This window comes from Macaca thibetana, chromosome 11 (genome assembly GCF_024542745.1).
Source record: "Macaca thibetana thibetana isolate TM-01 chromosome 11, ASM2454274v1, whole genome shotgun sequence".
Lineage (NCBI taxonomy): Eukaryota > Metazoa > Chordata > Mammalia > Primates > Cercopithecidae > Macaca > Macaca thibetana.
The window spans coordinates 9,925,497-10,041,425 of record NC_065588.1 but is presented as its reverse complement, the minus strand read 5'-3'; the positions used below and the strand labels follow the sequence as shown (position 1 = coordinate 10,041,425).

The 115,929-nt window shown below is 36.6% G+C and overlaps 3 protein-coding genes across 5 annotated transcripts; 1 reads left to right on the top strand and 2 right to left on the bottom strand.

Moving 5' to 3' along the window:
* Positions 1-2,002: 2,002 nt before the first annotated feature.
* KLRF2 (killer cell lectin like receptor F2) lies at positions 2,003-14,746 on the bottom strand. Its single transcript, XM_050746604.1, has 6 exons — positions 14,529-14,746; positions 10,952-11,050; positions 6,957-7,004; positions 5,315-5,463; positions 4,944-5,056; positions 2,003-2,780 (listed from the first exon to the last, which is right to left on the bottom strand). Exons 1-6 carry the CDS (start codon positions 14,593-14,595, stop codon positions 2,636-2,638), a joined length of 621 nt encoding a protein of 206 aa, XP_050602561.1. The 5' UTR covers positions 14,596-14,746; the 3' UTR covers positions 2,003-2,635.
* Positions 14,747-24,671: 9,925 nt separating this feature from the next.
* Positions 24,672-42,161, top strand: CLEC2B (C-type lectin domain family 2 member B). Of its 2 annotated transcripts, XM_050746606.1 has the most exons (6): positions 24,672-26,089; positions 31,464-31,549; positions 31,753-31,833; positions 36,678-36,841; positions 39,852-39,955; positions 40,927-42,161. In XM_050746606.1, the coding sequence occupies exons 2-6, from the start codon at positions 31,471-31,473 to the stop codon at positions 41,033-41,035; spliced, it is 537 nt and encodes a 178-aa protein (XP_050602563.1). In that variant the 5' UTR covers positions 24,672-26,089; positions 31,464-31,470; the 3' UTR covers positions 41,036-42,161. The 2 variants fall into 2 exon arrangements, with proteins under 2 accessions (XP_050602563.1, XP_050602564.1); XM_050746607.1 differs by lacking the exon at positions 31,464-31,549.
* Positions 42,162-50,003: 7,842 nt separating this feature from the next.
* KLRF1 (killer cell lectin like receptor F1) lies at positions 50,004-65,182 on the bottom strand. 2 transcript variants are annotated; one of them, XM_050746603.1, is made up of 6 exons: positions 65,001-65,182; positions 59,918-60,016; positions 58,916-59,065; positions 53,020-53,159; positions 52,540-52,652; positions 50,004-50,582 (listed from the first exon to the last, which is right to left on the bottom strand). In XM_050746603.1, exons 1-6 carry the CDS (start codon positions 65,083-65,085, stop codon positions 50,474-50,476), a joined length of 696 nt encoding a protein of 231 aa, XP_050602560.1. In that variant the 5' UTR covers positions 65,086-65,182; the 3' UTR covers positions 50,004-50,473. The 2 variants fall into 2 exon arrangements, with proteins under 2 accessions (XP_050602560.1, XP_050602559.1); XM_050746602.1 differs by lacking the exon at positions 65,001-65,182 and having other exon boundaries at positions 59,918-60,112.
* Between the last annotated feature and the right edge of the window lie 50,747 nt (positions 65,183-115,929).

Below are 115,929 nucleotides of genomic sequence, written 5' to 3'. Positions count from 1 at the left end.
CTGTCTCCTTAACAAACTAAAATTGGGGTTTACATACCAGGGAAGGCAGGAAAAAATAGTAGGAAGAAGTAAGAAACCAATGGATGAGGGGTCTGGCATATGATTGGATGTGGTGATCTGATGATTTTCTGTTCCTCACTTGAGGGTCAGTTTCCCGAGGAAGGATCTCAGGTAAGACAAGTGTGAGTTTCACTTTTGAGGACCAGGAAGGTCAATTTCTATGTTTATTCCAAAAAGTCATCAATATCAATTCTATGAGGAAATTGAGCGGGTTTCAAAATGAGGGGAAAAGTAAACTTTATATAGAATTTCATTTAGAAAACTAAAGTAGTTAGATTAAATATGTTTGATAAAAGGGGAATAAACTATGGCATCACACTAAAAACAAGCCACATGGCATATTCCTTCAAATAGTCATTTTATGCTTACAGCATTTTAGTACTTTATTGCCAGCTGTAAGTTTGATTCCTTTTTAATGAAAATTGAGAACACTTAACTTGGAGGAAATGCCAGTGAAAGAAATGGCATAACTATAGTCATGTGCCTGATCTATTTTCCCCCAAATGCTTAGAAGGAGTTAAAATCCAAGGAATAGAAAACACATATGATAGATGCAGTAGGCAGATAAGGGCGGATCCCCAGAGAATCTCTGATCCACCCCAAAAGTGTTTACATCAGATGCTTTTGTGCAGATGAGGGAACCTACCCAAGGCCTTGTCTGGTCATGCCCACAATGGACTGGGGACCTGCTTGCACACTGGGAGAATGTGGTAGAGCCCCTGAGAATTCAAAGCTTATGCAGGCAAGAGGAGCCTGGCCTCTTCAGCTTGTGTGTGTGATCACGTGGTATTCAATCTGTGAGGTGGCACTGTTGGCAGGATGCCTCCCCCTGCTTTTATTATTATTATTTTTCTAACACTGAGTGCTTTCTTTTGATAAATTCTGCTCTCCTCGCTTTTCAACGTGTCCACGTGCCTAATTTTTCCTGGTCGTGTGACAAGAACTTGGATTTTAACTGAACTAAGGAGCAAAAGATCCTGCATCACATACACAGAAAAAGAGGCAGAATTAGATTAAATTTAATTTTTTAATATACTGAAAAAATAAGGTTTTGTGTTTTTCTGTTAAAAATAAAACCCAAAGAAACAGAGAATAGCATGCTAGTTTCCAGGGGATAGATGGAAAGGGAAATGGGAAATTGCTGCTCGAAGCACAGAAAGTTTCATTTATGCAAGATGAATAAGTTCTAGAGATTTCCTCTACAACATAGTACCTACTATTAACAATTTAGTAATGTGCACTTTAAAATAATTGAGAGGCTGGACATGGTGGCTCATGCCTATAATCCCAGCACTTTGGGAAGCTGAGGCGGGCGGATCACTTGAGGTCAGGAGTTGGAGACCAGCCTGGCCAACATGGTGAAATACAGTCTTTACTAAAAATACAAAATTTAGCTGGGCATGGTGGTGCATGCCTGTAATCCCAGCTACTCAGGAGGCTGAGGCACAAGTATCACTTAAACCTGGGACACGGAGGTTGCAGTGAGCCAAGATTGCGCCACTGCACTCCAGCCTGGGCAACAGAGCGAGACTCCATCTCGGGGAAAAAAAAAATTAAGAGACTATATCTCGTGTTGTGTTCTTATAAAAATAAAAGCAGATAGACAGAAAAGAACATAAGGACATATTTGGAGGTGATGGATACGTTTAGTACCTTAGCTGTGGTGATGGCATCTCAGGTATATACAAACTCACCAGAAAGTATACATTAAGTATGCGCAGTATTTTGTGTATCAATTTGACCTCAATAAAACTTTAAAGAATAAAGACGTGTATTAAAAATAAAAACAAGTTATTGTAGTTTTTTCATTTAGAAGTATTACATTAAAATTTTATATTTGGATAGAAAAAGAAATAAATTTGTATTTCACTAAAGAAAAAGAATAGGCACTGTTAACATCCATACACATTTCTTTCAATTCTTAATTTACATGCACGGATTTGCTTTTATTCTTTTTGTTTTGAATATTTGGCCACATGACTTTAATTTTTTTTATTTGTATACATTTAAACGGTACAAGTATAATTTTGTTACATGAATCAGAGTGGAGAAGTCTGAACTTTTAGTTTATCCATCACCTAAATATTGTACATTATACCCATTAGGTAATTTCTCATTACCCACTCCCCACCAAACACTTCAGGCTATGATACACAAATGAAAAATTCAAAATTCCATGCTTCAAATATTATATTTGTACATATACTGCTTCTTTCCTTCCAATCTACCACATAGTACATATAGCTAAATAACATTCCTTTAAAGTTGTTTTATTCTATGCTATTTTAATTGCAAAAAATATCAAACTATTAAATAACTATTAAAAGAATTACTAACTTTTTATTTAGCTTTTATTGTCAATGCCATGGAAAAGACAAACCGGAAATCCAAGTATGGAGTAAAAGTTCTGTTCAGAAGTTGTCTTTGTGATCAATTTAGGATAAAATACTTTTCTCCTATTTAGATGATGTCTGTTAGCAGAAACTTGCTGTTAGAAACTTTACCTAAAGAACCCAAGTCTTTAAAATCTGGCTCTGCTTTAACGTGCAAAGTATTTCTACATTTTGTTGTACATTTACACAACACTGGTTCTATTGCGCGTCAAGATCGCATCTCTCTGGCAAATTCCCTTAAATGTGGAACTACAGTCTTCAGAATACACCCACTTCCCTGTGATAACGGCACAGCTCCTGTCATCAGTTGGTCCAATCACTGAAAACCTAAGAGATAAAGGACAGATTTTTGAGCATCTATCTTAAAAAGATGGTAGTATCTCTTAAAATTTTAGCCAGCCAAACTTTTATAGGTAAGTCTTCAGCAGCCAAAGTTTTGCAGAGGTTCTAGAATGGAATTTTCATTGCTAATGCAGCCTCTTCTCCTCTTTCCTATCTTAATAACAACACCATGGAAGCTCAAGCTAGACTAGAAGACATCGCAGCTTCTTCCGTACCTCTCAAACCTCTCATTATATATACCTGCAAGACCTGAGTATTCTATTTCCAGATTATCTCTTCTATCCATTCACTTGTCCCAGCTTCTCAATTTAGACTCAAGCTACCATTATCTCTCCCTTATCTCTAGCCATAGCCTTTAAACTGACCTCCATAATTTCAATTTTGTTTCCCATCTATTAATTTTCCACATAGCAGCATAAATAATTTTTTATAAGGTAAGTAGATGCCAAAATGAAAGTTTTTAATAGAAATTACACAGTGATAGATATGCTATAACAATGTGAGTTGGGAGGCAGTTGCCCAGGATTTTATTTAAGTCAAAGTAAAAACTATTAAATGACTCTTAAATTCCTCATATAACTTCCACAGTATAAGGTTAGGACAACGCACAATGTCTAAATGGAATGCCTTTGAAGAGAGCTATTTCATAAACTATTCTTTCTAGTTACTAATGATTATTTCAGAAAATACAGACTGAACACTATTACAACCACTTGCATGTGTGTCATTTTCCTTAAATGATAACATAAAAGCTCTTAAAAGGGATATTTTACCTTTATAGTAATGCTGGTTTCCAAAAAAGTAAAAAATAATTATAATAAAAATTAGTAAGAAATCTTACTTTTTTTTTTTTCAAAGATTGCATTAAAAGCAGGTCCAGGAAATGGACACTACTTCATCTTTTAGTTTTATGTTCATGAAGGATGATAATAAATGTAGAATAGATGTATCCAGGTGTAGATAAATATCTAAACTGAAATGAACTATCACTCCATGGTCTTTGCTCCAAACTTAACCACATCTCAAGTGTTTTGGTAGTATGACTAGTAACTGAAAGCACAGAAGAAAATATCAAATGTGAACTTCAGAATTTTAAAGCACTCATACATGCAATACCTCATGTTGTTCACATAAGAACAATGTGAAGAAAGTATCATGAATCTTTTTATACAGATAAAGAAGCAGGTATCAGGCTGGGAGTGGTGGCTCACACCTGTAATCTCAGCACTTTGGGAAGCTGAGGTGGGTGATAGTTTGAGCTCAGGAGTCGGAGACAAGCCTGGGCAACATGACAAAACTCTGTCTCTATAAAGCATACAAAAAATCAGCCAGGTGTGACGGCACCACACCTGTAGTCCTAGCTAGTCTGAGGCTGAAGTGGGAGACTTGCTTGAGCCTGGAAGGTCAAATCTGCAGTGAGACATGATCATGCCACTGCACTCCAGCCTGAGCCACAGAGCAAGGCTCTGCTGAAGAAAAGAAAAGAAAGAGAGAAAGAGAGAAAGAGAGAAAGGGAGAAAGGGAGAAAGGGAGAGAGAGAGAAAGAGAGAAAGGAAGGAAGGAAGGAAGGAAGGAAGGAAGGAAGGAAGGAAGGAAGGAAGGAAGGAAGGAAGGAAGGAAAGAAGGGAGAGAGAAAGAGAGAGAGAGAGGGAGGGAGGGAAGGAAACAGATATCAACAAGTTTAGTTGAATTTCTGAAGGGCAAAATTTTTAAAATCATGTTTTCTGATTTCAACTCCAGATCTTTCTACATATTCCAGCTTTTATTTATAGGTGAATTTTGTCTTGCTTTTACCACATGAAAAGTATTTGCATAAAATTATTTTCAAATGAGATTTAAATCAGATTAGAAATTTAAAAATTATTATGAATTTTGGACAATTAAAATGCCAGGTGACAAAATGAATACTTTCCATCCTATTTTTCAAAATTAGTGAATGTTAAAGAAGAGAGGAAGCAAAGAAAAAAAAGGGAGGGGGAGAAAGGAAAGAAAGAAAAGAGAGAGCTAGAAAGGAAAAAGGAGAAAAAAAATTAAAGATAAGGGAAAACAGAGAAAGAAGGAAAAAAAGAATAGAAAGTGAGGAAGCTTAATATAAAAATAATTCTATAAATAAACATTATCACCCCTCTCTTACAAATAACTACTCACAATTCTGGAACTAAAAAGTGTTCATCTATCCACATCCATAGGTTTCCTCGGAATGTAACATATAGTCCAATCCAACCAAAATGTCCAGGTTTTAAACTGTTCTGTATGAACTCCTGCAGAGGAAATAGTGTATTTATTCATTCATTTGTTTAAACAAATTTTGATGCCTTCTATAGTGTGAGTCTCTGTGCCGGCATTAATAAAATATATTTTTTCATATATATTAGCATGTTTTCATGAACAATAGTAACTGCATTATGGCTAACACATGTTCAAAAGCAAGGACAATAAACCTCCCATGCTTCTTAGGCAGTGAACTTGCACCTAGCCGTTTTTCCTTGTGCGGTTAGATCCTGTTTTTGATTTCTCACCAGCTCATCCACATTTTGAATCACCAGTAAATGTGCCTGTAGCTCTGTACAATCACGTTGACTCTCTTTCCACGTTTTAAAAGAAGTTGAAAACCAGTAACATTTCCCTTGGTTCAACAACCAGTCATTTGGGCACAAATAATTGTGTCCTAAAGGAAAATATAGGGGAAAGTTAATTAAACTTTACAGCCAACAGGGAAGATATAAATATTATCAAATGTAAGTCTTTTTTTGTCATTAAAAAGCGGTTATATAAAATGAGAATAATTTGCTAACCTGTATATTTCCAGGAGTCAGGCAGGGTTTTGGATGATGGAGTAGGGGAGAACAAAGCTTGTGAATTCCAATCCCCATAATCAAAGGAAGCAAATTATAACATTTTTGACAGTTAATTATAAACTGAAAAAGTAAAAGCTTATTATTTAATTTCCTCCACTATCTGGTTCTAATTCCTTTGACATTTCAATATTGTCTTTACATCCTGCACTTCATGTCTGTGAGATTACTTACTGTTACTGATGCATTGGGTACTTATTCTCCTGTGCTTTTCGTTCATACTGTTACCTTAGTCTTGAATAGCCTCCTCTTCCTTCTTTACCCGCTTTTTCTTTAATGTACAATTGTATGTCCACCTCAGAAAGGAAGCCTTGAACCAGTCAATTTCTGCTATCTATAAGACTCAACACATAGGTATCATAGTTGATACCTTTGCTAAAGCAAAGGACAAATCGTTTATGTCCTGGTCATTTGTAAACATCTCTGTATCTTCCACCTGATTGGAAGGTTTGTGAGGTGGGAAGGTCATATTCATCTTTGACTATCTTATCATTTAGTACTTTGTATGTAATAAATGCTTATTGTTGAATGTTGACTGGTTGGATTAAATATTTCTAAGTTAAAGCATGTCATATTTTCACTGTTAATATATTAGTCTGTCAACTATGACCCTAAAATTTTATTAAAAAATTATCTTTAGAAATTAAACTATATGTCCAGCTAAGATTAAAAAAATAACCTGAGCAAGTATAACTTGAAAAAGGTTATTAGGACCTAAATTTAGATTTATGAAACATCATCTATATTTTTAACTCATTAATACATGCTGTCATCTTGCTATCTAATATAATCCTAGTGTGGGCTTGGGATAGACCTATGTTTGATTAATCTACATGAAATATTCTATGATATAGTTATTATAATATCCTCATTTGAAAGTTAAAAAAATTATGTTTAATTTGCCTAAATTCATGTGAAAAGTTGGCTGAAATCTCTTGATTCAAACACAGGTCTATACCAAACCCACACTCTTCCCACTACAGCCTACAGCCATTACATGTTACACCTATCAGTGGACGGTCAATAAATACTTGGCAAGTTAGGTATGGCAGGAAATCCACTATCATCCTGTTGTTGACTCACTAAAACCCTATTTTTTTCCTCCTAGAAATCACTACAACTGTCCTTCCTTTCAACCATTTGATATGCAGCAGTGGCACTGAGGAAGAGGATGTCATTTTCAATCTCATACCTTTCTCCACCAGCGCTGTTGGCTTACTGTGTAACATGGGTGAATGCAGGAAGAGAGAAGTCAAAACTAAATTTACCCCTAAGAGTAGCACACAACAAACAAAAAGAGTATTACCTGATAGACTGCTGATATTTACATTCTGGGAGAAATCCATTTTTTTATCTGTACTCAGTGCAAAGAAAAGATATGAGAAACATTTAAAAATTAAGAGCAATCTGGGTACATGAGAAAAAGTACCAGCAGTAAATGAAGGCATACTAATAAAAATTGTGAGTTTCTCTTCTCCTATGCATCCACTCCTCTTCTTCCCCAGATTTAACTACGTTTCACCATATCTGCTTTTACTCGTTTAAGTGCAAATCACAACTCTATTTTTTTATTTTTATTATTTTTTATTATTATTTATTTATTTATTTATTTTGAGACAGTGTCTCGTGCAGTCTCGACTCACTGCAAGCTCTGCCTTCAGGTTCACGCCATTCTCCTGCCTCAGCCTCCTGAGTAGCTGGGACTACAGGCCACCACGTCCAGCTAATTTTTTGTATTTTTAGTAGAGACAGGGTTTCACCATATTAGCCAGGATGGTCTCAATCTCCTGACCTCGTGATCCGCCCGCCTTGGCCTCCCAAAGTGCTGGGATTACAGGCTTGAGCCACTGCGTTTGGCCTACAATTCTAAATATTATGTACAATCTTAGACTTCATATATGATGTTACATTTTTGTATATTATTTTATTTTTTTCACTGGACTTTTTAATTGATGTTCTTTTTTCTTTTTTTTATTTTTATTACTTTTCTTAACTTTTATTTTATTTTATATATATACAGAATCTGGCTTTGTCACCTGAGTTGAAGTGCAGTGGGCCATCACGGCTCACTGCAACATCTGGCTCCTGAGCTCAAGCCACCCTCTTGCCTCAGTTTCCCAAGAAACTGAGAGTACAGGCGCCCACCTCCACACCCAGCTAATTTTTGTACATTTTTTTATTAGCGACGGGGTTTTGCTATGTTGCCCAAACTGGTCTGTGGAACTCCTGGGCTCAAGCGCTCCGCCTGCCTCGCCTCCGAAAGTGCTGGGATTACAGGCATGAGCTCCAACACCTAGTCTTGATCTTACTTTCCTTTGTTGCAGACCAAAAAAAAAAAATCTTTTGACCATATCATCAAGTTCCTTCAGCTTCCTAGTTGCATCGTTTAGAGTGTGTTTTCATGTAGACAGAATTAATTGCTAGCTAGGAAAACAGAACAGTTGTTAATTTGAAAAGTCTTTTATTATATTCTGGGGCTAGCTTGATTCTATCTTAAGATAGCCACCCACCTCCCACATTCTTTTTTGCTGTTGTTATTCCAAAAGAATGAATGGAAAAAATATTTACTTGATTACTCTTGTTTTAAATTTAAGTTAAAATCAGGATTGCTTGTACCTTTGAAGGCATTGCTCCAGTAAAGTCTTTTTAGGTGCATTTAAAAATCTGATGCTAATTTGCTTTGGGGGGAAAACTATTTATATAAACCCTTTAGGATTATATTTTTACTCATGGTGTTCTGAAATTATCTATCTATCTAATCTATCATCTCTTTCTATGTATTATCTATTTTTGTATTCTGTTCTGAACTTAGTGGGTTCTTGTAAGCTGAAAACTCATACTTTTTGGTTTTGCTTTTACTCTTGAAAAATGGTTTATATTACTTTTTTCATCATTTTATATGTACTTTTTTTCACCTATCTTCTTCTTCTGGAAGCTTGTTAAAAGAGCTATTGACCTTCCTGGATAAACAGGTATTTTTTGATTTTTTTTTTTTTTTTGTCTCAGATATCCTCTTATATTTATTTATTTTTTTCTGACATTTTTCTTTATGCTCTGGGATATTTGGTTAGCTATCATGACTTTTCAGAAGACAGGGCACAAGAAACAGCAAGCTATGTGGTAGACCTATACATTACTCCCCTCTCTCACTCCAAAACCAAAACAAGGGGGTATACACCTTATTGCACAGACCACCAGTCCATAAATCAGGAACGCTACCTAGCTCTATCTATATATCTCACTGTTTTAGAGAGTTCTTTTTTTTTTGCATGCTATAGGGGCAAAATCCACTGTGTAAATAGACCGACAGATTGACAAGACACCAATCGAAAAGAGCCTGGCTTAGAAAGTCTTCCACTTAGTTACTTTGCTTCATTTTTTTGGCTTTCAAAAGTTATTTTATTTTTAATTTAATGGGTAATAAGCATTGTATGTACTAAAGAATTACCTTGTTTTAGACCTCCATTTACCCTCTGACTCTCCTCTCTGAAGTGGAGCCCTGCCTTAGCTTAGCCGTGGTGAACAGCTTTCATCTACATAGAAGCTGTCTTTTACACTTTCTTTGAACTAAGTTTCTCCTTAATGATTTATCCAATAGCATTATACTATCCACTTTTCTTTCTTTTTTTTTTTTTTTGAGACGGAGTCTCGCTGTGTCGCCCAGGCTGGGGTGCAGTGGCACGATCTCGGCTCACTGCAAGCTCTGCCTCCTGGGTTCACGCCATTCTCCTGCCTCAGCCTCCGAGTAGCTGGGACTACAGGTGCCCGCCACCACGCCCGGCTAGTTTTTTGTATTTTTAGTAGAGACGGGGTTTCACCATGTTAGCCAGGGATGGTCTCGATCTCCTGACCTCGTGATCCACCAGCCTCAGCCTCCCAAAGTGCTGGGATTACAGGCTTGAGCCACCGCGCCCGGCCTTCCACTTTTCATTTGTTTTTAAATTTTCTCCCCTTTCCATTCTATGTGCTTTGATTAATTTACTCTATTTTGTTATCTTTTCTTGTTCTACGGATAGATTCTTGGAAGAGAGGAGATATAAATATTTATGGTCAATACTCCATTTTGACTGGAAGCCATGAAGAATATTTTAAACTGGTCAAAATCCAAGGACAAATTTTATAGAAACACACATATTGTAATTGTTATTAATTTATTAGAATAAAAATATGGCTAGAAAAAAATATTTTTCCTACTAGTAATTCATCAACATATCAAATTTTATTGATTTCTTCTCAATAGCATTTTTCTTTAAAAGAATAATTATTGCATCATTTATGTCATTTTACCATTTATATTTTATTGAAGAGAAAACTGATTTACAAGAGAGCAGACTGGCCTGTAAAAATCATACTCAGTGTCTAACAAGAAATTATCTACTCCCGAATTTTAGGAACATTTTTAAAGCCGTAGTAATTACTACAGTGGATTCAACTTCTTAGAATTACTGGTTAACAGAAGGCAATACGTACTTAGATAGATTCATAATAACTAAAAATAGTCGTTTAACATTGAATGTTAGATAAGTGGACTTTTTCGGGTGATTAGTAATTGATTTCAGTATAGCACTGAACACATTTGAGGTATATGATTGATATTTAGAGAAAAAAATACATTAAGTAGAATATCTATTTGGTCTGAGAAAAGTCTGACATTTTCCCTTATTGTATTGGGAAAAACACAAAATCGCCCAATTGCCCAATACAAAAATAGATTCTTTATTAAGAAGTGAAGGATCTTCTACGCTACAGAAGTTGCTTTAGGACTCACCTATTTTTAGAATTCTCATCTCAAAAGCCCCCAAAATCTATTTCCTGTCATGTTATATGTAAAACACTACTCATTTTAGCTCACAGCCTTAAAAGCAAGACAGAAAAATCAAAGAAACTATGAATTTCTTTGGTTCAAATAGAGTAGCTACAGTATACACATATACCACTTCAGGAAGAAAAAAGTCTGGAGGTCTAAAATGGTTTTCAGAGGAGTCTTAAAAATATATATATACTTAAATAATGATCTCACAAAGTGATACCAATGAGCACATACTCTTTAGTAAAAATACATTCCTTTTTTATTATAAGATAATAAAGTCAACCTCTATTGGGGGTTCTTTATAAGAAAAGATACAGAATAAACACCAAGTTTGCATTTGAGCATTTAATTTTTTAAATTTAACATAATTTTATAATATGACATATACCAGTTTTGGGCTACAATGTATAGCTTATCTTGGCATTCAGAGGAATGAAGTATCAACATTTATCTTCCGAAAATGTTCAAATAAATAAAAATTTACTACTCACGCCAGAACTTCAGGCCAATCACTGTCATAATGAAAATAAGGATCCCAATGCATCCAAATATGAGCAGAAGACAATAATATTGTGGATATAGGGAGAAATCTGAAATGTTGAATTTTACTTCATGAATTTTAGAATTCTTGTGATTATTCACTTTATAAATATTTTTGTTTCATTTTTATTACAGAGACAATTCATGTTCATTTTAGAGATGTCATTAGAATTTATGATTAAATGAAAATTTAAAATAAAAATTCTATAATCCCAAACCAAGGAGATACTACTATTGTTAAATGTTTTGGATTGTACTGACATGGATTTGCTAATTATTTGGTGGTGTTTTTGAGGACCTAAAAATGATGTCTTAAATTCCATATATATTATACATACAAATAAATATGATATATACTATTTATATAAATTATATATGATATAAATATTTGTTATACATATTATTATATAAAATATAAATATATACAATGTAAACATGTATATTTTTCTATACATGTAAATTATATAGAAAGAATAATATATAAAATGTATATATCTATGTCAGGCACAATTGCGTGTTTTACTCAATTTAGTGAGTCACTGTTAAGAAATAAAAGAGGGAAAGAAATATTTATTAAAATTCTATTATGTACCAGTCACTGTACTGGAAATAGCCACATTTTATTTCGCCTTATACCTGTAATATATTATATTTTTCTGGGTTTGACTCTTTAGACAGGAATCAGTTTCACCCTAGGTAGTATTAGATCTCCAATTCATGATGCTTATATGGCATCTATGCTATAGTATTTCATCACGTTAGAGTTGGCAAGAACAGTTTCCTTACAGAGGAATAAACAAATAATCTCTAGAGAGTTTAAACAGGGACATGTATGTTATAATCCTCTTTCAATTTTATCTACTTTTTCCCACATATTAGCACTTTTGAATAAATTGGATTTATACACTTTTTTCACAAAATTATAACTGGTTCCTTTTACATGCAGACATCATATAATTAATATCTCAATCTAGAATCATTCTAGCCAACTTACCAGGCTAGTGGCCAAAGAGAAAGCAAAGTAATTTGAGATACTCTGATAATTATTCGCTAGTTTTTATTATTTTATCTATAAACAAGCATTTAATTTCATCACCTTGGTCGTACATTTCACAAATAATTTGCCTTCTACGTCATAATAAAAGTGCTGTTTCTCAAATCCAATTTCCGTGTGGATGCCTTACTTCAATAGGTTTTATGGATTTACTGCATCTGATTAGATCTGTAGTATATACTTAGAGAATTTACTATATGTAGCGTACCTTTTGAAATTTACTACTCAATTGTCTGTATTACTGAGTAAGTCCAAAATAATTTTCTTTCTTTTTCTTCCCTGTAGATATTTCTGCTGTTCAAGCAAACATGGAAAGACTTCTATTTAACTGAAAATCGTCAAAATACATTTCTGTAATTTTATGAGAAAATACCAATCACAGGTATATGGATCTGTAGTTAATTGGTAATAAAGAACAAGTGCTCTTTCCATACATGGAAAAAAGTCTCCATGGAGGACAGACTTTAAACTTCTTGCCAAATAAGATTTATAAAAAACCTAACAATAGATCAAAAATTAATATTTTCATGTAAGCCATGATTTACATACTATATCAAGCCAGGTGAACAGAGAGCTGAGTACCTGAAGTGCAGTATGCTGACCTAGCTTAGCAATGCTTGGCTAGATGCCATTGGCTTACATGGGGCTATATGAAGAAATTACCCTGCAAAATCTGCTAGTGCTACTATTGCAAGAACACTAAATGTATTATTTTATGTGCTTCATGAGAACTCAGGAAAATACTTTTTCTGATTTAGGACCAAGATTATTTATATCTATCTTAAGCAATAGGTGTAACTTTATCTTATACACAAGGTGAATTGAATAACTACCCTTAGGTCAATAATAACAAGGAAGCTTGGAAGCAAATGTATGGCAAGCACAAACATGCCTACAGTAATTTTTCTGGCCCAATTTATTTTCCCAGCCCTATCCTTCTTTCTTTCATAATTTAAATGGATATTATCTTATATTTTATGTATCAATACTCAGATTTTAAGTCTCGGTACACATTTGTATATTAAAAAGTAGTTTATAGATTAAAAAGTAGTAAATTTAATTTAACAGTCACGTAAAAGCATCATTAGGTAGATTTTTCTTATTATAAATCAAAGTATTGAGATTTAAGAAGGCTAAAAGCTTCTGCCCAGAGCCATACATTTAGTCTGTGGGCTTTAGGGTCTGATTAACTTTTTTTTTTTTTTTTTTTAATGGAGTCTTGCTCTGTCACTCAGGCTGGAGTGCAGTGGCATGATCTCAGCTGACTGCAACCTCCGCCTCCCGGGTTCGAGTGATTCTCCTGCCTAAGCCTCCCAAGTAGTTGGGATTACAGGCACACGCCGACATACCCAGCTAATTTTTTTTTGTATTTTTAGTAGAGACAGGGTTTCATGGTGTTGGCCAGGCTGGTCTCGAATTCCTGACCTCAGGTGACCTACCCACCTCTGCCTCCCAAAATTCTGGGATTACAGGCTTGAGCCACCATGCCTGGCCTGCCTCAGTCAATTTAACACCAAGGGTACTAGTTTTTGCTGCATGGAAGTAAGTTACTATGGAAAAAGTAAACATTTGCTTCATGATATTGAAACACAAAAAAGATCCTGAGTCTTCAGATAATGAGAAAAGTGTCACTTTTGGGGGGGTGAAGGGAAAGTTTGCATTCGCTAGATATAAAATGAGATAGTACACGAGAACGTTCAATATATATGGCAGAACTGCCACTGTGACTGGTAATTCTCAATTTCTGGCCTATGTCATCTTAACTTAGGTCTTGGCTATTTCAACATGATTCTTTTCAAAATTCCTGAATAAACAAATAAAGCCAACCACAGAGCAGCCCTAAGGAGCAAGGATTCCCGTTTTTTTGTTTTTTCCTCTCTTCTCGCATTCCTGGTGGATTGTTCTACCAATCCTATAGAGATGTTATGAAGATTAAAAATATTATATATGTATAAGCATATAAAAGCATATATATATAAGCTTTTATATATATATATATATATATATATATATACATATGCTTTTTAAGCCATAAAACACTACAGGACCACTAGTACTCCCACAACCACCACTAGATCTTACCTTCCAACTATAATAGGCAACTTCACGAAACATGTTTTCATAGATATCATACCAACATTAGTGTTTCCATAAACTTTAAGTTTTGTAGGAGGAAGTTTCTATAAAAACACGATTTTTCAGCCTTTTCTTCGAAACTTATGTTCTTATGCTAAAACACACAGGATTGCACATCGTCATATTAGCATTTCTCTTACCTCATGACTCTGAAAATGCAGCCTTTTTATTGTTGATGCTTTCATGAATCTAAATAATCTAACAGACAATTTATGACCATTTTTATATTCCTTATTATTATCAATTTTAAGATGTTAAAAATATTCTAAGATAATTCTCTTGCTAGAAGAATAATGAAATTTTAAACTAAATGCGGTGATGGGGAGTAATATTCCTACCTTTAGATTTCTGCTTCGATTTACGATTCTTGAAATTCAACATCATATACCCATCTTCATTCTCCATCTCTTCAAATGTTTAATGTGTTATTATCCAGAAAATAGTACAAAGAAAATGGAAACTAATCTCAACCTTGGATATGTCTCTTAGGCACAAAGTACCAAAAGAAAACTAAAGGGAAGGCCAAAAATAGTCAGAATTTATTCAGACACAGATGTCTAAAACCACACAGGATGTGTTGGTAAATGAAAATGGATATAAGCTTGTTAATATCTGGCTACAATTCTGTGAATTTCAAGGTAAAAGTAGCTCATGTGTTCTACTGTTTTCAACAAATGGACTTTGTTCCTGCCAGTTGTGTACGGTGTATTAGAAACATAATAGAGAACAAGTTAGACCTACTTCTTTTCTTCATGTCTTTTATAATAAAGTAAGAGAAAAAATAAAATAAAACAAAAAATCTCTAAATAAACAAAACAAATGTCTAGGTAACTGAAAATTTAAATTAAAAAAGTTAAAATAGCGATTTTGCTATTTGGGACATAGATTAAAAAGTAGTAAATTTAATTTAACAGTCACGTAAAAGCATCATTAGGTAGATTTTTCTTATTATAAATCAAAGTATTGAGATTTAAGAAGGCTAAAAGCTTCTGCCCAGAGCCATGCATTTAGTCTGTGGGCTTTAGGGTCTGACTAATTTTTGACTAGCAGCGTCCAAATAACAATGGTTAGATGGGACAAAATAGGAAAATAGAAGATCAGCAAGTCTCAAGTCAGTGACAATAGGAATCACTTGGAAAGAATTTAACTTTTTAAACTTTTTTTTTTGTTTGTTTTTCAGAAAATGCCTGACAGATTTTCCTTCAGAAGGTGTGGCTGTTTATTTTCTGTCAACTTGGCTGAGTCACAGAGAGTCCAGATACTTGATCAAACATCACTCTGCTTATTTTTGTGAGGGTGTTTTTGGACGGGATTCATATTTAAATCAGCGACCTTTGAGTAAGACAGATTTGCCTCCTCTGTAATGTGACTGGGCCTTATTGAGTCAGTTGGAGCCTTGAATAGAACAAAAAGACTTATCTTCCCTGAGTGAGAAAGAATTCTCCAGCAATGGACTTCAGACTTTATCTGCGACACTGGCTCCTCCTGATTCTACAGACAGTGGACTTTGCACTTGAATTGAGCCTTCCTAGGTACCCAATCTGTCCATGCCCACTTGCAGAATTTTGACTTACCAGCCTCCATAATCACATTCCTTATTTTATATATATTTTACTTAACACACACACACTCACACACACACACGCTAATGGTTCTGTTTCTGCTACATGGCCACTCAATAGCAATCCATTCATTAAACACCAGAGTATCCGGGGAAAGAGGCTGTTTCCCACGGCACGTGTTGTGTTCACCTGATTATTGAGGCTCCTCCTCAACACTGGACGTCACTTGTGAATATTTACATGGGAATGCATATTTACACACTCCATGTCCATTCTGCATGATTTCTATATGTACCTCTTAGCTTCTCATTAGTTTTTCTATTTTGTTCTTTTTGAGTTTCTGACAAGCCGTCTCACCTATTAGTTTCTGATGAGACAATTTAGATGTATTTCTCTGAGTGCTTATCCCTCCTGTCAGGTGCACAACCAGACATATCGTCCAAAAGTCTGTTCAGTGGGAACACTTACCTTCATTTCTGTCTTTCAGAGTCTTCTCCTGAATGGGACTGTAGTGTGGCATCTATTCCAGCTGCTGTATTTTACGTATCCACTGATAAACCTATTTTTTTCAACTACTTCAGTGTAAGATCGTACAGAACCCTCTTTTCCATCCCCAACCTGGGCCATAGGTGTGGTTGAGGTGGAGATGGCAAAGGAATGCGAACATGTGCCATTGGAGTCTGAGCCATCTGCTCATGCAGTTTACTGTGCTTCTTTGGAATTGTTCAGGCCTTGCCTCCAAAATGCCACAATTATGTTTGTGATAAAATGCTTCTGTGCACTTCTAAATCTAGGGTTCATTGGGTCAAAGTGGTCAAGTTGGATCAAGTTCACGGTGGTGAACATATATCTTATAAAAATATGTAGTATGTTTACTGCTTACTTTTCACCAGGAACAGTTAGCATGATAGCATCAATGTAAATGAATCTATTGTGTGCAACCAGTTCTGAGGTATAACATGTTGGGAGCTTTATCAAGATGATTTAGTTCCCTCTGGGCCATCTTATAACAGAGATCAGGAGAGCTGACACACACCTGGGCAAGGCAACAAAGAAATACTTGTTATTTCTGTTTGTAAATACAAGCCAGAAACCATCACAGGTTCTCAGCTTTTTCCCAGTATATAGTCATTCAAGAAAATGGCTGAAGTTTCCTCCGGTTTAGGTGTTGGGGAATAAATATCATAATTACACCTGTGGCCACGTTACAATGTCCTTCACCAAGAGACCCAGCCTACCTCCTCCCCAGTTGAGTGGTTCCTGGTCTGGGAAGAGCTTTGCCTACTAACTACATTGAAGTCTGGGGATTGGGTGAGACACAATGAATCTCCTCTCGGAAAATATGGGTTAAGTTTCTGGCCAACATACATGGAATTTTCCTTAGCATATCAAGCAGCTCCTTAGTGAAATATCCTTTCTTTTTGCTTTTCTTTTCTTCTCTTTTTTCATTTCCCAAAACTTCAAAACCAGCTAATCATTGTCACAGATTTCTGTGGATGAAAACTCTGATTACTAATCATTCCCTTTGGCTTATTGTGGCAACTGCAACCCCTTGACCTCTAGAAGCAAATTATTGCCATTGATATCAGAAAGCCTGATTCCGCTGTAGCATCTGCCAATACATCTGTAGTCAACAGAGAACAGTTGCCACAGCAGGTTGTCACCAGGTTCCTTCACAAAAGCATTCTCCATCCCCCCATCCTCCCAAAAAATCAGTTCACAAAACTGACCTTGAAGAGAGGAAATCAAAGTCTAGAGGAGGCTGTAGAAAGGAGAGAGAAGGTGGTCAACGACTGCCCAGCCTCCTCACTGTATAAAAGGTGGCAACCTTAAAACTGTTCCCCCACCCCCATCCAGGGCTCCAGACCCCTCAGTTCTACCCAAGAGCCATCAAGTAGCTTCAGAAACTTCTCTTTCCTTTGCCTTCTATGTCTGGGCTAATTCTCTCAGTATGGGTCTAACAGATTTGGTGGGATCGAATGCTGAAATATTTTAGAGTATCAAAACTTGAAGATGTATAAAATTTGTATCTGAATGTTTTTCCCAAACTATAGATTTATTCAGTGTTTTCTATATAATTAGTAATTCAGTTCTGTCAGTTTAACCCTCTGCATATTTCCCTAGTAAATTCATTACTTCCCATTTTAAAGGACATCATCTTGGCTCAACCTCCGTGTAGGCTGATGTTATTCCTTCATGGCATTTAGTCTCCTTTTGCCCTCTCCCCTTGGCCCATGAACAAAAGAAGAGTATCTTTAAGGGTTGAGATACTCAATAAATATGATGCTCCACAAATCCAAAATAGATGTAGAAAGTGTGCATCTTTTACAAAATTCATATCCTCATGTATGAATTAGTGAATAAAAGGAAGTCTTCATTCTCTCCAGAAACGTTACAACTTTACACTTCTGAAATTTAGAATTTCCCACACCCATACCAGATTATCATTTTAATCTTAAGTGGGCATTTCCATTTTTTTTTTTTTTTTTTTTTTTAAGACAGGGTCTGTTCTGTTACCCAGGCCGGATATAGAGGTGTGATCATAACTCACTGTAACCTCAAACTCCTGAGTTCAAGTGATTATAGACACATTGTTAATCTGATAGGCTGTTGCATTGTTTCACTTTAGATTTCTTGGATTTTCATGGTGTTTAGACAACTTTGGATACACTGACTATACATGCCTTGTCATGGGTTCACTATTTGTGCCTTTGTTCATTTTCTGTTACTAACATATTTATGACTATTCCTCCATATATGTTCATTCATGTATTGATTCATTCTATAAGACTGTTTGAATATATGTTATGCTATGGCCACAGTTCTAACCACTGAGAATACATCATCGAGTAAAACAGATAAACAACTCTGAGTTCATGGCTTCATGGAGCTTTCATTGCAGTGGCAGAGACAGAGACACATGTTACCCACTGCCCAGGAATTCGTATATGTTTTAAATGTGGGTTACTTTTATTGTCTTATGAAGCTCACTTAGTGGTGCTGTAGTGTAACCATCGTCCAGTTAAAGCTTGCATCTACATCCAAAACAGACCTTTCTAAGAACCAACTAAACTTTATTCCTCGTTTATCAGCAGGTACTAGGAAATATCTTAAACAGCCATAGACATGAGCCGAGGAGAGGTGCCAGTGAAACAGCTGGATAGTATCATTAGTATCATTTCTGAAGCTCTCTGGTTGGCATAGGGGTCTTCAGCTTGCCTTTTCACGGAGAATCTGCCTGTGCTGATTCTGGATATACCAATCTCATCTTATAATGAATTGCTGCTGGGAGTGCCTGAACTTATATTTGGTGAGTCTTACAGGTTTCTTTTTCTTTTCTTTTTCTTTTTTTTTCCTTGAGATGGAGTCTTGCTCTTTATATTTGGTGAGTCTTGCAGGTTTCTTTTTCTTTTCTTTTTCTTTTTTTCTTTTCTTTCTTTCTTTTTTTTTTTTTTTTTTCTTGAGATGGAGTCTTGCTCTGTCACCCAGGCTGGAGTGCCATGGTGGGATCCTGGCTCACTGCAACCTCTGCCTCCCAGATTCAAGTGATTCTCTGCCTCAGCCTCCTGAGTAGCTGGGACTACATGTACCCGCTACCACGTCCGGCTATTCTTTGTATTTTTAGTAGAGATGGGGTTTCACCATGTTGGCCAGGCTGGCCTTGAATTCCTGACCTCAAGTGATCCGTGCACCTTGGCTTCCCAGAGTGCTGGGATTACAGGCATGAGCCACCACGCCAGGCTGGGTTTCATTTTATTAATGGCAGTTCAGAACATATGGAGGCCTGATGACTCATATCCGAGTAATCTATTTCTGCAAGGTCCAGGAGCATTCCAGGAGCTATTTCACAAAAGCTCTGTAAATGCTTAGCTATAATTGACCTGGTATTGCTCTAGGACTCAAAGGATCAGTAGAAATTATGTTTCACCTGTTAGGACTTGGCCATAAATTCCACACATTTTTTTTCTCACCATTGATACCTTTGGTATTACAGTGTGCCACAGGTTACATGGCTTCAGTGGTAGAGATGCTTCCGCTGCAGCCAGATTTGCTGAGGAGTCCATGTTTTCTCTCTGGGCCATGATGGGAGCCTTGCAGCCTTTTGTGTCCCCTAATATATACGTCAAAACTCTATTTCCAGGTATGAACACTGGCCCTTCAGTATCCAATGAGGCCTACCAGACATTGTGTCCTCTACTTTTTTAAAGAGATGCCCCGGCGTGCACCAAACCCTTGTAAACATAAAAGTTTCACTGATGCACTTTGGGAGGCCGAGGCAGGCGGATCACGAGGGCAGGAGATCCAGACCATCCTGGCTAACACTGTGAAACCCCATTTCTACCAAAAATATAAAAATTTTGACGGGCGCCTGTAATCCCAGCTACTCAGGAGGCTAAGGCAGGAGAATGGCGTGAACCCGGGGGGCGGAGCTTGAAGTGAGCCGAGATCGCGCCACTGCACTCCAGCCTGGGCGACAGAGCGAGACTCCGTCTTAAAAAACAATTTTTTTTTCTCTCTGATGTGATGCAGTGGCCATTCAATCTTTGTTGTATTCACAACTCACTGAAGTGTATGCATCTTACCAGAGTTTCCAATGAGCTTGCTCCTTCTTTCTCATCTAGTTCAATTTGTACAATGTTATTAGCATAGTGAACAAGAGTTAAATTTTGTAGGCTGTCCAAGCAGTCCAGGTCTCTTCGCTATATTATGATAAAGAGTGGGAGAGTTAACAGACCTGGGGTAAGAATGTAAGTGTTTACTCATGTCAGCCCTAAATAAATACCGAACATTTTTGGTACTCATTTGTTAAAAGAGATAAAAAATAATTCTTTTGCCAAATTAGTGGCCATATTTTCTGTACCTGAGGGTGGGGTAATTTGCTTTAACAAGTATACCACATTTAAATCAGCAGCTACACTTGGAATTATTGTTTGGTTGAGCTTGCAATAATCAATTGTCACCATCCAGAATCCATATAGTTTTTGTCAGAGCTGCACTGGTGAATAAAATAGAGATAAATGGATACCAGCATCCTTGCATCTTTGAGGTATTTATGGGTGGCAATAACCTTTGTCATTCACTCTATCATGCAAAATTATTTTGGGTTTACTATCGTGTCCAGTGGAGGGGAGGAGAGCAGTTTCAGGAGCCTTGATCTCACTACAGTACATACCAAGCTGGCCAAGGAATCAGTGTGAACTTCGTACCAATTCTTAAGTATGTAATGTCCAATTATGTATTCAAAGACCAAAGAATGTCTACTGGGTGAGTCCTTGGGCCTGCTGTGAACCAGACATAAACAAGTACTCTATTACTGGGACTCCATAAGCTTCTACTCTGACAGGAGAGTCATGATCCTTTCCTGGGAATCAATGTCAACTTACACCCGCATTCTGCAACCCTAGAAATGTATGTCCTGGATTTTTTCCCAGTTATTCAAATAAAAGGGCATGAATCCTGTTGTGAACTGATTTGTGCTCCCATCCAAACACATATGCTGAAGACCTAACCCCCAGTGGGACTATATTTTAAGAGAGTGTCTTTAGGAGGAACCTAAGGTTAAATAAGTTCATAAGGGTAAGGCCTTAATCTCGTAAGACTGGTATGCATATAAAAAGAGGGAAAGATACCGTCCCTGCACATACACAGAGAAAATGGCATGTGAGGACACAGTGAGAAGGCAGTAGCCAGATCCAGGAAGAGAGACCTTATTGAACATTAAGCTGGCTAGCACCTTGATCTTAGGTTTTGAGCCTCCAGAATGATGAAAAATAAATTTCTGTTGTTTAAGCCACCCAGCCTATGTTACTTCATTATGGCAGCTTGAGAATACTAATATAAGTCGCACTGGGTATGGACTGGAGAAATATTTACCATTTACTCTAGTCTTGGTGTTGAAGAAGGCTTCCTTTTAAGGATGAGTTCTCCCATTAATGGGTCCTCTGTCAGAAAACTGGCTTGGGCCAAACTAGATTGGGGTAATAGTTTATACCTTTTGAGTACATGGTTGCCCTTAGCCTACTAGTAATCCACCCTTGATTTCTTTCCTATTGTACATGTCCAGCAAAGTCAGTGGCATACAACTGACTGTTAAATTTTCAAAGGTTCTCAAACCAATTGTTAAACATAGTTAATTGTAAAAATTGTTATCTAAACTTCAAATTAATAAGATTAAATTAATAAAACAATATTAAAGCAAAGGTATTCGTTGGTGCAAAAAAGTAACTTTTGCACCAACTATAAGGTGCACGAATGTGCTTTGGTCAAGTAGGCTGAGGCAGACATCCAGGCCATAGTGACTTAGCACGTTTGGAGCGCAGGCATATAACTCCACTTGTTATTTATCCTAGTTGTATAAGATCATACTTGGCTCAAATCCACTATTGTTTGGAAAAGGTATAACTGCCCTGCTGATGCTGTACAGGTGCTCTTGGGCTTGCCTTGGCTCAGCATGGCATGGCATGGCTTACACTGGTACCCAGAAAGAGAGTAGCACTACTGACCCTTGTAAGGGAGAGCCAGTCGCCTTGAAGGCAGGCAGAGGGGAACCAGGAACAAGCTTGTGCCCAGAGGGAAAGAGTTAAGCTGCTGATCCTGACAGAGCTGGCCTTGCAGGCCAGGGCATACTGCTGCAAGCGCGGCGGTGGCAGGAGTCACAGAGCCAGAGCAGATCGCAGAGATAAAGGCAGACAGTGTGAGAGCGTCACTGATGGTAAATAAAACTACATTTCACCTGCCTAGGGCCCCCAAGTGTTCTTTCAGCTATCGTCCATCCACCCACTCCCCTCAGACCTCAGCAGGGGCTGGAACCTAACCCGGGTCATGACATTTGGAGTAGTTGTGGCCTTAATGCCAATCTAATAAAATAAATACTTAGAACTCATCAATTCGTGATGGTTTTTACAACATTTTGCTATTATCGATGCATGAAATTATTAACATCTGTTACACCTATATAAGTGAAAATAATATGTAATGCTGTATTACTGCATATTTATTTCCAACTCTGTGTGTTCAGTGATGTCACCTGGGTACCTTGAAATCAGCAATGTTGAGAATAATTACATCACGGAAATCGGCTGGTGTTACAAACCAGAGCTTGTCTTATGTGAGTCTTTCTCTGTTCCACCAGTTGTTAAAGGAAAGCACAGAAGTGGAAGCACCCTTTTTGGCTCCCTGTATTACTTCTGCGAACATTGAGCTCTATCTGACACTGCTATAGCTGTATATGTCAGTAATCCCGGCTGTTATTGCAATCCAACCCTCATTACCATAATTGGCCCCACCTTGTTTCAGAGTGGCGCTCTGACACTTGGCATTTCCTACATTAAACTCTGTGCCAATACTCTCTCTGAATTCAGTCCTGTGGGAACATCTCCTACTGTGATCTTTGGCATGCGGAGAAGAGCTATGCCAAGCTTCTCAGCGATGTTTATGTAGGACTTAAGTTCTTCCACCAGTGCTTTCCTTATTGCTTTGGGAAATAAGGTGCCCATTATACCATCCCATAGAACATAGTCAATTGGTGGATTTCCTGTCCTTATTTCTAGTTTACCCACTATAGCACGCCCACTTCTCTAAGCATTTTTATCTTTTCTTCAGCTACCTGCCATGGAAATTCTGGAATGTTACTCTACTTAGTATGAGCCATTGCTTTCTCCAGTCTTCTGGGAGTTATTTCAGCAGTGTGTCAGTGCTGTTCACAGCATTTTTCCAAGTTATTAAATTCTATGTTGCAACTGAATGCCCCAATGCTGATAAAATCTCCCTTATCCAGTTTTATGTTTCTGTCATGATCTAGCGCCCTCAGAATCCAATCCCACTGTGTACACTCCAAGCTGTTGTTATTATATATTGGTTAAGTCCAAATTCATTCTGAGTATAGCCTTTTCTCTCCCTTATAAGCTTAGCACATAACCTTAGTTATTGGTCTTATGACCAATAACTTCTTAGAAAGGAAAGTAAGGGAGGGTTGTAAGGAGGGTGTTAAGGACTGAATATTTTCTTTAAGTAAGGAAAAAGGTATGACCTCAATAAGGGAGAATATGTAACTTTGTTAGGATTAGAGAGTCCAACATTTAGAAGCTTCTAGATTTTTAAAATTTTTGAGAAAAAAATTGTGAAAAATCACTATATAAAAGATGGAAAGTATTTTTAATACTTAAATACTTTCATAAATGATGAAAGTATTAACATACTTAGAAAATACTTCAAATACTTAAATAATATAGAAAATGGGATTTTTCTATATTATTTTGCAACCCATTTTACTTATTTATATACACATTTTTATGTGTATGTTTCTCTCTCTACACATATATTTACATATATATAATATCTTAAAAGTCATCATAAGGAAACAAATAAATCCATAAAAATGGGAAAAATATTTAAATAGGTCATTGAAAAAAGATATATGAGTTACCAATCCGCACATGAATAAATGCTCAATATATCATCAGAGATGTACAAATTAAAATCACATTTAGATTCTACTACACACCTACTAGAATGGTTAAATTGAAAAACATTGGGCATATCTAATGTGGCTATTGATGTACAGCAAATAGAATCATCCAATAGTAATGTTGGGAATGGCACAACTTTTTGGAAAAATATACATTTATAAAATAAAACATACATTTTCTATCTAACCTAGCAGTTTCACCTCCAGGTATTTCTTCAAAAGATTAAAAAATGTGTCAATAGAAAAACTTTTGCATAAATGTTTATTTTGACCTTACTTATGATATCCAAGAAGTGGAAAAAGCTCAAGGTAGTAATGGATACATTTTATTATAAAATGGATAAAAAATATTTTATGTTGATACAATGAAATAGTACTCAGTAATAAAAAGAAATGAACTGATGATCTATGCAACATGGATAAAACTCAAAAACATGCTCAGTGAAAGACATCAGACTTACAAGAATTACCGACTGTGTCATTCTGTTTACAGGAATTTCTAAAACCAGCAAAGCTCATGTTTATTGATAGTAAGTTGACTGCTGCCTGGTTTCAGGGGTGAGGATGAACCGCAAAGCAATGGCAGGGAACGTTTTGCTGTGTTGAAAATGTTTTCTATCTTAACTGTTATATCTTTACTGTTTTCCTTTTTGGAACAAAACTAAATTTCACTCAACCATAATTGAGTAATCTCTATATTTTTCTAACCATTTCTAATAGTTCTTTGGATACAATCTTTTGTTAACAACAAAGGTGGAATATATTCATTTCCTCATGAATTTTCTGTCTTTTTTTCTGTCCAAAAATGAGAAGAGCAATTTTGTTATCTGTCCTTTCCTTCTGCCCAGAAATGATTAAACCTGTATTTCTTATTCTCTTCATATTTTCTTTCTTTTAATTCCTTTGTACTACGGTTTCTTCTCTATTCTCATTTGCTTTTTCTCTTAAAGTTTCTCTCTCAGAACAAATGCAGTGTTAATCCCGAAGCCACTTGTGGGACACTGGCTTCTTCTCCTCAGTTTCCACCCTAATGTATTTGTTGAGGGGTAATTCAAAATCACTGGGAAACTGATTAGAGCAGATTTGAAAATAAAACTGTGGCTTGGTAACTTAGCAAAAGCATAATGGCAATGGCGTCATCTTATATGCTGATAATAACATTCTGGGCCCTTAGTTACTTTCGTTTTCTGTTTTCCCTCTGTGTGTGTGTGTGTGTGCTCACACCCATAAGTGTGACTGTGCACACATTTGTCTTTGAGAGAGACATAATAGTTTTTGTTTTTCTTTCAGTAGCCAAAGTTTAAACCATTGCTTTTTCTTTGATTCTATCGCTTTTAAGGTGATCTTTCTTAACACAGAATAATAAAGCAGTAATGTCCTAAAGAATGCTGTTTAATTAATTAGTATCAGCCTCTCCTACAGCTCTGGAAGGATACCAGTTCTGTACCACTCCTGGATGAATCAGCCACTTGAGCAATTTTGTGTTCTGTAGTTCAGATGAGAATCCCCGTTGAGAACGTAAGAAAATATGTGTTTATTCTTCAGCTTTAAATTTTTATTTCGCAACTTCCTTCCTCCTTGGCAACCTTTTTTTTTTTTTTTTTTTTTTTTTTTTTCGAGAAGAAAATTGTAATAAAACAACAGTATGACTAATAGATAGTCCCTTGGTCACTTCCAGTTTGCAAAATGCTATTTAGACTTTGAGTTACTCTTCAAAAGTGATATACCTCTAGTTTGGAGCTGTGTTGTAAAGACAAGAGCAACATTTTCATATTAAAGTTAAATAAAGTTATAACTTTGAAGAGAGGTTCCGGAAGACATGACAGAAAGCTGCTAGCAGAAAATCAAAAAACTGATTAAAAGAAGCAAGGTAAGAACATTTCTGTTTGTTTAGATTGACCGTTATTTATTGAAATTGTGATGCATAACGTTAAAGCCTTTGAGAAAAGAAATATATTTTGTGGTTTCTTTTGTGAAGCTAGAAAATTCCTTGTTATAACAACAAGATTGAGATTTGTATGTGACTGTTTTGTCCTAACAAATTCAGACTTACTTCACATTATTTGAATTACCATGGAGAAGGTTTAACCATGACTTAAAACTGCTCAAGATTTAGTTTCACTTTTACTAAGTATTTTATAAAACAAATACTTAAGAAGATGTTAGCTATGATCCAGATACTCATACAGTTCTCAGAATGCATACATAATATGAAAAATTTAGCTAATATTTCTAATATTTTTAAAGATTGCTCTATTGGATGGTGTAAAGATACTCTGGGCTTTAGGAGTACTTAACGGAAAGAATATATCCCTTTCCTACTCTTACTAAGGAATTGCTAGTATTCCGATATCCATGGAGACGTCTTTACCAACCCTAAGAAGGATAAGAGAGAAAATATTCTTAAAAATACACTATGAAACAACGTGGTAGCACTGGATTTATTAAATAGCAAGTTCAGAATATGTAAGATCCAAACTACATCGCTGGGATTTCAACAGGGTTTATTTATGTCAAAATATGTGAAAGAGAAAAGGCTGAAACTAAATGCATTCAATACAACAATCTATGATTCAGGGATTTAGGGACTGTGATGAGCTTTAAGCATTTCTCATTTAACTAAATGTCAACCTACCAGTGCATGCTACCGTCAAAAAAATTATTGCTGTGGTACAATAGAATGCATACTTTATCCTTCTTCCCTTATTTTAACCAGTTTTATAATTCTACCTAAAGTTAGATAAAAGAAGTTTAGGGGGAATTAGATCAATATTTGATGGTAGCATACAATATCATCTTAATCAAAAGTTTTAAGAATGCCTTCCAGCCACTAGTAAAACCAGTGTTATTTTCGGTTGTATAGATTTATACATTTGTATATAAATACATTATATAATACAATAATATATATCATATTACATATGAATATATTTTAAAAGTTACTGAATAATATATTCAGTATAAGATTATATATATTATATATACATATATATCTGAAATTATGAACATCGTTTTAATAGCAGTAATTTAGGGCAGTGTGATATAATTCTGTTAGTTTTTATATACATTTTAATAAATATTTTATTTGCTCCGCTTATCAATATTTTTTGTTTTTTTTCTATAGCTATCAGCTAAGAAAAATAATATTCTGTTTGATTTTAAATGCACTGGTCACTCTGCATCTTTCTTATCTTTCCTTAGAGAGCAGAATCAAACACAAAATGGTTGAGTCAGTGGAACTTTTCTATGGGGAAAACAATCGCAGTCCTTAGCTGTTTAGATTACAAATTTGAATAGATTATAAATTTAGATTATAAATTTGATTATAAATTTTAGTTACACTGTTAATTAAATCCATTGTTCTTGAATCGTCTGGGGAAGTGTTCTTTGATGCATAGCCTCATCAAACGTTAAGAAGGCTCAGCAACTTTGAAATTCAGTTTCAATATCAGCTTCATCGTGGGAGATCACAATTTTTTAATTTTTTGAAAGGCAGCTATGCTAACCACATTCTACCAATGCCACTATTTTTTTTTTTTTTGATAACTCTTGTAAATAATTACAGCCTCCTAAGTAAGTATTGAGAATTCAGTAACAATGAAAAGATTCTGGGAAATAAAAAGTGAAAACAACTTACAGTGAGTGTAAAAAGCTAGATTTCAGGGCTCAGGAAATAGATTAAGTAGAGAATGAACACATAGTAGATTTAAATTTGTACCTACATATTCAGAAGTGCAATAAATGTTGAATTCATTAGTTATTTAAATAAAATTAAATGTTACTTCAAGTCTCTATCCCACTGAATGGACAGGACGGGTTACTTACTTTCTGTCATTTGGTGGTATTGAGAGTGAGAGATTTCTTCCAAGGTTATATGAAGTTTCCCAGGTTTTATAAGACATCGAAGTGTTATAACGGTCTCCATTCATCAGTCTCCACTGATTACGTCTGAGAAGACCACGTTCCAATATAAATTATCTCTTCGTGCCTAGTTCTACTATTTTGTGCTGCACTCATAACAAAAGCCACACTGGTTTGTTTTGTTTTGTTTTGTTTTGTTTTTGCCACATTTAAAGTACAATCATCTTTTTTGAAGCTGGGGTCATCTGTACATAAGATCTACCATCTCTGTATACACCACCAAGTCCTTATACTCTAATACCTTGCCAACTTTGCAATTGAAAGGCCTCCTATTTTCCCCGCATCTGCAAATTGTCATTTCTCATATTGTCAGGATGTGCATTGCCCTTCTACTTACCTGTTAGCTCGGAGTTATTTCCTCTGTTTTAAATCCCTTCGCAATTCTCAGAAACATTACTTCAATAAGCTAGATTTTTTTTAAATTGAAAAGGCCGTTGATTTAAGTAGCTTAGGGTTTTCTTTTCAATAGTCATTATGAAAGAAAGAATATCAAAATGGTCTGACTACCTCCTTCAAATAACGGATATGAAACTGACTCAAAAAATACTTCTACTTGCTGCAAATGTAAATAAACTTTACACTCTTAACACACACAAAATTATTAAAATATTTTAAAATAGTACAACTATAACACAAGAAAAAAATAGCAAAAGTTACCTTTTATTTACTTCCTGTTGTAACTATATTTTCTAAAAACACAACACACATATGCTCTTTAATTAAAAAAAAATAGAAGTGATACTAGTTAATGGATGAAGAGATATAGGATCAAATGGGGTAAGAAAATACAATTACATGGCACAAAAGTTTGATCAAGATTTTGAAATCATGATATCTCTAACTCTATCTTTTTACATTATGCCAATTCACGGGGAGAAAAACGGAATGACATACTGACATATTTACTTGATTCATGGCATGGAAAAGGGAGAAAGAACTTCCTGTCTTTTTGATACCTGAGGTTTAAAGAAAATTAATAAATAATTCCCGATATTAATAAGGTTATATATGAAAGATAAGAAACCTCATCAGAAAGAGCTTGGACTGACGTTCTGAACTGAGGTATGTACAATCCCAAAAAGGATGACCATCAGCCTGACATGACTATACGGTCATATATATATACACACACACATATATACACACATATAAATTATATAAATTTATATGTATATATAATATATACGATCTTATATATATAAATCATATATATACATATATATACACACATCTAAATTACTGCTATTAAAATGATGTTCATAAATTCAGATATATATGTATGTATAATATACATATGCTGTAATCTCAGCACTTTGGGAGGCTGAGGCAGGCGGATCACGAGGGCAGGAGATCGAGACCATCCTGGCTAACACAGTGAAACCCCATCTCTACCAAAAATATAAAAAATTTGGTGGGCGCCTGTAATCCCAGCTACTCGGGAGGCTGAGGCAGGAGAATGACGTGAACCCGCGGGGCGGAGCTTGCAGTGAGCCGAGATCGCGCCCCTGCACTCCAGCCTGGGCGACAGAGCGAGACTCCATCTCAAGGAAAAAAAAAAGAGATAACAACTTACATTACAAGGAAAAGAACAGCAACAAAGGACAAAAACACTTTTACTCCACCCTCACACATTTTTAATTTAGTTGTCCCAATTTACATATTTTTTTGCCTACCTCTTAACTGGTTTCTGTAGCTGTCATTGTTTTTGATAGATTTGTCTTCTGGTCTTCATACTAGAGATGTGAGAAGATTGTGTACCACAATTACAGTATTAGAGTATTCTGGGTTTGTCCATACATTTAATTTTATCAACTGTTTTCTATTCATGTGTTTTTTTACCTTTAGGCTGAAGAACTCCCTTTAACATTTCTTAATAGACATGTCTGGTGGTGGTGAATTGTCTCAGTATTTTGTTTGTCTGGGAAACACTGTCTCTTCTTCATATTTGAAGGTTAGCTTTGCAGGATACAGCATTCTTAGATGGCAGAGGTTTTTGTTTTGTTTTGTTTTCTGTTTGTTTGTTTTTTAGCACTTAAAAAATGTCATCTCTGTTCCTCCTGGCCTGTGTGGTTTCCACTGGGACGTCTATTGTCAGATAAATTGGAGCTCCTTTAAATGTTATTTGCTTGTCTTCTGTTGCTGATTTTAGGATCCTCTCTTTTTCCTTGACCTTTGAGAGTTTGATTATTCTATGCCTAGAGATAGTCTTGTTAGAGTCGGAATCTGTTTAGTGTTCTCTGACCTTTATCTACCTGAATCTTTATCTCTTTCTCAAGCTTTGTAATGCTTTCTGCTATTATTTCTTTGAATAGGCTTTATACCCTTTGCTCTAGCTTAACTCTCTCTTGAACACCAACAATTCTTAGATGTGGTCTTTTGCATAATTTTCTATAACATGTAGGCATTCTTCATTCAGTTTTAATCATTTTTATTCTTTTTTTCTCCTTTCCTTTTGTATTTTCGAAAGCCCATCTTCATGCTCACTGATTATTTCTTCTTCTTGATCCATTCTCTTTTGAGAGCCTCTAGTAAAATTTTCAGTTCAGCAAATGTATGTTTCAGTTTCAATATCACTTTTTGATCTTCAAAAATTATTTCAATCCCTTTGTTAAATTTCTCTGATAAATCTGTGAATTGTTTTTTGTGTTATTTTAGAGACTAGTGAGTTTTCTTAAAATTACTATTTTCAATGCTTGGTACAAGTGCTCTCATATTGCCATTTCATTAAGGTCTGTCTCTGGTTCCAACTTTGTCCATTTGGGGATATCACAGTTCCCTGTTTGCTCTTGCTTCTTATGGATATTCATCTATGTCTTTGTGTTGAATGATTCCATATGGCTTGTTGTGGTTTATATTGAGTATGTTTGCTTAAATATTCTTTGTAATTTGCCTGTTGATTTTTTTGGAGAGGGGCTAGGTTTCTGCCTCCTTGTTAAGACTACATGGTGCCTTAACCCAGGTTTGCCTTGGTTCTAGTAAACAATTAGAGTGCCACCCATACCAAATGGGGGAGCTTCCAAAGGGCATATCCCAGTAGTGTGGGAAAACTGACTAGGAGTTCCAGCCCAAGGGACCTATGCAACGAATCTCCTATAGCATGATGCTGCTTGACGACCACTCTAAGTTGGCATCTCCTTTGGTCAAGTAACAGAGCAGAGTTTCTGGTACTGGGGATGGTAGTCCTGCCTCCCCACTTTGTCTCTGCCTGTCCTCGTTCAGGCAGCCCTGATGCTTCCCAAATGTTAAGGCAGGGGCAAGTTTCCTGCCAGGGAATTCAAGCTGATGGGGAAGCTGGTTATCCATCTTGATCTCACTCTTTCCAGTATAGAAATGATGTTTCCATGCCCTTGGGTACCAGGAAGATTGCCGGGAGAGGCCTCATGGATGTGGAACTCTAATTCTATTATTGGTATGGAGTTTTTTGTTGATTTTTCACTTTTCTGTGGCTGCAGGAATTGTCTCCTCACATTTGAGTTCTGGGGCATTGCTGGTGATAATCACAGCACTAATGTTTTGTTGTTGTTTTCTGTGGGGGACATTAAAGCCAACTTACTTTTATGCCATCATTTTGGAGCCAGAAGTCTCCTAAATGTCTTTATTTTTATTTTTCAGGTATGATGACCAAACATAAAAAGTGTTTTATAGTTGGTGCTGCTTTAATAATAATAACTAATATTATTGCTGTATATGTAGGTAAGTTACATCCTTTATTTTATTTTTCATGACTTTCTATGTATGATCCTATTCTTTTCTGTCTCAGTCATGATCTTTTCTCAGTATCTCATTATCTTCCCATTATACATGATAACATTTATTTGGTACAAATGAATAAATTTTATTAATTACATGACCTATGTAAGGCATCAGAGATACCAAAATTATTGTAGTAAAATTATTCACCCTGATAATCTCACTTCTATTCAACACTTTCTTGCCTATGTTAATCACTATGTTGACTTCTATTGTTATAGGTTAGTTTCGTCTCTTAAAAAATTTTATACAAATACAATCAAATGTAAATACATATAAAATACAATATGCAATTTGCATGTGTCATAAATACAATCATGCAATTTGTATGTATCTTTGTATCTTTTTCCTTTTATTCAACATTATGCTTCTGTGATTTTTCAATGTCATAATAGGTAGCAGAAGTTCATTAACTCACTATTATAGAAAAAAGTTGAATTTTTTTTATGAAAAGACCAAGATAGTAAATATTTTATGCTTTTTTGGCCATACGGTCTCTGCTGCAGCTATTTAATTCTTCATAGAAACACAACCATAGAAAATGCATAGACATTGACCATGACTGTGTGTCAATAAAATTGAACATGGAAATGTAAATATTATAAAATTTTATATGTCACAAAATAGTGTTCCTTTTTAATTATTTTGATTACTTTCTTTCTTTTTAAAATGTAAAAGTTATTTCTACCTGGTGGTTGTACAAAAACAGAAGGCATGCTGAGTTGGTCTCAGGCTGTATGAGCAGATGTTTAGTGTAGTGCATTCACTGCTATGTATCACTTTTGATGAACATTTGGATTGTGTTACATTTTGACTATTGCAAACTGGGTGGTTTTGAACAACTGTATAATTTTATATTTTTTGTCTTTTAATGAATACTGGAAATAACTTGAGATATACTTATAAGAATTATTAAGCACAGAATATGCATAGATTAACTTAAGTATATTTTACCAAAAATAGTAGATAATCTCAGCAGAAGTTGCCAATTGCTCCATGCAATGTCAATGCTTTATTGTTGGTTTTATCAATTTTTGCCATTCCAATGAGTGCATGTTGTTACTCAATTTTGGCTTTGACGTCTTTCTGATGATCAATACTGTTCAGTACCTTCATAACTGCTGTTTATTTAGGTGTAATATTTTGTGACTGGAATGTTTCAATACTTTCCCTATATTGTAGTGAGTTAGCTGTCTTTTTCTTCTTGGTTCATAAGAGTTGTTCAATATTCTAGATGAGACTCTATAGGTGTTGCAAATATCTTCTTTAACTATGAAGCTGAAGTTTACCCGCTGTATCATGTCTTTCAATCAACAGAGCTTCTGAATTTTAAAGTAGTGTAATTATGTTTTTCCCTATTGTCACTACATTTTTCATCCTATGAAATTCACTTTACTTCAAAGACATAAAAATATTTTTGTAGGGTTTCTATTTTCCTTTCACTTTCCAAAACATAATCCTCTTGAAATTTATTTTTATAAATATTAGAAGATAGATATTAGGATGCATTATTTCCCATTTAGTTAAACTTTCAACCTGAAACAGCTTATTAAAAAGACTATACTTTCCCTATTTAACTGCAATTGGTCTTTGTCATCAATCAGCTGTGTAGGTGAAGGTCATTTTTGCTAAAATTTTATTATATTAACTTACTCTATTTTATCTATCTTTGTGTCTGTATCATTCTGTCTTAACACTGTCAGTTTATAATAACTCTTGATGTTTGGTTGTTTAAATGTTTGAAAGTTTTATTTTTATTCTTCAAGTTTACCTGGAGCATTTTAGATCCTTTAAGCTGCCATATAAATTATCTATAATTTTGATTGAGATTGCATTAAACCATAGTCGGTTTTCATGGAGCCATTATCTTAATATTGAGCCATACATTTAAAATATTAATTTGGTGTTCCATAATTTCTGCCAGCAATTTTTATAGCTTTCATAATAGATTCCACACACATCCTTTTAATTTATTTTTTAAAGACTCGATGCTCTATAATGCAATTGTAAGTAACATAGAAGTATTTTCATTAACCTTATTTTCCTATTTAGTCTGTTGCTGGCCTATAAAAATTATTGCTATATATTTAATATATACCTATATAAGCCTCACATAGCAAATTTGCTATAGTTAACTATTCATTTTCATAAATTGTCTTCAGTTTCTTTTGTGGGTTCTATGTAAAAATTTACATTATCTGAAAATAATAATTGTTTTACCTATTCTGTTGGAAACCTTATGCCTTTTTTATTCATTGTATTCTCTTATTTTACTGGTTATAACTTCAAGTACAAGGTTGAGTGTAAGTAGTGACAGCTTACATGTTTGTCTCATTCTTAAATCAATAAAGAGGTTTTTAATATTTCCCAATTAAGTAGTAGCATTTGCAGATATTCTTAATTAGATTAAAGGTGTTGTATTTACTTCCCTTTAATTTAATTTAAAATGTCAAATGCTTTATCTTGATCTATTGAGATACTTTCTTTTCTCTGCTAATATGTAGAACTATACAGATTTTGTAATATTAAGATAATCTTCAATTTCTGTGATAGATTCAACTTGATCATAACCTATTAACCTTTTAACAGTCTTCAATTAAACTGAATAGTATTTTGTTTAAGATGTATGCACATACATCTTATGTCTTCATAAGAGATCGACCTATAATTTCTCTTTCTTTCAATACTATTGTCAGGTATTGATGTGATTGTGATGGCTTCTAAAATTTGATTGGAAAGTATTCCCTCCTATCCTATTTTCTGAAAGAGTGTGTATAACGTTGCTGTTATGCCTTTCCTAAATGATTAGAAGTATTTCTAACTGAAGCCATCTGGACAGGGAGATTTCTTTTTGTGCAATTTTTTAAAATTAAAGATGCAATTTTTAACTAGATATAGTATTATTTAGAAGTACTGCTTTTATCTTGTCAGTTGTGTTAAATTGTGTTCTTCTAGAAATTTCTCTACTTTTTCATTCTTTGTGTTGCTAATTTGTGTTTTTATCTCTCACTTTTACATGTTTTAAAATCAGTTTTCCTAGTGGTCAACCTTGTTTTAGAGTATTCAACAAAAGTCATCTTATGACTTTAAACTTTTCTTCTATTTGGCATTAATTTTTTATTCAATTGATTTCTGTTCTTTTTGTTTTTTAAATTGTGTCTTTCTACTTTGGTTTTAATTTATTAGTATTATTAACTTTGTAAGGTAAGATAATTACCTTTTCAAAAAGTCTTTCATCATTTCTAAAACATAATCTGAAGCCAATGAATTTTCCTGTAAGCTTTAAGGGAGTTGCTGTGTCCCACAAGTTTAGTTGAATCCCAGAAGTTTGGATGCTACTGTGTTTTGAGATCATTGAAGATACACAGGATTTTGATGTAGAAGATTATGGTCACAGCAAAATTTGTATATCTAACATATAACAGGTTGAAAAAATTTCATGTCTTGTCATGTTAGGTCAAATGACAGTAGTTTAGGATTTATTAGGACATTTATATTCCTTTCAACTTCAACTTCAGTGATATATCTTCCTGGAGGCACCAGAATTATTCTACATGTAAAGGTCATCCTTACCATTTCTGGATAAATGAAATATAATGAAATCATAGCATGATCTAAGGGTAACGCAAACACTAATTTATATTAGTATATGAGAGAGATATATACACATATGTGTATATGTATATATATACCCTTATATGTACACATACCTATATACATATATATACACACGGTGTATGTATATAAAATTTTATCTTCTATAGACTCTTGACACCAGATGACTATAGGTGATAATTTAATTATTTTGCCACTGTGCTCCACTGCCATCAGCATTCTATTTATAACTGGTAGTTGGATCGATGCCTTTAAAGTGAATTATGTTTAAAAAGTAACACCATATCTCATCCTCAAGGTTCTGTTTCCTTAGAATTATGTTTGGTACCAAAAACTGATTCAGTCTGGGTGTGTTCCAAAATACAAACACATATTATGAGAAAAAGGCTTTACTATAGAAATTAGGGATAATGTGAATGTGGGAACATCTAGAAGTGATGCATGGCTGAAGGCTGGGGCTGTGCTACAAGCTGGATGAGAAATGGTCACTAAGAATATTGGCATAACACACTAACACATTTGGAGGAACGTCTAAGAAGCTAAGATATCTAGCTGCCAAGACTGCAACAGGGCAACACATGGAAAGACCTGTGAAGTTCCTATGCTCATGGTCTCCAGGAATTATACCTTCTGCTTTACTTTCACCTTCCAAATCCCCTGTGAGTTCCATTCATTGGATAACCCAGAGCTATACAGTGATGGTGATTCTTAGCTGACAACGAGCGGTCCAACTTATTTTGTATTTTGCTTTATTATTTTTGTTGCTTCTTTGTAGATTAAATCATGTATTTAGATTCATTGGTGACTAATACAAATTATTACTTGGATTACTCTTAGTTAATGCTTGGACTTCCTTTTATTTCATTTACCCAGAAATGGTGAGGGTAAGTTACACAAGTAGAATAATTCTGGTGGCTCCTGGAAGACCTGTATATCACTGAAGTTGAAGTTGAAAGAAATATAAATGCCCTGATAAATCTTAAACTACTGTCATTTGACCTGACATGACAAAGATATAAATTTTTTTCCAACCTATCATATAATAGATATACAAATTTCGTAGTGACCATAATCTTTTACATCAAAAACCTGTGTGCAGTGATCTCAAAACATATTTTCAGTAGCTTATTATTCTATATGGCCCGTAAGATATGTATTTGTCTCTTTTCCAGTTAAACTAACTCAAGATTCTCAGAGTTTTTGCCCATATGGTTGGATTGGTTTCCAAAACAAATGCTATTATTTTTCTAAAGAAGAAGGAGACTGGAATTCAAGTAAATACAACTGTTCCACTCAACATGCTGACCTAACTATAATTGACAACACAGAAGAAATGGTAAGTAATTTAATATACATTCTTTGTGAATTTTCTTGAGTCAGAACATTAGAAATATTCAAATACCATCATAGTCTTGAAGTCTTTTCACTCATGCCTATCTATGCAGAATATTGAAGGTGTTCAGAATATGCCATGTGACACAAAGGTGAAATACCTAGTGATGCTTTGTTTGAAGAATGTAAGACTAACATCAAGTAGTAGACTTAATATCTATCTTTATATTTTAAAGAGTGTACACAGAAGAGCTTGATAATGTTTGAAAACGTTTTAAGAGCAGTACTCCCCCAAGAAAGGAGAATTGTCAGAGAAAGGAGGGGATTCTCCATTCTACCTCCTGAGAGAAACTTTCCTCTGACTTCTCCATTTTGTTTTGCTGTCTGTCTCTGAGGTCCCATGGCAGCTCCCATTAGAACACTCTCTACCAGTAATGCAATAGAGAGGAAAATCAAAATTTCTGCCTAGACCAGAGTATAAGTTTTCAGTGAGCAGATACCATGTCTTCTCTGAAATTTTATCCTTAGCATTATTGTGCAAAGCAGGTACAAATGAAAAGTCTAACGGATCCTTGTTGAATAAATTTTGATTTACATGACAAAATCTCTATGAGTAAAGAGGCTCTCCTAGAACTTTAACAAGGGATTGAAAAACTGCACCTCTGCATTCGTGAAATTTGTTCTTTCCCCTAGTCATTTATATTGTAAACATACATGTTTACTTACCTTTGTTTGGTCTCTTTAAGAATGAAAAGAAAATATAAGAGGTAATATGACTTGATTAAAAATATTTTTTGCAAATAATATGCTATTGAGAAGTGTTTCAATGAAAAGCAGAATAGCGCAACAGTCGACATTGTTAAAAGACAATTGTGGTGAACCCTCTGTGGTGAAGAAAGTTTATTTATGCAATCTGCCTGAAGATTGGTTCAAATTTAAATGCATGTGAATCAGGCAGAGCCAATTTATAGGTCAGTGAAAGGAAACAAAACTATTTTGCAAGAAACAAAAGGTAATAAAATGTTGAAAGCTAGATGAATTAGGAGTAGATATTGCAAATCAAGAATTAAGGTGCAAGCTTAACATCATAGGAAGGGCTTCTGTAGTCAATAATGTCACTGCTGAATTTTGCAGGAGTATTGAGAAATACTCTGACTGTTCCTTACAGTTCCTCTTGGTGGAAAGAAAGCTAAACTAGCAGTGAGATGGAAAAATAATGAGTGTTAATAAAATGAAAGATGAAGAAATGTAAAGACAATCAATATTAAAGTAAATATATCCACTGTAGGAATATTGTCTGCAAAGATTGACTAAATAAATAGTGAGGATCATGGAATGTGAAGACAAGAAGTATATAAAAATAATTGGTTTTGAACTTAAGAGAAATCTTCAAATCTATCAAAGAAGAATGCTTGTACTGTCTGGATGAAGAAAAAACACTGATCATAACATATCCTGATATATTTTGAAGATCATGGATGACCATATGTACTACATACACTGGCAAAATTTAAGTGACAAACAGAATGAAGTAAAGCTGTCTGTGGAGTGGAGAAGAAATTTGCATAAGAATTTTAATAGATGATTTAAAATAGTTTAATTTAAATGTGAACTTTAATTACAAAATAATATGAGATAAAGTTTGTCTTACAAAATGTTTTTATATCTATTTCCACCTATTTAGAATTATTGCACTTCTAACAAGGGGCTAAAACGGGGCAAGCTTTTATTGAGCAAATAAATGTTAACATTTTTCATAGAGCAGGACTAGGAAACACATCTCCCAGTTCTCTGTCACCAAGACCAGTCAAGCTCTCGCCTGAAGCCTTTCCTGAAGTTCTTTCCTGAAGTTCTTTCCTGAGTCTAGACTATGAATTACCCTCTTCTCCTTGGCCATCTGCATTTACACGTAATATTCTACTCTTGCCTTAGAGCACATCCTGTGTCAAAGTTTCCCTTAAAAACTCATATGTTTTTTTCTGTAAGTTCCAATTCCACATTGTATTTATCACACTCATAGCTTCTCCGTATCTAGTAGAATATTTTCTAACATTATGTTTACGTTACTTTCCTGTAAATGAAGGCCTTTGAATGTAGGACGGCGTTTTTATTAATCTGTTTATTTGTAAAGCCAAAACTTAGCCCAATTAATTTTTTTTCTAGTTTACACAATGCTGTGAAGATAGTGTATTAAAATGTCAAAAGTTACAGGTGTAACTTTTGTAAAGTTGGGGTAGATAGGATTTGACCATAGCGTTGTGATCTGGCCTAACTCCTTTATATTTATCTTAAATTGAAAAGTAGAGTGATGCAGTGTGAAGCTTATAGTATCCAAGCTGTTTAGTAGCAGAGTAGCCTCCAGGACTTTAATATAACTCTATGATTAAAGAAAAAGGTCGAGGGTTAAGCAAGGGCGAGGTAAGTTAAACAATGCATCAGCAGGAGAAATGTCAGGAAAAAAGCATTGTATTTATTTCTGAATTACGTATTTGGAAATTTAAATGTTTAGCAGAAAAATAAAATTTGATAATTAGGTTCTAAAGAAACTGGATATATGAGGATGTGTATGTGTGTGTATTTACATGTGTAGTTTGGGGAGATAAACTGAAGTAAAACATAACACTAAAATGAAGCTACTACTATTTACTGGGAAGTGGACAAATAGTATAATAAATATCTGGTAATTGGAAACGCCGTGCAAGAGCTCAATTTCAAACTTGGCTTTCTAGGAGCTTACAGTTTGAAAACTGTGAAGGAATAGATTTTCAAATTGAACATTTATCAATTTGGAATCATATCTAAAGAAAATGTGTCTAACATACTTGTTTCACAAAGAAAACTGAAGGTCATAGGAAAAATAAAGTACTTTCTAAAAACTCCATGGCTATTTTCTAGTGAAGCCAGGAGTTGAATAATTGTTGCCTTGCACTTCACAACCTACAGAACAAGAGGTACACAGTAGGTCGTCGTAAAAATTGGCGTGTATGGTTTTGAAATTAACTTTGTCTCTAAAGAATTTTCTTAGGCGATACAAATGCAGTTCTGATCACTGGATTGGTCTGAAGATGGCAAAAAATCGAACAGGACAATGGGTAGATGGAGCTATATTTACCAAATCGTGAGTTTATTTTTTTCCGGGATCACTTAAATTTAGATAGTGCAGCCTTCTCTAGGACTTATGCTTTAGCTAAAATTCTCCAGAGCCCAAGATTTTTGCACATGTTAGAAAGATGGAGGGGAGATTGAATATATATTGAGATTCATTCAAGGAGGCAACCATGAAGGTTGGAAATTAAGATATAAGGGAACAGATCTCCTAGTTGGCTATTTTGGAAATAAAGACCTGAGATTGATACACACAACTCCCACCACCCCAATTGAAACTTTCATCTGATAATAAACTATCTTGTCCAATTATATGACTCTTCTTTAAACTTTTTGTTGCCTATTTTCTGATGTCTTTTACAGTTCAATTTGATGTTCATTTTAATCTGATTTTATTTGCAATTTCGCTATTATGCAATTTGTCATGGGCTTCATATCTTTAGCATTATAATTTGGAAAATGTGTGTACACATCCCAAATGGTGACTCTAAGTCACTTAGCCACTTGGTTTATGTTAGAGTTTCTCAATAGAAACACTACTGATATTTTGTACTGAATACTTCTCTGTCGTGGAAAGGGGGCACTTTTCTTTGTGTGTTGTAGGGCATTGGCAGCATCCCTGGATATACTGTCCACTCTGCTTGACTTCTGCCTCTGCTTGTGACAATAAAAAACATCTCCAAATATTGTCAAGTGTCCCTTGGTTTGGAACCAAAATCACCCCTAATTGAAAACCATCGGTTTATGTGAACTGGTAGCTCCACTGATTACATGTAACCAACCTAATGCCAGTTCAACATGTACAAATTCTTGGAAAAGAAACTTTTTTGATCCAAATTAGTATAGGTATTTCAACACTAGCAAGAGAGAACTGTGTGACAGCATACCTTTCAGCACCTTAGATAAGTAGAATTTTTGTTTAAAGGTGTCGGTGGGCAAGGAAGAAATCACATGACTCCATAATGGTTAACCCCTTTGTTGCAGGTTTGGCATGAGAGGGAGTGAAGGATGTGCCTACCTCAGTGATGATGGTGCAGCAACAGCTAGATGTTACACAGAAAGGAAATGGATTTGCAGGAAAAAAATACACTAAGTTAATGTCTCTGATAATGTGAAGAACAGAAAATAACATTATTAAGTGGAAACCAAACAAAGCATTTTTTTAATTAAACAAAGGTGAAGTTTTGTACCTGTCTGGTTAATTCATGCTTATGCGTCATGCTACACATAAAAGCCACTCCAAAGATTGGCAAAAAATGGTTACAGGTATTCTGCTGACTTACTTTCTTCCTTTCTTTCTTTCTTTCTTTCTTTCTTTCTTTCTTTCTTTCTTTCTTTCTTTCTTTCTTTCTTTCTTTCTTTTTCTTTCTTTCTTTCTTTCTTTTTCTTTTTCTTTCTCTTTCTTTCTTTCTTTCTTTTCTTTCCTTCCTTCCTTCCTTCCTTCTTTTTTCTTTCCTTCCTTCCTTCCTTTCTCTCTTTCTCTCTTTCTTTCTCTCTTTCTTTCTTTCTTTTTCTTTTTCTTTTTTTTTTTTTAACTGTAAACCAGAAAACAATTGTAGGGATCAAGGATAGACATGGCACTTAGATAGGACTTTCATGACCCAATTTGGAACAATTTGAGTACCAGAATAGGAGATTATAGCCTATTGAACAAAATGTGAAACTGGGAGTCCACAAAGATGTAAATGGAAAGATGAAGTACCTCCTGACAGAGCAAGAATGGCACTGAACAATGTTACATGGATAATGGCTATTTTATTCAAGACTATTACAATATGGAAAAGAGACTAGGACTCAGTCTGAACTAAAATCTGTCAAAACAAAGCGGGTGGGGGCTTTAAGAGTGAAGGTGAGGAGGAGATCATACACCGTATGTGTTTGCTAATTGGCTTTACCCAAAAGAAAATTAAACTTTCTTTGATCTGTACAAGTTGATCAAACAAATGGGGTCATTCTTGTCATATGCAACTAAAACAGGGTAGACAATCCAGGGGAAAAAGGCACTCAGGGCACATAGCATTGCTTCAAAAATATAATTCTCTACAAACCTAGTTGCTAAAACTACCTGTTGTCACCTAAAACCAATTTTATCTAACAGCTATTAAAACAACCTACTGTGACTGCAAGACTGGTTTTACCCACCACTGTCACACACCAGTCAGAACGTGCCAGCTCCTCAAAACTTTACTAGAGCCAATAAACTTTCTTTCAAACCAATACGTAACTTTTTTTTTTTTTTTTAAATAACACCTCCAACCTTCGTTTTGTTCTTTAGAGAAACCAAACACTCCTGGTCCTCGCATTTAGGCCAAATCACAATTCTTACCTCTCTAATAAAATATTTTAAATGTAGAGATCTGTCCCTATATTTTATTTTGATTTTGACCCACTTAGTGTCCAGTTGGGTTCCAAAGCTGACTCAGCTTAGGGAGAAACACTGGCCCACAGGGCTAGGGCATGATGTACTCACACTGGGGCTTATTGACTCCTGTGACCCCACTATTGCTGCAGGTTGCCCCATTTCTCCCTGGTGAGTCTCTTGGACTGACCTCCCAATTTTAGTTTGCTTCTGTTTTATTTGGATTTTAGATGAGGAGGAGTCTTTCCTCTTCTTGTTTCAGAGACCTCTTTCTCCCTCTGGTTGGAAGGTCTTCTGTTAGGGAGGACTATTTTCCTCCTGGCAGACCTCAGCTGTGATGTCTGGGTGACGGGATTTCCCTTTTCAGGCTGAAGCCTCGCCAAAAGCATTTTTATTTTTTCCTTCAGTTGATGGCAGCTGATCTTCCTTCTTGGGTTTATTTGGCCTTTTCATAATCAGTGCTTGCATTTAACTGGCTTTTGTGTATTTTGCATTAAACAAAATCACCTAGATAAATTTAGTTACAAACGGATTCTCAAAGTTTAAAGGCATGCCAAGGTATTTTTTGTGACTCTAACTGGTAACATGTTCAAATATTACAGAGATCATTCAACACTCTGTTCTTAAATCTAAACTAAAAGACCACGGCTATAAAATTATGCACTCCAAATAAGCCTCATATCGCAATTGATTGTGTCACTACAAAATACTATCTCAAGGCTAGCTGAGACTCTTTCCTCTCCAGATCTTTCCTCTTATAATTTTTCCTCTTCATCTTTCTCTAAGCTAAACTCTTTCCAAACTCCTCAAATATTCTGGCATACTGATTTTTTAAGTAAAAACACTTGAAAGTCAGAAAATATAAAAGAAAATCATTTTTACTTTTATGCTGTTTCTTAAAAGCAAAAGGTGAAATTCCCATGTAAAAGACACTTTTTCCATACTAAAAGGAATGGCAATATTATTATGACCAAAGACGAGCAATTGAGACCAAGAAAACACTGTATGAACCTTGTTAAAATCTTCTGGGGGCCTCCTCACTTAATTGAGTCACATTCTCAAAGTTAACTATTCCTTGTCCGATCCAGTATGTTGGTAACTGACTCAACCGTCTTTCTCCAAAAGTTAGTTCATGGCCTTTGTAAAATTGTTTATTGACAAAGTCAAAGTAAAAGAAAACAAAACTTAAGGTTTAGCCTTATCCCATTTTGTCAAAAAAAGAAACAAAGATTGAGATACGATTGTTTTTAATCAACTGATGAGTTAATATGCTTTACTATTTTATGACTAAATTCGAAAATCTAAGCTATAAGGTCTCTAGACATATATATATATGTTTAGAAGTGTTTCTACAAACGTACATATGTTACATTATATATTAAGTCTAAATGATAAAATATGCTGTTGCTGGACAGAAATTTCTTTAAAATTTTTATTTAGATAAATGGGCACTCATATAAAATGTATTTTAATTATGCAAATGTTTTCTTTAGTTTACATAAACTTAATCTCAAAGTTTGAGATTGATTTAAATCTCAAATAAATAGATTGTTTTTAGTTTGTTAATAAAATAGCATTAGAAATGGTTTCAAAATTGCCAGCATACATTTTTGCCTGAGTTAACTGGTCAGTTTTATATTTGCCCCTACTAGATATTTTAAAGTCATAAACCTATAAACCCAACTTAAAACAAAATAATATTTGATATATTATTTTTATAAATAATTTTTAATGCATAAGATTAATTTTAAAATCTATATTAAATTAATAATTTAATCAATAAATTATTAATAATTTATCAGATTATTGATTTATATTATTTAAATTAAATTATTAAATAATGGTTTGATTTCCATTATTAAATTAATAATATATTTAATTAAAAGTTAAGTATGATTTAATACAAATATATCTTCTGGGTTAACGATGAGATGTACATGCATTTAACTTCAAGCTTCTTAGATTAACATCTGATATTAACCAGCTACAAATTGGTCAATTAAAAAAACTTTAAATGAGTAGCTCTAATATCTGAATTTTCATAAGTAATTCAGATATAATTGTTAATAAATAAATTAGATAATTATTGATAAAATAAATGTTTATAAATGAAGTTTTCATATAACTTAAAATTTTAAAGTTACCTTACATTAAGTTAAATATTAGGTACTCATTAAATGTCTGGTTAATACTCAAGTTAAAAAATTAAAACAAATTGTTAAATAAGTTCCTTCTAGCATCTTAAATCTTATAAAAAGACTAATAATATATAGGTTTTCAATCAAAATATAAATTTTAAAGGGTAATTGTGTGTGAAAAAAAATCTTACATAATAATTTTCTTTCCTAAGATAAAATGGTTGGTTTTCCCAAAAGAAAAAATAAAACCAAAAATTATAAGACTAAGACTGGAGGTTTTAAAAAAATTATAGAAGGTCTAAGCAAGTTAAAGAAGAGTTACAAAAAATGGGTCTTGGCCGGGCGCAGTGGCTCACGCCTATGATCCTAGCACTTTGGGAGGCTGAGGCGGACAGATCACAAGGTCAGGAGTTCGAGACCAGCCTGGCCAATATGGTGAAACCCCATCTCTACTAAAAATACAAAAATTAGCTGGGGGTGGTGGCGGATGCCTGTAGTCCCAGCTACTCAGGAGGCTGAGGCAGGAGAATTGCTTGAACCTGGGAGGCGGAGGTTGTAGTGAGCCGAGATCAGGCCACTTCACTCCAGCCTGGGAGACAGAGCAAGACTCTGTCTCAAAAAAAAAAAAAAAAAAAAAAAAAAAAGATGGGTCTTATAAAAGAGGTTTTATGTGGTGAGATTGAGAAAAATATACTTACGTGTTTTTCTAAAAAGTAAATATTGGTATCAAGGGTGCATTGATACTTGACCAAAATCTGATCCTCAATATTTGAAACTACAAGGTTTTCTTAAAACATGTATATGCTGTTCATAAAATTGCAAGAAGTTTGATTTATAATCACAAAATCTGTGTCTTTACCAGCCTTATTCTAAACCACAGTGTCTGTTTCAGCCATTTTTTTCCTGGAGGTCTATTTACTTTCCCTAGTTACAGGCTAAACATGCTCTCCTATTCATTTACATAATAATTTCACTTCTTGAAACAAAATTTTCATTTCCAAATTTCTCAGATTCATATCTCAGTGGTTCAAGTTTTGCTGTATCTCACTGCACGTGATTTGCAGGCATACATCACTACCTTGGGTTTTAATACCATCGAGAACCTTGAGAAGGCCTTTTTGTTTTGTTGTCCACTCCAGTAACTCTTTTCCTCTGGTTCTAACTCTGCTGTTATGTCCTGACAGTAAAATACTTACCATGAAGGCCTAGAAAAGCAGTGTTTTCCTTCAATATAATTTGATTTTGTACTCTTTGCTTTTCTTGATATATCTAATTGTTGCACTTATAATGTTAGACACATTGTTCCTGTGTCTGATTAAATTCAAGTGTCCTTTTCATCAGGTTCAACTTCCAAATTATCTAAATGAACATTCTATAAGGAGAAACAATTACACTGTAAGCAGCATCTAAAGTATCTGTGGTTTCCACATTGACTTAGGGTGTGATTGTTAGTGGAGGCTGTGGTGAGGTTTTTTGGGGACAAGGATGCCAAGTGGGCCAGTCCTCAGACCCCAGTGGTGGCAGCAGTGGGCCAATCATGCCTGTCTTTGGGTCCCAGGTCAGCATCTGGTGTTAACCAGATGAATTAGGCCAATTTTTGGTCCTCCAGCTGGTTTTGTTGAATTCCTGAAGTGGCAGCTGTGGGCCAGGTAGGGGGGCAAGTCTTTGATCCTTAGGCAGTGTGCATGGCATGGGCAATTATGAGATCATTCCAGCAGTGTGGAATAATCCTCTGGCCTCCAAGTGGCCTTTGTTGGGTTATAAATGGCTGCAAAAGGCCGGGCGCAGTGGCTTACGCCTGTAATCCCCGCACTTTGGGAGTTTGAGGCAGACAGATCACCTGAGATCGGGCATTTGAGACCAGCCTGACCAACACGGAGAAACACCGTCTCTACTACAAATACACAATTAGCCAGGCTTGGTGGCACATGCCTGTAATCCCAGCTACTCAGGAAGCTGAGGCAGGAGAACTGCCTGAACCCAGGAGGCAGAGGTTGCAGTGACCCGAGATCAAATCATTGCACTCCAGCCTGGGCAACAAGTGCCAAACTCTGTCTCAAAAAAATAATAATAATTAAAAAAAATAAATGGTTGCAATAAGCTGGTGGGCCATTCCCCGGGACCCCAAGAAGTACATGTGAGTGGGTGCCAGCTATGGTGGTAGTGGAAGGCTGGGCAGTTCCATCCTCAGGCTGCCAGGGGAGTGTACAGGAACCAAGAATGATGACCAGGTTGTAATGATTCACAGGCCCCTGAATGGCATGCTCAGGCACTGAGCAGAGCAATGCCAGGCCAGGCAGCCCGTTCCTCAGACCTCCTGTTGCTGTGCATGGGTACAGGCTATTGTTAATAGGGACAAGGTTATTCCCAGGTCCCTGGCTAAGTACTTGGTTGATGGCAACAGCGGCAGAGGTTGGAGGAGGAACTTTGCCCTCAGGACACATATAAGTGCATTTCAGCCCTATTGCTGGGGGGTTCAGGGTTGCTGTCAGTGGTAGCAGCTGGAGACGAGAGGCTGGGCAGTGTATGCTTCAGATCCCTCGTAGTGGAAGCAACAAGAGCAGGAATGGGGAGATCCAGTCTTCAGGGCAAATGCGAATGTGCAGCAGCCCTGCTGCTTAGCAGGACATGGTGAGTGTTATGGCAGTAACCCTAGCCAGGAGAGAATCAGGCTCTGGTGAGATGTATTTTGGCTCCCTTTGTCTTAGGGCAGCCACCCCAGTGCACTGTGCCACCAATTCCTTGGTGCGTAGGACACCGTGTGCTAGAGTGTTGAGGACCTGCTGTGCTGCGGGGCACCCAGTGTTGTGCCACTGCAGCCCTTCAGCTGGATGTAGGGAGGGAGTGTCAGTGGGGTTTCAGGGATGTGGAGATTGAGGGGCTGTTAGGCCCATGGGTGAGATGCAGTCTGGTGGAGTTGAGCTCTCATAATTATGCTATACTGCAGCTGCTTAGGTCTCTGTTAATATGCGGGACCTAGACTGGGATCTGTCTCTGGAGCAATATCTGAAGCTCCAGAGAGTTCTGTGTATTAGTCTCAGGGTCGGCAACCATCACTGGATTCTCCCATGGCAAGGATTCCAGGAGTCTAATATTGGGAATGTGGATCACTGGGGATCTCTCACTTACTCTTTCTCTGCACTGGAGAGTCTCTCTGGTTTCCTAGCCAGCCTTGGCCAGGAAGACTGCCTCTTCTTCATTACCTTAGGTGTTTCCCATCAATTTGCTATTGAACTACAGTGTTCTCTCTCAGGTGCTGTCTTCAAAGTGTGATTATCTATTTGACATTTTGCTTCTTTGTGGAGCTGGCGGGTGCCAGATACCTGTACTCAGCCATCTTGAAGCCCCACTCTCTGATCAAGTGTTTTGAGCCTTTTAACATCTTTAATAAACTTCCTCAAAATGAAATCATAAATTAAATCTTTTTCACCTAAAATCACGTTTGGGATTCTCCAGGTGGGTCCCTGTAAAGCCTTAAAAGATATAACTCTCATCCTGTAGAAATGTTAAATAATTATGCTTATTAGATAAATCATGTAGAAAACATTGTCAAACAATAAGTAATAGTAGATCATCTTTTAGTTACATTTATAAATATATTATTGTTATAAATATTTTTCAAAATGTGTGTAAATTCATAAATACCTAATATTCTAGCAGTCATAATTCTGGCTGTTATTTTTAAATGCCATCTATAATACAAGGAACTTAATTTTCTTGTCAATTATAAACTTTCCTCAGGTTTTTAACCATGACTATTCTAATTGTTTTCTTCTACGGTTTTAAATTCTTCTCTAAAAACATTCATAATCAGATTCATAAAAGACCCCCACAAGTACTCATAGATACAGGTTTCTGATACATTTAAGATTAATAGACTAAATAAAAATGTCCAAAACTCTAATAAAATAAATAGTAGATTTATAAAATTACTAATGAAGATCAAGCAGAAATAAAATTGATTACATAAAATTCAATAACTGATCATGTTTTTATGATGTTTATTTAAAACGTTGTTGGTCCTTTACTCAAATGTTTTGTCTTTCAGGTGTAAAGAAATTTTCTCTCTTGAGTGACCTATAATTTATGGTAATTTGATAAAATATACTTTTGTGAAAAAAGATAAAACCATTTGGCATTTTTCCTCCTTACTTGATTCTTTCAAAATTTCAAATGTACTTTTTAGTATTCTTATGACAATATGGTTATTTACATAAAGTTATTTCCGTAAGTCCAATAAAATTCTGCCCTCTCTTAATAGTATAATACAATTTAAAAAACATTGGTTACATTACTAAGGCTTTGACTAAAATGTCATATTTAACAATATACATAACATGCTTAACTTTGAAGGTTCACAGCCTTATAATGAGTAAATAAAAACTGTTACTTCCTAGAAGTTTCAAAGACCTTAATACTATAGAAAAAATCTAAAGTTTGTCTTGGTTTGGCTTTCCAGCCTCAAGAGGCTTTAAAATCTGATATTTCTGTATAATGAATGTAGAAAAGAAGTTAGCTTTCTGGGTAAAAAAGCTAGAATACACCTGTTATTAGATCATAACTCTGTACATTATTTCTGAGTTCTTGTTATCCGGAGGGATAGCATTAGGAGAAATAACTAATGTAGATGACAGGTTGATGGATGCAGCAAACCACCATGGCACGTGTATACCTGTGTAACAAACCTGCACATTCTGCACATGTACCCCAGAACTGAAAGTATAAAAAAAAAGAAGAATGTAGCCCCAAGCTGAAGGGGATATTAAGGCCATCTCAGTCACTTCCCAAAATATGCATTAATTACAATGAGAAAATAATAACTTTACAGTGAATTCAAGCAGAAATTACATCAATCATGTGAATGAAATAAATATAATCAATAATGGAACAAATAAAACTGTGTACCACCTAAAAGGATTCAGAGACCAAGCTTCACTACATCACTTCTATGCCATTTCTACCAAGAAGATAAAACCTGAATCTAACCATGAGAAACAATCAGAATATTTCAGTTGAAGAACATTTTACGAAATAATCAACGTGTAGTATTCAAAAGTGTCAAGGTCATGAATGTCAAGGAAGACTCACGCACTCTTCCATATTGAAGGAGGCTAAAGAGATAATAGTCACCAGATGTAGACATTGATTCTGAGCTGGATGCTTTTACTCTAAAAACATTATTTTGACAAATAGCAAACCTTGAAGGAAATTTGGGAATTAGATGATAGTTCTATGTCAGTGTAAATTTGCTGAATTTCATAATTTTATTGTGGTTATGTGGGAGAAAGCCCCTTTTTTGGAAGGAAATACACAAAAAGTATCCAATAACAAATGAAATGTTATAATAAAATGCATCAATTTGGCAAGTAATTCTCAAGAGGTTCAAGAAAAGCAGTATGTTCTTTTTCTGCACCTAATATCTTCTTATAAGTTTGAAAGCTTCCAAATTTGGAAACAAAAGTGCAACATATAAAAATTGTACAAAATATAAAACAACACATTTAACACTTTTACCTAGAAATTCTACTTTTAGGGCTTGTATCATAGAAATAAAGGTGTTACTATTTAAGAAAACATTCAGGATGTTTATTGTAGCTGAGTGCAGAGTATCAGAAGCCTGGAAACAAAGTTAATTCTCTTTGATAAAAGGGTAAAAAATGTATAAATCCACATTATATTTCAACACTTAGAAATAAGAAATTTTGCTTAGGACATTATTAAGAATTTAAAACACAAGATACAGAAAAGCAGGCATAATTTGATCATATTTGGCATAAAATAAACAATTAATAAAAATCCTGGATATGATCACATGAAGTCACCTTGGTTTATACTATCAGGTACAAATTTTGAAGGGTATATTTTAGTCTGTTAACGGGTTGCTCTGAGGCTAGACCAGTGTCGATGACGGAGGGAAAAGAGAGATTTTGGCATTTAATTGCACTTTAAAATCTTACACCTGGAGATTAATATTAGCAACTAATTGGCCAAATAGAGGGATCACTGATTATTTCACTGTGAATTTTGTCAAACTCTAATACTGACAAATCCATTTGAAAACACTACTGCAGGTTTCAGAGTAAATTTTGCTTTCCTTAATGGCAGCGCAGCTGTTTTCTTTAGCTGGTCCCTTTATGAAGAATCTGGGGAAGAGAGAATGAATACTTTGTTAAGCACTGTTGCTGAAGACATCCATTTGTACCTTCTGCTAATATCCTCTTTTGTCAAAATTTCAAAGCATTTGTACATACTTGAGTTGACTAATGATTACAGTAACTGTAACTTAGCCTTGTTAGCTGTGGTTGGTCAAGAGTTGCCAGAGAGTCTGCAACTAACAGAGATGAGAATAAATTTCCCTCCACATTCCCATTCTAGTATTCCTTCTCTTGCCCCATGTAGTTCAGTTACATTAAAAATAAGATTAACTCCATTTGGACAGCTCGCTTAACCTCTCTTTCCTTCTTATATCTAATTGTATAAGGATGATAACAATACTTCATGATATTGTTTAGCATTTATATGAATTGATGTTTGTAAAGAACTCAATACACAAAGCGATCTATGTATGACCTAAATAATAAATTCCATACTTATTGCACTATTTACTTATAATGTAACAGATTAAAAATATTAACAAATTTATATATAAAATAATGTAGTGTTAGTGATACATTCTGATAAATTTGTTTGACCTGTGGAAAAAGTTCAAGAAAGAATCTTGGAAAAGGTGCACATGATCTTCAATGCTTCCAAATTGATAAGGGCAAGTAAGTACTGAATTTTCATATTAGAAAATACACTTTGTCCAAGCTTAGATTTAAATTTTGTATTGAATATATTATGGACAAAAATCTCCAAGCATGATCTAGAGTTAAAACACTACCCTAAAGGGTAGTGTTGAATGGATGTGGCAAGAGGACAAAACAAAGTTTGGCAACTTCACGTCATGTTCAGTGACACAACTCTGCTCTCAGATGACACACATCCATAATTTTATCCTTCAATCCAAATAATGTTTTTATTCACTTTTTATATTGATTATAGTGCAGTCAGATAGAAAATATTTAATATTTAATGATGAAATAGAAATAAGGGGAAAATAATAGCACTATTAAGTTGGTTACTATAATGTACTATTTTTCTATCACTATCATGACAAATTACCACAAACTTAGTGGCCTAAAACAAGGTTAATTTGTTATCTTACACTTATGAGTATCAGAAGCCCAAGATTGCCCTACGGGACTAAGATCAAAATGTCTCCAGAGTCACCTTCTGGATGTACTAGGGAGGAATCTGAGGCCACTTGCGTCCCTTGGCCCATAGAGGTGCTTTCACATCATGTGAATCTCTGCGTTCCACTTCATATCTCCCAATATGACGCTAATTCTGCTTCCTCCCTCTTCTAAGGGATTTGATTGGGACCACCCAGATAATCCAGCATGACATTCCTCTCTCAAGATTCCTCATTTAATCATACCTGCAAAGATTCTTTTGCCATATAAAATAACATATTCACAGCATTTTGGGATTAGAATGTAGACATCTCTGGGGACCATTATCATGCCTACTAACATAGGAATAGGATTTTGAATTTACCTGTTTTACTAATTATATTTTTAATTAAATATTTTATTATAAAATAATGCACACAAAAATATTGACAGAACTTTTAAAATCAATAATTCCATGCATTTGTTCAGAGACTTTTGGATAATCTTGTTCTATGTTGTATATATTGTTTATATTTTAATATTGTGATAATCACATAACACAAAAAATGCACATTGGTTTTATTTTATTACTGAAGATGGCTAAAGAAAGCATTGAGAACTTTCAAAACAGGAGACCGCGTTGATGCAAACTACTTTTCTATATAAAGTGTAAGAAATTTTAAAATCATAAACTACCTTTTTGAAATCCTTTTTCTTTAAAAATAAAATCAAAATATCCATCATTACTCCTGTAAATACTAAATTAATTTTCATTCTTTTGAATTCTGTAGTACCAGTAACTATTTCAGAGTTGAATTTGGTGAACCTGGAGGAGACATATTCTATAACAGACAATAAATCAGATTGCCTTTTAAGACTGACTCACATCTTTGGATCTAGTGGAGAACCATCCACCCAAGTCCATGTCATTTTCAAGGAGGTAAAGTTAAGCCCCATCCATACGTAGTTTGATTGTCTTAGGTTTTTCTGTATAAAAGCCTAAAATGTGGACAATGAGGGACTAAATAAACAAAATATTTCAGCAATTCAGACACACTGAAGATTTTAAATTTTATTGAAAAGAGCACTCTGCATGGGGATTCTTATGATAATCAATTCATATCTTACTTATACACATGTTATATCATATATATGTTACACACACACGCAATTGCAAGTTGAATATACGAATTTGGGCCAGATCCAGCATGAGAAGTGAGGCCCTTGCTTGGAATACAAAATTTAAGACAGTGCCCAAAACTTCATAATCAAAGTAAATGATGATTTAATGCAAAGATGGAAAGATATTTAAGGAAAGCCATTTTCAACTGCAAAGATGCCATAACCCTGACACTAGACCAATTACCATTTCAAGTTCGTCCTGTATGATTAGTAGATGAGATTTTCTTTCCAAACAATACACATAACTGTCACTCCAACTTTTCATCTCATTAGAGAACCAATAACACTTCCCTCGGTATTTGAGCCATTCTGATTGGCATAGTACTACAGAGAAATGTAGAAAACAAAATGAAATTAAAGTACATATGCATCTCTGAAAATTGGCAGTAAGAACAACACTTATATATTGTATAAATAAGAGTTGAGCTACAATAAAATCACTCATAGCAAATTGTCCAGACATAAAAGATGGCCAAAACACAAATGATGGTCCTTGGAAGTTAAGACAATTAATTTAATGAGATGAAGCAAAACCTAGACATAATGGGAATTTTGATGCCAAGATCTATTATATTGACAAAAATAGCATGAACAAAATAAAATAGCTATTTGAGAGATTAGATAAAATGTAATTTGTGTTACTTAGAATTTATCCACGCAAAGTTTTTTTTTTAACTTTTAAGTTCAGGGGTACACGTGCAGATTTGTTACATAGGTAAATTTGTGTCATGGGGGTTTGATGTATAGATTATTTCAACATCCAGGTAGCACCCAGTACCCATTAGTTATTCGTTCTGATCCTCTCCCTCCTCCTACCCTTCACCTTCAAGTAGGCCCCAGTGTGTGTGTTTTTTCCCTCCATGTGTCCATGTGTTCTCATCATTTTGCTCCCACTTATAAGTGAGAACATGCGATGTTTGGCTTTCTGTTCCTGCATTAGTTTGCTAAGGATAATAGCCTCCAACCCCATCCATGTCTCTGCAAAGAACATGATATCATTCTTTTTTATGGCTGCATAGTATTCCATAGTGTATATGTACATTTTCTTTATCCAGTCTACTATTGATGTGCATTTAGATTGATTTTTCTATAGTGAATAGTGCTGCAATGAGCATACACATACATGTGTCTTTACAATAGAATGATTTACATTCCTTTGGGTATATACCCAGTAATGGGATTGCTGGGTTGAATTTGAATGGTATTTCTGTCTTTAGATCTTTGAGGAATTGCCACACAGTCTGAACAAATTTATACTTCTGCCACCAGTGTATAAGCATTCCTTTTTCTCCGCACCCTCACCAGCATGTTAGTTTTTGACTTTCTAATAATAGACATTCTGACTGATGTGAGTTAGTACCTTATCGTGGTTCACATCACTGATCATTAGAGGAAATGCAAATAAAAACCACACAAAGTTTTCAAATCACTCTCCTTGTAGTTTTGTATGTGTATCCCCTTCTCCCTCTTAATATTAAGTAATTAATAATTAAATGATTAAATTATGCCAAGAAAGATAACACTTTATTTTCAACTTCTTTATTTTCAACCTCTTAATAACTGCAATATTATGTAGTTCTTTGATTTTCCTAAGTTAAGGAAAATTAAATTAAATGGAAATATTGAGATTTTTGACATCATATTGAGAAAAAGTGGGATATATATAAAAATATAAATGAAGACCAATATAACTATTTTAACTTATGATCCATTACAATCTCTCTCTTTTTATTTATTTCTTACCATGACTATTTTTCTTCACGTAACATAAAATTCACCATTTTGGCCATCTTAAAGTGCAAATGCAGTGGCTTTTAATACACCCACAATGTTGTACAACTGTCACTACTATCTCATTCCAGAGCATTTGCATTACATATAAACACTAAGTAGTCACTACTCATTTCCTACTCCCACAACCCTGGCAACCACTAGCCCGCTTTATGTCACTATGGGGTTGACTATGATGGACCCTTCATATAAATGGAATCATACAATATATGGCCTTTTGCATCTGCTTTTTCATTCATTCAGCACCATGTTTTCAAGGCTTGTAAAAGTTGTAGCATGTATCAGTACTACATTCTATTTTATGGTTGTAAGAATATTTCATAACACGTACGTAGTGCATTTTGTTTATCTCTTTATCAGCTGATGGACAGATCTCTGAGCCGCTTCCATTCTTTGGCTATTATGAATATTGTTACTACGAACATTCATGTACAAATTTTTGTAAGGACATATGTCTTCCATTTTATTGGATATATACCTAAAAGTTGAATGTCGGGTCATGTGATGATTTGAGGAACTGTCAAACTGTTTTCCGCAGTACTATAAAATTTTACATTTCTACCAGCAATATGTGAGCGATTTATCCACATCCTCACCAACATTTGCTCTTTTTGTGTGATTGTAGCCATCCTGGTGGGTGTGTAGCAGCTTTCCACCCTGGTTCTGATTTCACATTTCCCTAATGAATAATCATATTAAACATCTTTGCAAGTGCTTATTGGCCTTTTGTATAGTGTTTTTTGGAGAAATGTCTACTCATGTCCTTTGCTTATTTTTAAATTGGGTTGTGTTTTTGAGTTATAAGTGTTCTTTATATGTTCTGAATATTATACCCCTATCTGACACATGATTTGCAAATATATCTTTCTCTTTTGGTGTGTTGTCTTCTCCATTTGACATGTTAGAAGGACATGAATTTTGGGAATTCAGAGGTAAAACTTTATGAACTGAATATTTGCATACCCCAAAATTCATATGCTGAAATACTACCTCCCAATATGATGGTATTAGGAGGTGGGCATTTGGGAGCTAAGAACAGATGAAGATCAGAATGGGATTAGTACTTGTAAGAGTCCTGAGATAACTTGAGTCATTCTGCTTTCTGCCATGAGAGATTTCAATGAGAAGCTGGCAGTCTGCAACAGAGAAGAGGGCCCTCACCAGAACCCAACCATGCTGGCACTGTAATCTCAGACTTCCAGTCTTTAGTACTGTGAGGAATAAATATCTGTTGTTTATAAGCAACCTAGTTTATGGTAATTTGCTGTGGCACCCCAAACTAAGACAGACATATCCACATGACCTCATCTAAATCGAATTACTTCCTAAAGACCGCATCTCCAAATCCCATCACATCGGGGGTTAGAGTTTCAATATATGAATTAAGGGGAGGGTACAATTCAGTCCACAGCAACCAAGTAAATGTGAAGGCAAATTGTGATTGATTCTCCTGAAAATTTTTTACTAAATAGAACACGTTAGCTAAGTCTGTTCCCAAACCATTTACCTATGTTTTGAAGGTCATTCATTAAAGCAATTATCCAATAAAGGTGCTCTAATAAAAGGAATAATTTTTCTTAACTCTCTGTAGTCTATAGTTAGCCTTCACTCTCTAGTAGTGGCTTTACACATAGGCCATACCAGGAAGTTAAAAGGCAACATGGTAAAGAATAGAATTCCTTTGACAAAGTCAGCTATAACAGACCACAATCCTGCAGTGCTTTGCCTTGCTTGGTATCTTGGAGTATTTACCACTCACACTGGTGGGGAAGATTAACTGTTTTCCACTATGTGGTGCCCGCCGATAGTGTAAAAGCTTTCCATGAGATCACGTGCTGACTGAGAAGGTCCATTTCAAGGATGATCAAAGGAACAGTCTTGAGGGACAACCAGGATGAAAGCATCTTTCAGCAAAATGGGACCAAATTTAATATTTGAGCAGGGAATTGCCTCTTTAATTTACCCTTCCTCAAAGCTATTCACCTCCCAGAAAAATCACTTTAATTTATGAGTGCTTCCTGGAATAAGAGGAATTGGGGCATTCATGTCTAAAAGTCAGTCAGAGCCAGTCAAAGTTGATTATTTTTTGGAGACTCAACCTCAATTAATTTGGTAAAAGAGTGAATATCTACTAGAAGACACCAGCTTTCATGCCCACCATATCCCTATGTGGGAGTGGGGTCCTGCTACTCATGGATACAGAAGGAGGTGCAGAAGGAAAGATCGCCTCCAGAAGCTAGGGAGAAGCCTGGCACTGTTGTCCTCCAACCCTAGTAAGTATTGCAATTGTTTCATCATTCTACCAGAGATTATCCAACCTGGGACCCACCTGTCTTTTGGGGTCCAATATAAACTCTCTTTTTCTCAGGGCTCACCCTGGACCAGGGGCCTGGCTGTAAGTTGTGTGTTTGGCCTAGCAAAGAGATGGCCTTGCTATCAGTGGTGATTTTGATTCAAGTCAGGTGAGGTGTTATTTGTAGAATTAGCAGACAACAGTAACTGAGTTTGTCTTTCATGAGTTTCCATGAAATCCAGAGCATCTATGGACTCTTGAATTGTTTTAGCAGTAGATATCACTGCCAGTAAAGAAGACTTAGATACCTGCCATGAGGCTACCAAAGGATATTTGTAAAAATTAAGTTAAATATGTTAGCTGTTGTCACATGAGGCAACGTACAATAGTTGGAACAAACAACAGGACTAACTGAAAAGCTTGAAAGGAAAAGCTGGGGGATGAGCTGTTTCAGGAATAAGGACTTTGAAAAGCTCCCACACAATCCTGAAAATCTGGAAGGCCAGGCACAAACCCTGGGCTGGGTGCATGCTCAGAAATCACCTGAAAAGGTCCTAAGATCTCACATCGGACTGACCTTTAAGCTCTGCACACATAAACATTGTGCATATCTATATTTACAGATATACATATGACTATCAATATTTATAGATATAGAGATACATATAAATATGTATGTTTCTATATTTACAGATATACACACACAATGGACTATTATTCACCCATAAAAAGGAATAAAACGTGGATGAACTTTAAAAACATTATGCTAAGTGAAAGAAGCCCAAGGCCAAATATTGTGTGATTCTATTACGTGAAAATCCAGAATAGGTAAATCCGTATAGACTGAAAGAAGATTTGTAGTTGTCAGAAGCTAAATCGGGGGAGAATGGAGAGTGATTTGCTTATTGGGTATGTAAGGGATTTATTTTTGGGAAAAGTTTTTCAGCTAGATAAACATGGTAGTTGCACAATGTTTGAAGGTTCTAAACATCATGAAATTGTTTACTTTTAAAGGTTCAAGTTTTTGAATTGTACCTCAGTTAAAAAAAGGAATAGGAAATAAATATATTATAGCTCAATATACAGTATTTATACCTACTTTAATTAATGTTTAATGACATGTATAGGATTCCATGTTTACCTACCAAAGCCGCCTTAACTTTTCTAAGGTGTTATTGCAATGATACCCAACACAACGACAGACATTAGAGATAGGGAGACAATAAAATATGAGACAAAGCTACAATATCTCTATTGGTTTGGGACGTATACCTGTGAAACAGACACATAAGCCAAATGAATAGAGTATCAATCAGTAGAACATAAAATGTGTAAAATGTTCACGTATGATAAAGGAGGCAATATGAACTAGCAGATTAGAAAAAATCCTTTTATAATAATTATGCATTTATCTGGAAAGTCATAATATATCATCTCATACAATAAAATAAATGTCAAAATTATCAGTTAAGTATTTAAAAGTTCAACTTAAACATTTAAAAATAGAAGGTAATGTTATCAAAATTCTGTATGACTGGAATTTCTAAGCTTAAAAGTCTAAGCTTAAAATCATACTGAGTAACTTTTAAAATATTGACTTTTATCCAGTCTGTATTTCAGAAAAAGAAGAATAAATAAGTGACAAGCAAGAATGGCTATTTACATACTGCTTTTTAATAACAACTAACTTTCCGTATTTGTATGTATCAACTTGATTTTAAATTCCTAGAGGGAAGAGCCTATTTCTTATGTTGTTTTACAATTTTTCTCCCACTGCAACAAGTTTAAAGATATCTGCGCGACAGAGTGATACTCTGTCTCAAAAAAAAAAGAAAAAGAAAAAGAAAAAAAATCTAAATCAAGTTTTGAATAAAAAGTAGATTTATACCAAACCTTTACATGTTAGTTTAATCTATTGCATACCTGTTCAAAAATGCTCAACATTTAGAGAGTCCAAAAGATTAAAACAAGGATAAGCCAAAGCCTTGAGACATACCTGTCTGGTCTGCAGATCTCGAAACACAAAGGTCCTTATTACTTGTATTTCTTCTTGTGCCGTTATTCATTTTTAGGTCTCCAATATCTTCATGCTCGGTGGTATTTGAATGACTTCCTTTTTGGCATTTTAGCAATACTCCCTGAGAAACTTGAATATTTTAAGGTTAGGTAAATATGTTCTCTGTGGAATGTCTCAGAGACACATTCATTGGGATAATTCTGATGATTGGAACAAGAAATAATTGAAGGGATCACTAGGATCTTTTTAAAATTTTCATGTCTACGGATGGAAAGAATTCAAAATCTTACGCAATCAATTCATGTATACAACACATACTTGGTGAGAATTTATTCTACGCCAGACATCCCTATGAACTGGTAATACAATAGTAAATAAAGTCAAGTTTCTGCTCTGGGAAGTGTATAGGCTCTTTTCATCCTTTCTTAATGTTTTGCTGCAACCTCCAATACTGTATTCAGCACATTGTAACATAATTACTTAATACCTGCTTCTCCCACTAGAATATAACATTCCTCACCCTGACTATTCTTTTCTTAAAAGTTTTGGGCAATTTGTAATATTTGGAGTATCGTAGTTGCTCAGTGAATATTTGTTGGACAAAAGGAAAAGCAAACTAAATACAACCTTAGATAAAATGCATTAAAATGTTTAAGCAAAACAGTAAAATTGTATCTATTACCAGTATCTAAGAAACACAGAAAAATGGTTTCAAATACCACACATACACACACACACTCTCTACACATACACTCCTTTCTCCGTATTAGACTGTATGCCACTTGAGGACAAGAGACTTACCTGATTTGATTGCATATTAAATATAGCACCATGTAGTGTACTAATAGAGCTTTATATGCAGTAGCTTCTAATTCAATCTTGGTTAATGTCGTGAAGAATGAATGAATAATTATAAAAAGATTTATAAGAAACAAGTAAACATCTTTCATACTTTTATTTAATTAAGATCTTCTAACTTACCCAATAGGATCAGGGAGATCAAAGCCAAAGCCAGAATACCATTCAGGGTTCCAGATATTCCCAGTAAGATTTTATACCAGTGCAACACCACTGAATAATCTGAGACATTAATCACATGAATTAGTTTAGAAAAGTATGTTTCCAGGAAGTAATATAATAGCAATTGTAATAATAGGATTGTATAATACATAAGGTTGGGTTTCAAAGGATATTAGGCAAACAAAAGCATGAAGGCTAAGTAAATAGAAAAATACATTTATTTAATAATGATAACACTCTGGATGGTCAGAAGCTATGATTCATGTCATATCAAATCCTAAGAAATTGCTAATATTTAACTTTATTAACTTGTGGAAAGAATTTTACTCTATATACTGAATAATTTTCCAACCATTACAGAGACACATGCACTCGCGCACATGCACATGCATTTACAGATAATACATGTATAGCCACATAAACACCTTCTAAATCATCATTAATATAACATTTACAAGTCCTCTGAGCCTTTTTTATTTACTAAGGATGAATCAGAACTAAATATGGCTTTAGGTATCCTGCTATTCTAATCAAAAAAACTCTAAAATCCTTCGTAGGTCATGAATAATATTTCATCTTCTTATTGCATGGTAAACTTTTAAGAACTGTTTTATTTTTCATATATTTACACTGTCAAGTTTAAAAATAAGAGTCCTGGCCGGGCGCGGTGGCTCAAGCCTGTAATCCCAGCACTTTGGGAGGCCGAGACGGGCGGATCACGAGGTCAGGAGATGGAGACCATCCTGGCTAACACGGTGAAACCCCGTCTCTACTAAAAAATACAAAAAACTAGCCGGGCGCGGTTGTGGGCGCCTGTAGTCCCAGCTGCTCTGGAGGCTGAGGCAGGAGAATGGCGTAAACCCGGGGGGCGGAGCTTGCAGTGAGCGGAGATCGCGCCACTGCACTCCAGCCTGGGCGACAGAGCGAGACTCCCTCTCAAAAAAAAAAGTCCTTGTTCAATGATTATTATTCAAGAAACTGCTATCATTGAACAGACATTAGAGAGTCTCATCAGAGGATTTAGGTCTTCTGGGCACTGACTTATGAAATTACATGAATAATTATGTTATACTGAATAAGTGAATATCTGTACTTTGTGAAACACTTTGTCCTTATCAAAGATAATTTATGTAAATCTATCATAATAATTGATAAGAATCCTCTGTTGTAGCTGAAATAATTCTTATTGTTCAGTCAATAAATCAAATTACTAATGCTGAAATTTATATTCTAAATACACTTTAAACCTGGATAAAATAGAGAAACTACATTTGAAGCTGTCAAGCCCTGTCAGAAAAGCACATGATGAACCCTATAGAATTATATTTTATATAAGTAGTTTGCAGGTTTTCTCTTATTATAACATTGTCAAAGATACTAAAATAATTTTATCAGAATTCATTTAATGCATACTACACATTTCTCAGATTGTTTTTGAATTTTTGATATGTTAACTTTGATAAGCAATAAATTCCAAGAAATCAAGCATGGTGTATTAAAAATGTCATATATTTATTTTAAAACTTAAAAAATAATTATCAGAAAACATTAGGAAAAAAAAAGTTGTGGAAGGCAGTTGAAATTCAATCCAGACTCAATTATTTCTCCCAAGCACTACAGGTTGCAGTGAGCCAAGATTGTGCCACTGCACTCCAACCTGGGCGACACAGCGAGACTCTGTCTCAAAAAATAACAATAATAAAATAAAAATAAAAGTAAAAAAATTTTTTAAGAGATGCTGAATAATGGAGAAAGTAACACTTTCATTATCCTGTATTTTCTCCTGTAAGGAAGTGGTTTAATTTAACTTATAATGGTCAAAACACAAGCCTTTTTACCACTCAAAACCAGAAATAATAAAATAAAAAACCAAAATCAGTCTTATGAATGTCTATACAAAAATGTTAAATACATTATCAGCAACCAAAATATATTATAACCATGTTTGGTTTATTCTAGGAATGTAAAGATTATTCAATAGTAGAAAATCCATGTTAATATTATATTAATAAAGTTAAGGAAAAATCTATCATCATCTCAATAGAAGTAAAAAATGAAATTGATAAAATCTTACACCTTTATGTTAAAAAACAGAAATTAATGGATACTTGTTCAATGTAATACTTTTATGTCTAATGAAGCTAACATCTTATTGAATTGAGAAAACTGAAAGAAGCTTTTCTGCTTAAGTCCAGAAAAAGAAAGATATCTCAAATCTCCACTACTTTTTAATATGAAGAGGTAAAATATAACGCAATGAAGAAAAAATATTCTAATTACAGGTAGAAATATTAGAAAAAGAAGGTAAAATTATTTGAAGGTAATGTGAGTACAATCAATTGAAAAAAATACCATAATTCCAGGAACAAAAAATAGTAGCTGCATTTATAAAAATAACATACTAAAATCAGTGCCCTGTATAATCCAGTAACCACTATGAAAACATAGATGAAAGAAATTCATTACTCATGGACAGTTAACCAAAAAAACCAAACAAACAAAAAGAAAACTAGACAGAAAATCGACAAGTGCCCCGACCCAATACAAACAAAACTAAACTAAACTAACTGAAAACTGAATAATATTAATTTGATCATGTTCTTGGAAAAGAAAACGATGTGTCATAAATATAAATTCTCCCTAAGTTGAATGACAAACTAGGAAGTAATTTAGATGTAAAAGCTACATTGGGTTGTTTTATTTTTTGTTATTTGTGGTGAGTGAGCCTGAATAATTTTTTATAAAGTTATTTGGAAGAACAAAAGAGTGAGAATAGCTAAGTAAACACTGAAAATATAGAAATACAAAATGGTACAATTTTATGAAGGGTGCTGGATTTATGCGAGGTGGATTTCTCTGAAAGTAATTTTTTAAATTTTTTAACTTTGTATTTATTTATTTGAGACAGGGTCTCACTCTGTTGCTCAGGTTGGAGTGCAGCGTGGCACCATTATAGATCATTGTAACCTCGAGCTCCTGGGCTCAGAGATCCTCCCGCTTGAGCACCGTGTGTAGCTAGGACTACAGGCATGTGCCACCATGACTGACTAATTCTTTTATCTCTATTGTTTGTAGAGATGGGAGTCTTCATTTGTTGCCCAGGCAGGTCTTGAACTCCTGGTTTCAAGTGATCATCCTGCCTCGGCCTTCCAAAGTGCTGGGATTAGTGGCATGAGCTGCCACACTTGGCCCTTTATTATATAAGTTTGACTGAAAATATGTAAATGTTTTACATTACTATAAAATAAGTTAAACAAAAAGAAAAAAATCATAAAAAATGAAGAACAGGAATCTAACTAGGTATTGCTAGTGTCTTCACTATAGAGAGAGGAATTACTTAAAGTGATTTTAAAGTATTTAATGGTGCATGCTTAATGGAATATATCTTAAGGATTTTTTAAACCTGCAAAACATTTTAATCTGTTTTAACTATCTTATTGTAATATTATTCCTATAGTGATTCTGAAACTACTATATATGCGTAGTGGGATAGAGCAGCTATGTAATTTCTTACTATCCCTGGCAACAAAGATTTTTCAATATATGAGAAAAGATTTACAAATATGCCATCACAAAATTAAGTTATATGAATGAACATCATAACCCCAAGGCTCAAATTGTCAATCTAATTCACATAAGATATGTCTTACCTCAAGCTTTAATAAATATTAGCTAAAGGTACAAGACATAAACATTAGTATGTGTCACTTAAATATCTGGGAGATGAAAATCTGCACATTTTTGCCTCAGAAAGACATTAATGAACAGAGTGTGGAAAAAAGTCTGCAGATAATTCACTACATTTTGTAGTCTTTCAGGTCTAATATCTCTAGTTTCCAAAAATGAAATAAAAACTGAGCATAGGAAGTAAAGACTTGAAAATATGGGACTCTGTAAAAATTGACATGAAAGAAGCAATAAATTTTTTACACATAGCAGGTGTGTAACTCTAAGATGAATCTGTGATGGATGATACTTGCAGAAGGAGTCAAGAGATAAGTAACATTTTCATGGGTGAAGTTATTAAAAGAGAAATATTTAGAAAGCAATAGAACAGAACAGACAGTCTCTATAACTGTGGTTATTTGTGTCTTTAAGTTCTGCTCATCTCTTTTGCCATATCACATTCAGGTGGCATGATGGAATTGCACTATGTATGGAGGGTATGCTTGAAGTAGAAATTAAATTGTTGATTGCTGGTGCATAAACTTTATTTTGAGTCAACCTGGTGAAGAGCATATTTTAAAGTTTTAGAGAAGTTGAATTAAAAATTAGTATTAAAGGCTGGGCGTGTTGGCTCACGCCTGTAATCCCAACACTTTGGAAGACTAAAGCAGGTGGATCACCTGAGCTCAGGAGTTCAAGACCAGCCTGGCCAACATGGTAAAACCCTGTCTCTACTAAAAATGAAAAAAATTAGCCAGGCATGGTGGTGGGCACCTATTAGTAATCTCAGCTACTCAGAAGGCTGAGGCAGGAGAATCGCTTGAACCCGGGAGGCAGAGATTGCAGTGAGCCGAGATCGTGCCATTGCACTCCAGCCTGAGCAACAATAGTGAAACCCCGTCTCAAAAAAAAAAAAAAAAAAGCATTAAAACACCATATTCTCTGAATGATAAGAAGGTGAATGGCACCAAATATTCACTAATTTGAAATTATTAATTTTAATTAAGTGTGCATATTTCCTCAGAGAATGTCCTTAAGAAATTACATCAGACAAGATATTACAAGTAAGCATTAGCTCCACATTGATAAATGGGAGAGAGAGAGAGAGAGTATCTCACAGGAAATTTGTAAGATTAAATGAAGGAACATAGATAAAACACTCTGTATAGTGCCTGCAACTGGTGTTTCTTAAATGGTAAGAGTGGTTGTTATTTTTAAATCATTATTAATATTGAAAGAGAGGGAAGGGAAGAAAGATACAGAGACAGAGAAAGAAAAGCACCCAAATAATGAAACAGTCCGATAACACAATGGAAGAGAATGTGGAAAACTACTATGTTAATTCACACCAATTGAAAAACAAAATTAAATTCCATACCTTTAAATGTAAGTTGAGTTGTTTGGGTAGAAGTCCTTTTCTTTGACTGTACATTCAATGTCATGTACCTTTCTTCATCTTGCATCTTCAGTGTAAGTGAATGTGTGTATATACAAGTATGGTTTGTTTTACTAAGTATAACATGAAATGAGGAAAGAATAATCAACCTGCTGCTAATCAGAGATGCTCCTCAAATCGTCCTTTCACAGTACATACGAGGGTTCACAGTTTCATTTATTTGTGAAAACCTCAGAGGAAATGTTTTCTTTTTACAAGTTGCTTTTCCATGACCTAGATAACACATAATTTCTCAACTGTCCACCACATATTGAATTGAATATTCTTTTGAGTGCTTTACAGATTTCTCTTAATTTACCTTAAAGTCAAGGGAATGGAAATGATACCCCTTTTTGAGGTGAGGTGAATAATATATGGCTGCCTTTTGTTAGAGTCTAAATATTTACATCATTTGAATTACATTCCCTAACATATTGATATTTAATTTAATAATTTGCAATTGTCGAACAATTAAATTGTTTATCCTAAAACAACATTGTTTATAAATCATCCTAATAATTTAACACTACAGGTTGATTTTTTTTAACGTTTAGGTTCAGGGCTACATGTGCAGGTTTGTTATATAAGTAAAATCATGTCACAGGGGTTTGCTGTACAGATTATTTCATCACCCAGGTATTCAGACTTGTACTAAATAGTTATGTTTTTCTGATCCTGCTCTTCCTTCCACCCTCCACCCTCAAGTAGGCCCCAGTGTCTGTCATTCTCCTCTACGTGTGCATGTGTTCTCATCATTTAGATCCCAATTATAAATGAGAACATGTGGTATTTGGTTTTCTGTTCCCCCATTAGTTTGTTAAGGATAATAGCCTCTGGCTTCATCTATGTTCCTGCAATGGACATCATCTCATTCTTTTTTATAGCTGCATAGTATTCCATGGTGTATGTGTATCCCATTTTCTTTATCCAGTCTACCACTGATGGATATTTAGGTTGATTCCATGTCTTTGCTATTGTGAACAGTGCTGCCGTGAACAGATGCATGCATGTGTCTTCATGATAGAAAGATTTATATTCCTTTGGGTATATACCCGGTAATGGGATTGCTGGATCGAATGGTATTTCTCGTTTTAGGTCTTTAAGGAATCACCATACTATCTTTCACAATGGTCGAACTAATTTACACTTGTGTCAACAGTGTATAAGTGATCGCTTTTCTCCACTACCTCGTCAGCATCTGTTATTTTTTGACTTTTTAGTAATAGCCATTCTGACTGGTATGAGATGATATCTTATTGTAGTTTTAATTTGCATTTCTCTAATGATTAGTGCCTATCAGAGGATGGAGGGTGGGAAGAGGGAAAGGATCAGGAAAAATAACTAATGGGTACTACAGTTATACCTGAGTTAAGAAATAATCTTTACAACAAACCCGCATTACACAAGTTTACCTATGTAACAAACCTGCATGTGTACTCCTGAATTTAAAATAAAATTTTAAAAAACATAATATAACCTTTTAAATAAGATAAACTATTAATTCAAAGAGAAAATATTTGACAAATTATCAGAAATATGTTTGTTGCTTAATGACAAAAGTAAAAGAATAATACATTTTTGTGTTATTTTCATTTACTTTTCCTTGCTAAATTGTGTTCTTTAATTTATAATTACAATTTCTTTGGCCGTTATTTGCCACTCCAAATGGATAAGAAGTAAATTAAGATTGATAAATGAAACAAGAAAAGTGTCTATTCATGTCCGTTGCCCACTTTTTAATGGGGTTGTTTTTTGCTTGTTAATTGGCTTAAGTTTCCTACAGATGCTGAATATTAGACCTTTGTCAAATGCATGGTCTGCAAAAGTGTTCTCCCATTCTGTAGATTATCTGTTTACTCTGTTGATAGTTTCTCTTACTGTGCAAAAGCTCTTATGTTTAATTAGGTTTTTGTTTGTTTGTTTTGTTTTGTTTTACTTTGTTTGCAATTGCTTTTGGCATCTTTGTCATGAAATATTTGCCCATTCCTATATCCAGGATGGTAATTCCTAGGTTACCTTCCATGGTTTTTTATATTTTGGGGTTTTAAATGTAAATATTTTATCCATCTTGAATTGAGTTTTGTATATGGTATAAGGAAGGGGTCCACTTTCAATCTTCAGCATGTGGCTAGCCAGTTATCTCAGCACCATTTATTAAATAGGGAGTCCTTTTCCCATGGCTTGTTTTTGTCAGCTTTGTTGAAGATCAGATGGGTGTAGTTGTGCAGCACTGCTTCTGAGCTTTCTGTCCAGTGGTCTATGTGTCTGCATTGGACCATTCTGTTCCAATTGTCTATGTGTCTGCTTTTTTTTTTTTTAACAGTACCTTGTTATTTTGGATATTGAAGTATTGTAGTATAATTTGAAGTTGGGTAATATGATGCTTCCAGTGTTGTTCTTTTTACTTAGGATTGCCTTGGCTATTTGGGCTAATTTTTTGGTTCCAGATGAATTTTAAAATAGTTTTCTTCTAGTTCTGTGAAGAATGTCATTGGTAGTATGATGGGAATAGTATTAAATCTGTAAATTTCTTTGGGCAATATGACCATTTTAATGATATCTTATTATTCTGATCCATGAGCATGGAATGTTTTTTTGTTTGTGTCATCTCTGATTTCTTTAAGCAATGTTTTGTGATTATCTTTGTAGAGATCTTTCGCCTCCCTGGTTGACTGTATTCCTATGTATTTTATCGCTTTTGTGGCTATTATAAATGGAATTGCATTCCTGACTTGGCTCTCAGCTTGGGTGTTGTGTATAGGTGTATAGGAATGCTGGTGATTTTTGTATGTTGATTTTGTATCCTGAAACTTCACTGATGTTGTTTATCAGTTGAAGGAGCTTTTGGGCCAAGAGTGTGGGGTTTTCTGGATATAGAATCATGTTGTCTGAGAACAGGAATAGTTTTACTTCCTCTCTTCCTATTTGGATGCCCTTCATTTCTTTCTCTTACCTGATTGCTCTGGCAAGGATTTCCAATACTATGTTGAATAGAAATGTTGAGAGTGGGCATTCTTGTCTTGTACTGTTTTTCAAGGGGAATGCTTCCAGCTTTTGCCTGTTCAGTATAATGTTGGCTGTGGGTTTATTATAGCTGGCTCTTATTATTTTCAGGGGTTTCTGCAATACATGGTTTATTGAGTGATTTTTTTTTTTTTTTTTTTTTTTTTGAGACGGAGTCTTGCTCTGTCGCCCAGGCTGGAGTGCAGTGGCCGGATCTCAGCTCACTGCAAGCTCCGCCCCCCGGGTTTACGCCATTCTCCTGCCTCAGCCTCCCGAGTAGCTGGGACTACAGGCGCCCGCCACCTTGCCCGGCTAGTTTTTTGTATTTTTTAGTAGAGGCGGGGTTTCACCGTGTTAGCCAGGATGGTCTCGATCTCCTGACCTCTTGATCCGCCCGTCTCGGCCTCCCAAAGTGCTGGGATTACAGGCTTGAGCCACCGCGCCCGGCCTATTGAGTGATTTTTAACATGAAGGGATATTGATTTTATTTAAAGCCTGTACTGTTTCTATTGAGATAATCGTGTGATTTTGTGTTTAGTTCTGTTTATGAAATGAGTCATATTTATTGATTTGTGTATGTTGAACCAACCTTGCATCCCAGGGATAACATCCACTTGATCCTGGTGAATTAGCTCTTTGAGTGGTGCTGAATTCAGTTTGTCAGTATTTTGTTGAGAATTTTTGCATCTATGTTTTTCAAGGATGCCGGCCTCGAGTTTTCTTTTTTTGTTGTGCTTCTGCCAGTTTTGGTATCAGGATGATGTTGGCCTCATAGAATGAGTTAGGGAGGAGTCCTTTCAACTCAGATTTTTGGAATGGTTTCTGTGGGACTTCTACCAGCTCTGTACATCTGGTAGAATTTGGCTGTGAATCCATCTGAGCTTTTTTTGGGTTTGTAGGCTATTTATTACTAATTCAATTCCAGAGCTCATTATTGGTCTGTTAAGGAAATCAATTTCCTCCTGGTTCAGTGTTGGGAGGCTGTATGTGTCCAGGAATTTATCTATATCTTCGAAGTTTTCTAGTTTGGTGTATATAGAGGTGTTTGTAGTACTCTGTGATGGTTATTTATATTTCGTGGGGGTCAATGGTACCATCCCCATTGTCATTTCTAATTGTGTTTATTTGAGTCTTCTCTCTTGTCTTCATTATTAGTTCAGTGAGAGACCTATTTTTTTTTTTCCAAAAAACCAACCCCTAGATTTGTTGATCTTTTTGATGTTTCTTTTGTATCTCAATCTCTTTCCGTTCAGCTCTGATTTTGGTTATATTTTGTCTTCTGCTACCTTTGAGGTTGGTTGATTCTTGCTTCTCCAGTTCTTTTAGTTGTGATGTTAGATTGTTAAATTTGAGATCTTTCTAACTTTTTTTGTGTAGGTGTTTAGTGCTATAAGTTTTTCTCTTAATACTGCCTTAGCTGTGTCTCAGAGATTCTGCTATGTCGTCTCTTTGTTCTCATGAGTTTCAAAGAACATCTTGATGTCTGCCTTAATTTCATTATTTACCCCCAAAGTCATTCAGGAGCATGTTGTTTAATCTCCATGTAATTGCACAGTTTTGAGTGATTTGTCTTAATTTCTATTTTTATTGCATTGTGGTCCAAGAGTGTGTTTGGCATGATTTTTTTTTTTTTTTTTTTTTTTTTTTTTTTTTTTTTTTTTTTTTGCATTTGCTGAGAATTGTTTTACGTTAGATTGTGTGGTCAATTTTAGATTATGTGCCATGTGGCAGTAAGAAGAATCTATATACTAGTTTTCTGGGTTCGGAGTTCTGTAAAGGTCTATCAAATCCATTTGGTCCAATGTTAAGTTCAGATTCGGAATATCTTTGTTAATTTGCACCCTCGATGATCTGTCTGGAGTGTTGAAGTCTCCCACTATTATTGTGTAAACATTCAAGGCTCTTTGTAGATCTCTAAGAACTTGCTTTAAGAATTTGGGTGCTCCTGTGCTAAGTGCATATATATTTAGGATAGTTAAGTCTTCTCGTTGAATTGAATTTATTATATAATGTCCTTCTTTGTCTTTTTTCATGTTTATTTGTTTAAAGTCTGTTTTGTCTGAAATTAGGATTGCAAACCCTGTTTTTTCACTGATTTTCATTTGCTTGGTAGATTTTCCTCCATCCCTTTATTTTAAACCTGTGTATCATTGTGTGTGAGATAGTTCTACTGCAGATAGCATACCATTGGGCTTTGCTTTTTTTATCCAGCTTGCCACTCTACACCTTTTAAATGGGGCATCTAGTCTGTTTACATTCAAGGTTAGTATTGATATGTGTGGATTTGATCCTGTCATTGTTAGTTGGTTATCATGCCAGCTTGTATCTCCCCATCCCCTTCAGGGATGTCGATGATTCATAGATTTGGCCGCTTTGCATAATCCTATATTTCTCGAAGATTTTGTTTGTTCCTTTTCATTCTTATTTCTTTGTTTTTGTCTGACTGTCTTATTTTAGAGGGCTAATCTTCAAGTTCCAAGGTTCTTTCTTCAGGTTGGTCAATTCTGCTGTTAGTACTTGCATTCGTAGTATGAAATTCTTGTAGTGCGTTTTCCAGCTCTAGCAGATCAGTTAGGTTCTTTTCTATAGTGATTATTCTGTCTGTCAGCTTTTGTATTGATTTAGTGTGATTCTTAGTTTTCTTGGATTGGGTTTTACCATTTTCCTGAACGCTGATGATCTTCATTTCTATTCATATTCTGAATTCTATTTCTGTCATTTCAGCCAGCTCTGCTGGTTAAAAACCCTTGTTGGATAACTAGTGCAGTTATTTGGAGTACATAAGAAACTCTGACCATTTGAGTTGCTGGAATTCTTGTGTTGCTTCTTTCTCTTCTCTGCATTTGAGTGTTTCTTTACCCATGATGTAGATTGCATACAGTCAGTAGACTTCTTTTCTGGATGTATTCACAGGGTTGAGGCTTTGCGCAGGGTCTTTACTTGCAGCTGACTTGTTTTTGGTCTCATGGTGGAGTGGGGGGTATGTTAATGAAGTAGTTTGGCATTAAACTTTGGGATGTGATCCAGTAGGTTGTGCTTAGGCAGAGTGTTGAGTTGGTTGGTTCTTGATCAGTTGTGTGGCTCCCCCATATTTCTTCACAGTTACAGCCATGCTGCCTCTCAATGCTCTGAGTTTGGGCCCCTCTCCCACTTGAGTGTTGGCTGTAGATCATGGCTTGTCATTTCTGGGCTTTCCCCCACAGCTCTGGGGTGATCTCAGTGTTTACATTTCCTCTCCAACTTGGAGGCAGCAGCAGAGGGGACCTTAGTAGTGGTTGTGGCTGACGGGCTTTTACTTACTTCCTAGGGACTCTACCCCAGAGAGATGTAGGTCAGCAATTGCTCAGTGCAGTTTGCCCAGGATGGGGGTATCTGTGCTGTGGGCCCAAGCCAGGGGGTTTCCCTGCTTGGTGATGTGTAGGCAGAGTGTGCAGAACCTGTGGGAGATGAACTTTGCTCCTCTCCTTGGGTCGACTGTTGCTTGTTAGGGGTATGGATAAGGTACTTAGGGTCTTTGCTCCTTCGTTAGTCTGAGGGTAGCAGGAGTAGTTCCACTGCAGAGGCAGTGGCAGATGGACTTATGGTTTCCCCTGGGGGTCTCATGTCTGAGGAGTGCAGAACTGCTATTACTGGGAGTGTTCAGCCAGGTGGGTGGGGTGGCTGCATTGCTGGCATGAACTTGGGACTCCACTTCCTGGGGAGCAGAGGATTAAGAGTCACCAGGAGGAGAGAATGGTCTCCTCTCCCTATGGTGTCTGTGGCATGCTGTAAGCTTGGGTGTAGCCCTCAGGATCTTTGTTTCTTCCCCAGATTGAGGGCAGCAGGGATAGAACTGTTTCCATCCCTGTGGCAGAGGAGCTGTTGGATGCCTCTGGGAGCCTCTCCCCGGGGGAACTCTGGGCCACTACCAGTGGGTATGGTCAGCCATGTATGGGGCAACCATTCTAGGGTCATGAGCTGGGGGCCCTGCCTGGTGAAGAGTTGGGGAGCGGAAATTCCCAGGGAAAAGGGGCTGGACTCTTCTCTGTATGGTGACTGTGGCATGCTGGAGGGGCCAGTGTGGTCACTGGGCCCTTTGTTCTCTTCTAGCCTAACGACTGTTAGGCAGCACCACTGCAACTGCAGTGGTGGAGGGGTTGTGGGTTGACTCTGTGATTTCCTCCTCGGAGAAATTCTGGGCTGCCTTTGATTGAAGTGGTAAGGTGGGGGCAGGGTGGTTGTGCTGTAGTACCAGGTCCAGCGGCTGTGCCCAGGGAGGAGAAGTGAGGTCCAGGATGTGTGTGGAGAATAGTCCAGCCACTTATCCATGAGGTGGGGGCTCTGTGCCGAGTGTCAGATCAGCCCCTGGTCCCTGCAGACTCTCCAGAGCCTGGAAACAGAGCGAGGGATGCAAGACAGCAAAGACGGCAACCTGCCCCTCCCACTGGGAACTCTGTCCAGGAAGTTGCAGAGCTGCTACTGACTCGATAGCCACAGCAGGGGTGGCCGGAGGCCCAGGCTGAGAAGACCCGCCCAGTGAGAAGATATAGGATCAGGGTAACAATCTAGTCACCATTCTTGTAGGGCTGTTGCAGTATGCTGGGAGTCCGCTCCAGTCCCTAGTTACCTTGGATTTTCTAGTACCTGAAGGTATCAACAGTGAAGGCTGTGAAACAGCAAAGATGGCAGCCTGCCTCTCGCTCTGGGAGCTCCATCACAGAGAGGTTCCGACCTGTTGCTGGCCCAAACATACTGGTGAGGATGGCTGGTGATCCCAGTTGGGTGGTCATACCCGGTGAGGAGAAACGGGATCAGTGACTGCTATAAAAAAGCACTCTGGCCACTTTCTTGTAAAGCAGCTGTGCTGTGTTGAGGATCCCACCAGCCCCCTCGTAACCTCAGATTCTCCAATGCCCAAAGGTGACAACAGTGAAGGCTGTGAAACAACACAAATGTCAGCCTGCATTTCCCTCTGGGAGCGCCATCCTAGGGAGGCACAGACCTGTTGTCAACTGGAAGACATCTGGTGGTTGTAGATCTCAGTTGTGAGATTCCAACCAGTAAAGAGAAACAGGGTCTGGGATTCACATGGAGAGGCAATCTGGCCACTTTTCTGTAGACCTGCTGTGCTCTGCCAGGGGACCACTCCAGTCCCTAGTCGCCTCAGACTCCCTGAAGGCAACAATGGCTAGGACTATAAGACAGCAAGGACGGTGGCCTATCCTCGCCTCTGGAAACTCCATCCCAGAGGGGTACGAACCTGTTGCCAGCTCAAAAACACTTGTGGAGATGGTTGTGGACCTCAGTCAGGAGAGTCTTCTGAGTGAAGAGAAATGGGATCCAAGACCCACATGAATAAGAACAGTCTGGCAGCCTCTCTGCAGAGCAGCTGTGCTGCTTTGGGGGATTCTCCAGTCCTTAGTCACCTTGGATTTTGGCAACAATGGCTAAGGCTGCAAAACAGCAAAAATGGTGTCCAGCCCCTCCTTCTGAGAGATTCATCTGAGGGGAGGTATAACCCCGCTACCAGTGGCTGGCTGGAGTTCCAAGCCAGTGGGTCTTATCTTGTGAGGCACCATAGAAGCAGGGCCTGCAGACAATCCCTGCTCAACCCCTTGGATTCAGCCCCTTTCCTAGGGATGTAGAGATGTCTAACTTCCCAGCATCTCAAAAAGCAAACAAAAAAAAGAAGTTACTTGCCCATAAGTAACTGGCTAACCAGGGTATTGAAGTGACTTCCTGAAAGCACACTAATGATACCAGTTGGAATAAAACAGCTTGCAAGTGTGGGATTCAGTTTTATAAGAGGGGGTATTGGACTTACCAATATATGTTGCTGTCTCTGCCATAGCAAGAATGTACAGGTTTGTGAACCAAAGCATAGAGTTAGGATTCAGATTTGGAGTAACCTTGTACTAGTACACCTAATAATTCACTTGAAAATTGTCTCCTTTTCCCAAGATCTTGTTTGTGCTGGGTTTAGAGGTTCTAATGCCTAAGGCAAGGTTATTCTAATAAGGAATATGATCATTATCCTGATTAACAGGAAGATGAGACTTCCTTGTTGCATGTTGGGTTCCTCACTCATTGAAGCAGCTGGCAGAGAAGAAGATTGCTGTGGCGGGGCTCGGTGGCTCACACTTTAATCTCAGCACTTTGGGAGGCCAAGGCGGGCAGACCATCTGAGATCAGGAGTTCGAGACCAGCCTGACCAACACGGATAAACCCCATCTCTACTAAAAATACAAAACTAGCTGGGCGTGGTGGCACATGCCTGTAATCCCAGCTATTCAGGAGGCTGAGGCAGGAGAATCACCTGAACCGGGAGGTGGAGGTTTCAGTGAGCCGAGATCATGCCATTGCACTGCAGCCTGGGCAACAAGAGTGAAACTCCATCTCGGAAGAAGAAGAAGAAGAAGGAGGAGGAGGAGGAGGAGGAGGAGGAGGAGGAGCCCCCGCTGTACAGGCAGAAATTCGGTTGCTCTTATACACTGTGGTAAGGACTATGCCTGGAAGCCAGGAGACTTACAGGAGCATATTTTAGCATCACTTTCCTCATAATCTTGGTAAATGCAATGCTAGGCCAACCCAGTAAACACACCAATAACTTGGATCCAATATAATGATAATCTAGGTCATCGATTGAGCCAAACACTGTGTACAATTAGCTGGACAGAGTCAAAGAAAAGGAAGATGGAGTGCCTAGCAAGCTATATCTTGTCTCCTGCTACTCAGGTGGTATCTGCTGACAGAAACAGACCTCAGCCACAGAAAAAGATCACGGAAGTCCATCTGTGGCTCAGATAGAATCATCCAAGAGTCGTCTTGTCGAATCTTCTCTCAGAAGTTAGAGTAGAAATGATAAATCAAACCATAGTATGTTGAGATATTTCTGTTACTTCCACAAAAAAATTTTGAGTTCATTGAAATAACAGGCTTTTTACATTTAAGCTAGAAACTAGTATATTAGGATATAGGTAGGATTTGCCTTGTCAAGTTAATTTGAAAGTGCAATTTCTGTAGTTCTTGTTATCGTCATGATTTATAAGAAAAGTATTCTTGTTTCGTTTTATTTCTTTTTTATATTCTTATTGGTACATAATATTTTCATGTATCTCTAAGGTACATAGGATGTTTTGATACATGCATTGGATGTGTAATTATCAAGTCAGGGCGTTTAGGATATCCATCACCTCAAGCATTTATTATTCCTTTGTGTTGGGAACATTTCAAATCTTCTCTTATAACTATTTTGAAATATAAAATACATCGTTGTTAACTATAGTCACTCTACTGTCCTGTTGAACACTAGAACTTATTCCTTCTAACTGTATGTTTGTATACCTCCCCCCTCACACACACACACACACACACACACACTCTTCACAGCTGCTAGTAACTATCATTCTACTCTTTACCTCCATTAGAATAACCTTTTATGGTGGCAGCAAAGGGTGGGCTGGGCGGGCAGCCTTCTGGCCCCCAAACGAGTGCAGATGTCAGCGGTGGTGAAAGGCGGTCCCCAGGCCACTGAATGATGCACTTGGGCACTTGTGGGCGGTGCCAGGCTTTGCGGGTCCAACCCCAGGCCTCCTGATGGTGCACACAGGCTATGGTAGGTGAGGCGGGGCGATTCCCAGGCCTCCGGGGGGCTTGCTGGCAGCCAGGCTGGGTCTTTAGGCCTCCTGATGGTGCAGGAGCATACGAGGAGCTACAGGTGGGACAGGGTCATGGATCCCCAGGTCCCTGGGCAGTGTGCTCAAGGCACTGGGAGAGGCTGCGCTTGGTGGTGTGGTCCTATCCTCAGACAACCCAATCCCCTATGTTGTGCGCAGGGCTCAGGCTGTGTGCAGCATGGGCAATCCCTAGGCCCCCCCAGGGGCGTGCTTGGGTGGTGGCAGCCCAGGCTGTGGAGATGGCAGTGGGTGGAGAAAGCCTGTCAGTGCGCAGCGGCTTTGCTATTGGGAGTCGGGGTAGCTGTCAGTGGCAGCGACCTCACTCAAGTGGCTGTCAGGCTCTGGGGAGCTTGTGTTTTGGCTCCCTTTGGCTGAAGGCAGCCTCCCCAGTGCACTGCAGTGCCGATTCCCCGGGGTGTAGAACACCTTTGGGGCTAGAGCGCCAGGGACCCAGCCACACAGCGGCACCAATCAGCCTTGTGCCACTACAGCCCTCCAGGTGTGTGGGGTGTTATGGGGGAAGTGAAGGATGTCTGCGGGGTTCCAGGGATGTGGAGATGCGGAAGCTGTTGAGACCCAAGGCAGGATGAAGTCTTGTGGGGGCTGGGCTCCAAATGGCCTGGTCCAGGAGGTGTGTGGGACCTAGTCTGAGCTCCGTCCTGGAACAGTGCTGTTTTGCAGGCTCCAGGCAGCTCTCCATCCTCATCTCGGGGCCCCTAGGGCTCTCCCATGACTAGGACTGCAGGAGCCTGCGGTGGGAATGTGGACACACTTTCTCTGCAATAGAAGGTCTCTGGGCTCCCAGACGATTTCCGCTGGGCTACTTGCCTCCCTTCTGTCTCTTTCCTGCCTCAGAGCTTTCCTATCGCTTCTCTGCTTAATTCCAGTGTGTTCTTTTAGATGCTATATTCCAAGTGTGATTTTCTACTGGCTGTTTTGGTTATTCTTTGTGGAGGGAAGTACTGAGGGCCTCTAGTCAGCCATCCTGGAACCTCTCTCGGAAACAATGTTTTCTTCCCCGGTACCATGAAATGTGTAAAAAGAGTCGAAATTGCCACGTTGCAAATTTGTTATTCTATTTTTAAAAATCCCGGCTGGGCGTGGGGGCCTGGGCTGGCTGCAGTCCCAGCTACTGGGGAGGCTGAGGTGGGAGGATCACCTGCACGCAGGAGTTAGAAGTTGCAGTGAGCCCTGATCACGCCACTGCACTCCAGCCTGGCTACAGAGAGTCCCTGTCTCTAAAAGAATTAATTTTAAAATCCTACAAAGTTTTCAGGAAGGAACTTTTGGTTAGATGTATATGTCAGTTAAGACATAAAAGAGGGAATGCCATGACACTGGCAGCAGGTTTCCACAGTGCACTTTGCTGCCAGGACATTCCCCCAAGCCCAGTGGGCAACCCAGTGGCTGACCACCCGTTCTGTGATCAGCCCATCCGCCATGGAAGTTTTACCCCTTGATGGTGAATGCTCTCATAGCCTCCAAGTGTACAAGCATTTGAAATGCTTAAACAACATTACAAAATTAAATGAATAAGTAACTAATTGATTCGACAAGTAGGGTCAAACTGCATTAAAAGAGAAAGCAGCAACAATATTCTGTCTCAAAACTGCCCTGCCCCTGCTTATTAGGAAGTCAGACTGATTTCTTCCCACATCATAGGCAATTCCCATAAATTTTCCATTCTCTCTAAGGTAGTAAATATTATCCTCTCTTTTCGGGTGATAAAATATGCCCCCAAGGAACATGAAACAGACTCCCTGTGGGGAAAATAATAGAAACAGACAAACAAATGAGAAACCAGAATCTGATAGCTAGCAGGGTGAAGGACTAGTCAAGTATCCCAGGGTTATGAACTGCCATAAGGTTTCCTTCCCATCATTAAACGGGAAGGAAATGCTGAAAAGCATTGCCAAAACAACTACAGCTGGGAAATTTCCAAAATACCTTGATAGATTGCCGATGCCAGCGGACAACCTTCTTCCCCAGCCTTGCTGTCCTGCCATGAGTCACACTGTCCTACCATAACTCAGATTGGAAAAAGGACCCAATCTTATAAACAATCTTTATTGATAAATGGCCACAGCCCTTAAGCCAGTTACAGACAACTGGTGGAGATTATGCACTAGCTATTTTTGTGCCCTATAGTTCACCTTTTAAGGTAAAGAGCCAAATTCCACCCGATTTAATGTTAAAACACCATCCCAAAGTGACCATGGGGTGCATGTTACATCTGTTTACCCAATGCACAAGTGCTTGACTTCCTTCATGAACATTCATAAATAGTCACAGGATTTTCCCAACCCTGCTCAGTATGTATGTAAAACTGACTGTATAAGACATGTATGCCAGCCTTCTCCCACTTCTTTAGAAAGTGCACTTTTGGATTTTCCCAAAAACTGCATTTCCCTAATTCTAGGGTTGTTTTTCCCTCTGAGAATAAAGTCTTCTCCTTTCCTTCCTTTGTGGATCTCATGGTCTTTTGATAATGAAGATAATAAAAGATCCAATTACACCTAATATCTTAAGTCCGGCTTTTATCTAACTTAACACTTTTCCTCTCTCTCAGCTTGGATTGGATACGCTTAGTTTGGGACCAGTAAGGGAGCACGTGAGTACAATGGGCTCTACATGAGCTCCTTCCCTCTCTAGTATCTCTTTCCATTCCCCAACCCTGATTCCCAGAATGAGTGAAGGTGAAACAAAGGAAATAGAAATAAACACGGAAGAAAGATGTTACCAGCCTGGACAGTTTTCATCTGTATGCTGACACTCCAAATTTCTCTCTCTTTTTTTTTTTTGGACTGCTTCTATGGGTTTTTCAGAAATTCTGCTCCTGGGGTACTCTGTGGTTGTCTGATGTGTGATATCTCCTTTGGCAATCCTGCTTACAAATCGCTGCACCTCACCCCACACAACTCCCAAGGTCTTTTTTTTTTTTTTTTTTTTTTTTGCTTTCTACTCTATACTTCCAGCTTCTTTTCACTGAGGCTGACTTGCCTGTGGTAGGAAGCACTCCTAGGTGAAGTTTATTTTAGGATGATTCCCAACTGGCTGCTTTGTATGAGATCCACATTCAGCCCATAGGAACCACTCCTTTCAGCCTCACCATTGCTGGAAGTGTGGCTTAATCTACACATCCACTTTTACTCTGTGGTTATGTGTAGTTCTAACAACCTCACAACTGGAAGTGTTCACCTCTGCAACCCCCAACTCCCAGAGGACACTTGCCGATACATGTCAGAATCCGAACTTGGCTTAAGGTAAAAGAGAAGTTATTTTGCTTATTGACACAGAAAGATGTTGGGAAATGGGAAGTTCACTGGTGAGTCACTTCATTAAAAAAATTCTCACTTCCTAATCTCTGAAAACTCATAAGCTCTTAATGTGCTCTGAAAGCAGTTGATAGACCAAAATTTGAAAAAAACACTTTTGCAAGCTTGTTAGCATGTCCTGTTAGGAGGTCTAGCACCAATAGAATTGTTCTTGACCTTTGTGCCCTCAGATAAAAGTAAACAGCAGGAATTACCACATTTTAATATTGTACTAGTCATTCAATACTTATGAATTATTTTCTGAGGACTTAATACATATCAGACACTGTTCTGGGAGTCTATTTTAGACTTCAAAAATCTTTTAAAACAAACATTTGATGAAACTATAGGTGAAAATTTAAGCATATAGTCATTAAGTTTGTGAATCAGATCTGTTTTGGAGAGGAATTTAATTTGTTTAAATTTATCAAAGGACACACAAAAGATAAGCCCTAGTTATTCTAACCACTTATTAACACAGCTACCTGTGATTTCTGGGAGCTTAACTTCCATTCAGGCTCAGAAACTCTGATTTTGGGAATATACTTGGACCATGTTGTTAATTTGGGAGGATTCAGATAAAGTGTGAGAAATGCATTCACATTTGACTATGAGAACATCAAGTTATATTGTATAATTCCAAAAATAATTGTCCCTTGAATATATCAAGGATGACCTACAAACAGAATTGTTCCTAGATAAAAACCCTCATGCCTGTAGAAAATCTATGTTGACACTCACTATTCAGATGTTGTCATTCACAACTCTGAGTTTCAATGATTTAATGATGAAATTTAGGACTGAGAAGCTTGTTTCTTGCTGATTTATCAACCTTGCTAATTGATCTTTATGTCATTCTCCTTTCGTATACTTCAAGTAAATAAATATTTGATTTATTCATGGGGTAATTTTGTTTGATACTTACATTAATCCATAGGTACAGTCAATATTTTTAAAACAGTACTTTTACATCAGATAAAGCAGCATTTTTTTTTTTTGCATCAGAGAAATGCAAATCAAAACCACAATGAGATACCATCTCACACCAGTTAGAATGGTGATCATTAAAAAGTCAGGAAACAACAGGTGCTGGAGAGAATGTGGAGAAATAGGAACACTTTTACACTGTTGGTAGGACTGTAAACTAGTTCAACCATTGTGGAAGACAGTGTGGTGATTCCTCAAGGATCTAGACCTAGAAATACCATTTGATCCAACCATCCCATTACTGGGTATACACCCCAAGGATTATAAATCATGCTGCTATAAAGAAATGTGCACACATATGTTTATTGCAGCACTATTCACAATAGCAAAGACTTGGAAGCAACCCAAATGTCCATCTATGATAGACTGGATTAAGAAAATGTGGCACATATACACCATGGAATACTATGCAGCCATAAAAAAGGATGAGTTCATATCTTTTGTAGGGACATGCATGAAGCTGGAAACCATCATTCTCAGCAAACTATCACAAGGACAAAAAAACCAAACAGCACATGTTCTCACTCATAGGTGGGAACTGAACAATGAGAATACTTGGACACAGGTTGGGGAACATCACACACCAGGGCCTGTTGTGGGGTGGGGGCAGGCAGAGGGATAGCATTGGGAAATATACCTAATGTAAATGACAAGTTAATGGGTGCAGCACACCAACATGGCACATGTATACCTATGTAACAAACCTGCACATTATGCACATGTACCCTAGAACTTAAAGTATAATTTAAAAAAAAATTAAAAGTAAAAAAAAATTAAAAAACAGATTTATCAATAGAATAACAACTTTTGAAAGTGGAACTTATTTTTTAAATCAATTTTCTTAACCTAAGTTTAAATCCAAGTAACCAGTTTTTTCAAACAATAATAACAATTTATCTTTGAATACTACACAAAATCTCATGACATAATCAAGATTAAGTGGGGTATATGGATGGTTCTTTCAAGAATTTGTATCAATTCTGCCTTCTGGAGCCGGTAAACCAAGTGTACCATCTTAATATGACAATTGTTGGAACAATTTAAATTAACAAACTTATTCCCAGCAGCCCTTTTCCTGATTCTGGCTAAATAGCTTTAGTTCCTGGAAATAGTACTTAAACTACGGTTTCAACTCATTCAACTTCCTGTTTTTTCTCTTCTGGACTCTTAAAAATAGGCATTTACATATGTGCATGCATGCAGAGGAAAACAAAGAGAAAGTTAAGATGGTTTGAAACAATCACATAAAGATTACTTCAAAGAACTGGGCCAGGAATGGAGGAAAAAAAAAATTCACCCTTTCTTTTTAGATATACTTGTATTGATTTTACCTAAGATTCATTACTTCACACAATCTTGTCTTATATTGAGCTTGTTGGTCGCCGAATTTCCTCTAGTGCTCTTGTATACATCTACAAATAAAGGCAATTCTCCCCATCCTGTTAACTTCTTCAGTTTAAATTTTAATACACTTAAAATATTCATCTTGCTAAACTCTCAGTTTTCTCCAAAATGCAGAATGTTTGGAGTTTATGATTCTATTACTCAGTGTATTTGATATCCAAGTTGTATATCATCTATACATTGAATATATTAACCGAAGCATTTATAACATGTGGAGTAAGAGGGAATGAAATGCAAGACATTCTGGCATATAGAAAATGACCTCTCTCCTAACTAATGGCACCCAACCTGAGGTAGCACTGCTTTCATGTAGATATTATAGCATTCTGTGGCATACATCACAGTGAAAATCATATACATGATATCTTCATTGTTTTCCAAAACCATTAATGTGATGACTCTTTTAACACCAAGAATATGAGGTCTTTCTAGCATCACTTGTCTACTTACTCATATTATACATATGGAGAGTTACTAAGACTTAGCTAACTGTATTTTTAATATTGCACTCTGCCAACTGTTGCCTAAAGCTCTTTGATTCAAAAGTCTACCAAACCAAGGCTGCATGATTGCAGCATTCTGTGGTACATGGAGAAACTACTGGTGTTTCCTTAAGACCTCACACCACCACTAGAGGGCAACAGTTCCTAAGCAAACTGAAGGTCTACGCACAAGAGCCCTTGCAGGAACGCAGAACAGGAAGACTGCGAGGTGGAGACCTTGTGTCAGAAATTGGCCCGGGAAGCTCATTTACTCCTACGCAGTTATTTGAAACACAAAATCAAGTGATGTGCTTTAATTCGCTGGCCCAGTGCCCCCTATTATTTAACGTGATTCTTTTTTCGAGTCACATAAAACAATTACTCTAATTATTTTTAAAAAATATCTCTAAGCATCTGTCCTGATCTGGTCATTGTGCTTAGTATTGCCACACTACCTATTATTATGTGCCTGCATTCACCGTCTGTTATACAGCAGGAATAATGAATAGTTTCATCTTTTAAAATTTAGTTTTTAGCATTATCTCCCCCTCCAAAAACATTGAAATGATTAGAATTATATAAATTAAAGTAATTTTGATTTAGGATATCCCCCATTAAATACCAAATAAGACAATTGAATATGCATTTCAAGTTTATGAATGCAAATAAACATATATGTTAATGATTAGAAACCCTCTTGTATTAGAGTCAATTGCCCTCAAGCTGGTAAGTAAATTAGAGTTTCTTTTTTCAGCTTTATTATATAAAAAGTTTATATGCCACAAATAGGCTAATTTGATTGCTTTATAAACATATTGCCTCTTTAAAATACAAAGTAAAATAACTTGCAAAAGGAACTTGAAAACTGTCAGTGTCAATCTGTTCTAGAACACTCTATCCCAAATCTTCAATAGTCTTGAAAACTCCAACATTACTGTAAATTCATTTCTTTTCTTTGTTTCTTTAAGGAATAAAAAACAGAGTCATAACTTAGTCTGTTAGGCATTGTGCCAAAGTAAATTCCACTAAGATTTATGTAAACATTCAATGTGATGTTTATTTTTTTTTCTGAGAGTTCTTTGTCCTAAATGATGCTTACCTCCTGTTTAACATTTACTAAGAAAACAATATGCAACACATCCTTTAGCTCAAGTTATAACGGAGTTATCATTACAGCTCATTACAGCCAGTCCTTGTTACCCAAGATTAGATGCATAAAAGGCTGATCACTGGCCCCTGCCTTTTGAAAGCTACCTAATTGTAAACGAAAGCATGTATTAGATTGGTGCAAAAGTCATTGCGGTTTTTGCCATAATTTCAATGGCAAAATGAATATGTCTGCTCCCCCAAAAAATGTGGTTGGAATACTCGTAAAATAAAGAAGAAAGAAAATTATTCACAGAGATCTAAAATCCTGAAACCAGCTCAAAGAATATCTGAATGTTTTATATTGTTTTGAATTGAATAAAATGAGCAATGAAAATAAACAAACCAAAAAAAGTATGTCTATTTTCAATTTATTCTGTGTCCTGGATATAAATTTTTTCTCATTTTTTTCTTTAAAATGAAATTCACACACACACACACACACACACATATATTTATGGGAAGAAATTAACAAAAGATCTCTAACCAGAGAGTATAAAATTTCAATGCAGTCTCATGAAAATAATTCATCATAAATCCTCCACTGTCAAATCAGATTACATGGGAAACTAAATATTATAGTTACAATTGTGACTACTTTAAAGAAAACACCTAAGAAAGTTAATATGAAACAAAGAACAACCCTTACGCATAATTCACAGGAAGAGACTGATAGTGGTAGAGTCAGCAGAAGCATTAGAAGTGGTAAAGATGGTGATGTTGATATCAATGGTATTATTGATACTACTTCTCTAGCAACCAAAGGAAGGAAGTAGATAAAGGAAAAGTAAAGATCAATTATGTCAAATTTTTCTGAGAAGCCCAGTAAGAAGAAAACTGAAAATTAAATATATAATATAGCAACATATCAGTAATTATTTAATACCTTGACAAAATCAGAAAAAAATTATTCTGAGACTTATCCAGAAGAACAATTACAGCAGAAAAGCCAAGATTTTTTTTTCCTCCTAAAGGAGAAAACGGTGGGGTCTTTAAATGTCAGATATTAAATAATGACAACTAAAACAACAATGGTAGTGTCTTCCCAGACAAATGTAATCACCATTCAGATCTCAGCTCAATTTTTAATTTGTGGATAATCAAAAGGGATGTGGACTGACACTGTCAATCATGTGGTTCTTCCTAAAATCCATGTAAAAGCCAATGTGTTCATCTTCACAGTATTCCAGTGGTTGACATACTACTGCTCCTTGATTTTCACCATTCTCCTATAGAAAAGGTATGAAAAGTCTTGAGGATATAAACTTAAATCATGATAAATGTTTGGTAGTTAACTGATGCAACAAGAGGAATCAATACAATACACAATTTGAAAAAGTTCTATTTCTCAGGCTAGACCTCCTGGCCAGGATGCTACCAATATTACCTGCCCAGAAAAAAAAAGAGCTGGAGATTTTTCAGCAAGCTTAAGCTGAGTATATATTGGACCATTGGAAATGAAATTTTGAGAGGTACAGAGTCATGGTACCTTTCAAAGCAGGGTAAAACTAAAGGGAATATATGGTACCCCAAGGTAAGAAGGCTTCTGCTTCCGACTTCTTGGACTTGGTATCTGCATGTCACTTCTGCAGTGCCTTCTTCTCTCAGGAGCACTACTATACTTACAAATGAGAAATCTAGAAGACATCTGGATTATTCAGAGAAGTCCTCCCTGACCACATCTTTTAATACAACCGCCCTCGCTCAACCCACTCTCACTCACTATCATATGTACACATTGATGTCTGTATTAATTAAACAAATAATTATTGAACATCTGCTATCACTTGGCAATGTTCTAGGCACTAGGGATATAGAAATTAGTACAACAAAACTGATGCCCTTATGCTGTTCACATTCAAATGAAGAGAGATAGGCAGTAAACAGAACAATCTTATACCAGTAATTTGGTTGATGGAAAAGTGCCTTGAAGTAACAAAGCAGGGTCCAGGCATAAATACGGGGGGCTGGGGAGTTGTTTACAATTGCTTCAAGACAGAAGCAGAAAGATCACAATTAAAACACTGTTAACAATACCAGGCAATTGTTGGTGTTAGTGCAAAATGTGAAATACAGTGGTCGCAGTGGATGTATGATTCTGTGTGCGTTGCTCACTGAGGGTTAGATGCTGTGTTTAGGAGAGAGAGGACAAAGTTGACTCAAGAGTTTTTGATATGTGTGAATGTGATAAAACTACCATTGAGATATGAAAAGCTGAAGAATAAGTTGGTATGAAAGGCAAAAATAGAAGATGAGTTTTTTACATTTTAAAGTCAAAATGTCAATTTGACACTGAAGTAGAGAGGGTGACTAAGCAGTCGCCAGACAAATATGGAGTGCGAAAAGGAGGTGAAAGCTGAAAAACAGGTTGTAAGAATATGGAAGGCATTAATGCTGTGGACTAGATGAGATAATCTAGGAAGCTTGTGTAGAGTAAGTAGAAGAAAACAAAGGGGTGAAAAAGGATTCTTCAGAGAAATGACTAGTGACATAGAAGTTGTTTCATGTGAGCCAAACTGAAAGAGAGAAAGAGAAAGAGAAAGAAATGGAAATCAAGATGAAAACAGAGAAACAGTCATTCATTTTGTAAAATGAAGGTCATTGGTGGTCTTGACAGGAATAATTTAAGGTGGAGTACTAACTACAAAAGCCTGTTTCAAGTGGGATATATTTTTTAAATGAGACATTTCAGCATGATTTTGTTGTTTTCCCACCTTAACAGACCTATTCAGATGCAGGTATAGTGTAATCAAGAAAGTGGATTTAATTGCTGGGGAATTATATAAGCCAAATTATATTGGTCAAATCACACAGCTGTGACAAGAGACAGTAATTTCATCGTTGTCATCATACCAAGGTAATTCGACTGTTACTAACAGGATTTTACAATCCCAGCCCACTTAGTGCTCATATAGACACAGATATTTTAAGAAAAACAATTTGTTGCTTCACTGAAATTTAAGGTAGATTGGGTTCTATATTTATTCTTCTTATTAATGTTCTCATTTTATCTTCTCTTAAATTAATTCATTTATTTGCTGGTTTGACATATTTTGTATTAGGCTTTTCTTATGCTAATAAGTGTAACAAACTATGACAATAACCTTGAATGAAATTGTAAACCGCCAATACCTCCAAAAATACCCTTGAAATTTGTAACTTCTTGTTTCTAAGAAAAGAAGTTAAATTGACTTCCTATAAATTACGCAGTTCTGTGGTGAAATGAAGAGAAACGTGTATAGGAAACAGATGCGTCGGAGTTACATCCTTATTTGGTTGCAAATGAATTCTGAAGTTTTGAAGAAAGGTAGAAGGTGAGTTTTCCTAAAACCAGGACACTTAAAAACCGTTCCAACATCCAAAGCAAGACTGAGAAGTATATTTCCTACAACTGGCTTATCATACGGCTCCTTAGCCACCTTATTAGAATTTTTCCTTTTATCACCTTGTGTAATTATTGTGTAATCATATTATTTTACAATCACTTTGTTTGCAGGTAAAACATTTTATTTATAAGGCTTATATATATAAAATTCAACTGCAGACACACAGGTCAGAGACTATGGTATTCATTTTTTATCTCCCATGGTTCTTCCTTTCAGGATATTCATCGTGAAGCATGGGGCAACTGTACTTTTTGGTATTAACATCTGGATAAACAAAGATATTTCCTATTTTAAGCATCAATTTAATATTTGATATGTTCTGTTGTACTTCTGGATACAAAGTGCTCCTTGATTTTATCATTCAATTGCATTTGACTCAGTACACCTATGACTCAAACCAGCCATGTGGTCAATGTAGAAAACATAGATACACAGCCTTAGCCACTATAGTCAAAGTTATACATTTTGTCTTTACAGCACTTTCCTTTCTATGTCTTTGGAAAAAATCATCTGCCTACACAATATGGTCCTGGGAGGTTTTCAGTCAGGATATACCATTCTCCTGGTTGAAATGATTACTTTAAAAATGGCAGATGAAGCTTCCAATGCAATAAAATATCAATCTACATACTCTGATGACAGTAAATAGAACTAGTTTGCTTTTTATTTGTATGACTCATGTTTACGGTTTCCTACAAAATGTTCATTTCCGTATGTTTATCAGAGAGTCAACATTCCTTATGATTTTTCACGCCATGTCCTTGTGAAGAGACCACCAAACAGGCTTTGTGTGAGCAATAAAGCTTTTTAATCACCTGGGTGCAGGCGGGTTGAGTCCGAAAAGAGTCAGCGAAGGGAGATAGTGGTGGGGTTGTTTTATAGGATTTGGGTAGGTAAAGAAAAATTACAGTCAAAGGGGTTGTCCTCTGGCGGGCAGGGGTGGGGGGCCTCAGAGGAGGCATAAAGGGTTTAGAAGTCCTCAAAAATTATTCTCAGAGTACTGTCATTATTTAAACTATCCAACATTATCTTGGAAATTCCCACCTACGACTTTATTTGATCTGAAACAGAGCTTGCTCAGTGCAAATGGCTTTTTCCCTAGGGGTATTTGACAAAAACAATCAGCTCAGCACCTATTGTACATTGTAGCTGCTTAATATGGAATAACAGCTGGGGCAAAGGAAAAGCTGACCAAAAAACTTAAGAGGGAAACTTGAGGGATGGGCTGCCTATAGTAGTGCATTGAAATAATACAAAATAATGATATGGCTCCAATGAACGGAGGAACACTAGAGTCCTTTGTCTCACGCCAATTTAGACAAAACAACATGGACACATGTGGAGTGGTTTTAAGGAGCAGAGAGTTTAACAGGCAGGAAAGAAAGAAGAAACTCCCAGGTACAGAGATAGGGAGTAAGGGAAGGGTGGGGGTGGCTCCAAGCAGAGAGAGGAAACCCCAAGTGTGGTGGAAAACAGTCTGTTGTATTAGGAGGCTGGAGGAGGTGGTGTCTGATTTGTATAGGGCCCAGAGGATTGGTCTGACTTGGTATGTCATTCACGTAGCCTGCAAAAAAACTGGCTCTCCCACCCTAGTCTTTCAATATGCAAATACAGGCCGCCATGATTTTCTTCACAGTGGAGACCTCTGGGGGTGGCCATGATGATTGGCACATGTGGTGACAAGGAGAAGAAGGTGGGACTTGCCATATTGGATGGATCCAGCTTCTAATAGCCAGCATTTGCATATCAAAGCTTGCTGGCCTGACCCTTCAAGCCGTTTTTTTGCTAAACGAGAAACGTTTCTGGAGCTGCTTTTATTTAAAGAAAAAAACCTTACCAAGGACCATTTATCCTATCTGCCTAAAATAATTTCTTAATAATTCCTATAATAATATGATCATCAATATCATGAAAATGACCACACTGCCCAAAGCAATCTACTGATTCAATGCAATTCCCATGAAAATACTAACATCATTTTTCACAGAATTACGGAAAACAATTCTAAAAGTCATATGGAACCAAAAAAAGAGCCTGAATAGCCAAAGCAATCCTAAGTAAAAAGAACAAATATGGAGGTATCACATTACTTGACTTCAAATTATACTACAAGGCTATCATAGACAAAACAGCGTGATACTGCTATAAAATTAAATACATAAACCAATGGAACAGGATAGATAGATAACCCAGAAATTAAGCCAAATACTTATAACCAACTGACCTTCGACAAAATATAAATAGATTGGGGAAATAATTCAATAAATGGTGCTGGAAAAACTGGACAGTCACTTGTAGAAGAAAGAAACTGTATCCCTATGCCTCACTATATACAAAAATCAACTCAAGATGGATTAAAGACTTAAATCTGAGACTCGATGCCATAAAAATTCTAGAAGAAAACCTAGAAAAAAAAAACTCTTCTGAACTTTGGGTTAGGCAAAGAACTTACGATTAATACTCCAGAAGAAAAGGCAACAAAAACAAAAATAAATAAATGGGACCTAATTAAATGAAAAAGCTTTGGCACAGCAAAAGAAATAATCATCAGAGTAAACACATAACCCACAAAATTGGGGAAAATATTTGCAAACTATTCATCTAACAAAAGACTAATATCCAGAGTCTACAAAGAACTCAAACAAATCAGTAGGAAGAAAACAAACAATCCCATCAAAAAGTAATCAAATTGTATAAATAGACACTTTTCAAAAGAAGATATATAAATGGCCAACAAACATGAAAAATGCTCAATATCACTAATAATGAGGGAAATGCAAATTAAAACCACAATGAGATACAATCTAATTCCTGCAAGAATGGCCATAATTACAAAATTGAAAAACTCTAGATGTTGACATGGATGTGCTACAAAGGAAACACTTATACACTCCTGGTAAAAATGTAAATTAATACAAACACTATGGAGAATAGTACAGAGATTTCTCAAAGAATTAAAGTAGACCTGCCAATTGATCTAGCAATCCCACTACCAGGATTAACGATACAAGTTAAATATAAACCAAAAGGATTCATTATTAGCAGATTTGTCTTACAATAAATGCTATAGAGAGTCCTTCAGACTAAAATAAAAGGACAACTAGGCAGTAACTTGAATCCACATGAAAACATAGAGATCATTGGTAAAAGTAACTATATGAATAAATATAAAAGACAGTATTCATATATTTTTGTTTAATAACTATTTTTCTGCTAACTTATTAAAATAAAATTGCATGAAGCAATAATTATAAATGTGTACAGATGCACACTTTATAGACTTGTATAGACATCTAATATATACAGCTATAATTTGTATGGCAACAATAAAGAAAGACGGAGGGTCCAGAGCTATCCAAGAGTAAAGTTTGGAGATACTGTTAAAATTAAGATTGTATTAATCTCACCTAGATTGTTATGAATTAGAATGTTAATTGTAATCCCCTAGAAAAACCACTAAAGAAATAGCTGAGAAAATGTATTAAAATGAAACAATATAGTTAACTTGGAGAAAATATCTATTTAACACAAAAGAATATAGTAATGGAATGATAAAGAAATAAGAAGACATAAGACATATAGAAAACAACAAAAGTCAGATTCAAACTCTAACAAATCAGTTACTACATTAAATTTAGATGGATTCAACACCGTGATCTAAAGGTAGATATTGGTTGAGGCTGGGAGCACTGGCTCATGCCTGTAATCTTAGCACTTCGGAGGTTGAGGTAAAAGAATCACATGAGGCCAGGAGACCAGTCTGGACAACATGGTGAAATCCATCTCTACAAAAACCTTTGTTTAAAAATTAGCCAGGGGTGGTGGTGCATATCTGTAGGATTAGGCAGGAGGATCACTTGAGCCCAGGAGTTCAAGGCCACAGTGAGCTATTATCATGCCACTGCACCCCAGCATGGGAGACAGAGTGAAACAGTGCTTCTGGAAAAAAAAAAAAAAAAAGTAGATATTAGAAAAACAGACACAAAACAGGATCCAACTAAGTGCTGTATACAAGAGACACATCGAGGTTTAAAATACACAAATAGTTAGAAAATAAAAGAATAAAAATGGTAGACCATGAATACAGTTATGGAAAGATAAAATAGGCTTCAAGATAAAAATTATTTCTAGAAATTATTTTGCAATGATGAATAGGCTAATCTGTCATAAAAACATGACTATCTTAAACCTATGTACATCTAAAAATACACGCCAACATGTATAAAGCAAAAACAGAATTAAAGGGGAAAATAGTTGGAGATTTTTGTATCCACTTTGAATAATGAACTGAACTAAACAGAAGATTGTAAATTGTAAACCAAAACCAAAAATGACTGAGGAAATTCTCAATCGTTTTAGGGTTTATTTTGCCAAGGTTGAGGATGCACACAGGGGAAAAAAAAAAAAAAAAAAAAAGCAAGTTACAGTCTGAGACTTGCACTTTTTCCAAAGAATGTTTTGAGGACTTCAATATTTAAAGACAAGAGAGTGAGCAGGAAGAGAAAGAGGAAAGAAAAGAAAAGCTCTGCTCACTCTTTTGTCTTTAAATATTAATATTTTCAAAACCTTCTTTGGAAAGTGGTTACATTCTTGTGTAACCACAAGGCAAGTGGTTCTTGAGGCTTTGATTCTTATGAGGCTTTGATTCACACTCACTGAATCTACATTTTACATGTAAAAAGAAGGAGTGGAGAAACAGTCAATTATGCATTCGGATTGTACTCCATAAATTTACATTTTACATAATATAAAGTAAGCATGTGAAATTGCATCTCTTTGGTCACAAAAAGAAATCAGTTTTTGCATGACCTCGTTACCAACCCTAACTTTTCCTTTTGCATAGTGGGTTTGGGGTTCTGAGATTTTATTTTTCTTTTACATATCCCCCCTATTGTTCAAAATATTTTGGGGAAAGTATTGTAAAAGAAAATGAGTTTCTGGTCACAGACTTGATCTGCTCCCTTGTCAATATGATGCTTTATTCCTAGAAGGATAGGTCCCACATTGTTAGGAAGGCTCATTCTAGGAGGTCATGGAGTAAAAGGAGGGAAAAAGAGGGGGACCAAAGCCAGATTATAGCAACAAAAGGGAAAGCAATCTTGGTCAACTGATTCAGGCTATAGTACTGAGATGTCCATACAACAGGAGGCAGGCATGAATATGGGGTGTGCGTGTATATACGTGTGTGTGCATTTATACATATAAATAAGTTGTCTAGCTTCAGTTTACAGGGCGTTCATCCTGGCTAACATGGTGAAACCCCGTCTCTACTAAAAAATACAAAAAAACTGGGCGAGGTGGTGGGCGCCTGTAGTCCCAGCTATTCGGGAGGCTGAGGCAGGAGAATGGCGTAAACCCGGGAGGCGGAGCTTGCAGTGAGCTGAGATCCGGCCACTGCACTCCAGCCTGGGCGACAGAGAGAGACTCCGTCTCAAAAAAGAAAAGAAAAGGAAAGAAAAGCAGTTATAATTTCTAGTGATTCCAAGTCAGAAAAAGGGAGAAAATAAATTTTTGGAAACATTACTTTGCAGACTTGTAGATAGTATTCAGGGTCCAGTCTAGTTAAACTGTAGACAAATAATAAAAACTGAAAAACAAGGGACAACGCCAGAATCTAGTAACAGGTGTACTATAGTTTCTTTTGAAACATATTTTTTTCTCTCTCCAGTCCCCCGTTGTTATCAAAGACAACATCATAGTAAGACCCATTTATTTGCAAAAATACATTTTAGCCTCATTTTACTTTGCCTGATTATTTGCATAAGGTGCTCCAAGAATAATTATTTATCCTATAGGATCCTTTTAAAATGGTTTTGCTGAAACCTTTATCATAAGAAATCTCAGGTTATAAAGCCTTTTGAGCCTAGCCGAGGATTCCTATGTCTGCAAGATGCCTGCAGGGATTGAGTGAATTTCTCTCTTCATGAAGTCTCAAGATAACGTGGGGTTCCTGGGCTGTCAGAAAGCAACATTTTTTTGCTTATCACAGATGAGGAATCCCGTGAAGGAATTGTGTAGACAATGTACAAGGCTCCAGACCTCTTGTTCTGCTTTATATTAGGATAGCAATTCTCATGAACACCATCAGCCTTTTACAATCTTGGAAGATGTTTTTTGTTTATTTGTTTGTTCATTTGTGTAGTACAATGGTATGATTTCCAAAGTTATCAGAAACCTGCATTCAGGACTACTTGTCAACATCCTTTCAATTAATTTTATTAAGGAAGGAAATTTTGGACTAGAGCAGATTGTAAACTGTTTTTTGAGAAGAATCAAAATAAAACAATATCTGTGGATGACAGTCTTAGGAGAGTAACAGTTAAAGACATAACTGATTAGAAATTTTTTTTTATTTCTGTGGCATACAATAATTTAACATGATAATTATTACTTATAACATATATTAAGACATGTCAGAATTATAGAAGCTTCATACAATAATAAAACACATATTAATAACATCTCTATAAATAGAACCCAAAGAAAGGAAAACATTGTTGCACATTTGACAATGCTTTCTTTATGATTTTTAACATAGCAAATAATCCAAATATGTCCTTTTTTCAGACTTCAGGGAACCTAATATCTAAAAAAGTTAATAAAGTCAAAAAGACTGAATTTAGACTTGAAATTTTGATTTTGGAAAGTTTGTCAAATGCCAAACATTAAAATGCTTGATATGACAAAATAAGATCACAGATCTCTGTAAAGTAAGTCATCCATTTAGCCAAAATGATAATTCAAAGATTTTAAAAAGCAAAAACCCTTACTCTATAACAGAAGAATATCTTTCCCAAACAATAAAGGCTAATAAAGATGGCATGAAGTCAAATGAATCTGTCTTCTCTCCCCTTACTGTTTTTTTTTTTCAGTTTACTCAAAAGGTAAACAAAAATATTTTATTTTCTCTGAATATTACACACAAAGCTTGTTTAAAAGTGTCAGGCCTCTGAGCCCAAGCTAAGCCATCATATCCCCTGTGACCTGCACATATACATGGAGATGACCTGAAGCTACTAAGAATCACAGAAGAAGTGAAAATGGCCGGTTCCTGCCTTAACTGATGACTTTCCACCATTGTGATTTGTTCCTGCCCCATCTTAACTGAGCCAATAACCTTGTGAAATTCCTTATCCTAACTCAGAAGCTTCCCCACTGAGTACCTTGTGACCCCCACCACTGCCCGCAAAGAACAACCCCCTTTGACTGTAATTTTCCATTACCCACCCAAATCCTATAAAACAGCCCCACCCCATCTCTCTTCCCGGACTCTTTTAGGACTCAGCCCACCTGCACCCAGGTGAAATAAATAGCCTTAATGCTCACACAAATCCTGTTTGGTGGTCTCTTCACACGGACACACGTGACAAAAAGAGAAAACCAAATTTTACCTATGTATAGTGTATTATTAACACTAAAGCTAATTTTTAATAAACTCTTATAAAGAAATCCAACCTTAAAACTTCTAAACTAGACAAAATTACTTTCCCTTTAGCAAAAACTCTATTTCCACGCCTTCTCATAACCCATCTTGCTTTCCTTATACACTTTGTATACAGAAATGTTTTACATCCATTAGCTTTATGTACACGTATTATAAAGTTAACTCATAGTAATTCTTATTTTTAGTGAAAAACCTAGAAGTTTAGACATTTTAATTATATATGAGGAGCAAAGCTCAGGACAAAAGACAATGCCTGAAGGGAGGCTTCCTCACGGCCCCCAGTGGCTTATATGTAAACACCTAAATGTATAGGGAAATAGAAGCAAAGTTTGATACCTTAAAGCATCTAGCAGAGACAATATCTGATCTGCTGGAATAATTCAAATGAAACGTCTAAATTCAATGGAAGACATTCTGTTTATTTTATCAAAAATTTACAAATTATCTCTACTAAAGTTTAGTAAAGTCGTGTAAACTAAAAGTCATTTGAGTTAAAATTTTTATTTTTCTGTTAAAATATTTAAGTGCTTATTATTTTAAAGCCAATTAATTAGAGTTCTTTTATATATTTTGGCAGTAAAACATCACATTCAAATGACATGTATAAACACATAGACATATAGACATAGAAGCAGATCTTATAAATTTATAAGTTCATTAGTCGCCAGTGTTTTAAGTTCTTCTCTCCCATTTTAGACTATCAATTTCTTTCAATTACCTGCCTCATTGCCCTAGGCAATTGTTGGCTAGGCAACCTTAAATTGGCATTTCTAAAGGGACAACTTTGGTAAAACAAGATAGAGAATTTGTATTTGAAAATCACAGGGCTTGGAAATTAAGCCTAAGTACCGCGTCATCATTTGTTCAAACCAAGGGGAAAAAAATGCTGTAAGTAAAAGTTCAATTAAGACAACGAAAAAAAGTGTCATGTGCGTCCATGTGAACAGACCACCAAACAGGCTTTGTGTGAACAATAAAGCTTTTTAATCACCTGGGTGCATGCAGGCTGACTCTGAAAAGAGAGTCAGCAAAGGAAGATAGGGGTGGGGCTGTTTCATAAGATTTGGGTAGGTAAAGGAAAATTACAGTCAAAGGGGGGGTTGTTCTCTGGTAGGCAGGAGTGGGGGTGGCAAGGTGCTCAGTGGGGGAGCTTTTTTGAGCCAGCATGAGCCAGGAAAAGGAATTTCACAAGGTAATGTCATCGCTTAAGGCAAGGACCAGCCATTTGCACTTCTTTTGTGGTGGAATGTCATCAGTTAAGGCAGGAACAGTCCATTTTCACTTCTTTCGTGATTCTTCAGTTACTTCAGGCCATCTGGGCATATACGTGCAGGTCACAGGGGATGCAATGACTTCGCTTGGGCTCAGAGGCCTGACAAAAATTACCTTGAACAAAAGCATATTTGTAAATTTAAAACAATGGTAAGAGTTCCTAATGTACACAGGTAAGCACCCTTACAAGAGGAGATTTCCTTAAAGACATAAATTTCTTTTTAGGGTAGCCAGCTAATGCTACAAAGTTGTATTTTGGCTTTTTAACTTAGTCTTGTTTCTTAATTAGATTCTTGGTTTCAGGGTGGAGCCCTTCAATAAATATGGGGAAGAAAGCCGGCAGTCTTTAGGACCTAATATTTAAATGTGTGAGGCCAGGTGTGACGGCTCAAGCCTGTAATTCCAGTTTGGGAGGCCAAGCCGGGTGGATCACGAGGTCAGGAGTTAGAGACCATCCTGGTTAACATGGTGAAACCCTGTCTCTACTAAGAAATACACAAAATTAGCCAGGCATGGTGGCGCGCATCTGTAATCCCAGCTATTCAGGAGGCTGAGGCAGGAGAATCACTTGAACTGGGAGGCAGAGGTTGCAGTGAGCCAAGATTACGCCACTGCACTCCATCCTGGCAACAGAGCATCCTGTCTCAGAAAAAAAAAAAAAAAGAAAAGAAAAGCAGAAGCAGCCATAGCTGGGAGGCAAAACACAGATCCAGCAAAATTAAAAAATCTCATTTTTACATTGAACCCTGGGACCAGAAAAAGAAGGAAACATTAAGGGGTGAGACTGTAATGCCTCCAATGTACCTAATTATAAGGATATTTCCCCAGGGCTGTGGAGTAACCCAAAGCCAATCAGCCTGCTCTGTAATCAGCCCATTTCTTAGTCATTATAAATACCAAAGGTCAAATTCTCTTATAATGGAAAGTTATTTCTGGTGCCTCCAAAAGCTGAAAAGATCAAGTACCACAATGCAAAAAAAAATGCAGAGTTTTGTCTACCTATTGTGTTAGGAGTTACTAAGAAATTATTGTAAGCAGATAGAGAGAAAAAGGGGTCCTTGGAAAGTTTTCATTTCTTTTAAAGCAGCTCCAGAAATGTTTCTTGTCGAGCAGGAAAGCCCACTCTTAGGGCCCTGCGGCAAACTTTGACATGCAAATGCAGGCCATTAGAAACTGGGTCCACCCAAACATGGAGATTCCCACCACCTTCTTCTTGCTGTTGTCCCACATGTTCCTGGCAACCTGGCCACCCCCCACATATTCCCCATGTGAGTAGAACATCATGGTGCCCTGTATTTGCATATTAAAAGGCTAGGGTGGGGGGGTCCAGTTTTTTTGTGGGCCACATGAGTGACATGCTGAGTCAAACCAATCCCTTGAGCCCTATGCAAATCAGAAAATCAGACACCACCTCCTGCAACCTCCTTATATAAGCAGCCAAGTTTCCACCACATATGAGAGTCTCTTCTCTCAGCTTTGGAGCCCCCTCCCTCTGTCTCTGTAAAAGGGAGGTTCTTCTTTCTTTCTTCTACCTTCTTTCTTGCCTCTTAAACGCTCTGCTCCTTAAAACCACTCCATGTGTGTCCATGTCACATGAGACAAGAGTCCTGGTGTTCCTCCACTCATTGGAGTCATATCACCATGACTCTTGAAACTCCACAAAGAAACCAGACGACTCCAGAGAAGGGGTAAGTGGCACCTTTATTCTGAGTTCTTTAAGGTGTCTGAGTCATTAGAAGCCTTGTGTACATCTTTTCACTTGGTGTTTATTATAGCAAGGGGAAGGAGGAATACTGTGGAATAAAAGTAAATGAAAGAACAATTTTTAAGAAAAGGAAGTGAACGGAGAAATCATGCACAAAAATTTATTTTGAAAGGTTTCAGTCAACTAAAAAAAAAAATCCCCAAACAGGATTCAAAAAGAGAAAAAACATAAAAGAATTTAAAATATATATATAGCTCATATATATTTAAAATAATACGTGTATGTGTGTGTATGTATATGTGTGTGTGTATACATGTATATATATATATATGCCCACCAGTGCCCCACCCTGGGGCCAACACCACCACAGGTATGAATGCACAGAAGAAGACTGGAGTCCCCACCTGCCCACCCTAAACCAACACTGCTGCTGTTGCCAATGCCTGCATGGAGGATGGCAGCCCTGGGCCTGCCAGCACTCCTACCCAGCCACCAAATTACACACCATGCTGCGATGCCATTGCTTCTGGCATGAGTGAACAAGCATGGATCCTGCTGCCACTACCTGACAAAGTTCATTGGCTGGGGCCACCCTTTGAAGTTTTGTTGCCAGTGGTCTGAGAACAACTCATCCCCTTCAGCGAAGCAGGTTCCCAACCCTGATGGTCCAGAGAACAAAGCTGGGAGCCCTATACCAGCCTCCCAGAGTGCACAGCCCAGGAGTGCCAAGCTGAATCTTGGCCCCCCAAAAATCTATCAGAAACAAAGTCAGTCAACTGCACCCATTTTATACCATAGCAAACCCCCAATGACAACAAACAAGATCAAAACAAAAAATAAAAACCCATCCAAAGGACAGTAACTTCAAATATCAAAGGAACTTCAGCCCATACAGATGAGAAAGAGCCAGTGCAAGAACTCTAACAACTCAAAAAGCCAGAGCATCTTCTTACCTCCTAATGACTACACTAGTTCCCCAGCAATGGTTCTGAACTAGGCTGAAATGGCTAAAATGACAGACATATAATTTAGAATATGGATAGGAACAAATATCATCGACAATCAAGAGAAAGTCAAAACCCAATCCAAGGATTCAAAAGAACACAATAAAATAATACAAGAGATGGAAGATGAAATGGCCATTGTAAGAAAGTGTCAAACTGAGCTAAGAGTGCTGAAAAACTCACTTCAAGAATTTTAAAATAAAATTGGAAGTATTAATAGCAAAATTGACCAATGAGGAAAGAATCTCAGAGCTTGAGGACCAGCTGTCTGGAATAACTCAGTCAGACAAAATACAGGAAAAACAATAAAGACAGTAAACAATGCCTCCAAGAAATCTGGGATTGTGTAAAAAGACCAGATCTACAACTCACTGGTGACCCTGAGAGACAGGGAGAGAAAGCAAGTAACTTGGAAAACATATTTCAGGATATCACCCATGAAAATTTTCAGAACCCTGCTAAAGAGCCCAACATTCAAATTCAGGAAATGTAGAGAACTCCTGTAAAATAATATACAAGAATTCCATCCCCTCAATGCATAGTCATTATTTTCTCCAAGGCTGAAATGAAAGCAAAAATATTAAAGCCAGCTAGAGAGAAGGGGCAGGTCACCTACAAAGGGAATCCCATAAGCCTAACAGTGGATCTTTCAGCATAAACCCTACAAGTCAGAAGAGAATGGGAGACTATATTCAGCAATCTTGAAGAAAAGAAATTCCAACCAAGATTTTCATATCTAACCAAGCCTCAAAAGCAAAGGATAAGTAAGAGCCTTTTCAGACAAGCATATGCTAAGGGATTTCATTACCACCAGACCTGTCTTACAAGAGGTCCTGAAAGGAGTGCTAAACATAGGAAGGAAAGACTTTTACCAGCCATTAAAAAAACACACTTATGGACATAGACTAGTGACACTATAAAGCAATCGCATAAACAGGTCTGCATAACAACCAGCTAACAACATGATGACAGGAACAAATCTGAACAAATCAATACTAACTGTAAGTGTAAATGGGCTAAATGCTCCAATTAAAAAGGCACAGCATGGCAAGTTGGATAAAGCAGCATGACCCAACGGTATGCTGTCTTCAAGAAATCCAGTTAATAGGCAATGACATCCATAGTCAAAGTAAAGGCATGGAGAAAAATCTACCAAGCAACTGGAAATTATCAAAAAGAAAGGATTGCTATTCTAATTTCAGACAAAACAGACTTTAAATCAGATTTTTTGTTAAAAATCTTTTAACAAAGATTTTTATTAAAAAGCACAAAAACAAAGAAGTGCATTAAACAATATTAACAGGCTTGATTCAATGAGAAGTCTTAAGTATCCTAAATATATACACGCATAAACAGAAGCACCCAGATTTATACAGCAACTTTTTAGAGAGCTAGGAAGAGACTTAGATAACCATACAATAATAGTGGAAGATTTCAACACCCTAGTGACAGTATTAGATAAATCATTAAGGCAGACAACTAACAAAGATATTGAGAACCTAAACTCAACACTTGACCAAATGATCCTAACAGACATCTACAGAATGCTCTTCCTAAAACAACAGAATTTATGGTCTTCTTATCTGCACATTGTGGATATTCTAAAATTAACCACACAGTTGAACATAAAACAATTCTCAATAAACTCCAAAAAGCAAAATCATATAAACCATGCTTTCAGAACACACCACAACAGACATGTAAATCAATATCAAGAAAATATGGCTCAAAACCACATAACTACATGAAAATCAAACAACTTACTCCTGGATAACTTTTGGGTAAATAATGAAATTAAGGTAAACATCAAGAAATTCTATGAAATTAATGAGAACAATGATACAACATACCATAATCCCTGGGACACAGCTAAGGCAGTTTTAAAAGAGAAGTTTGTAGCACTAAACACCATGAAAACGTTAGAAAGGTATCAAATTAACAAACTACCAAAACAACTGGAGGAACTAGATAAGCAATAGCAAACCAACCCCAAAGTTAGCAGAAGATGAGAAATAACCAAAAATCAAAGAAAATCTGGAAGTGAAACTGAAGGAAATTGAAACCTGAAACACCATACAAAAATCAACAAATCCATGAGTTGTTTCTTTTAAAGAATAAATAAGATTAATAGACCACTAGCTAGACTAATAAACAATGAAGAGACAAGATCTAAATAATCAAATGACTTAGGGGACATTACCATTGACCCCACTGAAATTAAAAAAAAAACAAAAAAAACCTCAGAGACTACTATGAACACTTCCATGCACACAAACTAGAAAATCTAGAGGAAATGAATAAATTCCAGCAAACATACAATCTCACAAGATTGAGCCAGAAAGAAACTGAGTCCCTGAACAGAACAATAATGAGTTCCAAAATTGATTGAGTAATAAAAAGCCTATCAACGACAAGAAGCCCAGGACCATATGGATTCACAGCTGAAGTCTATCAGATATATAAAGAAGAGCTGCTACCATTCCTACTGAAAGTATTCCAAAAAATTTAAAAGGAGGGACTCCTCCCTAACTCATTTTATGAGACCAGTATCACCCAGATACCAAAATCTGGTAGAGACACAAGGGAAAACTTCAGGCCAACAAAGGCTCAACAATGGCCAGGTGTGGTGGCTCATGCCTGTAACCCAGCATTTTTGGAGGCCAAGGTGGGTGGAGTCTCAAAACCTCAAAAGTAGGGAAGCTGACAGTGCAGCCTTCAGTCTGTGACTGAAGGCCAGAGAGCACCTGGAAAACCACTGGTGTAAGTCCAAGAGTGCAAAAGCTGAAGAACTTGGAGTCTGATGTTCGAGGGCAGGAAGCATCCAGCACAGGAGGAAGATGAAGGCCAGAAGACTCAGCAAATGAAGTCCTTCCATCTTCTTCTGCCTGCTTTATTTTAGCTGTGCTGGCAGCTGATTAGATGGTGCCTGCCCGGATTGAAAGTGGGTCTGCCTCACCCAGTCCACTGACTCAAATGTTAATCTCATTTGGCAACACCCTCACAGACACACCCAATAACAATACTTTGCATCTTTCAATCCAATCAAGTTGACACTCAATATTAGCCATCATACTGGCTATATAACCAAAGGAATATAAATCATTCCATCATAGAGACACATGCGCACATATGTTCATCACAGCACAGTTCACAATAGCAAAGACATGGAATCAACCTAAATGCCCATCAATGGTAGACTGAATAAAGAAAATGTGGTACATATACACCATGGAATACTACACAGCCATAAAAGAGAATGAGATCATGTTCTTTGCAGCAACATGGATGGAACTGGAGGCCATTATCCTGTGCAAATTAACTCAAAAACAGAAAATAAAATACTGCTTATTCTCAATTATAAACGGGAGCTAAAATATCAATTATACATGGACAACACAAAGGAGGAAATGATAGATATCAGGGCTACTTGAGGGTGGAGGGTGGAAAGGGGTGAGGATCAAAAAACTACCTATTGGGTATTATACTAATTACCTGGGTGACAACACAATCTGTATACCCAACCCCCATGACATACAATTTACCTACATAAAAAAAACTTGCACATGTACTGCTGAACCTACAATAAAATTTTTCTAAAAAAGAAATTACAAAAGTCACCCATATATCAAACCAAAGAAGACTCATACTCTGACTGGGAATTGAAGCCAAGCCACTGTGGTGAAAGGACAGAGCCTTAGCTATTGGATTATAGCATGGGGTGGTCTCTGTTGTTCTTCCCAGAAGAATACTAGAGCAAGCAGAGTTTTGAGCTTGCAAAGGATTTTAATTTTTAGGTCACAGAAGTCTTAAGGCTAGCCATGACGTTACTATGTATCCTAATTTTAATTCAACCTTTTTATTAATTGTTTAGAATAAGAGATCTCTGAAATCATTTTTTATTGTCGGTGGCATACTCAGATTCAATAGGGACTCAATCCAAATGCCTTTTTAAGGTTCAGATGCTACACAAAGTACCAAAAGTGCACCAGAGTCACTACAATCCAAGAGTCATCACACAAATCCTTTTTTCTCGTTAACCAAAACCTTCCAGAGGAGACAGTGATTTTTACCATCTGCTCACCATAGTGCACAGAGTCCAGGTGCCTGGTGGGTACTTTATCCTTTTGCCAACAGATCAGGTTCCTGGGTTCTCTTCTCAGCAGCTTCCAGAAATGAAGAACAGCTTTGAGTCCTTTTTACTGCACTATCATGGGGGCCATGGCCATTGGCCCACTAAAGTTTTGCTTAAAAATCACTGGTATGAGGCAGATTAATTAATAGGAGAAAAGGCATACAAATTTATTTAATCTGTACACACAGGAGACTTCAGAATGAAGACCTTCCCAACAATAAGATTAAGAAGCTGCAGTAAAGAATGCAGAATCAGGCCGTGGCCAAAACCAAGTTATGTTGCTAAGTCAGATTTAGTGACAACAAAGGTGATGAGGGAAAGAAAGGCAGAAGCTTGGCTAGCAAGCTTTGAGAGACTTCCTCATGCAGATGAAATTCTCAGGTACTCAAATTTTTTATCTTTCTTAACCAATCAGGTTTTTTAGAGGTGGAAATTTGACTTTCTGCAGCTGTGGGAGTTTCAGTCAACATTAGAGATGGCCAGGAGTTGGTCAAATCTAACAGAAGATGAATCAACACTCCCCCCCACCATAAAAAAAAGTCCAGAGAGCCGGGCTTGGTGGCTCAAGCCTGTAATCCCAGCACTTTGGGAGGCCGAGACGGGCGGATCAGGAGGTCAGGAGATCGAGACCATCCTGGCTAACACGGTGAAACCCCGTCTCTACTAAAAAAATACAAAAAAAAAACTAGCCGGGCGAGGTGGCAGGCGCCTGTAGTCCCAGCTACTCGGGAGGCTGAGGCAGGAGAATGGCGTAAACCCGGGAGGCGGGGCTTGCAGTGAGCTGAGATCCGGCCACTGCACTCCAGCCTGGGCGACAGAGCGAGACTCCGTCTCAAGAAAAAAAAAAAGTCCAGAGAAATTTTTTAAAAGATCACACAATTTACATATACTCAATATCTCTCAGCATAAGGAAAAGTTACCACTAGCTGACAACAGATCTTGTCCTTCAGCTACTGAATCCCAAAACGAAACCCCAAACCATCTCTTTACCTGCAGATGGAATCCATGCTGAAGACCGCTTTCTGTCACCACAGAAGCAGAAGAAAATCCCAAAAAAGGAGTCCTACAGCAGAAATAAACCTCAGATTGCAACAAAAATCTTTGGGAGACCAGGGATCTCTGGAGGGAGAAGACCCCAGACCTCAGCATACTTTTCCTCTCAAACCAATAAAGATAGCCCACCCCAGTACCAGGCACCAATGAAAGAGTCGCCACAGGTCGAGGGCCAAACCCTACTCAGAATCCCCTCACGTTTACGAAAATGTAAACCAAAAAAAATTTTTAAATGACTAAGGCAAGTCTCAATCAGTTTTGAGGTTTATTTTGCTAAGGTCGAGGATGCTTCTGGGAAAATGAAACACAAGTTACAGTAAGATCTGTGACATGTGCTTTTTCCAAAGAAGGTGTGGAGGACTTCAATATTTAAAGGAGGAAAAGAGAACAGGAGGGGAAAGAGGAGAGATTTTTTTAAAAAGGCCGGTCGCGGTGGCTCACGCCTGTAATCCCAGCACTTTGGGAGGCCGAGGTGGGCGAATCACGAGGTCAGGAGATGGAGACCATCTTGGCTAACAGGGTGAAATCTTGTATCTACTAAAAATAGAAAAACTTAGCCGGACACGGTGGGGGGTGCCTTTAGTCCCAGCTGCTCGGGAGGCTGAGGCAGGAGAATGGCGTAAACCCGGGAGGCGGAGCTTGCAGTGAGCTGAGATCACGCCACTGCACTCCAGCCTGGGCGACAGAGCAAGACTCCATCTCAAAAAAAAAAAAAAAAAAAAAAAAAAAAAGCAGGCTAGGGTAAGCAACCAAGCAAGCGGTTACATTCTTGTGAGGCCTTGGTTAGCATTCATTCGATCCACATTTTATATGTGAGAGAGGTAACAGGAACAATCAGTTATGCATTCCTTTTACACTCAGTAAATCTACATTTCACATAAGATAAAGTAAGCATGGGAAATTACAGCTATTGGTTTGGTAACAAAAGGAAGGCAGTTTTTGCATGACTCAGTTCCTGTACTTAATTTTTCCTTTGGCATAGTGGGTTTGGAGTCTTGAGATTTTCTTTTCACAAGATCAACAAGGAAATAGAAGACCTGAACAACGCTACAAATCAATTAGACTTAACAGACATCTATAGGACACTTAACAACAGGCAAAAACACATTTCTTTTAAGTGGATATGGAAAATCTTCCAGGTTGACCATATGTTAGCTCAAAGCAAGTTTTAAAATGTCTTAATTTAAAATGATGGAGATCATGCTGAGTATGTTCTCTGACCACAATGAAAATGAAAATAGAAATCAGTAAGAGAAAGAAATTTGGCAAATTCATATATTTGTGAAAATTAAACGGCAAACTTCTAAATAACCAATGGGTCACAGAAGGAATCACATGGGAAATTAGACTTTGGATTGTATGACAATAAACGCACAACATACCAAAATTTATAGGATGCAGTGAAAACAGTGTTCAGAAGAAAATATACTGCAATAAACACCTATATTTAAAGAAAGATAGATCTCAAATTGTTACAGTAGGTGTTCAGGCAGACATGAGAAGGGTGGGAGAGGTCCTCCGCTCGACCAGGAATGTCAGGCGATGGTCAGGCAGTTGTTACACTGTCCCTCCAAAAATAATTGGTTGCAGCTGGCGCTAGGGAAAGGCAGTCTCCCAATAGAAAAACCTGAAACTGCTGATTAGCTTCCCAATAAGATCTCAGGACTTGGACGAGTGGGCTCAAGCATGCACACTAAGTGGTAAAATGGCAGAGTTCAACTGGTATATGGCCTTCTAGGGGCATTCAACTGGTAAGGGAAGAATGCCTCAAGTTGCATGCATACGACTCCAGTAAATACACTGTGTATGCTCCCCTCCCAAGTGCTAGCAGGCCACTGCACATGCGGACAGCCCAGCCCAAGGGAAGAATCAGGGGAGAAGGGACACAAGACCCTGGAAGTATACCAATGTATAAAACCCTAAGTCAAAGGTCAAACAGTTCACTTGATCTCTCAAGTAGCCTGCTGGGCCCTTTGCCAAGTGTACTTTACTTCTTTTCATTCCTGTCCTAAAACTTTTTATTAAACTTTCACTCCTGCTCTAAAATTTACCTTGGTCTCTCCTTCTGCCTTATGCCCCTTGGTCAAATTCTTTCTTCTGAGGAGGCAAAAATTGAGGTTGCCGCAAACCTGTACAGATTCACCACCAGTAACAAAATCAATAACCTGAACTTCCACCTTAAGAAAACTGAAAAAAGAGGAGCAAACTAAACCAAAAGCAAGAGGAAAGTAATGAAAATTTAAGAGAAAATAAGCAAACTACAGAATAGAAAAGCAATGAAGAGAATCAGTGATACCAAAAGTTACTGTTTTTAAAGATTAACAAAACTGTTAAAACTTTGACTAGACTGACCAACAAAAAAAGGAGAGAAGACTTAATTACTCATTGTGTGTCCTATTTGCTAGACCGCTCCCTCCCTAAAAGAATAGCTTCATTGTTTTGCTCAATACTGGAGCTTTAATACATATTTATTTCAGTGTTTGGAACAATGTAAGTGTGCATTAAATATTGGTTGAATATCAAATGAATTAGTGCAATTCAGTGAAATGCAATTACTTATCTAATTTTATGCATTAGTAGCACTCAATTTTCAAATCACATTCCTCTATGATTTCTAGCCTGAGTCTCTACAACTTGCAACCAGAACGTATCTCTTAGGCCTTCTCCTTTTGAAGCTGTTACTACTGATGTGCACTGGTTCCATTTTGTTTCCTCTTTATCTGATTCTGCTATTCCCCACCCACTTCTCTAAACTTTACTTCATAGAAAACCTCCCTATGGTGTTTGGACAATAGCACTTTTTTCTTTTTTCTTTTAAGTTTCAAGTCATCTGATGTGGTTTTAAAATTTCCTGTTAGGAGATTAAGACAAATGAGAGTTAGGGACATAAAGTTCCAGAGCTTGAATATGAAGATCGGTAACAAAGATTTCTTTTTGGCAAATATTTTACAATAATTGTTAGAGACTGTGTTGATTTCATAGCCAGCATGCTATTATTTCTTTCACCTTTCCTACTGGAAATTGGAATCTATTTAGATACTCGCCATTTTTCATGTGGCCCTGGTGTTTCAAGAGCAGTAGTTTCCATCCTGTAACTCAGAAGACAAATCCTAACTGGTCCGGATAACCATGGTGATATCAATTCTATGCTAGCAACTGGGTTATAAAAAGCCAGTAAGGCTAGCATTTGTAGCTAACATTGGTTGAGCACCAACTTTCAACCATACATTATATTAAGTGTTTTTGAAGTATGAGCTCATTAAACTTTTGCAACTATTTTATGTGATAAGTATACATGTTATCTCATTTTAAGGTTAAAAAAATTGAACAATTAAGATAATTTGAACTCGATTATTCTATACTTGACCGTCCCTGATAAAGAGGAATTGGATAGATTCTCCAAGAATAAGCTTTCTTGGAATTATGCCGTATCTAGACTAGAACATTGAGATTGCTAAAGGTTCTGGTTCATGTGTGAAGAACCTGAAGGAAAATACTCTAACACTTAGAATATGAGTTACATACAGTTATTTATGTCTTCCTTACTGGTTGTTCTTGTGTCTGCCTGTGATTCCTGGAACAGACACAGTCATTTTGTAATTATTAGCAGAAATGATGCCAACTAATAAGAATAGCAAAATAGAAAGACAACTCCTGGGTTCTTGAAGTGCTGAAATCACCACCTCTCAACCTACAACGAGATAATAATGTTTAAATCATGGTGAGTCAATTATCGGGTATGTACATCCACATGCATCATAATTGTAGAGATCCCTTACTTCTGACTTTCTTAAGTGATTATGATTCTTTATTGTTTTAGTCAACTGACACAGAAGTTTTTATTTGCAGTTGAAGTCATTCGTATTATTCAAATGCAAAGAAAAGTAAATGGAACCAGCCTAAAGAGGAATCTTAGTGTGTAAGAAGTAACAAGTTGAACATTAAGAAACGATGAATAAATTTCTGCCTCTATATGGTAGTGTTACCAGTATTTCCCCTTTGCCCCAACAGACACACACACAGACCCACACACTTACTGATTAGAAATATGTCATATAGGCCGGGCACTGTGGCTCACACCTGTAATCCCAGCACTTTGGGAGGCCGAGACGGGCGGATCACGAGGTTAGGAGATTGAGACCGTCCTGGCTAATATGGTGAAACCCTGTCTCTACTAAAAATACAAAAAATTAGCCGGGAGTGTTGGCGGGTGTTTGTAGTCCCGGCTACTTGGGAGGCTGAGGCAGGAGAATGGCATGAACCCAGGAGGAAGAGTTTGCCTCAAAAAAAAAAAAAAGAAGTCATCTAGACAAAATACAAAAAACAAAAACAAAAACAAAAACAAACAAAAAACCCAAGTAATCTAAAGACTTAATAAGAGCAATTAAAATAGTTGTATGTGGAAAATAATCACAACTTGGAGAAATTATCAGCATGAAGATGAGTTTCCCAGTGACATTACAGCTCTGCCTCCAGGCATACTGCAGGATGAGTGATAAATTTCGGATAAAAACTCTACAATTTTTCTAACTATACAAACCAGACAAATTGTGTTACTTTGCGTCCCCTGAGAAGCAGACTTCAATAAAGAATTAGACATGCAACATATTTATTAGAGAAAACACAGCCGAGAAAAATGAGAAGACTCCAGAAAAGGAGGGTAGAGCTTTCATATTATACCGTGTGAGGAAAAGAAGGAAGGAAAATAGGTTGAGTGCACAAGCCTTAGAATGTAGTGCAGTTCTAAAAATGTTTGTCAAGATTGATAGGGAATCATCAAATCAAGGTTGCCTGCCTGAGGAATTCCACATCTAGGAATATGCCTACCTCACTGTCCTACCAAGCGAATTCACTGCCTGGGAGATACATGTGAAAAGATTGGCTTTAGTATAAATGTGGTAAGGAAGTTCAATGGGCAAAATCTGGGGTGAAGTGTTGAAAAAACCATTTTCACAAATGATAAAAGAATAAAGAAAATGGTAGTGTGATGGTTAATTTTATGTGTCATGAAAGATAAATATAAAGTCTATCTATCTATCTATCTACCTACCTATCTATCCTATTGGTTCTGTTTCTTTGGAGAACCCTGACTAATATAGTAGTTACCACAGAAAGAGATAAGAATCCCAGAAAGGGCCAGGCATGGTGGCTCACACCTGTAATTCCAGCACTTTGGGAGACCAAAGCGAGCAGATCACGAGGTCAGGAGGTGGAGACCATCCTGGCTAACACAGTGAAACCCCAACTCTACTAAAAATACAAAAAATTAGCCAGGCGTGGTGGCGGGCACCTGTAGTCCCAGCTACTCGGGAGGCTGAGGCAGGAGAATGGTGTGAACCCAGGAGGCGGAGCTTGCAGTGAGCAGAAATCGCACCACTGCACTCCAGCCTGGGCGACAGAGCGAGACTCTGTCTCAAAAAAAACAAAACAACAACAACAACAACAAGAACAACAAAACAAGAATCCCAGAAAGAAAAGAGCCAGAGAATGGGTTCAAACATTATAAAATACCCAGGCTGGCCTCTGAAACAGGCAGGTGCAGGACAGGGGACAGTCTCACTGCAACGCAACAAAAGCTAAAAAAAATGAAATTAGATATGTACCACTGTATTGGTCAGGGTTCACTATATATTGCATATACATGTACAAACTGTGGCCTGTGGGCCAAATTCCTCCTGTCACCTCTTTTAGTAAATGAAGTTATATGTATATGATAAAACTTCATTTACTAAAATATATACATGTATCTTATATATCTATCTCTCTCAGATAGATAAATAATCTTATTGGTTCTGTTCTGTACAGTTATTTACTGCTCCCTCCCTGGTGGCTCTTGTGTCTGCATGTGATTCTTGGAACAGACACACCCTTTTTCTGACCATTAGTGGAAACAATGCAAACTAAAAAATACATATTTACATGCCATTTTCTGAAGACCCTGGAAAGCCAGTGGTGTAATTCAGTTCAAATCTGAAGGCCCAGGAACCAGAGAAACTATGGTAAGCAGAAGATTAATATTCTAGTTCAAGCAGTCAGTCAGGAAGGCCTGAATTCTGCCTTCCTTAACCCTTTTTTTTTTTTTTCCATTCAGGCCCTCAGTAGATAAAATAATGCCCGTTCACACTGGGGAGGCAAACAGCTTTACCAAGTCCAGATTTACAGGTTAATTTCATCTAGAAACACCCTCACAGATGCACCCACAAATAATGTTTAGCCAAATATCCTGGCACCCCATGATCCAGCCATGTTGACACAGAAGATTAACCATCACAACTACCATCCACAGAAGTTAAGAGAGTTCTAGTCTGAGTCTAACGGGCCATTGGGAACTAAAACAAAAACATTAATATATTTTAAATATATATTCAGAAAATATTGCAGAATCTAAAAGGCTAATTCATCAGAGTCAGAAACATTTTAAATACGAATATGTTTAACAACATAGCCTTAAAATCTGTTAAAGAATTTTTGACTGATTTTAATGAAGAAATAGACAATTCTATGATAAACAAAGGGTATTTTAACATTCCTTTATGAATAATTGATAGAATAACCAGACCAAAATATCAGTAAAGACATAGAAGTTTTGAACAACACCATCAATCACCTTGGTCTAATTTACGTGTACAGAGCAATACACCCATCAACTTCAGATTGCCCCTTTTTTCCCGAATGGGCATACCACATGCGTTTAAGATAAACCATGTACTTAGCTATACATAAATCTCAGTGTGTTCTTTGACCAAAATCGAAAAAACACATATTTGCAAATTAAGCAACTCTTTTCTAGATAATGCATGTGTCAAATCATAAAGAAATTAGAAAATATTCTCAATTGAACAGTAATAAAAACATAACAACGAAAATTGGGGGAAGAGGTTTAAAAAAATTTTTGGAGTGAATGTTCTGGCTTTAAATCAGCCAGCCACACATTTTTGCGTGTGTGTGGTAAACAGCGGGACAGTAAATATTTTAGGTGTTGCAGGACATATAACCTTTATCACAAAACTCCTTTTTGATCTAGCCCCAAAACAGCAATAGACAATATGTAAACAAGTGGGCATGGCTGTATTCCAATAAAACTTTATTTACTCAAAGAAGTAACAGGAGGAATTTGGCCCACAGGCCATAGTTTGCTAATCTCCGTTTTGCATATAATTATAAAAGAAAATAATTCTATAATCAATAATCTAAACTTACCCTTAAAAACTCAAAAAATACAAATTCAATCCTAAGAAAGCAGAAAGAAGCTAATAATAAAGATAAGAGCACAAAAAAGAAAAAACTGAAAGCAGAGAGGAAAGAAACAAAAGACTATCTCTTTAAAAATACTGTACAATTTCCTAGCTAGGCTGATAAAAGAAAGAGATTGAAATAGAGAGCCTACAGATTCTCAGTATCAGAAATGAAAGAGGAACTGTTACTAGTTATTGTGTAGACATTAACACGATAATGAAAGCAGACAATAAACCAATAAATTTAACAACTTCCAAACACTTGGAAGTACTACTTAATAATACTGTCACAACGAGAAACAGAAAACAGCCTCATATCTATTAAAAAACCGAAGTTGCCATTAAAAAAACAAAAATACTTTTTTAAAAAAGCAAAATAAACAACAAAAAGTACCTCCAGGTCCAGGTTATTTCACAAGTCAACTCTTTTAAAAATTCAAAGCAATAATAACAACAAACATACACAAACTTTTTCAGAAAAGTAGTAAGTATGGAAACACTGACAAACTCATTTTATAAGACCAAACACTTCATTATTTTTCAATGAAGATTTCTGATGAATATTAGTAAGAGAGATTGTGAGGCATCACATAAGTAGACTCCTTTTAAGAGAAAAAAATAAGAATTTAATTAACATGTGCAACAGATGGGGCCGTATTTTGACAGCTGATCAGAAGAGAATATATGGTGTTGGCATGGAAAACAAAATAACAGGTGCATAAATTGTATACCTGTTAAAGGATGATGAAGACGTGGTTGCATCTATGCTTGGGAATGATTTGTATATCACATTGGGAAAAACTGGAAAGCATAAATTTATTTTGGTTAATACAACCTATGAAAATATTGGCTAGTTAAGGAACACTTTTTTTTTTTTACTCTGAGTAGTTCAGTCATCTTTAGCTATTTCCTCTTTATCACCTTCACATTTTCTGTTATCAGAATCATTTCACTAGCTCTTTTCAGTGTTTTGCACATACCCGTTCTTCTTTAGATTCAATTAATTGTCACACATTTAGAATACTGCAATGATACAATGTATTAGCTTATTTCTGTCTTCAGTTTCTACCCATTTCCTCTTACTCTCCTGAGAAATGTCTCCTGCCACTGCAGCTTGAATAAATTTATTTTCTTCCTATGGAATTTTTAACCTAAACCTTTCATTTGGCAAACAATCCAGTATGACAATATAATATATCAGATTTTTCAGAGTCCAAGTTTATGTGTACACAAGCACTATATTTTACCTTTACCATCTCAAGCCAAAAAGAAGAAAATGCCAGCTCACACTTTCCAAGGTCATTTTTTGTATTTCAGACGTTCCATTGAAGAGGAAAATTAGAAAGTTCAAAGACCTGAAGAGGAGAGAAGGTTGGAAAGTGTTTAAAACTGGAAATCCCCCATTTACTCATGGTTACCTTCATTGACCCTTTACGGTAAACAATTCAAAAACACACAGGCACCTGCAGGTTAAAAATAAGTTTTACCAATTTGAGTAATTTGTATTAATTTGAAAGAGGATGATGCATTCTAAATTGAAGTTTTGATTCACAACAAGATTAAAGCCATTCAGAAACCTAAATCACCCATTGAAAGGAAAGAAAAAAAAAAACAAAAAGATGAGCAGGTTGTCTCCGGAAATTGTCTAAGGTCGGAAGTCTGTGGTCCCTTTTCACATGTACCCAAAAGCATCCTGCTGGTGCAGCTGTCTGATAAGCACAGTGTACCCCACCTTCTCTGCACACTTTGCATCTAGCTCATATTACCTCATCTTTATTTCCTGTCTGACGTCTCACCCCGGATTCTACATATAAGGTCACACCGGAAGGAAAGCTGCATTGGGTGCTGGTGCTCTGAATGACTTTTGCCAACTTTGTCCCCACACTAATTTCTCTAAGCCTCAGTTTTCTCAGCTACACTATGAAATGTGAATGATAATCTCTGCCCTAAAAAATATCACCTACTTTTTTAACATATCATTTATGAAAGACGACACATAAAATGTCTCCCTAAAAATGGAAAGTTACGTATTATTGCCATCTGTGTTTTATAAAGAGGTTGAAAAGGGTTTGTTTGCACAAGATTTGTTTCTTCATGTGTTTCTTTCTTTCTTTCTTTCTTTCTTTCTTTCTTTCTTTTTTTTTAAAGAACTAAACCCATCAGGGCTGACCACAAGAACTTTGCTTCCGTGTTTTGATAAATAAGGGGTACTGAAGAACCCCTCTGACCCCCAAATCTCTCCCACACTGCATCTTGACCCTCTACACTTTGCTTTGTTTTTCTCTGGAATTTCACATGTAGAGATACGTTCCTTTGGCTTAACAAGTATTGATTACTACCATGGGCATATAGTTTATTGTACCTAAGAGGACATTCTCACAAGTGAAATAGCATACTCTTCATAATTACTGAAATAGCATGGCGTTAATAATTACATGTTGTTAAAAATTAACAACAGGTGTCAGCTAGGACAATGCCAAGCAACCACTATTCACTGTGAGTTTAAATTGATTGCTTTCTCAAATTAAAAGAGATTTCTTACACTTAAGAAAAATAGAATTGTGGGAGGGAGGGAAGATAAATGAAGAAAAAGTTAATTTTTCAACAAATTCAGGCTCTTGCAGAAGACCTTGATCGGCATGGGGCCCAGTGGATATCCAGGAGGCCACTGACAACTATATGCTTGGTACATTGGCTACTTTTTTCTTGCAGTGGCTGCCTCCTCCCACGCACCCAAGTACTGATTTCAACAAAATACTTGGGCTGTCCTCATTAAAAAAAAAGCAGAGAAGGGCCAGGAGCGGTGGCTCATGCCTGTAATACCAGCATTTTGGGAGGTGGAGGCAAGAGGATCATCTGAGGTCAGGAGTTCGAGACCAGCCTGGCCAACATGGTGAAACCCTGTCTCTACTAAAAAAAAAAAAATACAACAATTAGCCGGGTGTGGGGGTGGACACCTGTAATCCCAGATCCTCAGGAGATTGAGACAGGAGAATCGCTTGAACCCGGGAGGCAGAGGTTGCAGGGTTGCAGCGAGCAGAGATCACACCATTGCATTCCAGCCTGGGCAACAAGAGTAAAACTCCATCAAAAAAAAAAAAAAAAAAAAGAAGAGAAAAATGACTGTAAAATAAAGTTAATAGATTTTGATCAATGTCATAATGTTTAAAAATATTTTCTCAAAATAAGATTTCTAGGTATCATTTTTCTGTGGCTTAGGGCATATATGCAAAATATATATTATATGTAACATATATATAAAAACGTGTGCATGTATGTGTGTGTGTGTGTGTATATGTGTGTGTGTTTGTGTGTGTACACGCATCCATTAACTTGATTACGGTTGAAGCAGCAAGAAACCTTGAACCCATGAGTCTTAGTACCATGAAACCTGTTAGAGGTGGTTGTAGGAGACTGCAATTTCCTCTGTCTCTTTCTCAGACGGAGAAGAGACACATTACATCAGCAATTATGCTGTGAGCTCTCAGTTATTATCTCTGAATGCCTTACATCGAATGAGGAACTTTCTCTTTTCATGACGTGTATCAGACTGTCACTCCCTTACATATCATTGAATGCATAATGTGTACCAAATACTATGTTAAAAAAATTTAGAATTCATAATTTTTCTTCATAGAAACCTTATAAATTGGATATTATATTTTTAGTTTACAGGTAACAAAGCCAAAACTCAGTGGACTTGTATGGTAAATTTCCTGAGGCACTACTGGTTTACTGCACAGACCTTCATTCTTTTCCTTAAAGAAGCTAAACTTCTTTTTGTTTTATAGAGTATGTTCTAGCTGTTGTTCTTTCTGTTCTCAGATTTTCAATGGTTAAATCTTTCCTCTCATTTTTATTTAATTCCACCTATGACCTCCTCAACAAGACCTATATAAATGACCTCACATCTGTCCTTATGTATTACCTTGTTCTTTGCATGTAGCAGTCTAAGGTCATACACTTCTCAACCAAACAATCCTAAAAACCCCAAATAAATAGTACTCCATATTTTAGAACTATTAGAGTTTTATACGTATTTTTCATTCATTCACTCATTCAGTAACGGCATGGAATTCATACTAGATTCCAGTTACTATGGCAGGTGTTAGAGGCACAGAGGAGACAAGTCAAAGCCCTTGCCCTCAAGCAGCTTACAGTCTAGTAAGGGAAACAGATAATAAACCATGATATAATATCAGATATTTACAGCGATCTGTAGAGGCAGAGTGGGAGGTTCTATTTTACATATAACAGCAACTGACAATTTCTCTGAGCAGGTGGCAGCTGAAGAGTGAGTCGGTTAAAGGGAGAGCGAGACATGCAGGGAGATGGAAAAAGAATCTTTCAGAGAAAATGTAAAAGCCTTGTAGTGGTAGGATGCTTGGCATTTTTAAGGAGGAGGTTTCTGTCAGAGAGGATACTGAATAACAGGAAAAATGGTAAGAGAGGTAACCAGGGGCCATATTATGTATAAAGCATTCTCAACTATTAGGTCTTTGGATTTTACGGTACATTTGATAGGAAGCCTTTCAAAGTGCAGTGGGGGGAGGAGTTAAATGCTTCACCAAAATGATATGACTTAATTATAAAACAATGGTTCTAGCTGCTATGTGGAAAAGGGACTAAGAAATTGACTAGAAAATAGAATGGAAGCAAAGGGAGCCTTTAGGGTCAACGTGTACCTCTTTGTGTCTTAGGTAGACAAATGCATCTAATGGTCCACCTAACTTTTCTAGATGATAACTTCCAACCCACCTATACATAACATTTCAGCAAGGCTTTACTCTGAAAGCAGAATGTCTTTATTCTAAATCAGTGATATTAATAATAAAATTTTGGGCACCAAGATTGTTAATCAGAGTGATATTTTGATTTCCCTCCTTAAATCCCCACACATAGCTTTCTGCATTCATCTTGTGTTGACTGTCATTACTTCTCTGAATGAGACTGATACCACAGCAATGTTTTAAATAATAATCCTACTTCAAATGACTGAAGTCTCAGAGGTATCTGAAGAGACTAACCTAGAGCACAGGGGGAGAATTGAAGAACATGTTTCTGAGGTGACATAAAAGCAGTCTAAACGACAAGAAAATGTGACAAGAAAATTAGCAGGAAATAAATGAAACAGATAATTTAAGATAAACAATTTTAGAGCCTAGCAAGGAAGTTCCAGACCACAAGCTTTCTGTTTCCTGCATTAAAACAACTTCTTACTACATGATACATCTAGTCGCCAGAGAAGAAGTGAATGACACACTTCCAAAAACCAATTAGTAGCTTTCTAAATAAAACTCTTCCAGGCTGGAGAGAGATCCATGAGCACAGAGATCTTAACATTCATATTCAACAATAAATCCTGGGGCCCCAGACAGTGTCAGATGCATAGCAGGTGTTCAGTAAATATCAGTTAAATGTATGAATAAATGGATGAACGGGATTCCTGGAAAATACTACACTCTCCTTCTCCAAATTATTTTTATCTCAAAGACAGGAATCTCTAACTTTTAATTCTTTACTTAGATTATGCTGTCTCCTAAACTATTTGCGTTTTCTAGAAATTTAGGGCAGGATGTCTCAGAGTCTGGGAAAATCCCACTTTCCTCTTGCTACACCTTACAGTTGTGAGAAAGCGCATTTCAGACAA

Bases quoted from the DNA above. Each gene is read 5' to 3' on its own strand.
- KLRF2 (XM_050746604.1), bottom strand. From the start codon at position 14,595: ATGGAGAATGAAGATGGGTATATGATGTTGAATTTCAAGAATCGTAAA. The intron at 11,051-14,528 runs GTAGGAATATTA...TCAACATTTCAG, and splicing joins ATCGAAGCAGAAATCTAAAG to ATTTCTCCCTATATCCACAA. The intron at 7,005-10,951 runs GTGAGTAGTAAA...CACTGAGTACAG, and splicing joins GATTGGCCTGAAGTTCTGGC to ATAAAAAAATGGATTTCTCC.
- CLEC2B (XM_050746606.1), top strand. From the start codon at position 31,471: ATGATGTTTCCATGCCCTTGGGTACCAGGAAGATTGCCGGGAGAGGCC. The intron at 31,550-31,752 runs GTATGGAGTTTT...TTTATTTTTCAG, and splicing joins GAACTCTAATTCTATTATTG to GTATGATGACCAAACATAAA. The intron at 36,842-39,851 runs GTAAGTAATTTA...TTGTCTCTAAAG, and splicing joins TTGACAACACAGAAGAAATG to AATTTTCTTAGGCGATACAA.
- KLRF1 (XM_050746602.1), bottom strand. From the start codon at position 60,107: ATGTATTATACAATCCTATTATTACAATTGCTATTATATTACTTCCTG. The intron at 59,066-59,917 runs GTAAGTTAGAAG...AAAATATTCAAG, and splicing joins GATCTCCCTGATCCTATTGG to TTTCTCAGGGAGTATTGCTA. The intron at 53,160-58,915 runs GTATGTCTCAAG...ATTTCTCTGTAG, and splicing joins GAGATCTGCAGACCAGACAG to TACTATGCCAATCAGAATGG.